The sequence below is a fragment of the Urocampus carinirostris genome, chromosome 16, assembly GCF_059441175.1.
Source record: "Urocampus carinirostris isolate Australia breed hairy pipefish chromosome 16, RoL_Ucar_1.0, whole genome shotgun sequence".
In the NCBI taxonomy this organism is placed as follows: domain Eukaryota; kingdom Metazoa; phylum Chordata; class Actinopteri; order Syngnathiformes; family Syngnathidae; genus Urocampus; species Urocampus carinirostris.
The window spans coordinates 21,104,555-21,248,733 of record NC_142364.1 but is presented as its reverse complement, the minus strand read 5'-3'; the positions used below and the strand labels follow the sequence as shown (position 1 = coordinate 21,248,733).

Below are 144,179 nucleotides of genomic sequence, written 5' to 3'. Positions count from 1 at the left end.
TTAAGTTTGATTTTGTTACTATTTAAAATGATATTGTCCATCCATTTAATTTAAACACACTGCCTCAAATAAACATGTTTACTGTTTAATGTAGAGGTCATCAACCTTTTTAAACCTTCTTTTTGTTACTGGTTAGCGTGAAACGCTACTAGTTTTACATGTAACTCTAAAATAACATATTATGTTGATACTATTGTTACGGTTTTGTCATTGACAGTGTTACATTTTGCCGGTGGACCCAAGTCAAGGGAAGCAGAAACTGGGGCAGGGGTGCTCAAAATAAATATGGCATTGAACAAAAATGGCACAAAACAAAAAAAGGAGTGACAAAACAAATACCATGTCCAAACAAATCAATCCTGACTATATCCAAACCAAAAACTAAGACCAAACCAGAAAGGTAGATGCAACGACTCAAACCAGTGTGCTGTCTGAGCAGTCAATATAAAGTTTTGGAATAATAAGAGACAAGTGTGAGGAGACTGGGCTCAGGTGTGTCTTGCTCTACATCTGGTTGACGTCCTTTGGGGGAGGGTGGCCTGCCAGATCCTGTCATAACTTCCCCTTCAAGGGCTGGATGCCAGACAAGCAAAAAAAAAATAAATACAAAGCCTGCTGCAAATATACCATCTCTACTGGAACAGGACGGCTGAAGGTCGTTGTCCATCCCCGCTGGGACAAGAAGCAGAAGCGGCTTAGGGACTATTTCCTAACCACCAGGACATGAACCAGAAGCAGCCAAGGGCTTTTCTGCTCCCCGCCTAAGAACCAAAAGCGGCCGAGGGACTACCTCCTCGTTGCAGGGACAGGAACCAGAAGCAACTGAGGGGTATTTTCGTCTCACCAAGACAGGAACCATGTTGTTGTTACTGAACAGAGGGTTAAGATTAGCACAGTCGACCGATAAAACATCTGCCTTGTATAAGGAAACAGAGTGATTTACATACAGTACCGTTCAAAAGTTTGGAGTCATTTTTAAATGCCCTTAATTTGGAAGAAAAATCTTGGTTTTATTTAATATAAATAACATTAAACTAATCAGAAATACATGCCGTGCGACTGGCTCGCAACCAGTTGAGGGTGTCCCCTGCCCACTGCCTGAGGAAAGCTGGGATGCGGTCCAGCATCCCCACGATCTTACTGAGGAGAAGCGGTGCAGGTATAATGGATGGATAACCAGAAATACACCCTATACATTGTTACCGTGGTAATTGACAGTTTAAAAAAAAAAATCTGTTTTAATGCAATTTTTACATGTGTATACAGAGGCCCATTTCCAGAAACGTCTTCGCAGGGGGGATTCTGGTCCCCATTACCCACGAAAACCGAGGAATCACTATACACAGTAATCCCTCGGTTATCGCGGTTAATGGGGACCGAGACCACCCGCGAAAACTGAAAATCCACGAAGTAGCGGCGCACCTTAAAAAATGCTTAAAAAAACGTATACAGGTATACAGTATACTCCCCCGCCATTAAACCTAAGTGATCGCTGGCATGATGGCAAGGAGTTATTGGGTGACTCATCCAGACTCTTCACACTGGAACTGACTATACCAAAACATGACCCACAAGTGTAGCCATGTCTTATATAATCAATTTACACAGAATAGGACTGCGGCGAAACCACTACGAACCATTCAGTATGATTGTATTAACCGCTCTCAACCACATGCAGCCATCGCAGTTTTTTCGCTTGTTAACACTATCGGTTACATATTGAAAATAAAAAGAGTGAAAATGTGATATTTGATGAGTGTTTGTGAAGAGTTTTGGGAAACAACAATTAAAAAAATGGTCTGTGTTCATTTTAGCTAGCGGCATCGAACGGCTTTTACAACAAATACACGAAACCACACACAATTAGCTGTGTTTAGGTAGTACAAACAACCGCTCGCTTTTGGTATAATAAAGTCAAACTTGAGATGAAATGTGACAGAAGAGAATATACTTACGTCGCGTTGCCGAGTTCCTGCATGATAAACTAACTGAGCGCCACATAAGAAGGGGGTGAGGTGGGAGGAGTTGAAGGAGGGGTGGGGTGAGCGAAGCGGTAACTCACCATGACTAAGCATTGTGTCAGGGCCTCCCCCTCCCCTTCACAATAAGAGTGTCCACACCGTGTCTTCAGTTGACATAAGCTCGCGCTCAATAGCGTCAAGTCAATAAATGCTTTTATTGAGAAGGTAAGGTATATTTTTTAGACCCGCGAAGCTCTGAACCCGCAAAAGTGGAACCGCGAACTAGCGAGGTTCCACTGTACTGCAAATGAAAGGCTAATTTTAGAAATAATTTTGGAAAAATTGATCATTTAAACACACTTCATGTCAATCATTGTGCATTGCAGTTAGAAATCAAATCTCCTTGTAAATCACAATAACCCATTACTGGTGAGTTATTTTCAGAACCGGTCAACAGGCCACTCAAGTGTTCTGAGGGGGCCCCCGAGCACCAGGTTGGTGTGTATCTAATATTAGAATCCATCAAATACTACTCCTTTTTTCAACCCATGTCCTTTATGTCACAACAAATACCCACTCTACATTTCGTCATCAGCGACATAATTTCCTGGCTTAAGTGTGTTGCTAAGCGACCCGACGCCAGCCGAAAACGCAATATAAATCCGCAGTTGGTCAGTCTGCTTTTTGCTCGTATTTGCTGGAAACTACTGAGATTAAATGCCAGTAAGGTTTCAGTGGAAACTGCATTATAGTGTTTTTGTTGGTGCTTTAATCACTGTTGAGTCGTTTTTATATAAATAATAGATTCCTGTTGTAGATAGCAGTGACGATCTGTCACTTTAATTAAGAAGTAAAAGATGTCCAACACACAAACGGACCAAAGACAAAACAAAACAGGCTTAAAGGCAATCAAAATTACAAACTGGGTTATTACTCAGATCAAACAGCATGAACAGGTCTTCAACAAGGTAAAGCAATGGTCTGGCAACGGGCAGTCCCAAAACGAGCGTATAAGTACTCCACAAGCAATCAGTTCAATGCGTCGCAGCCGGTGTCAAGGGGCGGGGCCAGCTGGGTGCCATGACAACCGTGCAGGACATGACAGTATAGCCCTCAATCACAGACCACAGACTATAGCAAGTCACGGACTGTTATTAAACAGTCCCCTGATCTAAAACCTACATGGGGGCAAGGAAAAACTCAAAGATCTCAACATGAGGAAAATGAAGAAACCTTGAGAAGGGACCGCACATGAGGAAATCCCCCTTCCAGGAAGAGTATATTCAGTGTTATTATCGAGTTCTTACGCAAAGGGGATGAAATACGCTTGTCGTTCAAATATAATGGACCGATGTGAATAATTATACAACTAGATGTCACAACCAAAAATACAGTAAGTGCTAAAAATCAAAAGTAAGAAAACAAAATATGGAGACTCAAAGTGACTAAAACGCACCATTTGTCCCTTGGGAGCTGTGGGGTGTTACCTGTTGTTAGGAATTTAATTATTAAAATGTACCGTTTACCAAGTTGTTCGAATTAGTTATCTGACTCCATTTACCAAACACCACCTAACAATGCGTGCTCGTTTCTTGATGTGAAAAGATGGACAAGAGACCGGCATTTCCACACGGGGGCAGATTTAATTTCTTAAAGTATTTAACTAAGTGAACTCCATCGAATTAGCTGAATTAGCCGAATTAGAGTCACTCGAGTCTAAGTCGAGCCTTCTCTCTTGAATCTCCCTCGATCTTCTTAAGTTCTTTTCTCGACCCACGTTTCTCCGCCAGCTGGTGTGCCGGCTCCTCCCATGGGCAGGCCAGAGAATTCCCACGTGGGCTCCACCTCCTCGCCACGATGTCTGGACCCCGAGCGTTCCTGCGTGACGAAGGCCCCTCTTGCGTCGGGAAGCGCTGATTATCATATCAGCCCTTCGTCCCAGTTGTTGATGTTTTCTGTAAACATCATCCTCCACTAGGTTGCAATGACCTGCCTCACAGCCCAGCCAGTGAATATCTTTTGCATTAAATGTAATTTGTATTTGATTGTACACAATCCCTTGTAGTCAAATGTATAAAATCCTTCACCGTAGCAACAAGATGGCCGACAATGATGTCAGCTTCCTCATATTATGTGAAATAAATGCTGATTTTTTTAAACTTGGTGTATTTAAAAAAATATTAACGATTATATTATAGGGGCAGCACGCGTGTATGGCACAGTTCTGAGGTCATGACATCGAACCTTCCTGTGTGGAGTTTGCATGTTCTCCCCTCCCATATTCCAAAAACATGCATGTCAGGTTAATTGTCCAGTCCAAATTGTCCCTAGGTGTGAATGAGTGAGTGATTTGTCTATCTCTGTGCGCCCTGTGACTGGCTGGACACCAGTTCAAGGTGTCCCCTGTCCCCTGCCCACTGCCCGAAGATAGCTGGGATGGGCTCCAGCGCCCCCGCAACCCTACTGAGGATAACTGTGCCGCCGTGCTGCCACGTGCACCTTTTAGTCTAGTACACAGGTGTCAAACAGGCGGCCCGCAGGCCAGATCAAGCCCGCTAAGGGATTGAATCCAGCCCGCGAGACAACACTCAGAAAAGCGCAAGAGAAAAACAAGCTGCAGGTTGAATTGTGTCAACTTGATGTTGCCAAATCCAGGTGCCTCTCACAAAGACACTGTACATGTATTTATTTCTCTCTCTCTCTCTCTCTCTCTCTCTCTCTCTCTCTCTCTCTCTCTCTCTCTCTCTCTCGCTCTCTTTCTCTTCCACACCTTTTATCCTACTCTCTGTCTCTTTCACTCTCTGTGTCTCTTTTTCTCTTCTTTTGTTGCTTTTTGTTTCTTTCTCTCTCTTTTTAACTTCTTTTGCTCTAACTTACATTTTCCCTTTCTCTCTTTTCTCTTTCTCTCTGCCTACCCATCGCACTTTCTTTTCTCTTTTTTCTCATTCTGTCTTTCTATTTCTCTTTGGATTTCTTTCTTCCTCTCCCTTTCTTTCCCCCTCTCTCACGACTTCTCTTTTTATCTCTTTTGTTTCTCACGCTCGCTCCCTCTCTCTCTTTCTTTGTCCCACCCTCTCTCTTCTTTTCCCTCCCTCTTTTTCTTATTTCTTTATCTCTCTTTTTCTTTCTCTTGTATCTACTAGTCCGGCCCCTGACAGAATGTTTGTTGTATTTGTGTGGCCCCCGAGTTAAAATGAGTTTGACACCCCTATGTCTTACAGACCCATTTGAAAAAAAAAATATTACAAATGATTTGTAGTCCGGTGTGCCTTTTAGCGTGAAAAATGTGGTAAAAATCATATATTCTCGTCTAATTCATAAAACAGTTTTTTTGCAATGTTATGTCAGTATAGAAATAAATTTTCTATACAATTAAAGGGGGGAAATAGTTGTTTAGTCCTGCACATCCTTGCAGGAAATAGGAAAGAACAATGTGACTCAAGTTTGACATGCTCTCTTTTGGGAGCTGGAACAGGAAACATTTTCTAAACAGAAGCGTTAGAAAAACACCAAGAAGACAACAGACTTTCATCGCGTCCAGTTGCAGTCGAGGAACATTTTGGAGAGGACGTGTTGCCCTTTTGCGCCACGCTGAGGCACAAACTGTTATTACATTTGGTAGGGTGCGGAATATACTTCCGTTAAATATCGAAAACTCTGATCCTTAGTATTTTGGGAAATGTATTTTGTGTTTTCTTCCCCCCTTTTTTAACTTGATTTTTATTTGAATATGTTGCAATTGCACCATTTTTCCACTAGAGAGAAGAATCACCCCACAAGAGCTCCTCAAAACATTTGACTGAGTTTAAAGAGACAGTGTGTATTATTTAGAGCCTCTTAGTGGGAAAAACGTCATTAATTAAAAACAATATTGAATTAAATGATTACCAAAAATACATATACTATCATAAAATAGTTTTTTTTAATAACCCATATTTGCAACATGAGCCTCACCTAAAGAGAGCTGACATAATTGTCTGCCGTCTTGCTGCTACGGGTTACCCATTAAGTAAATTGGTGTGTTTTGATCACTTTGAGAGTCCGTAGTTTGTATTTTTTGTTAGTTTTTAACAGTGATTTTCAGTTGCACGACGTAAAACAGTGACATCTATTGGTCAAATAATACACACTTTAAGTAATAGTTTTGAATAATCAATAATGAAACATTACATTATTAACTGTAGTAGTAGTCTGTGGCCTGTACAGTCATTTTAGACTTGTGATTAAAGGATGTACAAAAAATTTGATTGACTTCAAACAAATACAATTGGGGCATCTGTAAAAAAAAAAATCGTTTTTTTTTCATTTGTGTTTTTCTGGATTTTCCCGTGTGTTTTAAAAAAAACAAAACATCTTGTTTATTTTATTTGTTTTCTTATGTATTTTTACCATCATTAAATTTAATATTAATTATAAATACAGAAAAAAAACGAGATGGTTTTTATAATTCAATATGTGTGTGCGTGTGTTTGTATTTAACCTACAGGCTTGGAAATAGCTACAGCAGTTTTCGTGAAAATGTACACAGTTGTATTTTTGCCCTCCGCGAGTGTCTTATGCAAAGTTTCGTGTCAAGGCACCCCCGGTCAATACCAACAAAATTCATTAACATCTTTTGTAGGATCTCTTACACCCTCTGGCGGCCAAATGGGGCCCCTCCAGCTCTGGACCACCTACAACTCCAAGCAGCCGAATCCAATCTTGCAATGCTGGGCCATTTTTTTTTGCTTGTATCTATCCAGTTAAATAAAACTCCCACACAAAGTTCATCATTTCAAGTCTTTATAAAACATTTAGCAAAATATAGCCAAGCCTCAATTTTAAATACACATAAATAGCAAACACACACACAAAAACAAAAATAGTCTCTTTTTAAATCCAGAATTTTAAGTCATATCAAAGCCATTGAGAGGAGTCCGTAAGGAGATACACTGTGATTTGAATATTTATTTTGAGTTTCATTCATGTAGCAATTGAACATTTTAATTCACTTTTTGGAATGTCCTATGTACAAAATATATACCAGTATATATATATATATATATACATATATATTTACTGCAAGTAGGGAAAAGGACTAAGAAAGATCCTGAAATAATCATTTGTGTTGTATTTCTTTTACAAAAATGATCTTTGTTTTTATTTTACCTAGTCTGTCTTGCTGTGAGTAAATAGGCACCATGTTATGTTTGTGATGTCTATTATCACTTAACAAGGGGAATTGCAATCATTAACATGTGGCCGAGTTATGCAATTTAAATCATTACTATTTTAATAAATACAAGAAAAAAAAGCTCTTCCAAGGTGCATGTAAACATTCACAAGATAATTGTGACATGAACGAAAGTGGTTGTTTTGCCATAAAAATAAAAAGTCAGGAAGTTCAATGATTTCTCTTGGTGTCTCTTGGAGTGTTCGATATTCATGTAGCTGTCTCTGGGATGGGCGGGGCCCTCTCCAGTCTGATGGTCCAGGGGTCCGACGCGGCAGTGTAAAATGGCGGGGCCAGCACATCGTCCTCCGCCAAGGCAAAAGAAAAGACCCCTCGCTGGCGCTCATTGAGATCCTTCTCCTCACTGTCCTGATATGACTTGAACCCATTCCCTTCCAAGACCCCCGTTGTGGGTGCCGTGCCTGGGGGCCGCAGGTAGCCTGTGGCGGGCGGGGACCGCCAGGCGGTTGGTTTACGTCCCCGGCGTGGGCGAGAGACCCGGCAGCTTTGCCTTTTAAGGTGGCGGTGCAGGTGGTCGGAGCGGGTGAAGCTTTTGTAGCAGTGCTCGCACTGGTAGGGTCGAACGCCGGTGTGGATGCGGAGATGGTTCTTGAGGTCGTAATTGTGCACGAATTTGGAGTTGCAGTGCAGGCAGATGTACGGCCGTTCGCCTGTGTGCTTCCTCATGTGGATTTTCAGCTTGTCTTGTCTGCAATACGAAACAAAACTGTTAAAAGCAAGCTATATAAAGCAGTGACCGGCAACCTCTGGTTTGCTAACCGGTACCGCGCAGTGCATAGTTTGGTTCCGGTAAGCAAAGAAATGAAAATATGTTCAAATATGTTTCATAGCTATTGTTGTTTTACTGACACTGCTATGTTTCAGACTGAACTTGAACAAGGGCTTTGAAAAATAGAATAGAATAGAATGTACCTTTATTGTCATTGTTACAACATGGGATATATTGTGACAACGAAATTGGACTTGGCACTCCAGTTCCACATTTTACAGTGAGGATAAGGAAAACAAAGAGATAAAGGAACAAAGAAGATGTTTTAACTGTCTTTGTTGTATAGGCTTTGTTTTCCTCCGGGGGGGGGGGGGGGGGGGGGGGGGGGGGGGTGTATGAGGGGGTGAGGGACAGACAGAGATGGGCGGATCCAACTAGATGTTTGATCTTTTCGTACACACAGTCCAGTGTTTTTTCCCTAATTGCTCAGTCCATGTGTTGAATGGATTTGGGAAGTATAGTCCTTAAGCATGCCCGATTAAAGTCGCCGGCGACGATAAAAGCTCCGTCGGGTGTGCAAGCTGCTATTTATTTAGCGCTATGCTAATGTTAGCATCCGGTGGAACGTTAGCATCCGGTGGAATGTAAACAGCAAGCACAATGACCACAGTTAGCTCTCTTGGTAGATAAATGGGTCTACACGATACTGCTCGAAACTCTATATCGAGTGAGCAGTGTGTGTCAATGATTTGAGGTGGTATGCTTGAATTGAGATAAAGAGGATGGGCTTCAGTATAGACCCCTGTGGCACACCTAAAGTCGGGAAACTTAGTTGGATCAACTGAAAAGCATAATAGGTTAGTTGCAAACCAGTTCAACAGAGTTTGGGCCAGAGTTTGGTTGAACAAAGGAATCACAGAAATCACATCTTGTTTTGTTGAGACAATACCACACTGATTTGTAAACGACCCAAGAAAATCTTCATCCTTTGTTTCAGAACCAGATCATGACTAACACAGCTAAAAAGTACCATTACTGATTTGGTTGCAAATTATTTTTTGTAGCGAAAAGTAAATGTTATTTCAAAATTAAATGTTATTTCAAATCCTCTGGCACCCCTCAAAAATGATATAATAAACTACTACTTTGAAACTATTTGCAGCAGTTAAAGAGATAAAGGCACATAAGCAACACTGTTAGCTTTCGGACCAACAAAGTGCATTAGTGATAAGAGTGGAGGATGTCAGGTCACGGAAAATGTGTCCAAGCTGTGGGTGGGTGCTAAATCACCCACAGATAAACCAGCAAAGGGGGCTTTCCACACTTCTTGATTCTTGATTTGAGATGATTCTTACTTTAGTTTGCTTTATATGTAGGTCATCTAGTAATTTTACCTTTCTGTTTTTGACAAAACAAAGTAATGAGGTTCTGTTTTTAATTAATTGAATTTTTTTCATAAATATTTAGCTGTGAATCAGACCGAACTGTACCAAAACATGTGGATTGCTCCAATTACACTTCCTACACTTCCCTCCATTCAGGACATTGGCCAGAAGCGCTGCCTATCCCATGCTAAGAACATTATCGGGGACCCCTCTCACCCCCATCATGGACTGTTCACTCTGCTAGCCTCTGGGAAGAGGTACTGCAGTGTGCGGTGCAGGACCACCAGGTTCCGCAGTAGTCTAGTCCCCCTGGCCATTAGACTGTTAAATGGTCAATCTAACATATAGTTAACCTAAATCTTAACGGCTGCTAATCTGACTTTTTGCACTACTGGCAGTTCTTTATAGCTTGCCACTCCTTGCACATTTGCTCTCTGCACTATTGTACTTACAGCGTTATTGTTACAGTGTTAATGTTACTGTTTACCTGACTTGTTAACCTGAATGCCCATTTTGCACATCTGGTTAGCTACTCCTCTTGCACTATGGTAAAATACTATACGTAGCCATAATACAATACAACTTTTACTTATATCTGTACATTCGAGGAAACTGTGCGGGTCAGATGTATCGACATTTCGTTCTGTATACACGTGTACTAGAATGACAATAAAGTAGATCTGAATCTGAATCTGAATTATTGGCCATGTGCAAGTTTTCTTGCTAATGATTTAGAGCAGGGATCTCCAAGTCCGGTTCTGGAGAAATTTCTCAAGTTCTCCCTCCAACACATTTAAATCAAACAATAATGAATGCAGGCTTCTGGAAAGCTTACCAATGAGTCGACCTTTTGTTTCTGATTTGAGGACTGGATTTGGAGACTCGTTGCATGACCAAAACTCTGTTGAACTCTTTTGCATGGTCTAACTTCTCTTACCTCATTCAGTTCGTCCAACTTGAGTCCAATAAATCTGTTATCTTTCGTGTTCCCAGAGGTTAACCATGGGGCCCCTCTTCATCATCTACTTCCTCCTTTTTGACAATATTTTCCATAAATCTACTCTCCCAGTGATGCTGATAAGATTTGACTATAAATTTTCAACTTTTCTCCAATCTACCACCCACCTACTCGTGTGCTATACATCAAAAACCTTTGCTCCAAACCTACTGGAGTGAGTTCAGTTATCTCTAGAAGAGTATACTATCATAACAAAAGAAGAACTTGGGGTTTTCATTGAGCAGGTGCCATTTTATCCATGGACTTGTGTGTAGTGTCAGAAGTCAATTTTACTTTCTCTTTATGCTTTTCAAAGAGAGGGTTACCAAAACAGAACAAGGGGAAAACCCGCTATTTTCCTCACATCTGATGCAACATCCTGAACTGCTTTCACGGTGTCCTCAAAACACTCAAATTTCAACTCACCTGGTGAAGCGAACCTCACAGATAGTGCACATGTAGGGTTTCTCTCCCGTGTGGGTCCTCATGTGTCGAGGTAGCTTTCCTGCTCCCTGGATGATCTTGTTACAGATAGGACATTGCTGTGAGGACTTAGGCTTCATCTTCCTCTCCTCCTCCAGCTGCCAGGTAGGGAAGAGAGCCCCAAGCTGAGAGGCCGAGTTCAAGAAGCTCAGGTATGAGCGGAAATCAGTCTCATCCTTGACAACGCCTAAGGTGGGAGTTGTGGGTAGCACCGGACGATTGGAGTTCATGGTGCCGCAAAGTCCGGAGGTGACAAAATCTTTCAGGAAGTTGCCATGGAGAAGACTGGGAAGCACTTCCTCTTTCATTTCCTCTTTGATAATTTCCCGCTTCACGGCCAGATCTAGTGGCCCGGGCGGAGGGGGGTCAGGCGGTGGGTAGTGGGCAGAAACCCTGGGGGAACCTCTGCCTGTCCGAGAGTGTTGATGGAGCCCGGTTTCTAGGAAGTGCTGGGGGAAGGACGGGAAGTCTGCAGCCCACATGGAGGGATAGAAGCTGGGCAGAAGTGGTGAAAACGTTGCCCTCTTGTCCAAAGAAGAGATGCGTGGGTACAAGCCGTCTTGGAGAAGCGACTCAATAGAAAAGTCCTTCAGGGAACGGTTCTCCAGGTTCTCCTACCAAAGGACACAAAATATTAGCATCAAACAGTAAACACGTTTCAATTACTGCCATTAGTAGCATTATGCTATATACTGTACTGGCTTTGTGCTTGCCGTTATATGAGCATGTAAGCATGATGATTAAACAGCTTTGTCCACTCAGGTTTTTATGGACCAATTATCATTTTGGGCTAGGATTTACCTGTTTTCCACGCATGGCGTCGGGTGACCGCTCATGGTAGGTGGAAGTGCTGGGAGGAGTTGACTCTTCCAACCTGAGAGGCTCCCCGCGGCTCTCCGACGATCGTTCGTCATCATCGTCCTGATCATTGTTCGTTAACCCGTCTTCCAATTCTTCTTCTCCCTCGTCTTCTTCTACTTCTTCCTCCCTTCTGTCAGACCGTGGTCCTTGTTTCCCACTGCTGTCCATAATCTCCAGACACACGTTAATGATGCAGGGAATCTCCAGCATTTGTGCTGCGTTCAAGATCTCACTGACATTGGACGCCGTCACTGTCAGCGTGGACGTGTAGGCAAACTCTAAAATGGCCGTTAGCGACTCAGGGGCCACAAAGTCAATTTCGTAGATGGCTGCGGAAGGCATGGGCGTAGCGCCGTGCTGGTGTCGCCCGTCCTCGCCGTTAGCCACGGTGAAGAGCTTCTTGAAATATTGGCTACAGGCGGCCAGCACCGAGCGATGGCTCCGGTACTCCTGGTCTCGCACGATGAGAACCACGTCGCAGAGGAGACCGTCACGGCGCTGCTCGTTGAGGCTGCACAGGACATCGCTGCTGTGATTGGGGAAGGGGATTCCGATGCGGTCTTCCTCTCTGTGGTGGACCATTCTCCGCTCTGTGGGTAGTAAGTTAAACTAGTAAATCCATTTGTAGGGATGTAATTAAACTGCTATTACGCAATGTCATGATACAGTGGCCCCTCTACATACGAGCTACTGTAGTTACAAGAAATTCGAGATCCAATATGTCTTTTGGGGAAAAATCTTGAGAAAATACATGTTACGAGAATTCCAGAGCTTTCTAGCTACTCCAAGCGGGCCGAGTCCTTAAGACCACCGGCATCATTTCGTCCCCGTAGCACCTGCGTTTCTTTGAATGTCCTGTAAATGATCAAGAAGATGTGTTTTATAACTATTTAGGGTTGACTTGGATGAATTTGGGAGGCTTTGAACAGATTTTTGGGGTTTTTAGTTATTTCTTAGGGGGAAAATGACCTCAAGAAACGAGAAACTCTTGATACATGCTCGATCTGGAAACGAATTAATCTCGCATGTAGAGAGGCCACTGTATTACCAATGCCCATAATATTGAGTGTGGTTGTAGTTCCCTGCTATGGATAGATAATCCTGCAGTTTAATTTTATTTCAGAATGTTTTGGCCACTGTGCCAGTTATAACCCACAAAAATTAGTCACACCAACAGTTTTCAACATATCCATCAGATTTCATTACATTGTGTAAGCTTGGGGGCGGCAGTAGCTCAGGAGGTAGAACGCTCGTCTTGGGATCAAGGGATCCCAGTTTGAATCCCGGCTTGTCCGTGTTACATGTCGAAGTGTCCTTGGGTAAGACACTGAACCCCTAATACCCCCAATAAGCAGGTTAGCGTCTTACAAGGCTGCAATACAAGGCCGCTATTGGGAAATGTGAAGCACACTGTAAAGCGCTTTGGGAAGTCATTGACTTGAAAAGCGCTATATAAATGCAGATCATTTCATTTCATTTCATGAAGGGACCGTCTGTGTAATTTACTGCCTCCTAGTACTAAATTCCTTCATTCTTTTTTTTTTTTAATTCATGATTTTTTTACCACCAGGAGGCGCCTAATAATGCAGGCTATTGCTTAAAAAAACAATATAGATTTACATATTGAGCAGGGGGTGATAGCATCATAATTTGGGGATGTTTTTCTGTACATGGGACAGGACGAGTGCACTGCATTAAAGAGAGGATGACTGGGGCCGTGTATTGGGAGATTTTGGGGAACAACCTCCATCCATCAGTCAGAGCATTGAAGATGGTTCGTGGCTGCATCTTCAAACACGACAACGACTCGAAGCACACAGCCAGGAAAACCAAAGAATGGCTCTGTAAAAAGCATATCAAGGTTCCAGCATGGCCCAGCCAGTCTCCAGACCTGAACCCAATCGAAAATCTTGGGAGCTCAAACTCCGTATTCTCAGTGACATCCCAGAAACCTAACTGATCTAGAAAAGATCTATGTGGAAGTGTGGGCCAAGATCCCTCCAGCAGTGTGTGCAAACCTGGTGAAAGACTACAGGAAAAGTTTGACCTCTGTAACTGCAAAGAAAGGCTACGTCACCAAATATTAACATTCATTTTATCAGGTGTTCAAACACTTATTTGCAGCTATATCACACAAATAATTGGTTGAAAAAATCATGCATTGTAATTTCTGGATTTTTATTTTTAGTTTATCTCTCTCATAGTAGACATGGAGCTACGATGAAAATTTCAAACCACTCCATGATTTCTAAGTGGGAGAAATAGCAAATTAGCAGGGTGTTCAAATGCTTATTTTCTTCACTGTATACTGTTGCTATACATTGAGTAGCCACAGCAGAACAGCACCAAAATTCATTTAATCCAAGTATTATACTGTCTTTTAAAATTTCTCATTTTAATAAAAAAGTTTTAAAAAATCCAACTTGCCGTCATCCTTTTTGTTAACTTCCTGTTAGCACATCAAATGAGATGAAAGAATGTTTAAGAATGACAGAAGAAGAACCCAAATGGTCGTTTTACAAGAAGGACAACACGAAACACAGTCATTCAACAACCACCATTTTGTAAAAATACACTTTGAGGCTTTTTGATGACAGTATTTGAGAAGACGCTCAATGAGAGATGTAGCGGTCAGTGCGCAAAAAGCCTCGACACGCTCTTCTGTTTCCGCATAAATACTTTGTGTTTAAGTAAGAATTATGCGTATTTCTTCTGCATCTTCAAGACAATTTCGAATACAATCCCAAAAGTCAAAGTTTTCTTCCGAACTTGCCGTTGAAAGTTTCCAAGTAAGCGGATTTAAAACAAACACAAAAAAACCCCGCTTTCGTTCACTTATTGATCTCTGGATGACAATGTTATAATTACAGCAATTTTAAAGGGAAATCATGTATTATTTGACCACTAGATGTCGCTGTAAGGAGTACTGCAACTGAAAGAGATTCAAAGTGACCAAAACGCACCATTTTACGACTCATTTTTTTGCCTTTTTTAGATTTTTGGGTACCCGTAACAGCATGATGGCAGACAATTATCTCAGCTCACTTCAGGTGAGGCACATGTTATGTAAAATAATTGCAATTTTCTCGACATACAATACGGAAATGCATGTTTATTTGACAGTTTGTGTTTTTTTGTTTATTATTTAAATCAATGATTTTTTAATTATTGTTTTTTTTAATGAATTACGTTCCTTATACAAACATTACACACTGTCTCTTTGATTTATTTGTTCATTTAAAGCACAGGTGTCAAACAGGCGGCCCACGGGCCAGATCAGGCCCACTGAGGGGCTGAAATTGGCCCGCGAGACAACACTCAGAGAAGCGCAAGAGAAAAACAAGCTGCAGGTTGAAATATGTCAACTTGATGTTGCCAAAGCCAGGTGCCTCGAACAAAGACACTGTACCTGTAGTTCTTCTCTCTCTCTCTCTCTCTCTCTCTCTCTCTCTCTCTCTCTCTCTCTCTCTCTCTCTCTCTCTCTCTCTCTCTCTCTCTCTCTCTCTCTCTCTCTCTCTCTCTCTCTCTCTCTCTCTCTCTCTCTCTCTCTCTCTTCTCCACCCCTTTTCTCCCACTCTCTGTCTCTGTCTCTTTCACTCTATGTGTCTCTCTTTTTCTCTTCCTTTGTTGCTCTTTGTCTCTTTCTCTCAGTGTGTCTTTTTAACCTATTTTGCTCTAACCTCCTTTTCCCCTTTCTTCTCTTTTCTCTTTCTCTCTTCATACCCTTTGTGCTTTTTTTCTCTTTTCTCTCCTTCTGTCTTTCTATTTCTCTTTGGATTTCTTTCTTCCTCTCCCTTTCTTTTCCTCCTTTCTCACGACTTCTCTTTTTATCTCTTTTGTTTCTTACGCTCTCTCCCTCTCTCTCTTTCTTTGTCCCGCCCTCTCTCTTCTTTTCCCTCCCTCTTTCTCTTATTTCTTTATCTCTCTTTTTCTTTCTCTTTAATCTACTAGTCCGGCCCCCGACAGAATGTTTGTTCTATCGTGTGGCCCCCGAGTTAAAATGAGTTTGACACCCCTGATTTAAAGCCACTCTTTTATTTCTTTTTTCGTATTAAAAAGAAAGATGACCCATTTGATTGGAGTGCATCGGTAAGAGAACCACAAAAGAGGTCAGATTTTCGTTGCGATACAAAGTTCCTGTAACAAATTTCTCGGCAGGCGTGCAATAAATACATTAATAAATAAATAAATAAATAAATAATTGTTTATACTTGGCCGTTTTTTACTCGGGTCCTAATTTGGAACCAAAGCCCTGTATTGGTAATCTCATAGTATCAGTCATTCTATTCTTGCAAACAATCCGAGAGTCCCTCAGCTTACCTGCACGTTCACACCTACGTCTTATTTTGATTGTTTTGTTGCTAGGGAACGGTTACTATGTTGACACCATTGATGGAGTGACGAACAGGTCCAGGAGGAAATGGCTCAACTGGATAAGAACAAGCCCTCGGGCCTGTGCAAACATACCGTGGGAAAAAGTACTACTCGAGAGCAACTGTCCATGGACCGGACCATTATGATGGATTTGTTATGTCCGGGGTAACTGGGGTAAGGCACCTGAAGCACAAGAAGCTTGACGTTTCAGTCAAATGATCGGAGTTATTGAAATAAGAAAAATAAATAAGAAAAGGAATAACGGGCAGCACAGCAGCGCAGTGGTTAGCACATGAGATCGAACCTTCCTGTGCAGAGTTTGCATGTTCTCCCAGTGCTTGCAGGGGTATCCTCCGGGCACTCCGGTCTCCTCCCACATTCCACAAACATGCATGTCAGGTTAATTGGCCGGTCGAGAATTGTCCCTAGGTGTGAATGAGCGAGTTAGTTGTCTGTCTCTGTGTGCCCTGTGATTGGCTGGCAACCAGTTCAAGGTCTCCCCTGCCCACTACCCGAAGACAGCTGGGATGGTCTCCAGCACCCTACTGAGGATAAGTGGTGCAGATAATGGATGGATGGACTTCAGTAAAAAAGCGATATAAGATAAAACCAATAAAGTACACAGTCCTGTAGTGTAAACATACATAGAAATATTACGCTAAAAAAAAGTCTTACTTACAAGATCACAAATGCGTACATTAAACCACTTGACTAAAAGTCAACTAAAAACAAGTTTTATTTAAGAGAAAAAAAATAATAAGAATGGTAATAAGAAGGCTGAAGTAATATGAATAATACAAATGCTAATGCTAATACTAATAGTCAAGTGAAGTCATGTTTATTTGTATAGCCCTTAATCACAAAGAGGTTAATACTAATGCTAATGCCAATGCTAATACTAATACTGATAATAATACTGATACTAAGGTTAATGCTAATGGTAATGCTAATGCTACTACTAATACTGATACTACCACTACCACTACTAAGACTATTATTACTACTGCTACTAGTACTACTACTACTACTACTACTACTACTACTAATAATAATAATAATAATAATGAGAATACCATGTGCAGGTAAAAAATCTCCAACAAAGTCATGCAATAAAAGACCTTAGAATTAAAAAACAACAACATTTTCAATACTTTAAATACTATGTATTGAAATGTTTTATGAATATATTACATACATAGTATTCAAAGTGTTTCAAAATTGTTGGTAATTATATTTATTGTATTTCCTTTGTTTTATATACTTTTTTGTGTTTTTCTTTTTTAATTATTTGATCAATCTTTTTTATTTATGATGATTTTTCGTGTTGTCTTGTTTTTTTTTTTTTTGCTTACATAAAAACCACAAAATATATGTACAAACCAAGTATTTAAGTTAAAATCATTAATAAGATTAACAAAACATTTTGAATACATACATGTTCTAACTTAAAAACTTCAAAATATACAAATAAACATTTTTTTTTAGTTTAGAATTTCAAAAGTAATCAAAGTAATTGAGGAAATGTAATACTTTGGAAATATAAATAAACACATAAAAAAAGAAAGAAAAAAAGAACTAGCATTTAAAAAATTCCAATACATAGCTATGCTTACATAAAAACTAAAACATAAGAAAATAATAAAAAATGAAGTATTTTGGTTATGGATTTTGCAAAAGTAAACCAAGTTACCGAGTAAATGTAATATTTTGACTCATTTCACACTCAATACACCCCAAAAAATTGAAAAACAGACAAATAAAAACATGAAAAATCATCTTAAAACAAAAACAAATACAATTGACAAAAAATAAACATAAGCTTCCATAAAAATGACAACAGAAATAAATAAATAAAGTATTTGCGGAAATGTAATATTTTGAAAATTCCAACTATTTGATAACAATCCATACAGAATGCAATATAAAAAATATATAAAATACATGAAAATGTAATCCATGAACGAACCAAACATCCCTGATAAGATACTATTCACTCATTACTTTATTAACGTGCGAATTTATTATATAAAATGTCTGCCGGACGCCCATGAGTGGATGGGTGCTTACGGGGACCGGGGGGAGGGATCCCATTACACATGTTTTAAAGTCACTCCATTGGCTCCCTGTGCATTTCAGGATCAATTTTAAGGTGATTTTACCGGTTTTTATATGTCTTAACAGTCTAGGGTCATCCTATCTGTCTGATTTGCTTTTATCATATCAGCCCTTGCAGTCCCTGAGGTCTTCTGGCAGGGGATTGTTGACCGTTCCCAGGGTGAGGACCAAAACCTAGGGTGAAGCACCATTCAGCCACTTTGGTCCTCACCTATGGAATAGTCTGCAGGAGGACATCAGGTCTGCAGGGACCGTTGATATTTTTAAGAGGAGGCTCAAGACCCACTTTCTCATATTAGTGGGGATTGTATGCTATGTTTTTATACAGTGGCATTTTTTTGCCTGAAAGTGCATTACAGATTTGATTTGACTAAAAAAAACAAAAAACCTTAAAGTGAAAGGAGCGTGGGTAAAAGGTGCCATGAGAAGTCCCCTAACAGGTTGCACAAACAGCAGAGGAAGGCCCCTCCTTGCAAGGCCTCCGCCAAGGCAAACAATAAAAAAAAACCCAGAGCCAGCCAGCCAACCCCACAGGGAGGCGCAACATTTGGTTTGCTCCCAGTCCATCATCATACTACCCCCTGACCGTCCCCAATCCCAACCCCGAACCCGACCCCATCCCCCAACGCCCCGTCCCTGCTCCGGTTTGCTGTGGCCAGCCCCAAATTACAACGTGGAGACGATCTGAGGAGGATGTGCCACAAGGACGAAGGGTGGGGAGGCTTGGCCGCGGATTCCCCACTCTTAATGACATTTCTGCAGCCAAACGCCCTTCAAATGCCTTTAGCCACCAGGGCGGCGACTCGTCTTTTTTTAATCACCACCACCACTGAAATCAAAAAATGCTTCCTGGAACTCGAGTTCGTTTTCCAGTGAAATTGCTTTTCACAATTTAGAAAACGTGAAAACAAGGGGACAATAGTGATACGTTTATTGTTTACCCACAGGTGAGTAGTAAAAGTATTGTTACTTCAGAATGATATGACTTAAGTAGAAGTAAATAGTAGTCATCGAAATATTGAGAAAAAATAAAAAGTATTGGGTGAAAAAACTACTCGAGTACTGAATAATCATTAAATCATCCTACAAACTATAAATTACATTCAAAAAATAGATTAAATTAATCAAGGTAAATTTAATTACTTTAGTAATAATTGAAATAATAATGACATAAATCAAAGGTACCCTGCTCACAAGTGCCATCTAGTGGTTGTTTGGGTCACTGCATGAGGTCCATGTGAGAATCTTGCATAAGGCCGAGCATTCCTAAGCCATAACTACTGTGTATAGGCTTTATATTAGTATATGTAAACATATTGAATGTGAAAATATTTTTCAAAGAAGAATGTTGGATCAAAGACACTGTTTGGTTGGGAATGGGTTCAACAGTCGGGTTTTGTGCATCTATACAATGGAGCTGGCATCATAGAGCCAATCGTGGTACTACTTCCAAATAAAACAGTAAAGTTGGCATAGCAACATTGTAACCGTAATTTCAACATTTGCAATTTTCCCCCCCGCTGAAGTTACTACATTTAATTGGTGAAACATGGTAGAGCCTGACAGAAGTTTCTGACAATGTAAATGCACCTTAGCAGAGACAGGCAGACGCATACTTACGTGGAGGGGATTTAAGTAACGGGTTCAAGGTAGCTGGTTCATTGTTGGACAATAATTTCACCCGGACCATGGGTGGCATTAAACATGTTTTTACTTTTTCTAAAATTGTACTAAAGAAGACAATAGCAATTATATCCTTTATGATCATAACAACATTAATAATAATAATGACTGTAAATTGACTGTGTAGTCATATTAAACATTTAGGCTAGGTTCATGCTGCAGAGCTCAACGCTCAATTCCGATTTTTGGTGAAATCCGATGTTTTTGTGAGATCGTTCGCACTTCCAACTAAATGCGACTTGTACGTGATCTCCGGTGTGAACGCCACAAGTGGCCGGCATGCGGAGAAGAGTACACGTGACGTCACAGGCAATGCACTCATGTTTGCGGAAGTACTCATGGATGTTACCGGCTGAGCGTTGTCCCTCCAAATATGACTTACATCCAAAACCTCACTTCCCCTCCATTCGACTGTAATGGTTGTTGATTCCTCCTCCCCTGTTGCCTATCGATGAATGCGTCATGAATGTTTATACTGGTTTTAATCCAGACGAACCACTTCAAGTTCAGTCTGGAATGAGCAGTTTCAGTAAAACAACAATAGGTCAAAAACAATTGAACTAATTTATAATTTTGTTGGGCCTTGTACCAAACTACCCATAGGCTGGGTACCGGTCGCTGACCACTGCTTTGGTAGACATTCAAATAAGGAATGAAGACATCAATAGATTTTGAACTTGCAAGGAGAACAGGAGAGGACCAAACCCTAAGATAAACAATTCCAACCTGTTTCAAAAGTCCTTTCTTTTTATGAAATCTCCAAGATTACAAAACTGGGATGCGTCCAAAAGTGTGTCCAGATTCCAAGAACAGCAAAGTGATTAGCCGATGGTGAGAATGATGTAATCAGTGTATAATATTCAAAACAACGAAGAACAGTGAAGTAAAACCATCAAAAGAACAAAATGAAATCCTGTCCAATTTTAAAAACAGAATAAACTAGCCAGTGAAAAAATATACTAAGGCCTATTAGCATAAGTGCCCAGAATATTTAGCTCAGTGGCAGTAATTCTTTTCTTTTCTTTTTCATTTGTGTTTTTAGTAACAAATTGATGCTAATATGCGATAGTTATATTTAGACAGGGGCACCACGGCAGCGTAGTGGTTAGCACGTGTGCAGCACAGTTCTGAGGTCATGAGATCAAACCTTCCTGTGTGGAGTTTGCATGTTCTCCCCTTGCTTGTATGGGTTTCCTCCTCCCACATTCCAAAAACATGCAAGTCGGGCTAATTGGCTAGTCCAAATTATCCCTAGGGAGTTGTCTGTCTCTGTGTGCCCTGTGACTGGCTGGCAACCAGTTCAGGGTGTCCCCTGCCCCCAAAGATAGCTGGGATGGGCTCCAGCACCCCCTCGACCCTACAGAGTATAAGCGGTGCAGACAATGGATGGATGCATGGATCGTTAGACAAGCTAATGAAAATAGTGCCTTTGCACTATCATGGACTACAGAACTATGTTGAAGTAAGAGGAGGAGCTTCCTTGTGTCAGGCTGGAGCTTTGTCTAAGAAAAATGCTTTGGCGCCTTCTCGTGCAATTTAGAGTCAATTAGCATTCTTTTTTTCCAATCGATACTTTTTTTGGTAATTTTTATTGAATATAAAATGAGATTATTTCATGAAGGTTTGTCACAAATCTTACTTCAGAAGTCTATTATTTCAATCCCTACCCTGTATTAATTTTATTTTGAAAATGCATTTCCGGGTGTACGTTAACAAAAGTTACTTGCATTTCTTTTTTTTTCTTTTTTTTTTACATTTGTTAAACATGCTGTTGTTTTTTTGGCAAAATACCTATGGTTAAATAATAAGTGTACCAAAAAAAAAAAAAAAAATGAAATTACACCCACAGTTTTTTTGTATGGATGAGAGGAAGTTTGAAGTATGCCTCTGTGTCTGTTTGTCCACCTATCTAATCAAATCTAAATCTATACATCTATCATACAAATAATCATGACTCGACTTGACTTAATTAACTTTTTTTAACTGATAATTTCTCTACTGTCAAATTATAATTTCAGTAGTGTCAAGTGCATGCTGGCTATTTTCATTTATTCTGAGATGAAACCAGAAAAGGACTGTTTTCAATACAGTCCAGATGCCAACCCAAACCCCCAAAACATGGAAAAGGAGTTTATTTTAGTGCATCAAAACATTTCATGAAACATTTACTAACTAACTAACTAACCAACCAACCGACCGACCGACCGAGCGACCGAGCGACCGAGCGACCGACCGACCGAGCGACCGACCGACCGACCGACCGACCGACCGACCGACCGACCGACCGACCGACCAACCGACCGACCGACCGACTGACTGACTGACTAACTAACTAAATGAGTGGTTGGCGTGTCCACGACACAGTTCTGAGGTCATTGGATCAAATCCAGGTACCAGCCTTCCTGTGCGGAGTTTGCATGTTCTCCCCGTGCCTGCGTGGGTTTTCTCCGGGCCCTCCGGTTTTCTCCCACATTCCAAAAACATGTCAGTTTAAATGGCCGGTCCGAATTGTCCCTTGGTGTCGATGAGTTGTCTGTCTCTGTGTGCCTTGCAAGTGCCTGGCAACCAGTCCAGGGTGTCCCCTGCCCACTGCCCGAAGATAGCTGGGATGGGCTCCGGCACCCCCGTGACCCTACTGAGGATAAGCCGTGCAAAAAATGGATGGATGGATGGAAAAATAAACAAACTGTGCAGGTTTTGACTATTGCAGGATCTTTTTGGAACGCCAAAAAATGATGCTTGTACCAGAGCAATTTAGGGAAAAGTTCAAGTAATCATTAATTCATTTTGTATTTTATTTTCCAGTGTTATTATTTCACACTTTTCAGGTCTTTCAGGGCACCACCTTACGATCAGCCAAAAACAACAGCGTAAGCTTCTTGGTGACAGCATAACTTATTAAAACTCCCCCTCGCCTCCTCTGCTTGTCACCTCCACCTCCTCTTCCTCATCACCAGCACGAGGTCCTGACACTGGCCGGCCAGGTCCCACAAATCATCCGCAGACGCTTTTTTTGGTTTTGTTTTGAATGACAAAACGCTGTCAGGCCCATGCAGGAAATCGTTCATTACCAGGCAAAAGTTGAAGTTGGTCGCCACACCTTATTATAAGAACGTTTTGGCTGCTGTAGAGGAGTTACCGATTGCTGTCGATCATATCTTGGTTAGGTGTAAAAGGGACATTTTGGGTCTCGTTTTGGGTTTAGTAACACATACTCTAATAAATTCTAAATACTTTTAAACATGTTCAATTGGCTTCCAAAAAACCTGAATTATAACCAATGAGAAACTAATTCGTCTGTGAAACAGTGGTTGATTCTATACAAATATTAGAGTCACCACATTCAGGCTCATGATCCCTACTCGTCAAAGGGAATTGTTAAAGATATGATAAAATAGATAATGGTCAAAAAAGTACTACTTATTAAACTGCCACTCATCTCCTCAGTGTCCTATGCTGTAATCGTTTGATTCTGTTTTTATTATTGGTCACCTGCAAAAGAGATTGGATGCACTATGCACTGTACTTTGGTGATCACACCCTTTAGAGCGGATCTGCTTTTTGTAACCTAGGAGAGGGTGACATTTACAACAGATTTTGAATTTGGCATTGTAAGGGTTTTTATGCACAGTCCAATTCTGTTTTACTTGCAAGTCAAGTCAAGTCATGATTATTTGAATAGCCCTTAATCAGAAGGAGTCTCAAAGGGCTGCACAGACCACAGATGATTGCAAAAAAGACTATTATTACACCATCCCCTAATCTAAAACCTACATGAGGACATGGAAAACTCAAAAACCTCAACATAAGGAAAATGAAGAAACATTGAGAAGGGACCGCACATGAGGTAATCCCCTTTCCAGGACAACCAGGCTGCAACAGATGTTGCAATAACAAACAAGACACAGATATTGTCAGCAAGTCTGACATGTATTGATGTCTTCTCTCCTTTTTTGAGTGTCTACTAAACTATAAACTTATCCCATTTTGGACTGTTTTCAAGGCCAATGTGACGTATAGCTTGCTATATTTTTATTTACAGTACATACTATTTTTCTTATCTTTTAGATTCCAGGAAACAATACACACTTCTGAGCTATCGCTATTGTATATTGAGTTTTTCTATGCACATTTAGTGCTTAATAAAGAGGACCTAAATAACTTTACTTTAATTTGAATTGTTTCAAAAACAATTTTATTAAATTTTCTATAAATAAAACAACCTTGTATGAAATGTATTTGCTTGCAAGCATAATTATTCATAAATACATAAGATATGAGGAAAAAAAATTGGATGAGCCTACATTATCTTTGTTCCTAATGTATTTCCAATGTATTGGTTTTGAGAAATTCAATCAATTAATCAATCAATCAATCAATCAATCAATCAATCAATCAATCAATCAATCAATCATTTATTTTTCTTGTGGCCCGGCCCCTTCGTCATCTGATGTTTTAGGTACACAATGTTAAAAAGTCGCTAATCACATGCTAGCATTTGCAATCCAATACAGCTTTATAAATACGACTCATCAAAAATACACATTTGCAGAAAAAGATAAAGCTCCATTGATGCATTAAAGCAGTTTAGATGGATTATGGCTGTCAACATTGGAGTTTTATATTTATAGCCAAGAAAAAGGAAAGTCTTCTCAAATCCTTTCCGTTTTATGCTTCATGAGTGATAGTTTTGACAATCAACATTGAGTGAATGCATAATCCTTTCATCACTATGGTAATGATACGGATATGGGGATTATTTACATCTAATGAGTCAGGGAGAAAGTACAACTATAGCAAAAATAAAGAATAGTAGTACCAAAAGAAACAAATACAAATTAATGTCAACAAAAGAAAGAGAAAAAAACAAATATATTTGCCTGCGACTAGGCAGCATGGACTTAACTAAGTACAAACCTGTCAACTGTTTTTATTCTTATTGTATATGTTTTTTTTAATCATTGTATACAATGTACGACAATTTTTGTACGAAAAACAAAACAAAAACCAACTAACAACTTGTTATATATACATAAATGCTACAAAATGAAAGAATAAATCAGATATTTTAGTTTAAAATTTTGCAAAAGTAATCAAAGTTACTGAGTATGAAAATAATTTTGAAAATACCAATAACTTATTTCAGATTCAATACAAAATACAAATAGAACAGATTACAAAGGAAAAAATCGCAAATAAACATAGAAAAACAAAAAGAAATAAAATAAAATATAGAAAACATTTTAAATAGATGGATATGCTTACAAAAACTACAAAATAGATGAATAAACCAAATACACAACCCTCAAATTACACAAATTCCTCATATCTTATACATTTTTTTGGATCATTGTGCCAATTGTTTACGCCATACAACAATATTGATAAGGAAACTTTTTTTTTTTTTTAAATTGGTAGACCGATCTCATTTTGCTCATTTCAGCTCTGATCCGGATCGTCTCAGTCACTGGTATTATTCTACAAAGTAACAGTAGATTGTTAGTATTGTAGCAGTGTTTTTTGTAGTCTGTCTTGCTGTGAGTAAATAGGTGTCACATTGTGTTTGTAAGGTTTATTATCCCTTAATAAAGGGAATTGCAAATATTAATAAGCGGATCAATCGACTGAGGTTGACAGGTATGAAAAAGCAACACTACACTTACTGCAAGAGTGGGAAGAACTACGGAAGATGCTGAAATAACTGTTAGTGTTGTTGACTTGGTAAAATAAATGAACTCTTTCACACAAATTACTTTTGTTTTTATTTTACAAGGTCTGTCTTGCTGCTCTGTGTTGTAATTGTAAAAGGTTGATTATCGCTTAATAAGGGGAATTGTTATGACTAATAGGGGGAGCTGAGGTTGAGAGGTATGTAAGTAGACATTTCTTGGGGCACACGTGTGTTTCTCACCACGTTTGTTTACGCCAACAATCACACAATCACACAATCACACCATGAATTAAAAAAATAAAATAAAATAAGACAAACAAACTCCGACTTTTGATTGGCCTTACCCGGTTTGTCTTCCTCCAACCCCGACTAGCTCAAACTTCTGGCGGCCTTTTCGTGACCTCTCAGCATTTCCTCCCTTTTCGGTCTTTCAATCAATCGGTCTCAGGTTCCCATTCACAAAAAATGTTTGATGATAAAAAAAAAACCAATAAGAATCCAAAGCGAAGCCGAAGTTAAGGTAGTGCAGGTTGTTCAGGCCTGCGGATGAGCGGGTGAAGAGTCGCTGAAGGCAAGCATGGGACTCAGGTTGCGTTTGTGAGTGTGAGTAAATGTGTAAAAAGAGCGCCGAGGAAAGGAAAAGAAGGGGAGGGCCGAGCAGCAGCACTGCGCTGCGGAGATGTCGCACCGCTAGTTTTTATAGCAGGGTGGGTAGCTGCAAGATAATAATACCCCATCCTCCTCCACAACACAAGTGTATGTGCACCGTGTAATAAGCCCCGTGGCGCAGACACCCTCTGATTTAGGTCAGACAAAAATGAATTTTTAGTCATGTTCGAGGGGACCGGGGGCAAGAGGAACTCCGAGGGGTTGTTCAGGGAGATGGAGGGAGTAGGCTGAGGGGGGAGGAAGAAAAAAAAAAAATCAGAAGTCGGACTGAGAGTCAGGATAACTATTGAGCTGGGCTGGGAAGTCTAACGGCATTGACCACATATGTAAAACTCATGTCCCGAGGGCCGAATGTGACCCGCCACGTCATTTTGTGCGGCCCACGAGACGATGCTGAGGGAATCAAAAGAGAAAATGAGCTCTTTCACATCAAACAATGACATGAAGTTTTAAATATGTCCACTAAATCTCGCTTAAGCCGGACGCCACTTGCAAAGTACCCACTGTAGCTCTATTTGCTTTGCAAGCAAAGAACGTTGAGAAAATGAACCTGATGTTATCTTACAAAGTCATGCCAAGCTCACTAAATATTAAGCTTTGTTTTTCAGTATTATGTTTTATCATTTGTAGCCTACCCTACAAATTTAAATCATGGATGAATGATAAGGGATCCTTTCTAAGTACCGGTACAAAACAAATTTATTCAGAGAAAATGGGAAAAGATGAATTTTATGGTTGGCATTGAATGTGTTAAGAATTTGTTTTTACAAGTAGATCTAGCTTTACATCCAAACCAACTCACCACAATTATCACACACTTAAAGAAACTCCAGTGGCACCTATGAAAAAGAAATGCTTGCCCCAATTGTCACTTTGGTGAATAACACATTTTCATTAAATTTTTCCTGGAAAACCCTGCACTCCATGTCCACATATTTTTTTTTGCCAGTGCCATTTGAGGAAAAGTGCATTGACCAATAACCCATTTTGTTGAGGTAAATGCCGATGGAAGTTTGACGGTTTATTATTATTTGGACATATTAATGTTTATTGCCTGGTATTAACTTGTGTCAGTGCAGAGAACTGCTTGACAACTCTTTTATAAATTTAGGAAGGTTTGGTTAGTAGTACGCATGAACTTTTTTTTTAGAAGTTAAGGCAAGACTGCTTTCCGGTCTCCCCAGGTCTAGCAGGAAAAGTTTGCTGCTGGTATAAAATGCTGCAGCGAGGCTTTTACCTAGGACAAGAAAGTTTGATTACCCCGATTTCTTGCCAGATCTTATCTTTCTGATTTAATTGCCCCCTTTGTAATCTATACCTTATGAATTACCTATATTTCACGTTGACAATATCTGTGTATTATTTGTTATTGCAACATCCGTTGCAGCCTGGTCATTCTGGAATGTGAGGTCCCTTCTCAAGGTTTCTTTATTTTCCTCATGTTGAGGTTTTTGAGTTTTTCCTTGTTGTTATGTAGGTTTTAGATCAGGGGATGGTGTAATAATAGTCTGTAGTTTGCAATAGTCTGTATTCTGTATCCTTGTGATTAAGGGCTATACAAATTAACATGACTTGACTTGACTTGACTTGTGCCTTCTCAGAGCCTTCACTCGGAAAACGCTAGTCTACTCGAGCTTCTCAAAGTAATTGTTAGAAGGAGATTGGATAATTAGAAGCCATGTTGGGAAAACTGTTACTGTTACTAATTACTTCATTTAAAAGTTACTCACTTACCCCCCAGATTACTGACCTCGAAAAGTAGTTTTTCTAGTTACATAGATGCCCCGCTGTGGGGACGCCTTCCTGAGCCTAGGGACAAGTAATCCTGAATTATGATTGGTTTAATGCTTGGATATGAAAACACACGTCTGGAAGCCGAACATGTAGGGGAAAAGCAATAAAATGAAGCTGACGGACAATTTTGAATTACTGTCTAATATATTTAGTATCATTTGTTGCTTTATTTAGGAAAATCACAGAACAAACAGCATTAGTCAAAACTAACAAGTATTGAGGGACAAAATATGATTAACATCACATAGTTCCTATAGCCCTGCAACTGGCTGGCAACCAGTTCAGGGTGTCCCCTGCCCACTTCAAGCCCGGAGATGGCGGCAGAGAATCAGAAAGTTTCAAATTCTGTACAGCACAATAAGTGGTTCAAAAATTGAAAAATATAATATTCAATCACATATTTAGTTGAAAATTGTGTGTTTGTTTCTCACGAAAATAATCACTTTCTTCAATCTCCTTACGAATTAAATTTGTTCTGGGAGAAGCTTCTTAACCTGAAATCTTCTTTTAGTAGAGACACATTTTGAATGTAAATGCGCTAATCCGTTCCAAGCTTCTATGATATTTGTTTAATAAATTGTAAAAGAGCATCACAACATTAAACAGATACATGGCAATCTACCCAGACCAGGAATCCAACAAGGATCTAATTATTCATAGAGCTCAACATCAAGGTTACGGTAGGATTTGGATTACTCCTTTGGTCTTGACTGTGGAGTACTAAATTTTAAGAATCAACATGTGCTTTTAGCACATACCCATGGATTTGGGATACCCTAAATTAGATAAAGTTGTGTTCTTTTTTGCTTATTTGCCGAACCCTCTTGTCTTTCATCTGAATTGTGCCGGTGTAATAATAGTCTGGAGTCAATATAGCCCTTTGAGACTTCTTGTGATTAAGGGCTATACAAATAAACATGACTTGACTTGACAATTCAGATATATTTTAGGCCAGTAGAGGCTTTGCAGGTCCTCCCAGCCCAACACTGGTTAAAAAAAATCAAAATGTTAACACATTCAATTCCAAACATGAACATTTTCATATTTTTGTTTGTGAATAAATGTGATCGCATATCACTCGTGATTACGGTTTGTAGGGTAGGCTTCAAATGTAGGCTGAATGATAAAGCATAATACTAAAAACAAAGCTAAATTTCGCTAAAACATTTTTTTAGCGATTCCGCCCACCTGAGAATATAAAGACTGGGTACGGCCCCCGGGCCAAACTGAATTTGACGTGCCTGTTCTGAAGGGTTAAGGTTGGGTTCAGCACAGATGATAGTTTGGACACTGGATGAAACAAAACCTACTCTAAACGTCATCACAAATAAGTGCAACCAAACTGAAACAAAATCGTCAAGTGTGAACACGGCCGAGATTTTTCTTTCCCTCCGATCACACAGATACAGTACGGCCATGGTCCAGCTGGCCGGCGCAAAAACAACACGAGACGCCGAGCCCACTTCCCCTCCGCGCTCACGCTGAGTGACATGGCTGCGGCCGGCTCACGCTGGCATCCCAGTATATATAAACCGAGGTTAAGCCACTAACTGCTAGCAGGCTAGCCAGACGTCCAGAAAAACAACATGAGACGGCCCGGCTATTCTCGCCCCCTAAGTGGCACCTGCGTGCTGGTGCGTTTTCTTACGAGCCCACACCCGTTCGGTTCTTTAATGGCACCATCGACCTGCAACTCGCTTTGACGCCGGACGTGTTCACTTAAAGCAAAACCAGTGGCGTGACGTGAAGTTTTACACTTGAGCCTTCACTCCAGTCTGATTTGATGATGTGTCGAGCCTCTTTATTCGCGAACGCCACATTTGTATCAGGGTTTCTGTGTTGGTGACTTTAAACTTGTCGAGGTTGAAATGCTATTAAATATGTGGAGCAAAAAACAAAACTCGGAAAGCCAACAATACGCTCTTCTAAACTTTAGCTTCAACCCCATTTAATCCAGAAAACATGACAGCTGCCCTGTCATGACACAGTGCCACAACTTTACCCAGACATTCATTCTCCACCAGAAATCGGATGATAAGAAGTGCAATGTCATCGGCTCGCTTCTCACTGGTAACGTTTTCAAAGCGCTCTTTGACACCTGTATCTGTGACGTAAGGCTACGCCACTGTGAGCTGCGCTCTGTTATCCGCATCTGTCGTCTACCGTAACAGCCGAATGGCGCTTAATTCTCTTTCCTACTCATCTCTTCCCCAAACACTTCAGCAATAGCAGTGATCACCTTATTTTCTATTATACCCAACGCCCCACTTAAAATGTTAATAGAGGACAGGTAGTATCATCACTTCGTGTCTCTCTCAGCAAGGAGGGAAAGAAGCAGCACATGGTTCCCTTTGTTTGATGAAATCTTAGTCTGTGGGGTGAAAGTGGCGGACAAAACATTTTCTCTATTGCCAATTCCTAACAATGTCCAGCTTTTCTCTTAAGGTACGTCTTAAATATGGCTCTGACAGTGTATCTGCAACCAATTCATTTATTTTCTTCCTTCAGCCATTGTGGGTTGTAGAGGTAAAATCGGGCCTAAAAAATCCAGCACAAGCCCAAGAAAATAACTTGATTTGAGGGGCGAGCAGGAAAAAAACTGAATTTGTATACGTTTGAAACTTTTATTGAAGCCATCGGGGTACTGGACACTAGCGACACGCTTGGACAGGCAATGCTAATCGATAGCCTGCGCATTGAGGGAAACACCTTTTTCGAACCCTTGACCTGCCAGTAAATTTGGGACTGTATTGCATATTTCCCCAGACACTTTGCCGCTCCACAGAGCGTCATGGATTGGATAATCTTCCGGCAGCGACGACAGCGGCCCGATGAGTTGGTCCACCATTACGGCTCTGCAGGTTCGAAAATTTGGAGGAGACCAGCTAGCGGTGCACACAACAGAATTTAAACTTTGGGACAAGCTGTTTTTATTGTCGAACAACAAGTCACCAATTTAAAAATAAAATCAAAAGAACAGCAAGAGCAAAACGTGGACAGAATTTCGGGTTGGGTTCGGGCCCGGACCGAAGATCTTACCTCTGATCGATTGACAAAAATTCTATTAAATCAACACAATATACTGTATTTGCTTGTTCAACAGGCTAACGACGGGCTTATTGTCGTGATAATTTTGGTAAATTACTGCCCACTAACTCTGTAAAAGCAGTAACAATTCTCCAGGCTCTGGTGCAGGCCCATTTGAACCAATTCAACCGCAACTCTAAAATTGTTCTGTCTTGGTGTGAGTAAATAGGTGGCGCATTTTGTTTACAAGCTTTACTATTGCTTAATAGTCAATTCATGTTTATTTGTATAGCCCTTAATCGCAAGGATTCTCAAAGGGCTGCACGGACCACAGATTATTGCAAACAACAGACTATTATTACACCATCCCCTGATCTAAAACCTACGTGAGGGCAAGGAAAAACTCAAAAACCTCAACATGAGGAAAATGAAGAAACCTTGAGAAAGGACCGCACATGAGGTAATCCCCCTTCCAGGATGACCACGCTGCAACGGATGTTTCAATAACAAATAATACACAGATATTGTCAACATGAAATATAGGTCATTCATAAGCTATAGAATAGTAGTGTGTTTTAAGCCAAGATAAACAGATCCACTGAGGTTGCAGATCGAATCTCAGGGGGAAGAGCATAGGGGCGGAAATTACATCTGAAAGATATGAGGGAGTAAGTCCATGCATGATTTTGTGTAAGGGGAAATGCAACCATTAATAGGTTGACTGTTATGAGATGTGTTTATACGTAAGCACTTAAAATTAAAAGTTACTGTAACTTAAAATAAACATAGACACAAATGTTTTTACAGCAATATCTTTAAATAGATTTTTTTGCCTGTTGTAGTTTCTATGCGCAAACTGGAACAAGCTGAGGCTAAAGGTGAGCAATAACGAGTGCTGAGCAGTCTCTAGTGGTAGCTTTTGGAACTGCTCGTGGCCTGGATTTTCGTGTTTACAGGTGCTTGCATAAAGGGGTACAACTGTATGAGCTCAACAGGTGTGTTAAGGCTTTGGCTTTTGCTATAATATCATCTTGTGTGCATTTGTGCGCTAGTCCAACGAGTGCTAACGAAGACTAGACTTTGCCATGGTGGGACAGCCTCCGTCTGCCTTCAGGTGTTGTGCTTGTGCCTGCAGTTGTATGTGTGTGTGTCAGCAGGAGAGCCCCGAGGCTCCATGGCACCTCCTAATTAAAAGCAGTCAGGCTGCAGGGCTGGCCAGACACATGCCTGTCAACACACATGCGCACCAGGAAGACCACACTGCAGCCCTTAGTAAGGTGTGAGGTACAGGTCAACTATTTTGGGCCATCTCCACACAATTTATCATACAGATATATTATTTTAAACACGAAACACGAAAACAGGTCACTATGATGTCCTTAGTAGGGTTATTTGTCAACCATTTTGTAACAATATACTCATTACCTCTAAAAGAACCCTTAAATTTGTAAGCAGGTTTCCTTGGAATCTATGCAGCTGCAAAACATCTGGATGCAAAGTGAGAACTCTCTCATTGAGAGAAAGCCTAATTAAGCACTGTGCAAGCCCACAATTAGCCTCCCGTGTATATTTTTGCGAAGGATCTTGTCGTTAGCTTAGTACCCTACTTTTACTAAAGGCACAAAATGTATAAAGTTATGTTGTGGCTCTACTGGATGTTGAGTGGAACCACAACATTTCAAACTTTTCAATCAAGCTTGCAATCAAGACAGTGGCATACAGTGATATTCAGTGAAGTTTAGGTCTGGTGAGGCAAAGTCAGATTTAGAAATAAATGAACCTGACTCTTATTCATCATTTGATTGGCAGAGCAAGAAGTCAATACTGTAGCATAGAAAATATATATTCTAAATGAAGTTCATGTGCTGCTCTTTTGAACAAAGGCACCAATAGATTGGTAATCCTTTATGATTAAAAATAATTTCTGGATGGCTTGACTTGCTGTTAGTTTGCTGATACCAGGACCGGCCCAAGCCTTTATGGGGCCCTAACCAAAATTTGATTTGGGGTTCTCTATTACTAGATCAATTCTATACATATCAGGACTCATTCCATGTTTTACACCAGGGGTGGGCAACTATTTCGAGTCAGGGGCCACATGAGACATGTAATACTTCTTTTTTAAATTGATTCGTTTCATCAGATTGGTTTCGAAACGACCACACTTAGAGCAAATCTATATATTAGGTCTTTGTTTTAAGCTTTTCATTTGTTATTTGGTTTGGAAGTAGTACTGAAGGTTTTTTTTAGGGTTTTTATTAGTATTTTTGAAGTCAGATATTTATTGAAGTTCTGTGGTTTTATTTTTTTACGATTTTTATCATATTTCTGAAGTAATTTTAATGTAGTATTTTCATGGTAGTATTTTTTAGTATTCATGTCGTAATTTTGTTGTATTTCGTTGTTGTATATCCGTAGTATTTTCGTAGTATTTTTCTGTTATTAGTAGTTTTATGATTATAGTGTCTTTGTAGTCTTACTGTCTTACTGTAGTATTTTTTTTTACTGTTTTTGTACTATCTCTGTCGTATTTTATAGTACAGTGTTACTGTCATTTTATTTTTGTAGTATTTCTGTGATATTGCCGTGGGAGAATTTTTATAGTGTCACTATAGGTGTAATTTGCAGTATTTCTGTTGTAAACCTCTTGTAGTAGTATTTTGTAGTAATATTTCTCTAGTAGTTTTTTATATTATAGTATTATGTGTTGGAACTTTTTTAGTCTTTCAGCAGGAGGATAATTTCCATATTTCCATAGCAGTATTTTAGTTGTGTTTTGTAGAATATTTGTATTATCACTGTAGTAGTAGTAATTCTATACTATTATTTTTATTTTCAGAATGAAAGCAAAATAATATTTGAGGGCCTTTTTTAAGCACCATGATATATATTTAGTTCTGTAGTTATTGTGTAGTATTTTTGTTGTATTTCTGTAGAAGTAGAAGCAAACTCAGAATCTTAGGTCTCACTGTCGCCCTCTGCCCTGAGGCAAGAAAATTGCGTGCCTCGCACAGTAATTTGTTAATGACAAATTGTATTAATTCTATTCATAATATAATGTGAACATTTGGTGATTTTGAAAATGATAAAAAAAACTCGGAATAAATAGAATATTCAATATATTTCAAATGTATTATTTCCATGATGACAGGTGAGGCACTGCCTCACCACCCTTCCCTTGCACAGGCCTGCTGGAGCACATGGGTGCAGCGCCTACTAGCTCTCTTCTATATTCCTTTCTATCTTATTTTTGTCTTTTAAGTCTTTATTATATGTTTATCGAGGCAGCACGGCGGGGCAGTGGTTAGAGCGTGTGCGGCACAGTTCTGAGGTCATGAGATCGAACCTCCTGTGTGGAGTTTGCCTGTTCTTCCCGTGCTTGCGTGGGTTTCCTCAGGCACTCCGGCATTCCTCCCACATTCCAAAAACATGCATGTTAGGTTAATTGGCCGGTCCAAATTGTCCCTAGGTGTGAGTGAGCGAGCAAATTGTCTGTCCCTGTGTCCCCTGCGACTGGCTGGCAACCAGTTCAGAGTGTCCCCTGCCCAGTGCCTGAAGATAGCTGGGATGGGCTCCAACACCCCCGCGACCCTACAGAGGATAAGCGATGCAGATAATGGATGGATGGACGGATATATGTTTTTCCTGAATTGCTACATAAAATCAAATTGTAAACAATGTACACTACTTTGTCATCAAAAACGACAATTCTACTCTGTGTATATTCAAAGCAGAAATTAGGACTTGTGTCCAGATTTGATAATGATGAGTTGTTGCCTTTCCAACTTAAGATGCCCACTGGAAATATTAGCATGCTAAGTGGGCGGCCTGAGCCACGCTGCAACGAGGGGGCAAGAGAGGGCCGGGCGAGGCCAACCCACACACCCGCTCACTCCCTTCGTTTCTCAGGTGGGTGAACTTACATTTTTTAGAAATTTGCAGCACAGCTTTGTTCTACAAATCATAATGAAATCACGCTTCCACTTGTATTTTTATATTCTTGTTGTTCTTCGTCTTCTCTGCCTCACAAGGTATGATAAGAAGTATCATTGCAGATACTAGAAAATATTTTGTTTCCCATTTCGAGTATCATTTTTCCTGTTTCATCAGACACGCTCTGATCTCCCGCTCCGGCTATTGACCCGTTTTTGCCCAGCGTCCACGCTCTGATCTCCCGCTTTGGCTATCAACTCGTTTTTGCCCACCGTCCACGCTCTGATCTCTCGCTCTGGTTATCGACTCGTTTTTGCCTGCCGACCACGTTCTGATCTCCCGCTCCGGCAATTGATCCGTTTTTGCCCACGTCCACGCGCTGATATATATTTTGTATTAAGTAACAATTCACAAAACATGGTGAAGATCAATAAGAAAAACATTGGTGATATATAAGAATTGTCCAAAAGGTCCATGATAACAAAGAGCAGCTTCCCATCTCTGCCAGCTGGTCGATGGTAGTTACTTTCAGAGTAACGCTCGCTACTTTTAGATGTCAGTAAAACCAGGGTAATGTAATTACTTTTTAAATGAAGTAATTAGCAACTGTTACTAATTACTGTTTTTCTGTAATGCGCCCAACACTGGGTAAGAGGCAGGGGGACATGTACTTTCCACCCACAAAAACCTCTTCAATCCCCCACCCCTACATTCTTCGCTATTCATCGGCTTAGTCAGCAAACCGGGCAACCTGGACCTCTCACTTGTACGGAGGAGGAAACCAACATGCATGCAGATGCTTTAATAAATTGTTCAGAATAACCCCGGTTTGGTCACACTTAAACAGGGAATCATGTGAAAAATGAAATAAACAAAAAACACTAAGTATATTCATTAAGGTTCTAATAATTTCACTCTCATATCATCTCATTAGCTGCACCGCATATCCTCAGTAGGGTCGCGGGGGTGCTGGAGCCCATCCCAGCAATCATCGGGCAGTGGGCAGGGGACACCCTGAACTGGTTGCCAGCCAATCGCAGGGCACACAGGGACAGACAACTCGCTCGCTCATTCACACCTAGGGACAATTTGGACCGGCCAATCCACCTGAAATGCATGTCTTTGGAATGTGGGAGGAAACCGGAGTGCCCGGAGGAAACCCACGCAAGCACGGGGAGAACATACAAACTCCGCACAAGAAGTCCGGTAGCTGGATTTGAACCCACACTGGAGGTTCCCAAGACCTTAGAACTGTGCCGCACACGCGCTAACCACTGTGCCGCCGCGCTGCCCATAATTTCGCTCTATTTATAATAATTATTAAATATTTGTTTCTACTTTAGATAACAACACCAAGTGAGCTCACATTCATAATTCCTGCGAGACACCTGAATGACTATGGTACAGAATCTCATGTGAAGAAGCGAGTGTACAGTATCTCACGTTGCCAATGGAGGTTATGCAAACGTGAATGCAACACGCCTTTACTGATGTTTGCTCAAGACAAAAGGCCTGCACGAATCTCTTAGAATTCCCCTCATCCCACTGACGTCCATCAAAGTGTGTGAACAGTATGAGTAGGTGTGGTTGTGTCTCCTGGATGGTGGCCACAGTTGACCTCCTCCGAGACACACCTCCACCCTTCCACAAAACATGCGATTGGTGTAAACACATGCTATGCGCATTTGTTTTCCTGTATTGAGTATTAAACAATGTAAACTGCTCTTCTTTATGTCCAACTTGGAGTCTGTTAAATCAAGAAAAGTCAAGTAATGGTAAAAAGTAATTTTACCGTACCTAAATCTAGTGACATAAGCAAAAACATGATCTGTGCTATAATAAAAAAAAAAAGTCAGTTTTTGTTTTCCAAAACAAGGGTCACGAAATGACAATTCGACGCTACATGAATATGACATCATCAATTACCTTACATTAGTGTATTCTCAGAAAAGCAAAAAATAGGGAAGTTTAACGCAACTTCCCGCAGTAGATATCTATCCAAGTGACATCATGTTTTACTGTCATATTAAGAATAGATAAGAGTAACACACAAAAACACAGGCTTTTTGATGCATCACAAAAACCCAACTTGTAAGAGCATAGCACGCATCTAAATACATTGGTGGATATGAAGGGGGAAGAATGATAATAATGATAATGATAATAATAATAAGAAGAAAAAGAAGAATGAAGAAGATGAAGAATGAAAAAGATGAAGGAGAAGAGTGAAGAAAAGGAATGAAGAAGAAGAATAAAGAAGAAGAATGAAGAATGAAGAAGATGAATGAAGAAGAATGAAGAAGAAGAATGAAGAAGAATGAAGAACAAAGAAGAACGAAGCATGAAGAAGAACGAAGCATGAAGAAGAATGAAGAAGAATGAAGAACAAAGAAGAACGAAGCATGAAGAAGAATGCAGACGAATGAAGAAGACTAAAGAAGAATGAAGAAGAAGGAGAAGAATGAAGAAGAATGAAGAAGAATGAAGAATAAAGTAGATGAGTATATAATAATAGGAAGAAGGATAAAAAAGAAGGAAGAAGAGGTAATAATAATAATAAGAAGAAGAAAAAAAGACATAGGATGAAAAATCGCAGAAGAGAGGAAGAAGTAGAAGAAAAAAGGAAAAATAAGGAATGAGAAGAAGGATGAAGGAGAATAAATAATAATGGTAGCAAGAAAGAAACAATAATAAACATTAAGAAGAAGGAGAAAGAAAAAGGAATAATAATAAGCAATTATAATCATAATGAGAGGAGGGAATAAGAATAAGGAATAAGAAGAATGAACAATGATAGTGAGAAGGATAAATAAGAAGGAAGAAGAATGAATAGTAGAATAGAAGAAGACGACGACAACTTAATAATAATAAGTAAGAAGATCGAACAACAAGAAGAAGAAGGATTAAGAAGAAGAAAGAAGTAAAAGAACAAGAATGCTAATGAAGCGTGAGGAAAATAATGAAAAACATTGAAAACACAACTTGTACAAGCATGGCAAACACCAAAATACACTCTTGCTTAATAAAAGAATTTAGAATCAACGATCACATAAAAATTATTTTATACTGACCTTTCTCTTTGATTTCACTTCCTCCTCTGGATCAGGAAGTATTACACTTAAGTCAAGAGCAAAAGAGGAGGAGATTTGAGAGGTTTGTGTGAGAAAAAAGTAGCGCTGTAAAAGAAGGAAAAAAAAGCAGTTATCTTGGAAACATAATATAACAAAAAAGTGCTACACCCAAAGCAAGTCCTCCCTCCGCCTCCTAAACCAAAACTATTTGGCAGCCTTCCACGGCGTGTCCACCTGTGCTCAGGGATAAGGGAGTGACAACACACACACAATATACACACAAGCTTAAAAAACAGGTAATGGGAGGTTGGTTACTGCAAAGGAGAAAGTAATGATTCATGATTTCACTCTGATACTTTAATCGTCCTAATATACTTTTAGAGCAGGGATGTCATACTCAGTTTGGCTCTGGGGGTGGCCCCAGACTTTCTGTTCTCAGGAGGGCTAGATCAGTAAAAGAACGTCAATTTAATTTTTTTTAGCTTACTGTTGTTTTTCAGTATTATGCTTTATCATTCAGCCTAATTTCGTAGCCTACTCTAAATATTATAATCTTGAAGGAGAAGGAATCTTTTCTATGCATAACACATGTATTTACAAGCAATGGGAATGTTTAGCATTGAATGTGTTAACTGGTTTATTTGAATAGTTGAGTGAAAGCAGTTTTACACCTGAACCAACTCACTCCTGACCGATTGTTTTTACACAATGTGGCGTGACTCTAAAAGTTTGCACACCCCTGGTTTAGGTAATCCGTTTCCGTGGTTAAAGTTAAGGGCTAGGATGTATCAAAGGAATGTCTCATGTAGAAGAAAAACAAATGTATATAATGTATAAATATATTACAGTAAATTTATCATCTCAAAATATTAGAATATTAGTTGTTTTCCCCTGTTACAGTTGGTGGAAGTGAATCTCCCTAAAGTAAATCTAATATCATGAGAAATTTTACTTATAGGTTGTAAGCCAGGGGACAGGAATTTAAGGCTCATCAGCCATATATAGCTCTATCCATGAGTACATCTGGCTCGGAGACAAAAAGGTACATGCGTACTGCATTGTTACATGCAAAACTGAATGTAAAAAGTGAGAAGCGAATACAACATTTAATACCAAAAGGTGCAGTCCAGTATACAGTATATAGGGCACACTCTCAACTACTCTTTGCAGTCAAGGTGTCACACCAACAGACTGCGTTTTGGTTGTACATCGCTAAAAAAATCCTTTATGTTGAAGCTCACTGTTGAGACACTTTAAGACAAAAACCCACAGAACAAACTGCAATTTGACTGGGTGTGTGGTAGGAATGGGCATAGTTATACTGCTTTCTTTTCTCGCCCAGTGCCGTCTGCACTGAAGGTAAACACGTTGGTATCCTCATTTGCAGTATTTTGTCTCTTTGGTTCAAAAAAGTTTCCGACCCCTTCTCTAGGACATGATATATATTTCAGTTGATAGGTAATGAATCAAGAATGTATGACAGGTTTTGAAATCAAAATACAGAAAACAGAAAACTTTATCACAATTCGCAGAATTTTTCCCCACCGATTGTTTGAATTCCAAAAGAAGTAAGGGAGTACATGCATCCGTGTTACCTCATTAGGATACAAAAATATGTAATTGTGTTCCGTTACAGTTACACAAAAAAAGACATAATAATATAACTTGGACATTTAGTCAAATTAAGGACTACTTTGCAGGGTTACAATTGTATTTTATCTCTATTTCCATATATATAATGTGCTGATAGACTAATTGTTTCTATCATAATTTCAATCAGCGATACAAGAGAAACAGAGAGGGATGATGCGTGCGCATCATAGGAATTCCCATATCTGTAACGCAGATTGTACATAAGGCCAATTTATCCACCACTGCATATTTGTCAAACTGTGTTGCAGGTAAAAGCACTTCTCATTTTGTCTGTATTGTATTTCTCCTTCAACGTAGCACTTATTTAGTTTTTGGTATAAGCCTACAGTTTTGTGAGGGCAGCGCAGTTGCACTTAGTGATGCATTCAGGGGAATTTAGTAAATATGAATAATTGTCGTCTTTTTGTATTTTGCAGTTAATTGGTGTTTAAAATTACTATATGATCATTGTTTTGTTATATTGTGTGTTTTACTTAGCCTAGTAAATCTAAATAATGTCAAGTGGTTTGGCATTCCTATTTTAAACAGGTAAAACTTTGACTTGGACAAAAAAATTTATAAGAAAGGAGTTTATAAGAAATTTGGCAAGGAAATACTTTATATTCAAAACAATATTTGGTTCCTAATGTGTATTTTGTCCGCCACGTGAAAGTTTTTTCCTCATTATACTATGTGGTTAAAATATGATCTTTTTTTGTTGAACTACTAGTAACCTAGTAACTACTAGTAACCACCTAATTTTGGTTTCCTCCAATTCTAATTGAAGGTTACATAGTTCATTTATCTTAAACAAAATGCTTAATTTTATTTATGTCATGTTTATTTTGTATTTTATAAGCATATTTGGTATTGGAGTAATCCTAAAGTAATCAAAAGTAAACAAGTTACATAACTGCAGTATTATGGTATTTGGATTACATAACTCAATAATTTTTTTAACAGGTAACTAGTAACTGTACCAGATTACATTTCATTTTGTTGGGACGGTGCGTAAAAAATCATCTAAAGTGTGTTTTTTCAGGTTACATATGTGTGCCAACACATTTTAACATGAAAAAAATGAAGAGTATATAATGTTGACAAGTGTAACTCACGTTGGGAGTCCGGGACCAGATATTCACGCCAAACTGGCAGCAGGGGAGGAGGGAAAGTGCTGTACATGCAAAATTCCCATCAAGTGTCACAACAACAAATACTAGAAAACACAAACAAGTGCTCTGGCAAAACATGAGCAATGCCCACTCCATCACATGTTAACAAAATAACAAAAGCAATCATTTTTGATGTCGTGTTTCAAATCGCACTGAGCTCTTCCTGATAATCTGACACCAAGGAATCAAGGCAACGCCCACATGCTGCTGCTGCTTTTACACTGCCACCTGTGGAGTGGGAGTGGGAGTCACCATGTCAATCCACCAAATGTGTCCGTTTTTGTTTTTCTTTTACTTCTTGATTTTGTGTTGGCAGGTTGACTCGCATATGCCTGCTAATACTTGTTCTAACAAAACTAGCAAAGGTGGAATTATAGAAACTCCGCATACATACATCATAAAGGTGGTTAATTCAATTGTAATTCATTCATTAGTATAAATATTCTTAGAATTTTGGCTGTTCCTACATAGTTTTAACTCCTGGCTGACTCAAGTAGTCGGGAAACCAGCAGAGGTGATATGTAAATGGAGCAATATTCATTCATTTATGGTTTTAATTCATCTGGGATGCTTGTTATTGTACCTGATATTTTACTGTCGAAAGCTTTTTTGACTCAATCTGTACAAACAGCATAGGGAAACTGTGAGAAGAGGTTTTGATACTAATAGTCAGAGAAACTTCTCATGTCAATACTGTCTTGCTCGTGTTACAGCTTTAATACTACCACCTGAGTTAACCCCCCACCCCTGCCCCCACACTACTTCTCTTTTGCACCTCCACCCCCTTCCTCGTCAATAAAACCCGGCCCACTTAAACACAATCTCCCGAAGATAATACCACCCCCATCCTTAATGCACACAACGCACTCCTACTCTTGGCTTCGTCATTCCCGTGCGTCCATCCAAAAACCCCAACCCACCTATCCTTACAGGATGCACTATTTTTCCTAGCCTCTCCTACACACATTTACAACAGCTCCCCTCTGCCTAAATACACAGCATCGTCCCACACTAACCGGGCCCAGATGACCCACTGATAAAGGAAGAGAGACAAGGGGTTGGGGGCAACATCTCGTGGTGGTCAGCAACACAATCAAGTGTTTGAGCCTGGGTGATGCTTTGGAAGTGAATTCATGAAAATTGATTAAGTGGCCAATCAGTTCAGGGTATCCCCTGTCCACTGCCCGAGGATAGCTGGGATGGGCTCCAGCACCCCAGCGAACCAACTGAGGATAAGCGGTGTAGTTGATGGATGGATATGAAGAACAATACTTTTGGGGTTTTTGACTATAATTATTTTACAGACATAAAAAATTGTACTTAAAATGAGCCAAATTACATATTTCTTTCTTCTTTTAAGGATTCATAAAACTGGGATTATTTTGCTCATTTGAAACAATATTTATCATTTTTTTATACACTTATTTCCCAGGATAAAAATGATCCATAAAATAAACACAATTAACATATACATCAGATAATATTGCCCATGTTGAGAAATATTTTATAAGAATACAGAAATAATATGTGCATTTTTTTCAGTAATTATTTTCTACAGAAACAAAAACAATACTGCCAAATTATCTGCCATATCAGACCATATATTGTAGGCAGCATGTAGGGATGGGGCGTGGCTTTTACAGCAACAAACCTACGGGAAATCAATAGGACAAACACGAGCGCAGAATATACGGTAAAAGTTTTATCTATTTGGTAAAATTATTTCTGCTATGCACCATGCCTGGAGAAAAAAAGAAAATGTCTTGAACGGAAAGGAGAAGGAGATGTGGAAGTGCTTTGAAGCCAAACTGGATCTGGAGTGTCTCGGCAAAGTGTTGGTTTGAAATCTCTAGATTGCACAAGACGAGAACTATGAAGGCCACGGCCTTCACAGTTTGGTGTACATGATTTATTTTATTTATTCTATGATGTGGCTATTTTAAAGCAGTTTTACCTGGTTGGCCTCAATGCGAGGATATATGGTAATTTGTTACAAGATAAGTACTTTTGGAGTAACCCGCTAATTTTTAGTCTCAGTAATTTGCAGGGTCACAGGAGTACTTTTTAAGTTAAATTGCAACTACTGTCGGCAGCACGGCGGGAAGTGGTTAGCATGTGTGCGGCACAGTTCTGAGGTCATGGGTTCAAATACAGCTACCGGACTTTCTGTGCGGAGTTTGTATGTTCTCCCCGTGCTTGCGTCGGTTTCCTCCTGGCATTCTGGTTTCTTCCCACATTCCAATAACATGCATTTTCAGGTGAATTGGCTGGTGTGAATGAGTGAGCGAGTTGTCTGTCCCTGTTTGCCCTGCGATTGGCTGGCAACCAGTTCAGGGTGTCTCCTGCCCACTGCCCAAGGATAGTTGGGATGAGCACCCGCAACCCTACCGAGGATAAGCGGTGCAGATAATGGATGGATGGATGTATGTAACTACTGTATTTTCAGGACCATAAGGCGCACCTAAAAACCCCAACTTTGCCAGAAACGGCTGGAGTCAGTTGGCTGAACTCAGAAAATCGGGGGCTAATATTTATGCAACACTTACTTTTCGATATTCAGGTCAAATCAAGTCAAGTCACATTTATTTATATAGCACTTAATCACAAAAATGCCTCAAAGGAGTGCACAGGATTACAATTACACCATTACCTGATCTTAAACCAACATGCGGGCAAGGAAAATCTCCAAAACCTCAGCGTGAGGAAAAAAGAAACCTTGAGAACAAGTGGAAATCCCCCTTCCAGGATGACCAGGGTGGAATAAATATTTTGTTAAACATAATACAAAATGTTGAAATAATTTGGTTCCACCTCATGATTTGTTCTTCACACGTTGTTGATTCTTAGAAAATATTATCTATTTTTTTAGCTTTATATTTGAAGCCCGAAACGTGGCAAGTTGACAACAACTTTTGCTAGGCACTGTAAATGTACTTGTACCAGTAGAATCTCTTACTGTAGTCTCAATCTATAGTCTGGTGAATCCTATGTATGGCAAATATTTGACCATAGACATATTTTGGGGGATGCGCCTTATAAAGCAGTGCGCCTTATAGTGTGAAAATATGGTAATTACTGTTTTTCAGTAACACACCCAAAACTGAGAGAAGCTACTTGGACTTGTTTACTCATCAAAGACGGAGCCAGTCAATGCGGGACAATATAAAAGTATATTTAGTCGATGATAATAATCCCCGCGCTCTCTCAATATCCACATGATAATTATGGCCGACCGAGAGGAGAGGGCGCTGGTCACTTGTGGCCCTGAGCGGCTAAAATAACCTCGCCGCCAGTGATGGGGAAGACAACCGAGGCGATGCTAGCGCGGCGGCCAGAAAACCGCAGAAACGACACAAATGTCTGGCCTGCCGTCGCTTTCATCCCAACAGGGAAGCCGAGGGGCTGCTCAGAAACACAAGGAACAAAAAAGGATCAAAACATAGCCCGAAAGCCAGGAAGCATTTTATTCCGGCATCGCCGTGACGGCTTTTACGGAGGAAGACGTCGGCCATTTATACGACACCCTGCCGTTGCAAAATGCTTTTATAAGCCCGAGTTTATTTAGTGTGCGTGGCGGAGCACCGCATTTTACATAAAATGCCGGCTTGTTATAAAATACATCAAGTGGTGATGATTTTTGTTGCCTTATAAAAGAGTTTTATGCCAAGCAAACGAGCGATAATGAAACAAGAGCTATTAAATGAATTATTACGTTTGGAAGAGCAGTGTTTCTCGACTGGTGGGTCGCAACCCAAAAGTGGATCGCGGACTTCTTTTGCAGTGGGTTGCCTTTGCATTGGAAAAATATAAGAAAAAAAAGTAGCCGCCCCACTTTTAACACACACAAAAAGAAATGCCAGACATGACGCATATTTGCTCTTTCGGTCCCCGCTCTCAACAATTGTCGACTGGGGATAATGGATCGTGGCCAAAACAGTGGCATTGATTCCAGGCGGGCCACAAAAGCGCTTTAGCAGGCCCATCCAAAGAAATTGCACTCTACCGCCCTGTGATCTCAGCAACAGTCAACCAGAGATAATGGAAATAACAGGCTTTCTTCTGGTCCCAGCTCGTAGCAATATGGAATTGTAGATAGCGGATTGTAGCCGCAAGAGTGCATAACATTTTAGGCTGAAGTAACAGAAGAAAATAAAAACTGCTGGTACCGCTAAAATTGCACTCTTCCGGTCCCCACTCGCAGAAATAGGCAATTAGGAATAATGGATTGCAGCCTCATGAGTGCAGTTCAAGCTTGTGTGCCGGGCTTGATAAAAATGTTGCACCTTTTCATTTAATATCTTTGCATATTGAGACTGTTAAAAATGGTTAAAGCTACTTGATTGAAGTGTTAAGATTTCATTAAAAATGCAGCTAACAGACAACCAAAGGGAACATTACTACTTGAAAACTACTTTGCCAGGTTTTTTTTAAAAAAAATATATACTCTACAATCTCTGGTTTTAACCACACAATCCTTTCATTCAGCAAATTTCAGAAGTGAAAATGTGTTCCGTACTTGATTTGGGTCGTAGCTTGTACTTAAGGTGGGACGCTAGGTCCTGAGGGCAGACCATTTGAGACCTTTGTGGTTGAGGGTACTCAATTTATATACTGGTAATCCTGGTTTGAAATGCTGCTTCTATCAATTAAAGATTAATCTGAGATTATTTTCTGTTACTTAATATGGCAGCAGTTATCCAGTAATCTGATTTCCAAAAATCCCAAAACAAAATGTACGTAATAATGCAGAGACAGATGGTGCTGCCTACAAATCATCACCATTAACCAAGCCTGCATTGTATGTATTTCCACTAGATGTAAGATCGGGCCTAAAAATCTAGCCCGACCCAACCCTGGACGCGGGTATTGAAGCCTGAACCAGCCCGAACCCAACCAGTTAACTTGACTTAAGGGATGGAGCCCGAAGCAAGCACAAATTTTCACATTTTACTTTTGGGGCGCGCGCAGACACTGAGAGTGGGATGGAATCCATAGCGCGGAACAAAGAACAATGACGGGTGGATGAATAAATAACAAAAAAGTCAGTGAGATATTACCACTAATTCACACTCTTCGTACCTCCAGGTGGCGCAAGTGCTACGTCCATGTCCGCGATGCTGGCAGCTATTGCTAGCGTCTACATAGGAACTACGAGCAGCTGTTGCTAGCTGCAGCATTGGTACAAAGGTACGCTGAATACTGGCCAGAAATTCCAAACATATCACCCACCAACATCTGTAGCTATGAAAAGTGTGAGAACAACAGCCAGGGGTGGCAGGTGAGGTTGTGCCTCACCTTTTATCATTAATGTATTAAATTAAAAACATATGAAAATGGGTATATTTATTCAGTGTTAAAGTTCTAATTAATGTTCAGATTAAATTTTTCAGAATGGCTGGATTCTCACAATGTAGTATGAATATTTTTAATACCCATAGTATGTACAAATTACTTTGCAAAGTGTCTTCAAATGCAGAGTGAGGCACGTAATTCTCCCGCCTCATGGCAGAGGGTGATAGTGAGACCAAGAATGCTAGTGACGCACGCCCTAAACAATAGAATTACTTAGCAAGCTAACAGCAAGTCAAGCATTCCGTATTTCTTGTCTTGTTGCAAGTACTTTTTTCATAATTGAGTATTTTCTGTTGATGCTTTTATTCTAAATGAGCACTGAATACACTTTCTTTATAAGTTAAGGTAAGACAAACATCTTTTACTATGCTACAGTCGAAATATTGCTTTTTGCTCTTCCTATCAAACGATGGGTAAGATGTAGGTTCATTTATTTGTAAATTTACCAGACACTAACCTCACATCATTGGAGAAACTATATCTAAACTCTTGAGGACTAGGTCCCAAAAAAAACATTAGGTTGAATATCACGCCACAGCACGTGGGGCTGATTATTTTGAACCAACTTATTTCAAAACGTACATATTAAACATAGCATATGTACCATAATTTCTTGTAAAATATGAGCATTTTACATTAATTGAGTTAATCTTGTGTTTTCTTGAGTTAATCTTTTGTTTTATCCTTATTTTTATGTTTATTGCCTTGACTCATCTTGTATTTCTAACCTTTAATATATGTATATGTATATATTCTTTTATGTATACATGTATATAGTTTCCTAGTTTCTATTTTTACACTGGCAACTTTCTGGACGGCAAAGTTAGTATTTCATTGTGCAGGGAAACGTGGTTCTTTACTGTGCATATGACATCAAAACACTTTGAATCTTGAATCTTGAATCTAATTCAATTAGCTTGGTGATATTTGAGATATCTGTCTTAGCTCTCGTATTTGAATCAATCTCTGTTGCTCTGTTTTTTCTTTAGTGTGCCCACTCAGCAGGATGAGCAAGAGTGTGGGAAGAGAAGCAAGGAACAAAGGATTGTTAACGGGAAAATGTTGTATTTTTCGTTTTTTTGGCTGCACAACACAATACAGCGACATCTAGTGGTCAAATAAAACACAATAATAATTGCATGTAAGTGCAGCCCATGCAAATTATGGATTCATTTATCAATGATTGTTTTTTGTTTTGTTTTAGATCTTATTATTTATATATATATATATATATATATATATATATATATATATATATATATATATATATATATATATATATATATATATATATATATATTTGAGTACAGTGGAATGTTTTTATCTGTGTCAAAACCCGAACAGACGAAGACCCAGACGCGTAACGTTTTCACAAAAGCTATTCTACGTGTCACAATCACCCGGATCCAGGAATGGGGGCAATCATGCGCAGGAAAACAAATGCCAGAAACCGGACGGGACAGACAGGATCGATACCGGATACTGGAATAAGATACCGGACAGGACGAGATAGACGGGATCCATACCGGATACTGGAGCATGATACCGGACAGGACGAGACCGACGGGATCGATACTGGAGACTGGAGCAAGATACCGGACAGAGTCAAAATACAAGTCCTGCAAGTGCAGAGGTTTGTTGACGGACTGACCAGTGAGGGCAATGGGCAACCGTGACAATCTGAGGTTTTCTTGTTGGAAAACCTGACCATGCCCAACCTCATCTGGACCCTAGCTCCGGTGGCCCGACGCAAACTGAGTTTGGGGCGCCTGCTTTAAACGTTTGAGTGCCAAAAAACGAAACACACAATGACATATACTTTTTTCAGCCAACGTGAAATATTTCAAGTGTTTAGGGCTGAATTGCTGTACTATGCTTTTACAATATTGTTTTGAAACGTTTTTGGGGACCTAATGTGTTGGAAAAAGCATTACACTGAATATGTGCAAGTCCAAATTTAGACTTACAAGATGTAAAATGAAATTAAACTGACTGATTTAAATATTAGAGCAAGAACTAACAAAATGAGGAACAGCTTCTTCTGAAAGCCATTACCACCCTGATCCCCTATCTACGTTGTTCATGAGCATAATATTCGGAACACTGTAAATATGTACATATGTATCATATGAGATTTACATTTTGTTTTTCAAGGTTTTTTCCATTTGCGCATGTTTACCATTTTAATCGGTTTTACTTGCACTGAATGGAGCTCCAATATTGTTACACAGAGATCCCTCGGTTGAGGTTAACGATTGAGTGTGTATGACTGTAACAAAATTAAAACTTTACATCCACAACTAAAACACCAAACACAGAATTGCAGTCGAATTAATGGTCTTTATTGTCATTATATAAAATTACAACAAAAATGGAGGGCTTCTCTTTTCGGCGAAAGAGAGCAACAAAGAGAGCAGTGGTTATCTACAAATGTAGCTGTTTCCCACGAGTTGTAGCTGCAGGCCATCTGTTTCATGGGTAATGGATCTGGCGTCAGTGAGAAACAGGCTTGGCAGGGGTGACTTGAGAGAATTGTTAGCCTAACCAAAGCGGTAGTCCAGACCTACAGCCTCAGTTGCTTACCGAACCCGATAATAAACCACCAGGCATCCGCTGGTAATCACCATTTCTACAGCTCTCCTGACTTTATTGTTTGATACATTTTTAATGGAACAAACTGCTAAACACTGGCTGTCGCCGTTTGTTTTGGATGGACCCATTGACGTCCGCACCTGCCCTGCTCTTTGACTGACAGCATATACCAGCCTATCGCAGTCGCGCACACAGAGTCAGGCCCACACAACACACTAAGCCCTCCTTAACCTGCCCCTGTGATATAATTTGGTGTGTGCTGTCTGAACACAATGTACAATAAGTTGATATGGATGACAATAAAGACAATTAAATTCAATTCAAAATCTGCCCAGGAGTGAACCAGCAATAATTGAAGCGCAAAGTAGCCAGGGGGTCTCTGTACTTGAGACCATTCATCCACTAATTCATTAAAATAAAGTTCATTGTGAAAAATGAACTGCAAAATATCAAAATTTGATGCAGTTGTACTAATAATGTACTATAAGTGATCCTATACCCTACAAAATGCACATGTCGTCAGACCCCATGTGTGTGTGTGTTAGCATGGCCGCCATCTACCAGCTGCCAGTGTGTAGCGCTCAATCCGGCGGAGGCACAGGCTTAATTACAGGCACCAGGCTACAAATTTAGCCAGCATGCTAACCATAACAGAGGAGGCTGCAGGGAGGGGATGGCCCGGAAAAGTCACGGGCCGGACGGGAGCTTCATGAGAGCGGACCACAGGGCCCAGCGAGGGGAGGCGGGGGGATTTTGGCGGCAGGGTGACTCTATTTCAGGATGCGCCGTGCTCGTTATTTATCATCGTCCCCAACCTACAATTGCCTAGCGAGCAAACCCCCGCCTCAGACATGCACTCACGCCCTGGCTTTTATGTCCTGCCCAACTCGTGAGAATATAAAAAAAGGATACAAAAAATAAAAAGATTCTTTTAGTGTTTTTCGTCTCTAACGATCTCACGCTACGGGAAAAACATATACGTGCGTGGAGAGTTTAGCAAGCGTGCTGGCAGTTCAACTCTAAGCTCACCCACGAATCTGCCACTTCCACCCACAGTGTCCTCTATACAGCTGCTCTCGCTGAGCCAACTCACACCTCAGCCTCATCCCTCACTCCTCTCATCATTTCGACACCTTCCCTCTGTCCGTCCAGCCGTCCCTCCGTCCATCCCTTTGTCCAGATAGTTGCCCAATGGCGAAGGTTCTATGTTCAGCAGTTTATGTGTGTATGGTTATTATTTACATCATTTTTTCAATATGGGTAAGTTTACCACTGTGGGCGTGATATCACTTTCGGAGGTGCATGAAATTTCGAAATACAGTAATCGATTGCTATATTGCAGTTTGCTTTTCACGGATTTAAAACCTCGCGGATTTTTGCCGTGCATTGTGTTCTGCATTTTGATTGGCTGAAGAGTCACTCCACCTTTTGCATGTGCATAAGCTGCAATAATAATCAGGAGGCAAAGAACCAAAGTATTTGCTCATGTGAACTGTATTGAACTCTCACGTGTGTGATATGACGACATGCCCCACATCAATGCCGCTGGGGCATACCTTTGTCCAAACCAGGGGTCCACACTCCCTCTAACACTCTTCTCTCACTGGGAATCAATAATGTTGCTATTTAATTCAGATTCTTACATAAAACAGCTTGTCCAGTTTACATTGCACACATAAACCTTACATTTTGACAAAACGCTCTAGACCGTCAAAAGCACCTGCTTCTTATCAGAGTGATAAGGGTGTAAAGTTTTAAAGTGACGGCCTAATTTTTTTGGCTTCATGCTGTCCGCTGCCAACATTTTTAAACAGAGCTAGCACAGTGTTGGCAGTAAAGCCGATCACTACATACTCTTCGTTAATCTTCCTTATCTGAGGTTTTAAAATAGAATAGAATAGAATAGAATAGAATAGAATTTACTTTTATTGTCATTCTTTGTAACAATGCACACAGAACATAATCTCGATACACCTGACCCGTACAGTTAAACTGTAGCGGGCCGATGCAGCCGCAGCCAAACAGGGCGCAGCCATTTTAGTCATTAGGTGACCAAACCCCCCCAATTCCAAACCAATGTTGTAAGTCTTAGGTATGACTCGGCCGAGGCTTAAACCAGCGACCTCCCAGTCTCAGAGCGGGCGCCCTACCATCTAGGCTACCGAGCTGAAAATACGTTCATGTTCCTCTTAATCCATGTCTCTCTCTACCACTGTCCTCATCTCTGTTAAGTATGTTTTTCATGAAGTCACTGCAATACTTCGTGTCTACACTTTTCTACTCTGTGCTATGTGCAAAGCATGGATGCTAAATACAGTACAAACAAAACACTGTGCTAATGAAAGTACCTCTGACCCCTAGTCTCGTGGAGGTGCAATTGCACTTTATTCTTGGACAGTAAAAAGAAAAAAGTTCCCTGACTTCAAACGTGCCCCCCTTGACGGAGATCTGCGCTCCCCACTATTTGAGAACCATTGTGCTAAGGGAAGGTAAAAGCTAGGCTGATGTAGGTCGTCAGTGCTTAATTAATTAATCTTACGGTCGCACCCTGAAGAAGAAAGGAAAAAAAAACAAAAGGGTTTTGTCCCTGTAAGTCTCTATTTGTCATCTTACCGGTGCTTTTAAGAAGATGTTTTTTGGTTTCACGGCACATTACAAGTGGTCAAATAATACATACTGTCTCTTTGAAGAGACAAGAAATGACATACACTCACATTAAAAATTTCTAATGGTTACAAACAATATTCTCCAAGTGGGGCATAAAACCAATATAAGACTGGTTTATTTATCAGGAAGCATAGTATAGTACATAACATTAGCAACATACTCACGATATTTCAACTTTTCTATCCACAAATCAAATCCTCAATTTATACATCCGAATTAAACAGCAGTGGAAGTTGCCTGGCAAAAATTCTACACTTCTCTTTCTGTGTTATTGGTGTCAACATCTGGTTTTCTTCAATCGAATAAAATTAAATTTTGTCTTTACTGTCAGTGATATCAACATTATGAAACATTGTATACAACACGATTGAACATGGCACTCCAAGGTAAACATGTTATAAAAACATTGAAGAGAAAAAGGATAAAATACTGTCATGATAAATCAGAGAAAACCTTTACAACGTAGTGCTTAGAGACTGGCTAAAGTTATAATTATAGAGCAATGAAAAAGAATGGTGCATCATAACAATAGTGCAATGAAAAGAATGCACATTTGTCCATTGCTGCAGCAACGGGCAATGACAAAACACAGAAATACAACGTGTCTTTCCAATATCCACAGTATGGTTGCCCTGGCGCTGTCACTTAGAAATATAGGACACGCGTTTTACGCGACACAACTCTCATTCGAGATTTCTCTTGGTGCAGTAGTAAATGCGTGCTTGTCTTTATAATAGCCATTTAATAGGTCACCTGATCCGAAAAACATGTGACATAAACAACTTTGAAGGAGGACCTACGTTTGGACCTGAAGCATGTCAGCGTCTGCATCGACCAGCCAGCAGATGGGAAGCTGTGTCGTTGCTGTCATGCACTTTCTGGACAAATTTTAACATGTTACCTATGTTTTCTTTATTGATGTTCTCTATGTTTTGTGTACTGTTACCCAATGCTAAAATGATAAATCTATCACCCCTGGTCATCCTGAAAGGGGGTTATCACTTCTGAGGCCCCTTCTCAGGGTTTCCTATTCTCCTCGTGCTGAGGTTTTGAATTTTTCCTTGTCGCATGTAGGTTTAAGATCAGGGGATGGTGTTATTCTAACATGTGCAGTCATTTGAGACATTTTGTGATTAAGGGCTATACAAATAAATGTGAATTACTTTACTTAAAATTGACGCAGCTGAAAATGTCATTAGGTGTGTGAGAGAACTGTGCGGTTCTTTGGCCAAAGATTTCGATACCAAATATTCCAGATACCAGATATTCAGGTATTTTAAGTGTACCCTGCATGAAAGTAATGCTGTTGTGAGTCTGATTGAGATTTTACAGAAGCTTTAAATGAAAATGTAGGGTCGAGGAAGAATAAGAATCTCTTTAACTACTGGTCAACCGAAATTTTCCTAACATGTTAGCAATCTGTGTACATTTGCCTGAGTGTTAATATTGTGTCATGTTTTCTTGCCTTGCCCTACTGCCCATCCCTGTATACCCATTCAAACCTCACCAAGTATTTAATTATCCTCGGGACCATTCGAAAGACGCACTGACTCAGCGACTTAGAAGTCATCAACAAGAACAGGGAGTTGACTCACACAACAACAGGCTGCATTCTGTTCGTCTGCTCTTAGCGCTCCTTTGGCAATTGTGTTGAACTTTTATTCACACTCGCCAATCAAATGCTTTTAGTTTACTCCTATGTAAAGATTGGTTGACAATATTTATTTGTTTATCCTTTTTCCAAATCTAAATAGCAGAAAGCTACATGCACATTCACTTTGCCATTTATCGTAATTTCTTAAACAGGAAATTGCTCTGGAATATAATTTGTAGTCCAATTTAAAATAAACAAAAAAACCAACACCTTGCCGTACCACACTTTCATTTCTGAGGCGGGCCGGATCAGTGAAAGAATGTAAAGTACATTTTTTTTAGCTTTGTTTTTTTTGTATTATTCTTTATCGTTCAGACTACATTAGTAACAGACCCTACATATTATAATCAACACAATATGCAGATTCCCTTTAACAAACAGGAAGTAAAATTTAGATGAATAATATATAGCCATTATTGAAATCTTATATTGGGGAATAATTTGTTTTGTTATTCATATGTATTTCTCTGAAAATATTAGCCATTTTTTGGAATAAAAAAGTAATTTTATATACTAATGTTCTTGGCATCGGGTAAAAAGAAATATGGTTTCAGATATACCTCAAAAATGCCGTACATAAGTCGCTTCAGACTACACTTGCATCTTGGAAAATACACAATGACATATTCATTGACTTGAAAAGCGCTATATAAATGCAGACCATTTACCATTTAATATGATCCCAAGCTAAGAAAACCAAGAATTTGCAAACACATACAAGGTGGATTTCATGCATGTTGATCGCTCTCAAAAGTTTTTTGCACAGACGCAGTGTGAGCCAAAAGGGTGAGCCGAGATGCATCAGGTGGGATGACTTTCAGGACTATATGTAGGTGATGACTTATCTGTGACTTTCACAGTCAGTAGATATTGACCAATGTTAAGGGTGTTGCTGCATTAATCATCTCTCAACTCTGTCCTTTGTTCCATCCCAAAGCCAACTTTTAGTCATTTACCCCACTATTTTCCTAAGAGCCTTTGTTAAACTTTCCATTATCAGTCTTCCATTGATCCAAAATTCAATTATCAGTCATCCCTTCCATACTTTCCTTTATAGGTTCAGTGCGTTTCCCCCATTATGTAATTTACTAGGCAGTATGGCAGCGCAGTGATTAGCGCATGTGCGCCACAGTTCTGAGGTCATGAGATCGAACATTCCTGTGGGGAGTTTGCATGTTCTCTCTGTGCTTGCGTGGGTTTCGTCCAGGCACTCCGGTTTCCTCCCACTTTCCAAAAACATGCATGTTAGGTTAATCGGCCGGTCCAGATTGTCCATAGGTGTGAATGAGCAAGTGAGTTGACTGTCACTGTGTGCCCTGCAACTGGCTGGCAACCAGTTCAGGGTGTCCCTGCCCACTGGCCAAAGATAGCTGGGAACCTCCTGGACTTAGGAGGATTACTTTCGAAAGGTTGGGATCCCCCGCGACCCTACTGAGGATAAGTGGTGCAGATAATGAATGAATGGATGGATGGATGTAATTTACTAGACAAGCTCGTATTTAGGGCAAGTGTTCGGCGCGTTACTGAAGTAATTAGTAACAGTTACTAGATACTTGCTTTTAAAAGTAATTGTGTAATACCCAAGAGAACTGTTGCACAAAAGTAGTGTGTTACTTTGAAAGTAAATACCTAGTTACAAATTACCGCATATAATCTCAATGAAGCTGACTTCTAAGACGACTTCAAAATAGACCCTTTCATTTGTTTGTACGTCCGGTAGGTGGGGCTTAGCCTGGATGAAAAAGCTAGGACGAGACAATATGTCAACAAGCGTACAGGCTATAAGCTTAGCCTTGTATTATCAAAATGGATGGCTTTGGCATTAGTTTAAATATCCTATATCCTAAATCTAGACACCTCTCTGGTCAAAACAAAGAGTATACCAAGGTGTTGTTTCTGCTAGTTGGGTGTTCAAATTTTGTCATGTTGTGTGATTGGGTGACACAATGGTAGCAAAAACGCTAGTGATGGTAAATTGAAGTTTCAGAGAATCCCAGTGGACACGCCCGAAAAAGAGAGTTGTGGTTAAATGCATTAAAGCAAAAAAATTGGACCGAGGCACTCCTCAAAAATACTTGGGTTTGCAATGCCCACTTCATATCAGGTAAGAGAAATTTAACGTTTATGGACGGTGCTCTCGAGTCCATATTACTTATGATATGGGCAAAATATCTAGTTATTTTCCTAGCTTCAGCTAACTGTTAGCATGTATTCCTAAATGCCAACTTTAGCCTTGTAAACACTGCATGGGGCTGCTCCAAAATAAAAACAAGCACGCATTGCAAACAAACATCGGGCACACAAGTCATTTATTAGATACATTTAATTATTCATGTGTTTATCTTTTTTTGGGGGGAGATGGGACGCATCTCTTAAAGGCATTTAGGCTACATACTATTTTTTTTTTTTGTGTTATTTTGAGCACCTCTGCCTCTGTATACTTCCCCTGATTTTGGTCCCCCCTCTAAACCTAATACAAGGTTTCACGGCACACTTGTCTCAGAACACTGCATTACAGCACCAACATTTAGCCCTAAAACCTTTTATACTTTTGGTCCAAAACAACAAATAATCTTTGATACAATCTGACCTGTGCAAAAACCCAAACGCTCCAATGGCTGAAGCAAGCCCGGCGCTCACCTTTGGTAAGCGACGCCCTACCACCGATTGGAGCTCCACCATGTCAGCAATTCATTGCGGGGGAAGAGTGAGGAGTGGGTGGATGGGCGCCGACCCGCTGACCTCTCAGTTTAACTGGCTCAAGGCGGCGCGTCTCCTTGTGCCGATCGATAGGCCTCAACCTTACAAACTTTATATTTTGAAAGGGCCCTATACTCTATGCACCTCCAGGGCTTTTTTTTTCTTACTTTTGCACAGCTAGCCTCCAGCTTGTTCAAGTCCACGTACAGAGCCTGCAATTTACAGTAAGTCTGGACTTTTATTGAGGATAAAGTACTGTAAGTTTGTCATTAGCATAAGATGTTGCCCACACACTCTATCAATTAAATGCAAAATGGAACATTTGCAATATTGTTTTGTATTAAGTTTGTATTCTATAATAATCTAATGAAACTTATTATACCGTTTGTCAGTATGGAAGTTGTACTTATGGGCTTAGGAGGAATACCTTCGAAAGGTTGAGATCTTTCTTTAAATACAGAATAGTCAAATCAAGTCAATTCATGTTTATTTGTATACCCCTTAATCACAAGGAGTCTCAACAGGCTGCAAACCACAGATTATTACACCATCCCCTGATCTAAAACCTATATGAGGGCAAGGAAAATCTCCAAAACCTCAACATGAGGAAAATGAAGCAACCTTGAGAAGGGACCGCACATGAGGTTATCAGCTTTCCAGGATGACCAGGCTGCAATGAGTGTTCCAGAAACAAATAATACACAGGAAATATTGTCAACAGGAAAAATAGGTCATTCATAAACTAGAGGATAGAAGTTTGTTTTAAGCCTAGATTTAAACAGTGCCACCGAGGTTGCACATCGAATCTCAGAGGGCAGAGCCTTTAAATTATTATTTTGCATAAAAATACTTAATGAGACGTTGCATATTAATTAGCGCCTTGTACTGGTTTTAAATATTTCAATTATCAAAAGTCATCAAAAGAAATAATATTGCTTTGAATAATAAGCCAAATTACATGAACTATCAGATAAATGTCCATACATTTTCAATACTAGTAGGTCAAGAAATTTCTATTAATTTTTGATAACATTGGGCTCACCTAGAGGCAGCTGACACCATTGGCCGCCATCTTCCTGCCAAGGGTAACTCCAAAGTCTAGCCAAATAATTGAGAAGTAAAATCATGTGTTTTGGTAACTTTGAGTCGCCATAGTTTGTATTGTTCCTTGTGCTTTATAGAACTATTTTTCGATCGCTCTACACAAAACAGCAACATCTGGTGGTCAAATATTACACAGTGTACCTAGGAGGGATATCTAATACTTTTTTTTAACTTCTGAAGATAAGCAGTTTGAGAACTCCACTTTAGTGGTCACTGATACCACAAATAATCTCAATAGATAAACTCAAACAGAAGTTCATCCATCTATTATCAGCACCGCTCATCCTCAGTAGGTTTGCAGGGGTGCTGGAGCCCATCACAGCTATCTTCGGGGAGTGGGCAGGGGACACCCTGAACTGGTTGCCAGCAAGTCGCAGGGCACACAGGGACAGACCACTTACCCGCTCACTCACAGATAGGAACAATTTGAACCGGCCAATCAACCTGACATTTAGGATGTGGGAGGAAACTGGAGTGCCCGGAGGAAACAAACGCAAGCACAGGGAGAACATGCAAACCTAGCACAGGAAGGCTGGTAGCTGGATTTGATCCCGTTCCCTCAGAACTGTGCCGCGGACGCGCTAACCACCCAGCCGGCATGTGAACAAACTGAAATGATTAATGATTTTAAAAAGGGATTTTACTCTTATTTTAAAGTTTCAGTGAAATGAAAAGCGATTTTTTTTATAAATTTAATCTATCTAGCCATTTTTATGAATTTTAGCTTGCACCTTTGCATATATGTTGATGGCAATTGACTGCTGTGCTAGTTGATTAACATTGAAAGCAGTCCACAAACAAGTGTCTTAATTGCTATTTTTCTGTACTAGAAATTTCCCTGCTGATTTTTTTTTAAATGTAATAAATGGGCCTGAATGAGTTCATTTTTATGGCTGTACAAACCAAACAAAAACAAAGTTGAGTTTCTTCCATAAATTTGCGCATGCGGCATTTAGTCAGGTGCGCTCTCTAGTCTGGAATTTACGGAAATCAATGTTAGTCACATTTCTCGCATTGTTTTCTTTCTTTGTGATGAATGTGGAGTATTCTGAGATATTGTGTTTAAAAAGTCTTTACTGAGTTGATATTCAGTGTTGGGCGCGTTACTAAAAAAGCAAATAGTTACAGTTACTTTTTAAAATGTAATTGCGATAAAGTATGTTGAAATTGCAAAAACGGTGAAAATAACTCACATTAACTAAAAGGTTAATCTTCTATTTTCCTGATAAAAAAAAAATCAAATGAAAAAAATAACAATACCACGGGGTGTTCCAAAAAGGCTAGTTGAAAGTAATTAAACGCGCCTCTTCAATTTAATTTGTCAATCGATTATTTGTTCGAATAAGTTAACGACTACCTAAGTTGTAATTTGTAGGGCCATATGAACACGTCAACTCCACTTTAACATCGTGATTAGTGGTGAGATGCTGGTAAACCAAGGTTCATCGAGCCATACTGAGTAAGGGGGAACAGATGGCGTTGAAATTTGTTGACTGTTTTTTCAACAAGTAGCATAGGAATACACTATGTTGTAACAACATTTGAGTTACAAATTTCTAGTGATAATGCGTTATAGTACTCATACCGGGAAACGTAATTGCTTAGTAATGGGTTATTCCTAACACTGTTGATAGTGAGCATTTTTCAGCATAAATGACTCTTCAGTCACCCACCTCCCTTCCCACTCACCTTTTCCATGTCCTCATCTTTCCACCAGTCCTCCTCTGATTCCGTTCCCGGCCGAATGAGAAACAGAGGCGAAGTTCAAGGCGCCGACCTCAACCCTCCTAGACACCCCCATGAGGGACGTTGACCATTACCTGTCTTCCAGGTGTCTCACTGTTATCTGACCTCTGACGAAAATAGAACCGGGCCGGTCACCCTCACTCCCTATTAGCGCCGTCCCCGACTCTGGCAGACATGACAGGAGGTTTAACATACAGGAATGAATGATCTGTCCTGGGTTTCAAAAGTGACATTATTGCGACTAGCGCTGCATGACGCCATGATGGGAGGTGGACGGGACGAGCAACACATCATGATAAGGTCGTGAGTAAGACATCTGAAAAGACGGATATTATTCGTGTTAAGTCAAAGCATGGTTCATTTCGGTAGCTAGAAAAAAAGTCCTTGGGTGGTTACAGCCAAAATAGACAGTAATTACATGTGCTTCAACACATCCAAGAATTTAGAGAAAAAAGAATGGTATTATTTGGACTATAGGTCGCACTTAAAAAAAAAAAAAAAATTGGCCAGAAGTGTGAAAGTGAGCCTTATAATCCGGTGCGGTTAATAATCCGGAAAATACAGTGCATAAAATTGGAAAAGCATTGTTACAATTGAATAATACCGCACAGGTTAACTCTTCTGCCTTTATGAAACGTAACGGGAGGTCTTCCAGCGCCCTCTTGTGGTTATTTATCAATAGTAACAAAAGAGAAGCGCAGAACTTCCACTGTGTCAGAACTAGAACAGATGGTAGACCCAAACGCGTAACGTTTCACAACAAACTTTGTTGCGGAAATTGAGAAGTTAGATATGGGAAAGCAAGTGCCAGCAATCCGGCGATTGCTGGGCAGGAGGAGCAAGGAGCTCACGGATTGGAGCGTGGTCGATGGGCTTAAATGAGTTGAGTAGCCGGGACGTGCGATGGAAGCGTGGTCGATGAGCAGAAACGAGTTGAGTAGCCGGGACGGGAGATCGGAGCATTGTCAAAGGATGGAAAGAGTCAGTGAGCCAGAGACGACCTGGAAGCCAGGGGCAGATGAGCAGGATACAGGTAAGGACGGGACAGACAGGAGCCTAAGTCAAAAATGCTTGCCTTGCGTGTGCAGAAGTTCACTGACGGACTAACCAGGAGTGAATGGAAGCGTTGAGTTTAAATAGGAGGGGCACCAACGGGTAATCGTAACACACAGCAGATCAGAAGCCAACTTTTAAGCGCTGATCACAAATCCGTCATTTATTCGGACAAGAATTGTCCATTATATGAAATATATTGTGATTACTTGAATGAAGACTTTTGTTTATGGTTACATTTATACAAAAAGTAAACTTTTTTTACCATTGTAGTAATGAAGAAAAAACAGCTAGGATATCTGAAATGATGAAGTTTTACTTTTGTATTCTTTCTTTTAGTAGCACAAGTAAACATAAAAAGTACCTTGTAAGAAATTTTTTTGACAAAATACCTAGTGTTGTGATTTCATTGTCAAACCTTATATTGTACACATTATGTTGAGTATTCAACATTTGGTTAGAATTCTGTATTGCAAGGTCAGAAAATGACCAAACAATGTCAAGAAATGTGAAGTGAATACTGTATTTTAAGTCAATCACATACATATGTTATCTGACTGATACTGGAGAAATGTGAGGTTGGGGAGAGGACTCCACCAAAGTAGTCAGCCCCTCCCAGGAGACCGGAACTGAGAGCTGGTACACGTCTCACCTTGCAAGGGCAGTCTGAATTTGGCCAGCCACAAGGTAGGAGGGCATGTCCTGATAGGAGGAGCTGGACCAAGCCCCTGGCCAGTCCTGGCCAGGTCTCAGCTCGACGGGCAGCCGTGGAGCCTTGCCAGGTCAGCAGCCAAGCTTGATCAAGCTAGTGGCCAAACGAGTGGGACAAACCCAGGGACCTCAGAGAAGCCTTAAGCCACCAGCAGTCAACCTCTCCTTCAACACTCTGCATCCTGTGGTCCTCGTCCCAACCGGCTCTCAAGCCTACTGGGATTCCTCATCGCTCTACAGCCGAGGACATAAAGACTGGGCCGTCATCTTCATCGATGCAGAACTTTGCAGAACATCTCGTTGTTGCTAGGTATTGGTATTAGTGTGACGTAAAATGGGGAACTCTATCCAAATACAATTAACGTGATAATCAAGCCAATGTTGTTGTCCATCCAAATGGTGCCGGTTTAAGTTCTCAACTTTCTTATTAGTGTTTTGTGTTCTATTTAAGATTCTTCAGTAGATGATTAGTAAAAGAAAAGTCCATAAATCCTCGAGTGTGTGTGACTTGATTAAAGTATATTGAACTATCAAAATGGTAAAATGAATTCAGCTAAAGTGTGTGTAGCCACCCTTTAGAATAACTAAACAAAGCTTTTCATCCGTTTTCCTAACATAATGATCTAGATTTGAAAAGAATAAACTTGACTCTTTAATTTAATGGGTCAATAAGTTGTTTGTTGGAATAATTTATAAACCACCCATATTCGCTACGATTATAAGTTCACTGAACTACAAAATAAACTGAAATACACCTTCTCTTTTACAAGCAACAAATTATTTAAGGTGTCTTTGTCATGATTACCCAAGTGGAGCCACCTGGGGTAATCATGTGGCGCGCTGGAATGTGCTTCCTGATTGGTTAATGCTCCCTTTTTAAACGCGTTACGCGGAGAACTCTTGGTCGGAGGATTACTTTTTACCCCGTTTGACTCGCCTGATTTTCCTGTGTATTTTTGACTTGTTTACCTGATTCTGCCTGCCTCCGATTCGACCTGCTTTCGTCCCACGCTACGATCTTCTCTTCAGTCCTGGTAAACTCGACCTGCCTTCGTCCCACGCTACGATTGATCACGTCTCCCGCTAACCCTTACGCTTCCCCAAATAAAGAACTGTACGAACGCTCTGGGGTCTCCTGCTCTGTTCTGGTCTTCCCTGACAGAATCCTCCGACCAGAATGGACCCCGCGTTCGTACATTTGCCCCCTGACCACCATGAAAGCCTGAATCAGCAGCGCAGTTCCCCTTCAGAATGTGCAGTTCGGCAAGTCCTTTCCGACGTGGCAAAATTGGCTAAGGAACCTCCGGCCGTATGACTGCGCAATGACTCCCATGCCTGCCTGTTCGACTCCCATGCCTGCCTGTTCGACTCCCATGCCTGCCTGTTCGACTCCGCTGCCTGCCCGCCCTGAGTCCGACTCCGCGGCCTGCCCGCCCTGAGTCCGACTCCGCTGCCTGCCCGCCCTGAGTCCGACTCCGCTGCCTGCCCGCCCTGAGTCCGACTCCGCTGCCTGCCCGCCCTGAGTCCGACTCCGCTGCCTGCCCGCCCTGAGTCCGACTCCGCTGCCTGCCCGCCCTGAGTCCGACTCCGCTGCCTGCCCGCCCTGAGTCCGACTCCGCTGCCTGCCCGCCCTGAGTCCGACTCCGCTGCCTGCCCGCCCTGAGTCCGACTCCGCTGCCTGCCCGCCCTGAGTCCGACTCCGCTGCCTGCCCGCCCTGAGTCCGACTCCGCTGCCTGCCCGCCCTGAGTCCGACTCCGCTGCCTGCCCGCCCTGAGTCCGACTCCGCTGCCTGCCCGCCCTGAGTCCGACTCCGCTGCCTGCCCGCCCTGAGTCCGACTCCGCTGCCTGCCCGCCCTGAGTCCGACTCCGCTGCCTGCCCGCCCTGAGTCCGACTCCGCTGCCTGCCCGCCCTGAGTCCGACTCCGCTGCCTGCCCGCCCTGAGTCCGACTCCGCTGCCTGCCCGCCCTGAGTCCGACTCCGCTGCCTGCCCGCCCTGAGTCCGACTCTTCTGAATCTGCCCGCCCTGAGTCCGACTCTTCTGAATCTGCCCGCCCTGAGTCCGACTCTTCTGAACATGCCCGCCCTGAGTCCGACTCTTCTGAACATGCCCGCCCTGAGTCCGACTCTTCTGAACATGCCCGCCCTGAGTCCGACTCTTCTGAACATGTCCGCCCTGAGTCCGACTCTTCTGAATCCGACCCCCCTGAGTCCGACTCTTCTGAATCCGACCCCCCTGATTTTCCTGTGTTACCCTGTGACGTGCCGTGGGTTTTTTTTTTTTTTCCTGGGGAACTTCTGGAGCCGTTCCTTGAGGGGGGGGTTCTGTCATGATTACCCAAGTGGAGCCACCTGGGGTAATCATGTGGCGCGCTGGAATGTGCTTCCTGATTGGTTAATGCTCCCTTTTTAAACGCGTTACGCGGAGAACTCTTGGTCGGAGGATTACTTTTTACCCCGTTTGACTCGCCTGATTTTCCTGTGTATTTTTGACTTGTTTACCTGATTCTGCCTGCCTCCGATTCGACCTGCTTTCGTCCCACGCTACGATCTTCTCTTCAGTCCTGGTAAACTCGACCTGCCTTCGTCCCACGCTACGATTGATCACGTCTCCCGCTAACCCTTACGCTTCCCCAAATAAAGAACTGTACGAACGCTCTGGGGTCTCCTGCTCTGTTCTGGTCTTCCTTGACAGTCTTTGAATAAATCTTTTTCTTCATCCCCTTAAAAGCGATATTAGTCTATTTATTTATTATGGCAGATAATATATTTCTTTTAATTCAGTGAAATTTCTTTCCTTCTTGAAAAGCTCAACTCAGTCCTGTCGAGATTTTTTTAAATAATTGCAATTTTTAACAGAATTACTTTTTAAAGGAAGTTTTCAGGACCAGAACGGAAACAGGACCCAAATTGCGCTACGTTTCTCGCAAGTTTTATTAAAGGAAAGAGGAAGGGCTGCGCCCACGATCCGGCGATCGCTGGGCGCGAGAAGGAAGTCGCTCTCGTACTCAGTTTGTGATCCGAACACGGAAGTGGATCTTCCGTAGCGAGCGATGGCGGTGTCGAGAACGGAAAAAGAGGTAGATAGCCGGAACAGGAGAGCAAAACGTGGTCGAGGTCAGAAACGGGTCGTAAGCCGGGACAGGAGAGCAGACGTAGTCGGGATCAAAAATGGGTCGTAAGTCGGGACGGGAGAGCAGACGTTGTCAGAATCAAAACGGGTCGTAGCCGGAGACAGATTGGGGCCAAAACGGGACAGGTGAGAGTCAAGGTTGAAAAAGGCTTGCCCAGTATTAACTGAGATTCACAGATGGACCGACAAAAGGCGACAGACAGGAGTGGGTTTAAATAGGGACAGGGAGCCAATCAGAGTCCGAGGCAGTGGCGCCAAAGGAGTGGGCACTGGTAATCATGACAGAAGTAATTGCTAATTGTAACTCATTTGTGTTTTTCAGTAAAAAAACAAAAACTTCATCTCAAGAAAATGGGGCATTTAAAGACATAAGTTGCTTTCAGATTTGACAAACCTTTCCATTCTTGAAGTCGTTAAAGTAAGTGGTAGTTTACGACCCCCCATAAAAAGTGAAGCTAATCAAAACTGATTAAGCGTTTGTCCCATCCACAGCACATTATGCATTGCAAATGGCGGGCGTTTGAGAGAGGGTGAAGGGGGCAATGGGGCATGAGGGGGTGCATCCGTGAAAGTAATGAAGCTCATGCCGTGTGAGAAGGCCAATTAATGCTTGTGTGCGATGGCCGCCACCGTGCTGTGTTTGGGCTCCCTCCAGGCGAAAAGACACAAGCTAGTAAACACCACCTCTCTCACATACGTTCACACACTTGCATGCACACCCTTGAGATGCCCAAAAATTATGATTGACACTTGGATTTTCTACCTCATCTACCATGGTAAATTATTAGCTCCCAACAGTGTTAGGAATAATGCGTTACAAAGGAACACGTTCCTGGAACGCAACAACTATTCATGGTAATGCTTACTTTGACGCATTATTAATAACATTTTGTAACTCAACTGTTATTACAACATGGTGCGTTACTAAGAACCTTTTAAAATCTCATTAGAAATTATACCGTTTTCTGATCTTTGGTGGTTTCTCCTTTGCTCTTTAGGTTCGGGAGTGTTCTGTGGAATGCTCTGCCCTCTGAGATTCGATCTGCAGCCACAGTGGAACTATTTAAATCTAAGCTTAAAAGACATTTCTATTCTCTGGCTTATGAATTACCTATATTTCCTGTTGACAATATCTGTGTATTATTTGTTATTGCAACATCCATTGCAGCCTGGTCATCCTGGAAGGGGGATTACCTCATGTGCGGTCCCTTCTCAAGGTTTCTTCATTTTCCTCATGTTGAGGTTTTTGAGTTTTTCCTTGCCCTCATGTAGGTTTTAGAACAGGGAATGGTGTAATAATAGTCTGTACTTTGCAATAGTCTGTGGTCTTTGCAACCCTTGAATAGACCGGTATTTTCCAAGTGGAGGCTCCGCGCAGGAACATAGGGGGAAATCAAATCGGAGAGATAAGAGGAAGCAAGTCCATGTGAACATCTTAAGCAGACTGGGAGCCAAGTGCAAGTTAGCCAATATAGCAGTGATTTGCTCAAACTTTTTTGTCTTAGTCATAAGACTTGCTACCACATTTTGAGCCAGCTGCAAACTTTTGATGCTAGACATCGGGAGACCAGAAAGCAATACATTACAGTAATCAAGCCGAGAAGTAATAAACCTGTGGACTATAGTCTCAGCATCTGAGGGTGGCTCAAAAGTTTTTGAGGAAAGAACGGAAAATCACTCTTTAAGAAAATGATGTCATACTTTGGGTGGGGTAGCCCCAACAGTTGGCTAATTTCCAAGCCTGTTTTGCAGCTTTCCTATTTTAGTTGTTACGTCACCGCAAGGACACCAGTGATGACAAAGAGGAAAGATTTGACGATAACCAAACACATAAAATGACATCTGCGACCACCCAAAAGTGGCGTTGGCCCTATAATTTGCACAAACAAGCTTACACATACTGTTCGTACCCATCATAATGTTTTGTGTACTGTCCCCCTAGTTGAGTGATGGGCCTCAAATACAAAAAGATGGCAGATCCACCTGTTACTCGCCTCAAGGCTCACAAATCCCTTAACCGCTAGGGTAATTGGAGCACCACTTCATGTGGTGTGCAAGTACACACATGAAAGAGATATAGCCGTTTCCATGGATACCGTAAGCAGGAGAACCGACTAAGATACAGCCCCTTCATCATCTGGTTGCCATTCTTTGTTATCAGGTATCACGTCATATCCGCTTTCTTACAGGAAGCCTAAGCACTACCAGCTAACAGAAGATACTACTAAGAAGCGCTTGGCTGCAGATTCACCCTCCAGCAGCAAAAGAAGAGCGGTTACACGCGAGCCTAAGACCTGAGCCCTTGTCAATGATGTTATCTTCATTCCGTAAATGTAGGCTTAACGAGTGAACCTGCAGGAGACCCGGGAAGATTCACAATCCAGACATAATCTGAAAGCTTTTAAACCAGAGCTGACGAATTGGGTAAGCTATGGTTCCTTTGTTTCGTCGCTCTACGGTTAGCTCCATAGTCTGCCCTTGGGAGTCCACGAGGGAGCTAACCAGATCCGGGTACTACGAGCTAGGCAACTCAAACTTTCCCCATTTTCTGACCAAACAGTCACCCAATAAACAGAACACCCTTGCGTCATAGTCGAGCTTGCTGTGCCTGAGGGCTAATTGCTCTTGTTGTCGGTTCAAAGGGTCCTTCTGCCCCTCAGACTATGCCGATACCGATCCTAAATTACTGGGGAAAACTGTATTTGTGTCTGTTTTCGGCGATTATGAAGGGTAAAAAAAACTTGTTTCGAAATTTTGAGTAAGTGTGTTTTTTTCACAATTACATTATACAATGCGCATTGCATCACTGGTGGGTTTCATATTTTTGTTGTAGCAATGATGTTAAAACCTTTGCTTTTGTGACATTTTTCAAATGCTGTGTGTATTTCCACTATCAGATAAACACACTTTTCCCACTGAGGACAAGGTAGCCTTGGTGGGTGGTGGTGGTCGCAGGTGCAATATGTTACTTGCATGCTTTCATTTTCACCTCCCCCATGATGACCCCGACCGACAACTGATGCAGGTTGACCCTTTCCACACCTTGTCACCCTTCTTATCATCCTTTCTTTGTAAAACTTTGTGACTTTTAAGGTAAGAATGCTGTGCTACAATTGACTGAAGCACTTTGGTGTAATACATTCCTCAAATATCATCTTTTGTATTTGGAGCCATTCCCTGGAATTCTGGCCATTTCTTTTGTGATTTAGTAAAAAAAAAAAGTCGACCAGGACTGGCCTAAAATAGGTGTGCATTTGATTTTGTGCCATGGCAAATACTTTTTTTAACATTCTGCAACTCACCAAGACTTCCATCATCTTCTCTTGCAGGTCTGTTCGATTATAGACTCGTTGAAAGCTGGTCTAAATGGTCGTACTGGTGGTGTAGTCGAAATGGAAGTGAAGCAGTGACAGGCCGTGCAATTCACGACAGATGTACAATCTTAAACCTGACTCCGACTAGAATTTCGGCCAGGGTCGGGCCTAAAATTTCAATCATTATGTTGGGTTGGGCTGGGTTTCTTTCTCATTGCCTTTTTTTTTCCAATTATCCACCCGTCATTGTTCTTTTTCTTCTCCCTGTCTCTCTTTCTAAGTCCTGTGCGTCCTAACGACGTACTGCTGAAGTGGTACTTAGTCAAAATGGTCAATGACTGCATTTATATAACGCTTTTCAAGACACTGAAGACCTCCAAAAGCACTTTACAATTTACTTAACACTTACCCATTCACACACACTTGCACACGGATAGCAGAGTCAGCCATGCCAGACGCTACTTATCAGGCATTTAACTCAGTGGAGTCAGAATCAAACTAGTGACCGCTTTGTCTCTAAAGGAGAGCTATACATTATCCCGTCAGCTGTTTAAATAAATATGTCGGAAAAGTGCGGGTTAATGTAACCTCTGGAGACCCAGAAGGATAAAAGATGCAAATGTGTATATAGTCTTGTTTAACTTAGATTTTGCTACAAAAGAGAGGCTTCACATGCCTCTTCTTTAATGCATTACTGCCTCCTAGCTAACATCTCCTTACACCTTCTAGAAGGCCTTTTTTCTGCTAATTTGAAATCTAATTGGCTAAAACAACAGCTTTATTAACACTGATGTTATGCCTCAGGGCCTGCAGAACTGCTAATGAAGGTCTTGTTGACCCTGGCACAAGTAATGGCTGAAATCTGATTGGTTAAATGCCTAAATATGAAAGAAAACAACTGGAAGCAGTGAAACAATTGGAAAGAATAAAAGAAAGATACCAGACAAATTGGTATTATTAAATAAGTATTTGTAAACAAAATAAAATTAACATCATATGATTTCGATATATTTTTATGCCAAGAGAGAAGGCCTTACAGGCCCTGATGGCCCACCCCTGAATTTAAGCACCGGTAGTCGACATAACTTGAGCTAGTCTACAGCCAGGAATATAAAGAGGAATCCATCATCACTGTGTTACCCTTTTCTTCATGTTTATTGTCTAACCCCTAAAAAGAAAATGTAAAAAAAAAAATCATTATTCTATTCTAAGCTTAATGAGGCCTGATGTATAACATAGATTTCAAGCTTCCCGCATCAATTCCACATAAATAATTGGTGTATTAGTTGAATATAAAACCAAGGGTGTGTGACAAAAAAACAAAAAATCTAATCGGTTTCAAAAAGTAAAGTTGGTCAAAATAAAAAGAATAATACAAAAACAATGTCAGAATTTTCAGGTCTTAAATGGACATTTTGTATTATTTAGCGCCTCCTAGTGATGATAAAAAGACCTTCATTTATTTAAAAACAAACATACAGTATTGATTTGAATAATTAGCAAAGATACATGATCTATCATATAAATGTGTATATTTTTTTAAATACACATAGGTCAAGAAATGTGAATTTATAAATAACATGAGCCTCACTTAGAGGGAGGTGACATGAATGTCTGCTACCTTGCTACAAAGATTACCCCCAAAACCAAAAACTTTGTGAAAGGCTGGGCAAAAATGGGAAGAAAATATGTGGGTAAAATATTAAACAGTATCCCTTAAGACATATTTTGGTTCCTTTGAACACTGGAAACAAATAAACCTATATTAGACTTAATTTAAAACACAAATGCAAATATTCAAACACGTTTTTTTTTGTATATTTCTCCAGCTTGTGACTCAGTGTGGCTTTTTAGCGGTCACATCATTGGGATGTCCTGGTGCGTGGACCGCAATCGTGTCCTGACATTAAAGGCCACTCGTTTTTCTCTACTATGTAATAAAAAGGGGACTTCCACCATAACAGCTTTAAACTTTTCCAAATCACATGCTCCATGTTGGGTGTTTATTTCCACTTTGCCATGTTAAGGCGACTCGGACGACATTTTGACGGACTTGTGTTCATTTTAAGCTTTGTCAAGTCACTCAGTGTCAGGTCAAGTTAATAGTTACTGTAGTTTGAAAGTGGCTAGGCTACATGCTGGTGCCAATTGACTCTTTACACGTGACGTCACGTTGCATTCCCCGGAAGTATGAGAGCCATGACGGACGGCAAAAGCACCTGAGCGGATGGCAGTTGAATATAGTAGTTGAGTTGAAACAAATAACCACGACAAAAGAATATAACCATGACTTTTTACGATAGTGATTTCTTGTTGTGCTTTGCAATCTAGCAACGTTTTAAGACCAAATTGTCTACAAGATTCCAAAGATATCCTTTTTTGATCCACCATTTGATGAACTTTGTTGAGATTTCTAATTGCTTTGTGTTTTTTGTCTCTTCTTTTGGCGTGGTGTCAGACTTACTGTATTTTCATTGTATGTTTTAATTTGACTGTTTTGAATTAAATTGGAAGCTAATCTTGACATAGCACTTTTTTTCTAAGAGGAGTTTAAGGAGCTGTATGGAATTTGGAACCTTTTTACTCACGGACGCCTCTTGGCTTCTGTCTTCAGTGCATGATGCGTCTGCAAGTACCTGCATTTTTCAGACACACTTAAATAAACTCTCCTTTGTTTTTGGGGATTTAGGTTGACATTTGGACTTTACTTGAACTAGGCCTCTTCTCATGTTCACCATTTTCATGCTACTCTAACAAATAGAAACGAAAGCAGGCGCGTGACGTCACTCTCCAGCACTCCCTACGGCCCCCATTTCTCCTACCTAGCCCCGAACAGCTTTGTTAAAAGTAAGATAAAATCAGATAGGCACGGTGGAAAATAGTCAAGTCATGTTAATTTGTGTAGCCCATTATCACAAGGGGTCTCAAAGGGCTGCACAAATTTAATAATTATCGATTAATTTATCTTCCAGAAAGCGACTGGAATGTTTTCAGACGTTACCACGGTGTTGTGTATTTCGATAAAAGTACCGTATTTTCCGCACTATAAGGCGCACCGAATTATAAGGCGCTACAATGGGAACGTCGACAAAACAGTCAGATAGTTCAGTCAAACTTATTACCCCCTTAACATTCCGAAAGTTTGCAAAGAAGCAAATACGTGTCTCAGACATGTACGGAAACAGTGTCTGTACGATGTAACCAATCACTCAGATGCATCGTTCCAAATATCATTCGGAAGGTTAAAGTCTTGGGATTCAAGAAATGCCAAACATTTCTTAGTTTCCATTTTATTTTTTGCTGGCAAAGTAAGAATTTTATTGTGCAGGGAAACGGGGTTCTTTACTGTGCATATGACAATAAACACTTTGAATTGAATTTAGTTTAAAAATAGTCACAGAAACATCAAGATCGTTCTAAAACAAGATACCGGGAAAATATAAAGCCGCATAGCTCACCTAAGTTCTCTTGTAGCCATCACGTTCAATAATGATACGTAACCATGGTCTTCTTACAACTGTGAGTGTAGTAAATCCAAGAGAGTAAAAAATTTACAAATACAGAATAGTAAAAAATGTTTTCTCTATGCCGTAGTGCAACCCAACTTGTGATTCACATTCATCTTTTTCGGCCAATTGCTGGCTTTGTTTCGCCCCTTTAGCCTATCCGAGCCTGTAAATGATAAAAAGGATCCGCCCCCTTTACCTCCGAATAACTTTAACCAATAGTGACTGATTCAAATGATGATTGACACATTGGTTAGGAAATGAAACGCCGGTATATGAATCCCAGCATACACCGCGGACTACTTCGCCCTCGGGGGGAAATCTAGTCGGCGGCTGCTTGCCTTAGTTGCAAAACTTTGCGACTTAATATTGATCCATATATAAGGCGCACTGTATTATAAGGCGCATGGTCAGCTTTTGAAAAAAATAAAGGCTTTTAGGTGCGCCTTATAGTGCGGAAAATACGGTACTTAAAATGATGATTGTTGCATGCATGTTAAACAACAAACGAATAGAAACAATTTTACAAGATTGTTTAAGAAATTGCAGGTTTATCATCACCCTGAACATGCTTATTGCCAGTTGTATTGTAAAATAAGTAGCCTATTGTTTAGAAAAATGGGTAGTCATCTTATTTACAGACTTATTTGGGAATTATGTTGCTGCTAAATGTTATTGCACACAAGCCAAACTTCTGACATTAAAAAGAGTTAGTTGTTTAAGCACTCTCTATTTCTCTCGTGAAACACAATTTATCCCCAGAATATTAAAAACAACTACATGTGCTTGTTAAAAACTGGAAGTGGCAAACTTTTACCAAAACGGAAATCGAATAAGAGCTCTTTGAACTCAGTGGGCATTGCTAACACATACTTAACTCGTTGACTTCCTGCCCAGTTCCCTCATAGCCAGCCTACTTGTCTAAATCTGCCAATGGCACAAAAATTTGGACGGATTTTCATAGTCTTTAGTTGTCATTGATAGTGAATGAGTAAATAACGAAAAAAAAAAATGTGATGAACATCTTAGATTATGCCACTAGAGCATTTGTTTAGCATACTTGAAAAGACAAAAAGGATTGCCGTCCAAACCAGTGATTGGCACCAAATTAACAACACATCTGACGTCTTTAGCCTTCCATGTTAGTAAATGAGTTAATGAGAAAACATTTCACTTTTAAGTTTTTTAAGGACAGCTCACCCACCTTTAAAAAAACAATTTATAATAGAACAACATGCCCAAATTTGGCCATTTCTACACCAGCTTAGTGTAAAACCCCTCCTTTCCATTTGCAATGATTTATAAATGCCATTTTTGGATCATCTTGAACGTTAAAATGTTTAGCAAACCAAGAAATTCACACAGCTGAAGAAACGGAAGAGTGAGACCTAGAACAAGTTAAATACATTTAAAACTGGCATGAAGGGGCAACTCAGTAAGGGTCAATCTTGTAGACAGGTTTGTGAGAAAGTTTCCAAATAAAGCAGCCAGCTGTGGGCAGGGGGCATGAAAGAGAAGTTGGGTGTAATCTTTGCCTTCACAAGAGAGGAGTAGTGGGTGGTGACGGGTTTTTTGGAGCTCGCTACACTATCGAGCATAGACGAGTCGGCCATGCCAGGCGGTTAGGTGGGAGGATGTAAGGGAGAGGGCTACACCCTGGAACTGCAGCTTTGTTGTGTGACACATTCACAGACCACTATTGCATTCCCACCCCTAAATTTGGCCTTGAACCCAATTGCAGGTTTGAGAGCCGCAAATCTGACCCGACCGGCCAAAGATAAATGATCCAAGAAGAAAGAGGAGTAGGGATGGTTTATTTATTTATTTATTCATTTATTTGATTTATTTATTCATTTATTTATTTAGCTATGAAGGTGTTTTTGAACAACTGCATGGTTTTAAGTTTTTATTTTTTTATTCAATTTTTATCGTGTTTTTTTCCAAGGCCAATAGAAGGCCAAATTATTATTGTTTATTTTAAAAATTGGCGTCTTTAATGGGATTAAGTGCCTCCTAGTGGTAAAAAAAATTAATCAGATAAGAATACTTTGATATGAATAATGAGCAAAAATACATGAACTATCTTAGTAATATCAATTTCAATAGTCACAGGTTGAAAAATTTGCTGGGCAAAATAAAATAGAAGAAAAATGTTTACCTTGGGTCCCCAAAGTTTGTTTTCTTTCTTGTGCTCTGTAGTGCTCGTTATTCAGTTGTACTATACAATACAGCGACATCTAGTTGTCAAATATAACGCACTGTCCCTTCAAAAGTACAAATGACAACTTATGGAGTGTCTTAAGTGTGTTATCAGGACGATAATTTTTTGTGCGAATTTTTAAATTATTAATGATTTTAACAAAACATTCGAAAGCTTTCGGGTCATCAACACGAAAATGGTCCCAATAAATATGTACAATTCGCCTGTTTTGAATTTGAAAAAAATCTAAATCATGAAAACAGGAAATCTTTATTTAACTATATATATTTCCTTACAAGAAAGTATCACATTCTTTTCATACCGATGCCGAAAGCATCTACTGATACCACACAAACTTAAAAATCCGTTTCCTCGGCCATCATCATAAACACCAATACTTAAAAAATGTGGTATTTGCACCCATGCAGATTCGTGGTGTCGGTACCTCTCCCATCCCTAGTCACGACCGTATCCACAGAAGTTACTTGGTTTCCCCCTTACAGATTATATTAAAGTGCAGAATATCAGCGCAGATAATCAGTGTTTTTGTTGTTCTTTAGAGTAGTAGTCCAAAAGTTCTATTTAACAAATAATAATATGAGTGATATTTCTTTGCTTACCTTTGCAATTTGTTACCATTCATTCTTTTTTTAAACCATATTAAGTATCCTTTTTAGCTACTGTACACCAGAGGTGTCCAAATGTTATCCTTGGAAGGATACAAAGGCCACTTTGATTTTTTTCTAAAGCACATCAAAATCCATTGTTTTGTTTTGTTTTGATTTCAAACAGAAACACAAATATCTTTCTAGACAGTAAGCCTACTGTAGGCACCCCTACGGCATAGATCACGACCAAAAAGACGCACGCCTTGGTTCACTGAAAAATCTAGATCACTTAAACAAAACTGCAGGAAATCTTGACGAAAATGGCGCGCTACCAAGAACTTGTCACGGTTGCCATGGCGCCCAATTGGCCCCGCCCGTGTGGCGCCAGCTGCGGCTCATTGAGAGATTGGCTTTCCGTCTTTTTAAGTTCAGTTCTCTCAATTTTCCTTTGTCAGTCCGTCAACGAACCTCTGCCCCGCAAGACGTGGGTTCTGACTCGGTCCCATTTTCCTGTTGTTATCGCCTGTCCGGTATTGTTCCCGTTTATTTTGTCTTGTGTTATATCGGTTTCCAGTTTCGTTTCCATCTAGTTTTGTCTTGTTTATTATTCTTTCCAGTTTTCGTTCCTTTCTAGTTTGTCCTGTTTATTTTCGATATACTGTTTCATTATCAATGCTGTCTGTCCCGTCCTGTCCAGTATCGACCCCATCTGTCCGATAGCAACTCGGGCAATTGGTATTGATCTTGTCAGCCTCTGGCTTCTTATCATTTCACCCCAGACTGCTGCCTAACATGCATGACGCCCCATTTCCCGTAAAATAAAAGGCTTGTGTGAGTAACGTCACGCGTTCGGGTCCTGATTCTGTTCTGGTTCATGACAGAACTGTTTAAATCTAGGCTTAAAACACACTATTCTATATCTAATGAATGACCTATATTTATGTTGACAATATCTGTGTATTGTTTGTTATTGTAACATCCGTTGCAGTCTGGTCATCCTTTTGATTTGATTTTTATTTTATTATAAATTAATTATTTATATTTCATTTTAAATGTTTTGTTTGTTATCATGTGTGGTCCCTTTTTCAAGGTTTTTCGTTGCATTAATGTAGGTTTTAGATCAGGGGTTGGTGTAATAATAGTCTGTAGTTTGCAATAGAATGTGTAGCCCTTTGAGACTCCTTGTGATTAAGGAAGTCACAAACAAACATTTCTTGACACTAAAGAATCGATTGTTGATGTAAAAAGCCCCCCTGCCGTAACTTGGCCACACTTGTCTTAAACAGACCCACTGATCACATTTGATCACAAAGGAATGCAAGTACGGCATTCATCAATTTAATGTAATTTAATATTTTGGGGCAATACTGGACGTGCATAAAATGAAAATAGCACACGGAGGCACTTCCAGAAGGCCAGGATTCCTCGTAAAAGGCGTAAACTTTTTTTTTCGGATGGCGAAATGCGCCTTTCATTGTGGTTTCTGCAGAGTTCTTTTTTAATAGCAGAAAAGTGTGCGGCAGCATCTACCAAGGCAGTTTTTTTTAACGATCTCTGCACGCATTTCTCTCCTCACCACTTCATACTGGCAATAAACATGTGTGTCCAGAACACACACACCGTGCATATTCTGAGGGCGCATCCCACCCCGATGACCGCTTTTGGGCTCTAAGTCATTCTCCACTTAATTTACTGTCCTCCACCACTGGTTCACTGCTGTGTAATTACAATGCAGAGCACATACACAAATTGGCACGTAAACAGGTGCACAGAAACACGATTACAGTACACACATTTATAATGATTGTCGCAATTGTACTCTGGCGTGCATTCACACAGGCGGGGAAAAGATAACAAGGACAATAAAGATGAATTGCAAGATGCGGCGTTTGACATATTTTACATTACATGCGCTCTTCGCCACCACATACGCTTGCACTCGAGGTATGTCCCTAAATGTAATATTTGGTTATATTTCCATTGAAAACAAATGAATAAAATTGATTAGCTGGCTAGCTTGATTGGTTTGGGTGGATTGGTTGCATAGAGAGATAGAGATAGATAGATAGATAGATAGATAGATAGATAGATAGATAGATAGATAGATAGATAGATAGATAGATAGATAGATAGATAGATAGATAGATAGATAGATAGATAGATAGATAGATAGATAGATAGATAGATAGATAGATAGATAGATAGATAGATAGATAGATAGATAGATAGATAGATAGATAGATGGATAGGCAGGAAGGCAGGCAGACAGACAGACAGGTCGGTCGAATGGGAGGAAGATAGGGAAGACATTTGTAAATAATCCATTCAAAAACATACAGTCACGTTTTCTGACCCAAATGCAGGGAATGGAGGCAGGTGTGATCAATAGAGATAATATTTATTAACAAAAACAGGAACAACAAACATAAACAAACCAGGTATCATAACAACTCCCAAAGTGTCCAAACCAAAAACAAAAGCCAAACCTGACATGGTAACAGAAGAAGGGATGGCAGCGGCATGGAAATGAAGACTATGATGACAGTGAGAATGACCCTACACAGTGTGTTGTCCGAGCATTACCTTCTCCACAAGGTCCAGAAGCCAGCCGACGCCCCCAAAATTTATTGAACAGGAGCGGCAGATAGTCTTTTGATGCCAAAGGTCCTAGTGCAATCTACTTTCAATTTAAGTTGTATCCAATGTTGTACAAAGGTGGTCAGTGATATTATTCGATTGATCAATTATTGCTTTAGGGGACTGTCAGGACCAGAACGAAGACAGGACCCACTTGCGTATGTTTCTCTTAGTTTTATTTAGGAAGAAGGGAAAGGATAGTATACACGATCCATAGATCGCTGGCATTTCCGTGGCGAGCGATGGCAGTGTCGAGAGCGGGAAAAAACAGATCAGTGGCCGGGACGGGGGAGCAAAAACGTAGTCAAGTTCAGAAAATGGGTCAGAGCCGGGAATCAAACAGAAATCAGAAAAGGAGAGAGTCAGGGTCGGAAGTCTTGCCTAGCGTAGCTGAGGTTCGCAGACGGACTGACAACGGGTGACGGGAAGACGGGGGTTTAAAATGAGACAAGCAGCCAATCAGCGTCCGAGGCAGTTGGCACCAAAGGCGGAGACTCAGGTGCCTCGCATCAGTAATCATGACAGGGACAGTGTGGAATATTTAGTGCTTCCTATCAGTACAAAAAACTTCATTCAGTAAAAAACAAAATATACATTTGAATAATTGGCAACAATACATGACTTCTCATTCTAATGTTAATTTGCATGGATATTTAAAGGTCGAGAAATTGTATGTATTTCTTTTATATAGAGTAATCCATACCTAGTAGTTGCCGCCATGTATGTCTGGCATCTTGCTGCTACGCTGTGGTCATTTTGCACTTGTTTTTATTCTCATTAGACATTACAGACCCTTTACTGGTCAAATATTACACAATGTACCCTTATGGGAAGGGTGCATGATTTGAGGTGTCCTTAAAAGGGTGAAAGTTAAACATTTTCTCAACATTTTCTCCTTGTTAACAATGACCAACTGAGTTTCAAGAGTCCTCGCGCGTTATTTTCCATTGCGCCTATTTGCTTTTATCCTTTTATCAGAGGAACACAGTGGAACACATAAGGTTTGAGGAAAAGGGGCTGGGTTGAGTGCTGTAAAGGGCCAACCCAAACCTCCAAAAAGATAAAAAAAAGAAGAATTTACTCAAGCATGTCTAAAAAATAACCGTACGCGCATCATAATTAAGCTGACTAAGGCTGTAATCATGACTTTGAGCAGAGAGTAACAAAGTTTCAAACTCCGTACAGCTTCTTAAAATTGTCACAGTTGCCATGGCGCCCAATTGGTCCCCGCCGCGTTGTGCCAGTTTCTGTCACAGTTGCCACGGCGCCCAATTGGCCCGCCCATGGACACCAGCTCAAACGTGTTGACAGATTGCTCCCTGACTACTTAAACACTGTCTGTGAGTCGCCTGGTGTCAGAGCGTCTGCAAAACTCCTGCTGAACTCTGTTGTGATATGTCAAGCCTGTGAATCCCCGTTTTTGCCTGTGTTTTGCTCTTGTTTTGCCAAGCCTTGTGAATCCCCATTTTGCCTGTTTTTTGCTCTTGTTTCACCAAGCCCTGTGAATCTCCGTTGTTTTTTTTGCCTGTGTTTTGCACCTGTTTTGTTCTCGCCCTGATCTGTTTGATCTTGACCATTTCCTCATTCCGATCAATTTACTTCGGCGACCAACGATCCCCGGATCGAGTGTGCGCTCATTCCTCTCCCCAATAAACTGTGAGTAACGTTACGCGATTGGGTTCTGCTTCCGGCCGGTTTCCTGTTCTGGTTTGTGACAAGAATACGGTAATATATTACCATAAAACCTCGTGTATAATAATCAGTTATATATATATTTTTTTAAAAATGCGCATAAAACACAAATAAATATAGTATGAGCAAAAAATAATGCAACCTTTTTTTTCATTTCTGTTTGGACCACTGTTATACTCTTTTGATATTGGCCTGAGAAAAATGTATCAAACAGTTAATAGCAAAAAGGTGTGTTTTTCCGCAAAAAAGGAGGACAAGTTTCAAACAAATCACTTGACAGATGAATGTGTGGGAACACCGTCCAACATTTCCTTCGTCACACGTTGAAGGTCACGACTCTCGCTCTCCCACCCTGTCTCCTTCCTCCCGTGCTACCTTCCTGTAGTCCTCCCTGCACCTGATATTATTTTCACCCCCACCCCGAGTCCCTCAACTCCCGCACGCATCCGCCATCGCAGGCGTTTGAACTCCCCCCTGTGTTCCATCTGCCCCTTTGCCACCTCACCCACAGCCTCACAGCAGACCCACCTACTCAACGGGTGCTCCACGTGCATGCACGCGCAAGGCGTCGCCACTGTGCTAAGTTAGCTCAGCGGGAGGGAGGCGGTCGGGCTGCCTGGTGTCGAGAGCCTCCAACTTCTAAGGACCAAAAGTGTGACTAAAAAGCTCGTGTTAGGAAATATCTTTCTTTTCAATTGGAAAAGTGTTGCGGTCTTGAGTCCAATGCGGTGACATGCGGTCAGGAGGTGTGTGAGACTGTGCCTCACCTGTCATCATGAAAAAAATGGATCCCTTACTACTTAACACTTTGTACTTTGATGCCACAGTGCGCATACCTGTCATCATCGGCCAATTGCTCCCCTTATTAATGATTGCAATTCCCCTTATTGAGCAATAATAAACCTTACAAACACAGCGCAGCACCCATTTACTCACAGAAAGACAGGCTTTGTAGAATATCTTAAAAATATTGGCACTCTCCGATGATGTTGTGGTCTGCTAGCAGTGACCAAGACGATCCGGATAAGAGCTGGAATGGGCAAGCAAGATTGGTCTTACAAAAAACGAGTTTTAACAAAAGGAAATTAAAATTTGTTTTCAAAGATTTTTAACTTTTTTTTAAACAAGCAAAATGGTCTGGCGTTGCCGGGCAAATAGAAAATTGGATTAGGCTGATTGGAGTGGCGGTGGTCGAGAGCTGCAGTACCAGAGGGCGTTAGAGACGCAGACCACACGAAGTTTATTGATTTTGTTGGTATTTATTAGGAGTGCATTGATATGTAACCTAGCTAAAGACACTCGCCAAGGCCTAAAGTACTATTGTATCAATTTCTACGGAAAACGGTTCAGCCATTTCGGAGGATATAAGTTACACAAAAACACACACACACAAAACATGATCTATAAAGTACTTAAGAGTTGTTTACATTTTGTGATTTTAATTTTTAATTTTATTTTTTTAAATATAGTTTGAAGATCACATTTTTTACGTACAAAAAATGTTTTACCTCTACACAATTTGAAATGATAAAAAAACGTAAAATATGGAAATAATGTATAAATTGATCAGTATGATTAAATCGCATGCGGATTTTGTATATCGAGGTGGGATCTTGTTCTCATTATCAGCGAAACATGAGTAAATGGTTTAATGTATTCAGTTTTACAGCTTTACTCCTTTGGGTTCACGATTTACGGATTTTCTTTTATTCTTTATTATCATTCAAAAAGCTAAATTTTCAGAATATATTATGTGAATAACAAATACAATTAGCAACGTATTACTCCGCTAAGCAACTGTAGCTTCAGAGTGAAGCAAAAATTCTCTTGCCTCATGACAGATGGCAAGACCGAGGATTCGGATTTGGCGCTCAATTCATTCCCAAAGAATAGATTTTTTTGGTAGTATTAGGAAGCTAACAGCAAGTTAAGTCATCCAGTATTTTTTTTTCTTGTTGCATGGACTTTTTATTTTTTGTTTTAATTTATGGAGGATTAACAATCTATTGATGCTTTTATTCAAAAGGAGCAGCACTTATACTTGTAAGTTATGGTGAAATAATACAACTTTTTTCTATGCTATAGTTATTATATTGCTTCACTTTGCAAATGCAACCATGTATAAAGGGTAAATTAATTTATTTGTAAATCTTCACATTTTTAGCTTATCATATTTTTCTGTATTATGATTTAATATTCAGCCTTCTTTCGTACCCTACCCTACATTCTAATCACGGATGACAAGGGATTTTTTTAAGCATTACAGATTTGTTTACAAACATTTGGAGAAGAATGATGTTTGTATTTATATGCGTGAACTGGTTTATTTTGACAGTTGAGTGAATGCAGTTTTACACCTAAACCAACTCACCACCTTGTACAGCCCCAAGGAGGGGCTATGATTAATTGTCATACATGTTTGAAATGGTTAAAAAATTAAACACAAACTAAAGGTTTTAGCAATAAGATGAGACTACATCAGATGAGACTACTGGACTGAGGTCTCTATTTTCTTTCTTATAGAAAGAAATATGAATAAGAGTTGTTATGTGTAGGAAAAGTTTCATCTCCCAAGGAGCAAGTTGAGAGTATTCTCTTTACTGCCCTCGACGAAAGGGAGCATTTGGTTTGCATTTATTTAAATAATTGTAACTTCTGATAGCTGTGAATGGCTGGCAACCAGTTCAGGGTGTCCCCTGCCCACTGCCCGATGATTGCTAGGATGGGCTCCAGCACCCCCGCGACCCTACTGAGGATAAGCGGTGCAGCTAATGAGATGAGATGAGATGAAATGAGATGAGATGAGATGAGAGCTTTTGATAGAAAGGTCCTAGAGACACGCTTTTTTTACATAACCAGAAATTCATGGGGCCCTAATAATATCATCCAATGGGCCGGGCCCCTCCCGCTGGCTATATGTTTGACAAGGATGTCCTAGATAATACAAGTTTGAGTTGATTCTGATATTTGATACCACATTTTTTCAGACCTGTTAGCACAAATACAGTACTCAACTCTTCATAGCTAGTATAGATAGAAATCTTTAATAAATTGAATACAAGATACATTTTTCAAGTACGGTACAAGTCATGAATCCTAAAACTTAATAGCACAATTACTTAAAATTGAATCATATTTTGAGCAATTTTATATTCTTCAAGTGTATTGTGTCATTTAGGCTAGGTATTTTTGGATGCAAAGTTTTTTATACTACGTTACGGAATTTTTACCTGAAATGCATGTAGGTGGGATTATGATATTCTTTGTCACCAGATCTCAGTCACTAGCTTGGAAAGAAAATTCTAAAGAACCTTCAAATTATGTAACACCTTTCAGTAATGTAAGTAAACACAGAGCTTCTCTGTCGTGCCACATGTTTTGCTATGATGATGATGTTGATGATGATGATGATAGAATGAGTCGACACCTACTAAAGTATGTTACATTGTATTACATGAGGAGTGTCGAGGGCGATCTCTCAGTTTAGGATTTGTGTGCTTCCCCCACCTACTGGCAACAACAAATCTAACATTGTTTTTCTTACTCAACAACATGGTTTCTGGCCCACGTGTCTGTGGGCAGTTTCTGCACACACAGACACACTGCATTGCAAAAGAAAGGCTTATATATATATATATATATATATATATATATATATATATATATATATATATATATATATACATATCTCCTCATTTGGACTGCTAAATGGTGCCTTGGCTGTACCATCCGTCAGCCGAAGAGCAATGAAAAACAGCTATTCATATGTCACGCCTGTACGGTTGCTATTGAGGGGCAGCACTACGTAGGGCACATCTGCCGTACCTTTCTGAGGTTGAATGCTTGAATCTGAAGTTTGTACTGTTTTGATTTTCTTGTTTTGGTTCTTATGCTTTCTGACGTTTCCAAATCATGCTTGTACAAAGAAATATGAATAAGAGTGGTTAGGTATATGAAAAGTTTCACCTCCCAAGGAGCAAATCAAGAATTGACATGGGCATAAACACAATATCATGTCCACTAATGTTGGAAAACAATTAATGTATTTAGTTATATTTTTCAGTCGTGAAATGATGATTTGTAGCATCAAGTATGCATTTTGGACCTGATCAAATTCCACTTTTCATGATATGTTGGACATCCCTGGACCAACAGACTCATGATACAGTTTCTTTCCAAAGGCCATCACCACCCTAACCAAGCGCACAAGACTGTGAAAAATATGTCTTCATCTTTGTATTCGTAGTAAAATCAATAAAGTATCTTAATTGCTTATGAATGACATTGAACTTCCATCATTTGTACTATTGTTCCGATGCACTTAAAGTACAACTAGGAATTTTTGTCTATTCTTTCTAACATTGATTTTGTCTTTATTCTTTTTTGAGTCTTTTTACATGTTTTTCCTGGAGTGCCATGTATAATCTCGTTGTAAACAATTCCGAGTCAAGTCAAATCATGTTTATTTGTATAGCCCTTAATCATGAGAAGTCTCAGAGGGCTGCACAGACCATATATTATTGCAAACTTCAGAATATTGTACACTAAAAAGACCTACAAAAAAACTCTGCTTGGGGAAGATAAAGAAACCTTGAACAGGTACAGCACATGAGGTAATCCCCCTTCCAGGATGACCAGGCTGCAATGGATGTTGCATTAACAAACACTAAAAATTAAGATAAAATAAAGAACAAAAAAGTATGATACAAAATAAAAAATAAAATAAAAAGGATGACCAAGCATGCAATGGGTTGTAGCATTAACAAACAATACACAGATGTAGTTAAAAATATAGGTCATTCTGTCATGATTACTGATGTGATTCACCTGTTCCCGCTCATTTGGCGCCAACCGCCATGGGTTCTGATTGGCTGATGTCACTATTTGAACCCTGTCCTGTCAGTCCCCTGTTGTCAGTCCCCTGTTGTCAGTCTGTCTGCGAACCTCAGTGTGTACTAGGCAAACCTTTTTCGACCCTGACTCCTACCTGTCCCGTTTTTGCTCTCGTCTGTCTCCGGCTACGACCTGTTTTGATTCTGACCATGTCTGCTCTCCCATCCCGGCTTACAACCTCTTTTTGTCTCCGACTACGTCTACTCTCCCGTTCTGGCTTAAGACTCGTTTCCGACCCTGACCACGCCTTGCTCTCCCAGTCCCGGCTACCAACCAGTTTTTCCGTCCCTGACACTGCCATTGCTCGCTATGGAAGATCCACTTCCGTGTTCGGATCACAATCCAAGTACGAGAGCGACTTGCTTCCCGCGTCCAGCGAACAGCGGCTCGTGGGCGCAGCCCTTCCTCTTTCCTTCAATATAACTTGTGGTAAATGCGACGCAATTGTGTCCTGTCACCGTTCTGGTCCTGACACATTCATGAACTATGGAATATAAGTGTGTTTTGAGCCTAGATTTAAACAGTTCCACTGAGGTTGCAGATCGAATCTCAGGGGGCAGAGCATTCCACAACATCAGAGCCTGAATAGAGAACGCTCTCAAACCTGCGGATCTCTTCTTGACTCTTGGGATCACTAGTACACCAGCATTTTCTGAGCAAAGGCTCTAGACAGGGACATAGGGGGAAACTAAATCTGAAAGATATGAGGGAGCAAGTCCATGCATGATTTCGTATCTTACTAACAGAACCTTAAAATCACATCTTAAGCTGACAAGGGGCCAATGCAGACTAGCTAAAATAAAATTTGGTTAATGTGATCAAACGTTCTTTTCTTAGTTAAAGCCTCGTATGCGTAGTGGCACCACAATGTTGTGTGTATCGATCACAAAGTCATATGCATTCAACTCAGCCTGTCTTGGTTGTTATTGTCGCTTTATGTGTTTAATTCACTTTGTATCATAAGGGAGTGCCCCATCATGTATGTTAACAATGTTCGCTAGGTTGTTGTCCATACCTGTCATCCTCCACGGCTTCATGCCCATACAAACTGTCGTATTTTCCTGTACAAAATACAAAATAATTGTACACCATATTTATTTATTTTCGGAATGATGCATGGTGTATGATGGGAAATCCCCAGGCGGCAGACGGATGCGCACAGTAGCATCAAACCGCTCGCTTCGTTTGCAACGAAAAAAAGATACAGAGATAGAGGCTTCCGCGGCGAACTCCTTTGACTTGATTGATTTGCCGTTTCGTGATAGTCGGTGTATACTGGATGGTACCTATCATTGACAAATTTGCGTTTTTCCGTACAGATTTCCTTGTACGCCGTACTCGTCTTAAAATGCATAAAAAACATACTTTGTACGGCAAAACCTTACAGGTTGACAGGTATGGTTGTCGGTGACAAAATAAATAAATACATGTATTTAGTGACAAAAAAACATTCACATTTTAATTTTGTCAAAACTCACGAGTATGTTGTCTTTGCTTTTTCAAAGCGAGGGGGAAACATGCAATATATTTTTTTGCTTCCTTTCCTTCTACTGAACAAAAAAAGCAAGAAATTCGAGCGACTTTTTACAGAGACTCCATTTCCCGTGATGCACCGTTCGCCGGCATGCACGTGTCAACAGTGCCAGCAAACCGGACCAGACGTCACATTCCAGCATTCCCTTTTCCTTCTCCCTGTTTGTCATTATATAAAAAGCGAACCCGCTTATGTTTTTATTTTATAAATAATACTTAGTTTCCCTTTCCCGAAACTCATGGCGCAGCATATTTGATACAAGAAGGTGAACCCGGTTTCCAGAGACAGATTCTCGTTTCGGGTGAGCAATACAGTAATCTCATTACCAGTCAGTGTATGTGTATGTTGTTTCCAATGCTAATAAGCACAAATAGCGGAGGCTGTCGTTTCAAATTGCCATTTTTTTACACATATGTTGTTATTTCTGTCCCTTATCTGGCAGATGTAATGGTTTTAAGTCCATTCCTCAGCTGCTGTTGTTTTGCGGTTGTTAGCATTAGCCGGCTGGTTAGCCGCGAAGTTGGCTTCAGGTCAGCTTTGTGCGTTCCTTGGCTGGGTTTCCTCACTCAGGCGTGAGTTTTATTTACCTCAATTTCTCCATGCGTAGGCATTAGGGTGGTTGTTCGAACTGTAATCTTTTGGTGTGCATATTTTGAGAAAATATTGTTGTGTTGTGCTAAAGCTTTGCGGCTAAATGATGTAGCTTCTCAGATATTATGGGCGTGGTTATGGTAAAGTAGAGACAAAGCTAGTGACAGGTATGTTTTGATCAGGGTTGGGTAGGGTTACTTTAACTGGATTACTTTCAATGACTTTTGGATTACTCCAATACCAAATATGCTAATAAAAGACAAAAGAAACTAAGTATGAATGAAATTACAAAATTTTCTGCTGGCTTGGGGAGTAATGGAATACATGGAACGGCAAAAATGATGTTGGCAAGCTGTTTGGATTTATTTTCATTTTGTCTCTGTCGCATTTTATGCTAGTTTTGCCGGATATCAAAGAGATCAAAGCCAGGAGAGAAAGCTTACCACGTGTTGTGAGTCATAATTGTATTCATATTTAGTTTCTTTTGTCTTTTATTAGCATATTTAGTATTGGAGTAATGCAAAAGTAATTGAAAGTAATCCAGTTAAAGTAACCCTATCCAACCCTGGTTTTGATATGAAATTATTTTCACCCCTGATTGTTTTCAATGCCTTTTCTGGCATCAAAACTGGACAAACTATCAAAAAGATTGAATATAATTCTCCCATTCACACATTTAAAGAAACTACCTTGTATGTAGCAATATTTGATAACTACTAGATAGATAGATACTTTATTCATCCCCGTAGGGAAATTCACACTTCCAGCAGTGTCCTTGTGTTGAAAATAAAAATAAAATAATAAAGTAAAACAAATATAATACATAAATACCCAATGTAACTTGTTGATATAGAGTATTTAAATAGTGCTACATAAAATACACACTGTAATAAAAATAGGGTAATATGCAATGTGGGGGTGTGGTTTAATGTGGGCTTTTACTCCCCCGGGCGGAGTTAAAGGGCCTCATTGCATGAGGAAGAAATGATCTCCTCAGTCTGTCCGTTGAACAAGACTGTGACAGCAGTCTGTCGCTGAAGCTGCTCTTCCATCCATCCATTATCTGCATCGCTTACCCCCAGTAGGGTCCCGGGGGTGCTGGAGCCCATCCCAGCTATCTTCGGGCAGCGGGCAGGGGACACCCTGAACTGGTTGCCAGCCAATCGCAGGGCACACAGGGACAGACAATTCGCTTGCTCATTCACACCTAGGGACAATTTGGACCGTCCAATTAACTCCACACAGGAGGTTCGATCTCACGATCTTAGAACCGTGCCGCACACGCGCTAACCACTGCGGCGCCGTGCTGCCTCTAACTACTACTGATATCCAAATATTGAGTAGTCAATACAAATAGTATGTAAAGTTCCCGTCCTGCTGCAATAAAAGAACTGCATTATATTTTAATATTAACATACGGGGTTAATACGGGTGCTTGAAATCCTTAAAAATGCTTGAAGTTTAATGTTGTGTTTTCAGGGATTGTAAAATTCCTCAATTTTTGGTGAGGTGCTTGAAAGTGTTGCAATTTTTTCTCAACAAGTCTGCTTAAAAATGATGGCGACAGTGCTCTCTGGTGTCTTCGCGTCACCATTACATTTTCTCTTCCCTCGTGATTATCGGCAGCTGTCATTAGTTTGTATGGTATTGTCCTATAAAGTGTCATCGCCCCTTCATGTTGCGCCCAAGAGTAAAGCTGCATGCTACAAATAAACAGCTCTATGACATGTGTATTACCAAGCTTGACGTGTCAATTATGGACATTTATTATGGGCCGAGCAAAATATTAAGGTAGCGTTTCCTAGTTGTAAATTCCTATGGGAAGAACTCCCTGCCACTGGAAATGTCAATATTACTGTTTATTTTTACTAGGGCTTACTAGATATGCTTTGGTCAGAATTCAATTATATCACGATACCAAGGTGCCGATTGGATTTATGTCACGAATCTCGATAATTGCGATTCTTCAAGTTCAATTTGAAATTCAATTTATATTTTTTCAAAACCCTTTGCTGCAGGTAAACATTGCTGTCCGAAGTAATGCTTTAAGGTAATAAAATACAAAATTTTTGCAAAAACTAAAAGAAAGCACCTGAACTGTGAAATTTAAATTTAAAGTGATTGATCTTCGAAATATACAGAACTCTGGATCGCTGATAAACGACAACAAACAAAACCTACAGACCATTTGATACAAGCAGGTTTGGATTTTACATTTTTTGGGCGCCGGCCCTAGTTCTCATTAATTGCTTTCTTTCTCCATTTTCCGTTTGCTTTCCCGCATTTTTACGTGCCAGACGTGGTGTCACAATAATCGATTCAGGGTAGAAATTTAAGTTTTAAAAATAGCCAAAAATAAGATCACAATACAAGACTACAAAGACTGAACTTGGACTTTTTGGAGCTCCGCAGAATTCGATTTGATTTAATTTTTGTGTTCAAAGTACTGCATGGAATGATCGATGTGCCTTTTGATCAATTTTTTGAGTTCTGTCGTGTTGATGGTTTACGTGGTCACAGATATAAGTTACAGGTGCCTAGACCTACCAGCAACTTGCATGGAAACTTTATTTCTTTCAGGATACCAAAAATTTGGAATTTTTTGCCTGACCGGGTTATTAGTGCAAATACGGTGCAAACCTTTAAGCAAAGGTTGGCAGAAATAGATTTGTCAAATTTTCTTAGGGGAGGGGGTGTAAGGTGACCAAATTTGGCCATGCTCACTCTCAGCATTAGTTTTTTTTTGTGTCATGTTTTGATTAATGTATCCAACAATACCTTCAATAAACATTTCATTTCAATATATACATGAATCTTTTTTTTGGTCTCAAAAAATTCCACACATAATTCAGCTCCACTACTATATTCGCGATTAACCCAAGATCTAAAAATCACATGTCTTGATAAATGCACACGCAGGTTTAATAATAATATAAATCACAGATATATTTGTGAATCTGCAAAATACATGATTCACACTGAATTTCTTATTAAATGGATAAAATAAAAACGGCTTTAAAGATCCATAAAAACTGCTTGATTTGGCCAATGAAAAAGGTGTACGAAACCTGAATATAATATTTTTCTTTCATATTTGTTTCATGGAAATTTACTTTTACTCTTAGGGACCAGATTGTATAACGTCTAATGTAACTCAACCGATACGAGTACCATCATACTCGGCCATCCCCAATGATATCCCTAAGATCTACCTACATTTTTGGCTCATCATGCTTGTAACATTCCTTGGATTCTTCCCACAACGACTGACTTTGGCATGCAGATTGAACGTGTACATGTGGCCGCATGCTGCCTTCTAAAGACTTAGGGACTTTAAACTCTACATAGGTCAACATGACATTATTTCGTCTATGCACGTGACACAATTTATCATGGCCGTGTAAAAGCAAATGACCGGCACCAGAACCTTAAGATTAGGGTCCTGTGAGTACCGATACTTGCACTGGGTTTTCTAGAAATAAAAATCAGAATGTTGGACTCTCATTGTGTAGTCTGTATGACACATAAAGACATGTTTTTTTTAATGATGTTATGCGTAATTATGTTTTAAAATTGTCTCTGTAAATTTCCTCATGGGTAGAAGATGTTGCTTCATTTTTTTGTTTGCTTGTCATTCAGGTTCAGCAGCTGCTTTAGCAATTGTTAACATCTTGTCAAATGTCATTCTATTTACTGGACACTACCAAAATTCAATTTGCGCTTATCCAGATGGCATATTTTTGTGAATAGAAAACAAATCACAATGAAAAGTTTCAAAATGTTGTCCCCTCTCAATGTAAAGAACAATCTTAACATTTCAGTTGAAAAAAAAATAAAAATAACTTTTAAAAATGCTATGTTGTTGTGCAATTATATTAGAATTGCAAACTTTGTGCAGGAAAATGTTTTCTGCTTTGTCTATTTTTAGGGATTGATTTATTAATATTTAATTCCGCTGCAGTTGCACGTAAGAGTGTCACAGCCTATTGATCAATTGATCGAGTGAACCTCTGTCCTCACAGGTCAGTAAAATAATGATAACCTTGCTTCGTATCTGCATTTGTTTTTCTTTCTTTTTTTATGAGAATATTTTTTACAAGGAAAAAGTTCAAAATTGCGAGCAATAAAGATGCCCCCAATTGGATAAATATATTTTCGAATTTGCAATTATGTAGTTATAGATTAATCTCATCTCATCTCATTAACCGTACCGCTTATCCTCATTAGGGTCGCGGGGGGGCTGGAGCCCATCCCAGCCATCTCCGGGCAGTGGGCAGGGGACACCCTGAACTGGTTGCCGGCCAATCGCAGGGCACACAGGGACAGACAACTCATTCGCTCATTCACAGCTAGGGACAATTTGGACCGGCCAATTCACCTGAAATGCATGTCTTTGGAATGTGGGAGGAAACCGGAGTGCCCGGAGGAAACCCACGCAAGCACGGGGAGAACATACAAACTCCGCACAGGAAGTCTGGAGCTGGATTTGAACCCACGACAGGTTCCCATGACATGAACTGTGCCGCACAAGCGCTAACCACTGCGCCGCCGTGCTGCCCAGTTATAGATTAATAATCCTATAAAATGTTATGTTGTTGTTTGAAAGCTTCATTGCATTCTGAGTCAAATTCAAAGTGAATGTCAATTTTCTAATGATGTGTGAGAGGATAGTGAGCTCACTTAAGTGTTGCCTTGCACTAAAAACAATAGTGTGTTTAGCTTAGCATTCTCCTACAGACACACGTTTGTAGTTTTATTCTATCTTGGGTTTTGTCTGTGGCATAATTTCCTGCCACTCTGTGACCAAAACAAAACCACTATGCTTTCTCTGAGTCAAATTACATATTTTATAGAGGCATCCAGTTTGTTAGAGCCTTAGTTCTATTGTGTGCGCGCGCTTACAAGAGAGTAGTTTTATTCATGGTTCTTGCCCATCCTCGTGGCTCTCTTATTTCCTCACCACTGTGTCTCTAATAAACAATGGCTTATTATGTACACAAACTAATGCAAGTATCCACACACAAACAAGTCTGGCCCCTTCACTCTCATGTGAACCGGCTGCTTTTTACACCTTTTTGTATTTAGGTGATTGTAGTCTCCAGACTGAACATCTCAGAGATGTTAATGATGAAAGCTTGAAATGCTTAGTTTCAACCTTTTCATCCTAACCTTATCCCTGCTTCTCATTTTGTTATCTAGCAATACCGGCCTTTGGTTTTATATCAATTTATTTAAAGTTGTAGGGCCAGTATTTTAGTATTCAAACAACGGCAAAATCAACTCGAGTTATACCTTTTGTTTTGGAAGTAAAGTGAAGGCTTTCCAGCTTCTGTTAACTCAAAATATTCAGGGCTCAGGTAATTTGCCAATCACTGGTGGTCAGCAAGAGGAAAAAATGTTTTGAGAAGTTCTACATCAACCGTCATTAACAAATGTCTGAAACAATTGGCTGGATAAGATGGTTTAAGACAGGGGTGTCAAACTCATTTTAACTCTGGGGGGCCACATGATAGAAAAAACATTCTCTCAGGGGCCTAGTAGATTAGAGAGAAAGAAAAAAAGGGAGAAATCAATAAGAGAAAGAGAGGGAGAGAAAAGTAGAGAGGATGAAACAGAGAGAGCGAGAGAGAGAGAGTGTGTGATAAACAAGAGATAAAAAGAGAAATGGGGGAAAGAGAAAGAAATCCAAACAGAGGAGAGAAAAGAGAAGGAGAGAATGATAAAAGGGAAGAAAGAGAAAAGGGTAAAGCAAGAGAGAGGGGGGGGGGGAAAGAGAGAGAAAAGGAAGAGAGAAAGAGCCAAAGAGAAAAAGAGAGAGAGAGAGAGAAATAAATACAAGTACAGCGTTTGTTAGAGCCACCTGGCTTTGGCAACATCAAGTGGACATATTTCAACTTGCAGCTTGTTTTTCTCATACGTTTATCCGAGCTTTGTCTAGCCGGCCTGATCCGGCCCGCGCGTCGCCTGTTGGACGCCCCTGGTTTATGATAATTGATAATGTAAATATTTGCAGGAATACGAACAGCAAATGGTAATCATAAAAATTGGGAACAACGTTTCTAAACCAGGCAGGAGGAACTGGAAAAACAAAGAAAATAAAAATTATGTGAAGGAAATAATCAAGAGCAAAAGTCTTTCATTTTTTTTGTACCTTAAATTTTAACATTAGTCTAAAGATGTCAACTTCACTAAAGGTGGGTTTGTAGTGTCCTTGTATAGTTAAAAGTAGAATATTTTCTCTATTAAATGTGTGTTAACAATGTCCAACTTATTTCTAAGAACTCTTAGGTTCTTTTCCATCGTGCCTGTCTATCTTACTTTTAGCAAAGCTAGGAGTTTTTCTGTCAGTGAAGCATGAAAATGACAAACGTAAGAACAGTCTTTTTTCAAGTGCAGCCCAAACAACAACAGAAACCCCCCAAAAAGATGTAAAACAAGTTCATTCAAGCATGTCTGAAAATGCACGTACTTTCATGCACAACATAAGGAGCATGACAGAGGCTGCAATGATGACAAAAGCAAAAAGATGGCGTCAGCGAGTAGAAAAGTTCCAAATGCTGTACAGCGCCTTTAAGGATGCATGCGAGCGTTTCTATTTCCAGCAAAATCCATAACTGGTGCAGATACTTATAACCATTATCATAGTGTATTATTTTATTGTGCAATACGGGCTACATAAAAAAATCGCACAAATGTTATTATTGTTTTGTGTGTCTTTATTTTAGTTTTCATTTACATCATACTTCCAAAGCTTGGGTAAAAACATTACCAAAAACTTGGCACTTCATAGTTTGGTGCCAAGCAACCAATTATCAATCCATTCTGTTTGCTGTCAGATCGATAACTGTGAAATTATTTATTGCATCATCTGTCCGATAATAATCATTTGGAGAACTTTTATGCATACCAAATTCAATAAAACACTTCCAATTATCTTTTTCGATTAATTGCATGCTGAATCTGTTTCGATATACAGCGACAAACAACCCTTTTGCTGACCCTACCTTTGGAAATAGAAACTATTGCTAAGCCAGCCGTCTGTAGTAGACCAGATTAGATGTATTAGCCGCCCTCACTGCATGTGGTGGGAACCCTGACTTGCATTCCCACTGTTTAGCTCCAGGCTAATGCTTCTTTATGTCTGCTTGTTGTGTAACGACAGGCATCTAAAGGATAGTAGACAAGTGGCAGAGTTGGTTTGCGGAACATGACCAAAATAATTACAAAATGTTCTGGGTAAATGTTAAAAAAATAATTTGACTGCAGGGTCAATATCGATTGGCAACAGTTTGCCCTTATGCAGTACAACTCAAGGACGTCTAACTAGGCTGCAATAGCAGTCAATAAAAATATGGAATGTCCACATGAATATAGTTGTCAAAAATGCAACTTGGCTTTCAGTTAAAAAGTTTGTCCCCTTCTTATTGTGTATGTCCATAAATGCTGAAGTCAGAGTTGGAGAGCTGGATTTAGTAGTTTAGCTAAATTTCACCTGTTTAAATCTGCAATATGTATGAATAAATTTGGTAGAGCGCCAAACACATAGCCGTCAAATTCTACGTAATTATTGCATACCAGTACCTGTGCCTTGATATCAGGCTGGATATACACGTTTTTTTAGACCTTTGTGGTAGATGACAGATTATTTAATAAAATTAAGAAAAAGTATCTCCCAACAAAAAAAGAAGGGGGAATTAACGGATCCAGCGTTTTAAAATAAATTGTATTCATCATATAAGATTTAACTTTACAGAAAAAAATGGTTAAGAAAATATAGACATTTCGTTTTTCGTATATAGTGTTTTGCCTCAGGCTATTTTTTACACTTTTAATGTTTATTTTCTCCCAAACAAAAACCTACTAATTAGTTGGTAAAAATTGAAATAATAATTAATTTTCCAATTTTACAAATTATCCATCTGTCACGTCAGATTATTTTCTTATTTTTTTAGTGTTATTTTACTGGAAAAACAATAAAATATAAATAAATGATACTTTACAAAAACGGTTTGTGTTGCAGTTAAAGTAACATGACTACAAAGAGGCTTTATTATGTTCTATGTTTTTGCCCATACTGAAATAAGTTCCGTATTCCCTAGAGCTGTAAATGAATCAGTTTTAAAACACTGCCATTGTCAAGTTTGAAGAATTGACAAACATTGTGTCATTGTCACCACCACTATTTTAGACAAATTTTGAGGACTCTCCTGTGACTCGGTAAAGAGCGGCCCACATGCTCCAGGGGAATAAATCCTCTTTGCATGGCCAATGATCAAACCTGTGATGTAAAGGAGCTTAGCAGCGAGGGCCAGGAGGTCAGGTGATCGCGCACAACAACCCTGACAAGCGGGTGGGCAGAGTGGCGGGGAAATGAGGTGGAAAAACTAACAGCGAAGCAAGTCAGGATGTTTGGTGACAGTAGCAGTGGGCTGCGTGTCAGTTTTGTTGTCATTTAAAGACCACAACTGTCAATGCTGAAGTGATGGCGCTTGTATGGATGCTCGTTGATAGCAGTAATGTGATGCAATGTTTTCAGATTGTGAGGTAAGAGTTTCGCTGTTGTGATACATATGATGATTAAATGTACAGAGAATATGTTATCCAACTGTTGCTGACTATGCGCCTGCAATCTCCTCCCACGTAGGTCACTTTCCTTACCCCCTTCCCCATCTTGCCACCCAGCCTCTTCGGTTGTCATGGAGAGCTCATCAGTGGCGTCTGCATCTTCGGAAGCTGGCAGCGCACGCTCGCAGGAGATTGAAGAGCTGGAGCGCTTCATTGACAGCTACGTGCTGGAGTACCAGGTGCAAGGGCTCCTTGGGGACAAGGTCGACGACAACTTGGACCTGGACGATAGTGGGAAGGGGCTACAGGTTAGCAAATTGTTTCGCAGATCCTGCTGACACTCAATAAATAACATGTACACACATCTAAGTTTTGGGGGGATATATGTAAAAAAACGATTTGTGTTTTTTTTTAAATTATCATAGTGACATGCATTAACCTTGGGAATAAATTGCCCCCTTTTTCAGGGCCCGGTCACACAGCCGTTTGCGGCTGAATCACGGCCAGAAATTTCTGCCTGTGAGGCGGACGCTATTGGACGCTTTGAGATCGCCATACAGACGAGATACAGCAGTGCTTAACACGCGGTCGGAAATTCACGTGCGGTTGGCAGCGCAAAAAAATTTGCGCTGCTCAATACTTTAGAGCACGGGTACACAGCCTTTCACGGGCGTATCGAGGCTGAATCACGGCCAGAAATTTCTGGCCGTGAAGCAAATGCTGTTGGGCGCTGTTGGATGCTTTGAGACCGCCATATAGACGAGATACAGCAGTGCTTTACTCGCGGTCGGAAATTCACACGCGGTTTGCCGCGCGAAAAAGTTTTGAGCTGCTCAAAACTTTGAGCACGTGTTAACCGCGGGCGGCACACGAGGTAATGACGCGGAAATGACGCGGAACGACGTGCTCTGGCCGCGGCCAGGGCTTGGTTACACATGGGTAGGACGGGAAATTTCAGCGGGTAATCGTGGGTGGAGCTTGGTAATAGCATGTTCTGCGCCTGTATCGCGGTGTTATTACGTGAAATTAGCGTGTTATGTGTGTGACGGTCAAACGCCTTTCTCCGCGTATATACAGCGCGATTTGCCGAGCACACGTCAGTTGTGCTCGAGACGTCAAGGGGTGGACATGGATCCCCGTCACCGTAGTGACCTCGTCTTAATCCATTTTTATTTCTTGACATTTATTTTCATTTCATAACAAGATAATAAAATCAAAATGAAAAACTATTACAATAAAAACATATTGGCTTCTTCGGTGCCATAGCTTGAAATCTTGATCTTCACGGGACGGTGTCTTGAGCGGTTATGATTTCTACAGCCCGGTGTTATGCCGAGAAATGCATCCCTGCCGAGATTTGCACCCCCTCGCTACTACAACCACTTTTACCTCGTTTTATCTCACTTTTATATCACTTTTAGGGAATGTAATGGCGAACATATGCGTAGGAGTCGTATTTGGGCACAACACCGGCTCGGGAGCTTTTATACCCGTGGTCCACACGAGAAAATGACGCGGAAATGACGCGATGAGGAAGCGGAACAGTCGCCGGCGTCTGTTTTGCGGGCATACCACCGATGAACAGCGGGTTGGCCAATTTTGCGCATTTTCCATCGCGGGCAACCACCGGCAAAAAAACCCCGCAAAATTTTACCCGCGATACAGACGCAAACGGCTGTGTGACCGGGCCCTTAGGGTTGCTGCTTGCTGACCATTATTTACTTTTTGATTCCTCAATCGATGTTGAGTACCTAGTACGTACAAGGGTCAAACTTACCTCATAATTACGTAGTTACCGACTGAGTATGCGACTAACAAAAAAACAACTATAGATCAACAAAAAAAAAACAACAGAATACAGAATTACAGTAGAATAAATGCTTTCAATTGTATTTTTAAAAAATTACAACAAAATTGGAGGGTTCTCCTTTCAGAGTAAGAAAGCGATTTAGAAAGCTACTGGCTAGTTGCACGCTAGCATCGTGTGACTTCAGCAAGGTCTCCGCGATAATTAAAATTCAACCATCCCAAATGTAGCGATTTCCCAAGAATTGTAGCTCCAGGTCATCAGTTTCATGGGTAATGGATCTGGCGTTGGTATCTAGCTAGTCGGCAACTGATTTTTTAGCCTAGCCGTAGCAGTAATCCGGACCTGAAACCTCACTATTGCTTTCTCCCCCGATGCCGCCTTAGGCAATTCTTAGGTGCGATAAAAATCCACGGAGCTCCTGCTAGTGGTCACTTTTTCTTTGTGTTCTTCTGACTTTCTTTATAGTCCGATTTAATTGATGAATTTATTTTCAATGTAACAAACCGCTAAAGATAGTAGCTTTTACTTTTGTTTTTGTGGCACCCACCTTGCCTGTTATACCTTTAACATCACAGTCGCACACACAGTCACACCCACCCAACAATCACTGGCCTCTGATTGGCCGGTGCAGTTAAAACCCAAACTAATAATTCTGGCTGGCGAAAAACTCCATCTCTCAAATATCAAACTATAAATCCTTAAGACAAAACGCAGTGTCTTGCTATTTTACAAACACACTACATCACATCGCAATATCGATTAGATTTTGGTTAATAATGAAGCGTTGATCAATCCCTTGCTGTATCATGGTAGTCTTATCAGAGTTTTGCCACTATGACGATTTTTCATCGTGCGTTGTGTACTGCATTCTGATAGGCTAAACAGTAACCTCTTTTATGCCGATTCATCAATGAGATTGCGGTCTTAGTTGTACGCATACGTAAAACAGTTTGATGAATGTACATTATGTATGCCTAGATGCTCTAGACCGATGGCAGGGCCCAAAATACAGTGGAAGATGCTTTCTATCACCAACAAATTGGACTTCTCCACCCGCTTAACCTACTCTGGAATTTCAACAAATCTGCGAAATCCGGTCTCTAGACAAAAGCTATTTCTTCAGCACATTTTATTTAATTGTGTTTGATGAGCAAAGTTATTTTGTAAAAATGTCACAAAATACTGCAAACAAGGATATCAACATATTTGCCTTCAGTGCAGATTGTACTGGATAAAGAGAAGTGCATGCGCCTTTTGTATAGCTCCGCCCATTCCCACCGCTCACCTAATCAAATTGCTCAAGGTGCTTTGTTAGAGTTTCTGGGTTTTTAAAAGTTTTTATGTGGCTTTTCATCATAATGCATGTTAACAATGAACATAGATTGTTTAATGAGCTTCCATGTGGAATTATTTACCGATTTACAGACAAAACAGGATCTGTTGGGGGGACACCTTGACTGTAAACTGGTTAAAATTGTGTCCCATGCCATAGTCTGTGTCGTCTCTGCTTCAAGCGTTCGACAATAGGCTCCATAAGTAACAATACAGTAAGTAATTGCGCACGGTCTACTTTTTCCTCGAGCCATATGTACTCATGAAAAGAGCCATATAGGGCGCCGAGCCATAAGTTCTTAACCCCTGACTCAAAGAAATGCTTCTTTTTTTCGACATACTCAGAAATTGATTGTGGGCCAGATTAAATCATCCAACAGGCGAGATCTGGTCCACGAGCCGTATGATTGACATTGCTGTTATAAATAGAAACAGTATGTATTCCTTGCTTCTTATAAGGATTATATAAGGCATTTCATTTTTTGCGGCGACATACCTTTTTTTGTTTTGTTTGTTTGTTTTTGGTCTAATAAAGGCTTATTCAACATTTTGGGTTGCGGACCCCATGCCTAAAGGGAAAATAAATTTTCTATATTGTCCACATGATGGCTCCAAAATATCATCTAAAGTAAAAACGTAGTTTTCTGAAATTATTTCTGCCCGTTAGTGCAATACATGCAGCAAGATTTTGTTTTAAATCATAATTTAAGAGTATAGAAATGATTTGTTAAAAATTAACTTTTGTAAAATACAGTACTAAATAATATATACTCACATATATGCCTTCATGGCATACAGGCGGCCCCATAAATCTGCTTTAAAATAGCCACTTACTAAAAGCAATTCAAGACATTAAAGCGTGTACTAAACATTGGTGATAATTTAATTATTTAATATAGTGAGTGGTCTGCAACATTATTTTACTTGAGTTTTTTTATCAGATAAGGTAATATTTAAAAACTCTATTACATATATTTCATGTCACAGCCCTTTGAGACTACACAAATATGATTTGACTTGACTACTTATATTTGTTCAACAAATGTTTGAGTCTGAAAGTACTCAACCTACTTCCACTTCACGATTGTTTCTCACATGTTGTTGATTCTTACAAAATATTTTCAGTTTTTTACCCTTAAATTTGAAGCCTGAAATATGGCAAAATTACCAAAAGTTATGAGGGGGGCCAATAGCTACAATACGTACAATAGGCACTGTATTTACTCATAACAAGACCAGTCGTTTTATTTTGTCATTGAAATGTTTTTCTTTTTTTTTTTAGTGGACTGATGACTGCAATGAATACAAAGACTGCAGCTGGACATCATCGCACGTGAGAAACTCCTCAAAGCCAGTACGTTTGTGTCCTGTTATTTTGGATTTAGCCTTTACCACACCGGGATGTAAAATGAGCATTGTCCCCCTCGCCCCTTCTGTGCAGGATGATTGGGAGCACAGCAGTAACGGAAGTGCAGGGTCCAGGCCCAGTTCTGGGTCAAGGCCGGGTTCCGGCTCTCGGTCTGGCAGTAAGGGTCGAAATAACTTCAAAAGCTCAGCCAAGGTGCCAGCTGGAATCATTAGTTTTGTTTGTTTTAAGTCGCAATAGTCTGATGATGTACTGTACATTTCTGTTGTGTGGCCCCTCTCCCTTCTGTTGTTTCTGTTTTAGAATGGAAACAAAGATGTCTCTTTTGACATCCTCGGCACGGATATATGGGCTGCTAACACAATGGACTCACGTGGGTACGTGCATTCCTCTTCATCCTCCCCACCTGACCTATTCCTGATTCAGGTTTTTCTGAATTGCGCTACCAGTTAAAACTATAGTGTAAATTAGAATATGGCAGTGTATATTTATTTCCTCTCCACATTTTACTGTATTTTTAAAAGTTGATTTTGGGTTGCTCTACCTGCTCCCCCAAAATAATTGTGTTTTTTTGTTTTGTTTTGTGTTTTTAAATTAAAATGCAGATATTTTTAAGTTTAAAAACAATACCCTTTAAATGTATTTCAATCATTCAAGATTATTTGAGGGATTTCTGCTTTTGCTTTCCTAAATTTTTTTTTATGTGTTTTTTAATCAAACGGAGACAGATAGGTTGGAAAAATACAACAACATTTTTTTGCACTTTAAATATCCATCAATAATACTCAGGTGTTTGCTATTCAGGTTCTTTGTTGATTCCTTTCTGCTTCAGATGGCTCAGGTCTACTACACTGACAATATTTTGAAAATGTCATTTTTGTCTCTGGTTGACAGGGGTACTGGTTGGGATGTGCAGCCAGAGAAGCTAGACTTCAGTCCGTTACACAGGAAACACACAAGATCTCTACAAAAGCACTTGCCTCACATCGAGCGAGAGAGGTATGATCTGTAATTCGTTTGTCCAAATTTGCTTGGTCAGCGTTCATGTTTTCATTTGCCTTTAAGGCCTTTCCTAACGTTATACATTATTTATATTGTTTGTCCATTACAGGGTGAGCAGAAACACGTTTGAGGAAGACAACGGCATAGACTTAAATGACATAGAGAAGTTCTTGCCCCATCTGTGCTCTGTAAGTTATTTTTTTTGTTAGTAGACATGAAAACAGTTTATCATTCTCGGCCTAGAGTAACTTTAACACTGGTATGTGTGGCGCAAAATCTTTTGGATGAACACTCGATTCAGCCTTCAGTTCAAAGGGGGGCGATTATAAATAAATCTCTGGTGACACCTGGCGGATTTTTACTGAAATGCAGTGTAACCAACTACAAATTACACCACTGCCTCCCGGTGGTGTATTTGTGTACTGTACAGTTCAGCAAAAGCCAATTTAACATCAACTTGAATAGTTGTAAGTTTCTGAATAACATGATCGATATTACTGTACCCCTAAAATACACGTTTCCAGCCAGCAATGCTGCATGAAAGTTAACCAGCCTTTTTAACAGATGCTCATGGCAAATCTGGCTACTGTCATCAGAACCTGCATAGGTACAAGAGCATTTTAATCTGTTAATGTTTAGAATATTTTATGAAACCTGATAACCATAACTATTCCCACATGGTGAAAATTGGAATCGTTTCACCAGCAATTCTCGATCATAAAAACGCATGCCTAATATCTTGGCGGTACTGTTGTATACCTTTTACTTACTATAACTGAATTGTGCCTGTAATATATTGACTTTACCAGTATATAATATGTTTCATTTGAAATGATTGTTGCATAAGTTAATTACATTCTCTCCTCTTGATCATTAGAAAAACATCTACTTGTGTTATCATTATTTTATTCATGATGAGTGTTATCCCTATTAGTAGATTTGTTCACTTTGGGATTCCTCTGCTGCAATGATGATTTACAATGTCTATAAAGATTAACAGCCACTCTACCTCAAGCCATGACCTAAAGCAAAGGCCGCCCATGTTTATTCATTGTTGAATTACAATGATCAATTCATCCATCCATCCATCCATTCATTATCTGCACCGCTTCTCCTCAGTAGGGTCACGGGGGTGCTGGAGCCCATCCCAGCTTTCTTCGGGCAGTGGGCAGGGGAAACCCTGAACTGGTTGCCAGCCAGTCGCAGGGCACACAGAGACAGACAACTCACTCACTCATTCACACCTAGAGACAATTTGGACCAGCCAATTTTAACTGACATGCATGTTTTTTGGAATGTGGGAGGAAACCCACGCAAGCACGGAGAGAACATGCCTCAGAACTGTGCCACACTTGCGCTAACCACTGCACAGCCGTGTGGACCCGATCAATTCATCATACTTCTAAATTGGGTTTTGACTGTTTGATTAGGAAGTAAAGCCTTAATTGTTTAGAAGAAATTGAATTGATATGTAAGAATTGGTATTGCTACCCAATGATGTTTTTTTGCTTTCATGCTTACACCAAACCCGTGTTGCAGAATATGTGGGAATCCCAATAACAATTTGGAAAAGAAAAAAAAATCGCACTTACATTCTTTTCCATCATTTTTCACCATAATAAGCAAAATTAAGAAAACCCGGTTATTTGCCCTGCTCCCTTACAACCTGCAAGAGGTATTGCAAGAGGATATCTTCTTGAACATCTTGTCAACAAGTGAAATGCGTAAAATTCCTTTTGCAGATGTGCTACCACTCTTATCAAGCACCTAGCATAGTGTTTACAAAGGTGATTGGTTTTTGGCCACTTTGTCAGGCATGGGCCTCCATTCACCAATGTCACCATCTTTTCCTTCTTCCTTGTCCAAGGCAGAAAGTCTTCCACCCGCTCCCGTTTCCTTCCCTTTTCGGCCTGTGTGTTGTTGGTGCCTTTATGCAGGGTGGCGTTCTGAGCCAAGATTGGCCTGCTCCCACTGTTAAGACGGTTCCCTCATTGTATAGTTCATGAGCCAAGATGCTGTTTCCAGTTATTAATTTTGGACAAAGGAAAGATGGGGTTGACCTCACGTGTTCGTGTGATTGGGAAGGTCAACTACGGGAGTCTTAGTCTTCACTTGCTTCAATGACAAATAGGACTGAATACATTTCACCATACCAATTGTCTTATAAATAAAATGTTTATACAAGTTGGTAAAAAACAGCTGCCTCTACAAAGGAGGCATCAATCTAGCAAAAGGTATACATTAAATTACTTGAATTTTTGCTTTGTAGGAAGAAGTGGCATGACAGATTGAACCCAGTGTTACTGCTTGAGGTGTAACAAATATTTAATTAACTTCTTATTGAAAAACGAGTAGAACACCGCAAACAAAATCAACTGTTAGAAAATATGTAAAATGTTTTACCATCTGCTAATTTGAATAAGCAGTATTTTCTGCCATTGGGGTAAAAATAATTTTCTGCAGTGAACAGTTTTTTTAAAATATTTTTTTCTCTTTAAATAAATGAATTTTAAAAAACAAAATCTTTCTAAACCAATAGTTGAAATAGGTGATTAGTCAGGTAAAATACTATGCATGAAATGTATCTTTTATTTTGAAGGACATTCAATTTTAAATTATAGATAATCTTTCTGTTTTTTAATCCCCCGCCCCTTCAAGAATTAAATTTTATGGTGATATTATTACGATTTATCATTATTGTATGTTTATATCTATTATTGTATATTACATTTGTATTTATATTTTGATTTGTAGTTTCCCCAACTCCAAAAATGGGTACTAGGATGAAATAATAAAATTCACTGTAGGTTCTATAGGTCCATATTTTGGATTTGACCATTTCAGTCATAAATGTTACAAATCAGCATCACTCCAACAACATGCAATATGCTGCTCTCACTTTAAATAACTCCGTTATCATATCTGCAGAAAAAGTCAGATACCAAGCTGTAAGTCACTGCAAATTTAGCAGAAATATTAAATTACATGGGTGGCAATGTTGACCTAGTGCTGTCTCCAAGAGTGTCAAATGTGCACAAGCAATGCTGTTACACAATTTCGTTGTATTAAAAGTGTCACCCAAAAGTGTGCCAAAAAACCCAAACCTGCCATATACTGCTGTATTATTTTTTTCGTCTTCTAATAAGCAATGTTGTTGTTTGTCGCTGTCAGGGAGATGATTACGATGCCCTTAAAGAATGAAAGGCAGCATAAGGGAAGGTTAAGTGAGAGCAGTCATTGAGGACATATCCGCTCTCTGGCCCGGGAACAAAGCAGCATCCCGGAGCTGCGATGGTGTCGTAGACTGCCTGGCCCCTGTGCCTGGACGTGTACGTGCAGTCCAGCAGGACTGGGGTCGGGAAATGCTCCAGGGGAGGGTGGGGAGTGTTTGGGCTGGACTCTTTGTGGCAGTGTGTCTGCCAGCTGTCAACGACATTCCACTTATCATTCCCTTCTACTTCTACCCTTTCTTTTACGTTTTGCCTCTGCCCAACAATCTGAGATTATCTCCTCCTCACCTATGATATTTGACGTATTTTTCTCCATGCGTCTCATCATCCCTCTCTCCATGTTGCTTGATGTCCAATGCAGTTCGCCACATCCTTCAAATGTTGATGGGCAGTGGAACAACACTAAGGGAGGTTTTGGGGGGGGTCATGGTGACCGGTATCCCCCCCACCCGTTGGTCTCTTCCTGCTATTGTTCCTGCTCTTGATCCTACAATCTGTTAACTATGCTCTGGTCACTTTTGCACTCTGACTCTTTGGTCTTTTCCAGAGGCTGGATGGGGGGCCAAAATAAGCACATGAGATTCTCGTGTATATTGACAACTAAGTCCCAAATATACCCGAACTTCTTACTTATTGCACTCCCCCCACTCATTTCATAGTTCAATATATGAAAAAACCAGCTTGAATAAAAAATTATACATCTTTAAAACCTGTTTTGCCTCAGCGTACCAACCTGCAGTGCGTTTATCAATAGAGGTATACAATAACTCAGTTATTCAACAACAAAACGATTATCAAAATAATCACAAACTGTTTTAATAGTGGATGGATGGCTGGTTAGAACGTTCACAACTTGGTAAAAATAATTCGTATTTATTTTTTGGATCGATCACCTTATTTTTGCAAAGTACCGTTCTATGACGATGTGAAAAAGCAAAACAAAAATGTGAGCACTTATAAAAAGAAACATTTTCATCTAACACTTTTGAAGATTTTCTGTCACAATATAATTCAAATCTGTTCACAAATTTAATTTTTGGATGGTTGAAAACCTCACAATACAGACGCTCCCCTACTTACGACCATTCGACTTTCGAAAAACGGTAGATGCGAACATTTTTTTCGGGATGTCGAAAAATATCCGGACATTGCTGTAAGTTAGATTTTGTATTGTGTGCACCTTTTTCCGAGTAGAGGACAGTACTGTAGTGGTTCTTTCCGCCGCTACCGCCGTGTGGCGCTGTGAGAGGTCACCCAACATCCACCCCGAAAAGAAATCCGGCTTCCACGTCCTAGTTTGTGTGGAAACATTCTATACTGTAGCTCCAACGCGTTAAGAACATTGATATTTTTATTGTTTAATATTTCGTGCATCCATTCAATATGGTTGGTGTAAAGTGTAAAGAAGTGGCGAGCCGTTTCTTTTGAAATGAAAGTGGAATAAGAAATCTTGATGCGGTTGAGAAAATGGTTGCATGGCTTTTTTTCGGCCACTTTCTACCTTGGAGGAGGAAGTCGCCTAACTTTAGAAGCTCATCTTCCAAAAGTAAGTTAAATTAACTATCAATCTTTATAGAGCATATTATTTTAAGAAATGTTTAGTTTTAGTACAAAACATTACTGGCTACTTTTACAAGCCTTAAACATACAAAATATAGCACTTACGAACAAATACAACTTGCGAACGATCATCCGGAACTCTTGTTCGTAAGTAAGGCAGCGTCTGTAATTTAAATAATCATTTTTTCATATACATTTGTTCATCAATAATTTTGTCAGGAGCATTAATTATTGCAAAGTACTATCCAATCATAATGCAAAAAAAAGTGAACTTCAAAAAAATTAACACTTTTTCCAAAAATTAATCAAAACATTTCTTTCATTTTAAATAATTTGTTGTCAATGTAAACTTAAAATATTTTGTGTTTTGCTATACAGGTATTGAAATTGTTTTATATTTTAATGAAATCTGATCAATTGCTTTACTAATTCATTGTCATATTAATTGAAAAAAAATTCGTTTTTAGAGCTTTGGTTTTCAATCATTTTGTTTTTCACAATTCCTGGCCAATGGTAGGCCCAACACTATTGATATGCTTCAAGTCCCAGGCCTGATGTGTGTACTACATTGCTGCTGCTACATCCGTGCTAATGCTAACGATGGTAACTGTTTTTAAAAAAAGCTTTATCTCAACAGTTTTTTCATTAACACTCCCATATTGCAAACCAGAGCACACAAGCGTGAATCTTTGATTCATCCGAGATGATGAGCCGGCTGGCTGTGTAATATAACAAAGAGCGTGTGGTATGATTGAAGTCATATGAAAAGCAGTAGCAAAGAACAGTGTGTGAGCATCTGAAACCTGCCACTGAGGCAGTGGGTGTCGCATGATTACATTTCTATAGGAAACTACACTCCCCCAACCCTTCCGACGCTTTGAACCCACAATGGCTCCATCTTCTTGTCCCGCATCCAGACCATTGCTGCTTTGCTGTAGGCTGTATATCTGTTGGAGCTCCGCTGTGGCAGCGGCCTCAGATCATGTCTATATAATGAGATGTCAGGACCTTGCATCTTTTACACCTCCTATCAACCATCACACACTATACCTGACTACTGATGGCTGCAAATCTCCCCTTTTCTGTACTGCGGGCGAGCGTCATTTACTGTGATGGATCAAAAGAGCCCCCGAGTAGCGTCATCAAACACCTATTGAATCCGGCACTGCGGGGACACCTTTGCTTCAGGGTTTTTTTTACAAGAAAACACTAAGTGTTTCCTCGTGTTGATGTGAAGCCGAACATATTTGAGTTGCTTTTCCTTTTACAGTAGCTGCACTGATTTTCAGATGGGGCTTGAAGTTCTCTCTGCAATTGTAATTGGATTTTCAAAAGTGTTTATTAAATCCCCCATAGAGGGTTACAAGGGCTATATACATTTTTGAAAGACGGAACAGTTTTAATATTATTACTGTGTTGTCGGTAAGTCATTTTTATATTTTTACTGTATTCTTATTTATTTTCATTATTATTATTATATAATAGTAGTAGTTTGAGCCAATTTTATCCTTACATTTGATAACTACAATTTAGTAATGACATAGTAATAACATAGAAGTAGCTTTTTGTAAATTTAGCCTTTTGTTATCTTTAAAAGTACAATTTTAGTGAATTACACATTTTTTTAACAATTATTTGCTATTTACTTTTTCTCCTTCTCTTCACCTCACAACACATTCAAGCACACACACTTGTTCATAATTTTCTTTACAATGTGGCCATCACACAGAATACATCCTAAGAGATAATTAAATGCATTTTTTATTTGTGTAATACACACTTTTTGTTTTTACCTAAAAAACAACTGGTTTTCGGTGCGCGTTATACATGAGGTTTTACCGTATCTGTGAATTGATGACTGACCGCAATCGCAACACATTGAATGAAACGGCAATCGAACATAGGCCGCTGTGGTAAAAGCTCCAAATTCTGACCACTATACAACTGGTGGTAAAGATTACATATGAAAAGGAATACGATTTCCACTCATTGTCACACTATCATTCATGGTATTAGAGACAAATATTAGAAAATGAAGAGAACAGAAAGTCGTCCTGATAGATAAAAATGCAAAAAAAGCATGATTAAGTAAACAACTCTTTGTATCTGATCATAAATCGGACTCCAAAGGACAGTAAATTGTAAATTTGTTAATTTCAGTTGCAATTGTGTTCATAGATTACGTCATCAATTTCAAATATGGCTTGTATTCAACTATTGTCACTCACAATGCTTGGTATGAGATAAGAAAATGTATATCCATATTTCATCCAGATTTTTTAATCTAAAATTATGGGTCCACGTTATACACGAGTGCCCATTTTACACAAATACCGTAATATTTCACTTAACATTCTTTGACCACTTCCAATTTGTGTTTGGTTTTAATCCACACACACAATTTAATTGTAAAACCCTCGATAAATGCGTTTTTATCAAAATACAACATACATTTTATATTCACATGCACCGTTGTGCATTTGAAATCGTTTTTAATAGTATCTTATTTGTAATTTGAGATAAATATAATTCATCCATATGGAAACTTGTTGCATTGCTTCAATCTCCCCCACTTTTATGTGATTGCAGCCTTAAATTTACAATCTCATGTTGTCATTCCTGCATTAGTTCTCTCCCCAAATCTCAGTGCTCTCAACAACCTGTCCAGTAACGTTACTCTTGGGGCACTTTTTATATTTATCGCTTTTGGCCGTCTTCCATGGCAACATAAATAAGCTGAGAGAGTGAGTGAAACAATGGAGTACTCCAAAGTGATGCCAGAATTGTTGTTCCACGTGAAGGCGCGGGAAAGACGATGCGCTTTACTTTTTGTGCTATTGCGAGAAAGTCCTTATAACAGTTCTTTTGGCAGCTTCCCACTTCCTTCCTTGGTTTTCATACTTCATTCTTGAGCAACACAGCATCCATTTTATCAAAACTCTTAACAATGATTATGAGCTCATGGCCTTTATACATACTGTTTAATCGGATCGTTTTAGTTCAAGAAAATGTGTTTATCTACTGTCCATCGACGTACGATGTGACACAAGACGTTTTACTCATTGACTCCCTCTTTGCCAATACCTGTACTACATTTAAGATCTTTTGAAGGTAGTCAATTTTCTGCGGTGCATTTTAATTAGAAAGGTAATAAAGTATCTGAGGTGCAATTGTGCTGCACCTCCAGAGGCCAGAATGCGCTGACTCGGCACTTGGCCCTCTCGTCAAGGCTCTCTGAATGACAAAGATGATGCGGCAGCCATGTTTGACCTTCAGAAAATAACCTCCAAGTCTTGACCATTGCTTTTGAGAACCACCACCATAAAGAGGACAAGGTTAAGGCAGTCCATAAAATCCAGGGCTAGGATATGGGTTGGCAATTATAAACCACACCAGCTCAGATTTAATATGCCATGCTAGCAAGTGGACAAGGGTAAAACCAACAGTTTACTGAGGCCTTCCTTAGTTACTTTGCTGCAGTATTGTCAAGAGCTTCTCTTGACAGCCCTGGTTATAGACTAACGCAAGGGTCTGTTACGTTTTTGACTCAAAGAGCCATGATAGCAATATTGTTTTGAGAGCCACACCGTATATTTTAAGAAAAAAATTCAACAAAACCATTATAACCCCACTCCAGACATAATTATTATTTTATTTCACTGTGTGATGTTTGATTATTTGAAAACATCAATGAAATGATAATACGCCAGAGCCCGTGGCCCATATTAACAAATATGCCACTTAAAATTTGTCTTCGTTCCGCTGTTATCTAAGATTGTTGAGGCCTGTTTTGTCATATTTTTTGGAAATAATGGTGTCCAAAAAAGGTGCAAGCAGAGTTCTTTTGTAAAAATGTCACAAAACACTGCAAACGAGAAGAATACAGATGAATTTGGGCGAGTGCGCTATGTGTGCAGAGATCCGCCCTAGCCAAATTGCTCTGGGTGCTTGAGTGGCGTTTTTCGGTGTTTACAGTTTTTTTTCTTTGGACTTTCATCGTAAAGTTTCTCAACAGTGATTATATTCTTTATTGAGCTTTCATAATTTATGATTCCTTCGTAATACAGCCAAAATGGGGTCTGGTGGTTTAACTCCATGAGTGTAATCTGAAGTTGAAACTTTGCCTTACACATTTTGGACCGGCTAAATGGTTTACTGTGTTGCTTTGGCTTGTTAACACTGAAATTGATTTGGAAACTCTCAGAGAAGATTATTATGGCACTTGTTTTTGTCTCTGAGCCAGATGCACCCATGGAACGAGTCAGATCTGGGTCGCGAGCCATAGGCTCCTGACCCCCTGGACTAATGTGTGTTAGATAGATAGATAGATAGATAGATACTTTATTCATCCCCGAAGGGAAATTCACATTTCCAGCAGCATCCCTGAGCTGAGAACAGTACAATAATAAAGCCAAAAGAATACAATATACAAATACCCAGTGTGACGTGCAAATGCCCACTGTAGCGTGTTATATAGAGTAACTAAATAGTGCTACACAGAATACATATTGCAGTAAGATTCGGTAATATCCAATGTAGGTGGTGTGGTTTAATGTGGGCCTTTACTCTGCCGGGTGGAGTTAAACTGGGAGGGCTTCATTTAATTGGCAGCGCTGATGTTAATGGATTATACAGTATATGAAGATGCATTATATCTTGTGACTTTTGATACCCAATTTTTTCAGTAAGCTGCCCAAATTTCCCTGGAGTGCCTCGAGTAATCTCATTGTAAACTGTGTTCACTACGTCAATATTACTGAACATTAAAGACTATTTTAATGCCGTGATACCTCTATTTGCGAATTTATTTCGCTTTGAGAATAGAATTGTATCTAAAACATTTATAAGTATACACCTTTTGAAAGTAAATGTGCTAATTTGTTCCAAGCAAAAAAAGCGCAAAAGTCTGTTTTTTAAATTTTTAAATAAATCATAAAAGTGCATCAGAACATGACAGAACTGCACAACAAACATGAAACAAGATGTGCATGATGTGAAGAAACTGGCCTCTTTGTTTACTGGTCCAAAACCTATCCCAAAACTGATCCAATGACATCTGCTTTTGCCGGCTTTTGGCAATCTGTCAGAAACGCGCAAGGCAGACATAATGAGCTCTAGCGCAACCTGTCAACACTTTTTATGGGTGATTCCTTTTCACAAATACTTCATGGAATTTTGCCCAGATGTCTTGAATCTGGGCTGATGGAATTATGGCTGTATCCTCCTTGTTGTCGTTTCTGAACTCCTGCTGAACAGCAGTGTGTGTTTTAATACCTCTCTATTATCTCTTGCTTGGTTTTGATGGCCAGGAAAAGTCTCTTCCTCTTCTTTTCCCCTTGTCTACTTTTTTTGTGAATGACAGCTCTTGGTAGCGGTACCATTCAGTAGTGTTTACAGAGCAGGAAGGGTACACGAAGAGCATGCCGGGAAGGAGACACTAAGAGCATTCACGCATTCGCACCTGTTTGCTGGGTAGATCCCTTAGAGTGGCGAATGGGAGCTCGTACTGTACTGTATTTTTTACTTTATACTATGAAAGGCCTTTGTAACTATAGGCAATATTTTCCCGTTTAGGTAGTTTTTAACCTGAAACCTTTGTATGTAGAGACATTTGTAAGTGCAAATGTCATAACATTCCCTCTCCTCTATGAAAAAATGACCTCCATCCATTATCTGCACCGCTTATCCTCAGTAGCGTCACGGGGGTGCTGGAGCCCATCCCAGCTATCTTCGGGCAGTGGGCAGGGGACATCCTCAACTGGTTGCCAGCCAGTCGCAGGGCACACGGAGACAGACAACTCACTCGCTCATTCACACCTAGGGACGATTTGGATCGGCCAATTAACCTAACATGCATGTTTTTGGAATGTGGGACAAAACCGGAGTGCCCGGAGGAAACCCATGCAAGCACGGGGTGAACGTGCAAACTCCACACTAGCGGTTCGATCTCATGACCTCAGAACTGTGCTGCAGACGCGCCAACCACTCCGCCGCCTTGCTGCCCTGAAAAAATGACATTTTAGTTTTAAAGAAACTTTCTAATTTAGGCATAATATATTCCTTAATATTGTATGTATTTATTGGCTGCTTACCATTCCTTTAATTCATAGTTCCCTATTGTAAAATAGCCAATAGAACACATTCAATGCTGGAATGCAGGGTGATAACTGGAGCGGAACTGAATGTGCAAAGGATAATCTTTTGTAAACAAAGTCAGCCCGCCGGGCAGTGGAAGTATATTCAAACTATAGATTACATTTACTTGGTACTTTGCGTTTCTGTAAAAACAAAAGATCCCCCTGATACTGCTTGTTCCTGAAAGAAGTAATTAACATGCAGACTCCAAAAGACTTTGTGAAAAGTGACTAAAGAGACAGCTAATTGACTGTACAGTCTAACTATAAATTCCATTCTATGACTTTCATTCAATGACAGAGCAGTAAAACTAAAATTAACATAATAAACATGTTACTGTAAATATGTCAGCGAGTCTAATCCTTTTTCCCGGTCGCTTGATTTTTTTAAAGCTCCACAATGCCTGATAAAAGCATACCATGATAAACTGTTAAGCAGTACTTACTTTGGCTTTCTGGACAAATGTTGCAGGTTGGAATGCAAGCAAAGTATTTATTTTGCTCCATAACTGAATTCCTCTTTTTAAATGTTCAAATAAATCAAGTACTTCCTATTGGGGCGATAGTAGACCCCTTGGTAAAAGGTATTGGATAGTGTGTTACATACAGCAAATGTGTTCACAACTTGAACTTGTGTTTAAGTTTTCCACTCAGTGATCATTGAACACGTTGCTGGTCTCATCAGCTGTCTCTATGATTTGTGCCGTACAGATCTTCCCACCACTTCCTAATGAGGCTGAGATCGCGCACACCAAGAGGCTCTTCCGACGCAAAAGGAACGACCGACGGTAATGACGCATGGAAGCCGACACACACTCCTGGGAGGGTTTTATAGGGATGATGTCAGACGCAAAGCAACCAATCTTTCGGCTTTAACTGCTCTCGTATGCCAAATAACATCCACGCAGGAATGCAGTCTGCAGACAAATAATAAAACAGGACACGCTAAAGTTTTTTTTTTCATTTAAACATAACATGCCTATTGGTTCAGTTCTTTAAGTTTGCTCTGGCACATCTGCTTTCATTGTATACACAATGAAATCTGATTTGCAACTTCATTGAAAGCAGCTTCTTGAGAGTGGAGGACGGTCCGATGGGAACTTGATTCTTTCCCTGACTGCCCTGATGTTACCGGAAAGATTGTTCTTACGGTTGCTAAGCAACCAGGAAAGGGAAAATATTGTGTTTTCTTTTTTGAAAGGCGCCACCAGGCTGTACTTGCCCAAGGCACACCACAGGAAAAGGTGCCCCTACGACCCTAGTAGTTCAGAGCTAGTCTGTTCATTTCTAAAGGAAAAATACCACTTTTTTTCAAAAATCAGATGTATATTCTCAGTATTTAAGGTAAATCTCACTTCTAAAAGGTCATTAATGCTTAAAAAACCTATGTTGGTGGCCAACTCCCCTGGCACAGGTATTTTCTATTTCCATAATTTCCTCAATAGTATTTTGTAATTTCAGCATCCAAACAAATAGGTTGTGCAGGCAAAATACATGTTAGATGTTTCTTTTTAGTGTTGTCTTTGCTTCTAAAAGAATCCCCCTCTGCGTGTCATTAGAAATGATATAGGTGTTAATTACTACATTCCATTCTTAAAGTAATGGTAAAATACGATTTTGCTAAATGTAAATGCTCAAAGCAACCTGTAGCAAATATACCATCCACTTTTGGTACTGCACAAGGCGCAGCACTGTCTGGTAAAACGAGTGAAGGCAGACATGTGTTTCTACTTTAGAGGCCACGTCAAGCAAGGCTGAAATTAGTTGTGATTTACTGGAATGTGCTGCTTAAAGAGAGAGGGCGAAGTCAGATCCAATATACTCCTTCTCCACTCCATGTCGCCGTGATGTTAACCTATGCACATCTGTACTCATCGTAGAATGGTTTCCTTTTCCTTCCTTTAAGAAAATCGATTGAGTATTATATTGAAGCCTTTACAATGCTGTGTTTCAAGCTGGAATTGGCTAATGGAATTGGTTGAAAATCAACCTTGACGAATTACTTAACAAAGGGTGGAAAAATGCTTGCGAAAAAGGGCTTTACACCTATGCCTCTGTGTCTGTTCTGTTTACTCTAGACAGTGATGGAGAGGGGGGTGGAAAAGCAAAGATAATTGCCTCCTTTTCTTGGAATTATCATCCTCAGCCTTATCCCCCTCGATTCCAAGTCAGTGCCGTTCCGCCTAACACTGACGGCACAGTTCAAAAGCGGGAAAATGATGCTTTTTGCAAGCTTTGAGAAATGGCCTGAGCACGTAATGTAGCCTTACAGCTCTGATGGATGGCCTGCTCTATGTCGATTTTGTCTTCCTCATCTATGCTACAGCACAGAATAAAAGGGCTTCCATTACCCTCAGTTTAAGGTTACTTAATTATTTTTTTAACTACGTCACCTTTATAATCCTAGATACAATCCACTAAAATGAGGCTTGGATTTAATTACACAATACTCACACTCCATTCAAGTAAAGAGTCAGTAGGAAGCTCTTTTATGTCATTGAGTTTCTGCCGACAAAGCCGATCGATACGTCTGGGTCACCCAATGGTAACCAATAACGCGGCAACCATAATCAATCACCAATATCTCAGGGGCATATATCCATGAATGAATTCATCTCTTCAGTCACTATAGCAACCCTGACTTCCTTTAGTTTTCTGCATGTTGTTCAAATGACATAGTTATAAACCTGTAGTTGTTTGTCCTCTTTTTGCCTCCTGGCTTGTCTCTCCTTTAAAATGATCCTTTCCATTCAAATTCTTTTTCCACTAAATGCACTCTTCAACTATGCATCCTTTCGACCTTAAATCCCTCGCCACTGTGGCACATCCCCCTTTCCTGCTTCTAGAACGGTAGATCACAGCGACAGATTAACCATACTTCTGCCAACCAGGCCAGGTGGGAAACGGCACGTCTATACCAGGTTAGTTTGGAAACAGGGGACACACCACATATTGCTGCCGTCCAATCAAAAGAAGGAATCATCATCTTGACCCTCTCTTTTGAAGGAAAAACACGTGTTGCTTTTGAGATAAAATGTTTAATTATTATTTTGAATTACATATTTTTCACGGGACAGCAATACCAATTTATGTATTCATGTGTTCTACCTTAAAACTTACAGAGGAGTTGATCAAACACAAAGCCAACATTTTTGCATCTCTGCAGATAGAATCATGTCTGAAAAAACGTTTTACACAATAATAAGTGATACACAGCAGGCTTTTAAGTATGGCCCCCAAAAAATGGAATGAATACAATTGTTAGTGTTATAGTGTGAACGCCCAACAAGCTTTGAATACGCCTTGAATTGCTGAAGAATGTAAGTTTTACTTAAACAGGTGGTCAGTAGCAAACTACAAGGAAGTATTAATTTATTCATTCATTATCTGCACCGCTTATCCTCAGTAGGGTCGCGGGGGTGCCGGAGCCCATCCCAGTCGTCTTTGGGCAGTGGGCAGGGGACACCCTGAACTGGTTGCCAGCCAGTGGCAGGGCACACGGGGACTGACAACTCACTCGCTCATACACACCGAGGGACAATTTGGATCGGCCAATTAACCTGACAAGCATGTTTTTGGAATGTGGGAGGGAATCGGAGTGCCCGGAGGAAACTCACGCAAGCACGGGGAGAACATGCAAACTCCACACAGGAAGGTTCAATCTCATGACCTCAGAACTGTGCTGCACACGCGCTAACCACTGCGTCACCGTGCTGCCCCCACACCACAGGAAGTAATTTGGAAAACCTATTTACCTATTTACGACCTTATAACGTTCATTATTTTTTTGAGATGAACAGAAAGAGACATTCAACAATAAAAATGCTCACACACTGTGTTTGGCTGCTGTTTTCTTTACTACTGAGTTGGGAGAGGTTTTTTTTCTTATTTCTTAGTAAATAATGCATACGTGTTAATGGCATTCATGCATTCAAGTTTCCTGTTAGGTACTGATTTAATTTAGGATTTTTGTCGAGCTTTGGAGGAAGACGTCATATCTTGATGATTCTGCAGGAAAAACCCATCAGCTTAGACAACATCAAACAAGTTAATTATGATGATTACATTGATGCTACAAAACTCATTATGCTGAAAATACTTCTGTATTTAATTAGTTGATGGCTTCAGAGACAGCAGAGTTTGCAATTTGAAAGCTCATCGGCAGCATCGGTTATTACGTTTCCCTCGCAAAATTCCCGGCAGTGACGTGACTGATGGAAGGTCGGTGCAGGTAACCCCAACACCACGCTTAGCTGTCGTTAAATATGATTAACGTTTTATTACTGTCTCATTTTCACCCCCGCGCCCGTGTCGCTTTGGGAAAGGGTTTACGATATGTGAGCCTTTACTAACAGCTGTCGTAAAGATCAAATTAATCATTAGCACGAGCACGATGTCGTTTTGCTTAACGTTCACGGCGTCTCGAGTGAGCGGCACGTGGCCCCACAATAAGTGCGATCTTTTTAGTCCCATTAAACACAATTTTATCATTTCTGTCGGTCCACATTTTGACCGATCAGGATTAGTCAAATAAAACCCCGGTGGAAATTCCACGGCCTTGAAAAGCAGCTTTGTAGTATTCACTTTGTTAAAGGAGTTGAAGAAAAGCATGCCCCCCCTCCACTCAGCTTAACGACCATCAGTCTCTGAAAGATATTGAATATTTGAGGCAGTTGTTTGCTCACCACCAGATGAACTGTCTCCCAACCTCCCTGGGAGAGTGGTGCCGAAGTGCCAGAAAGGACGCACACCCATTGAACGCATACAAAGCGGCCTATAAATATAATGCATTTGCATTTACTTGAACTGGCGCTTTTATGAAGAGAGGAAATACTTAAAAGTAAGCAAATTTCCAAAGCACAAGACTGTTTGATGTCTTATTAGAAGTTAGTCTTTTCTTTGAAAAGTCACCCCCTTACCTTTTACACTTTGTATTCCTTATTTCAAGACTTTTCTGTTTTAAAAGTACAGGGTATACTTTTAATGAAGGCATTTCTTCCCTGTAATGGAATCTTCAACTAACTACATGAGTTAGAATGTGCACATTGTACCAAAGGCTGAAGATTACGCTTCACTGTCTACTTTGTTACACACAATTCTTTTGTGAAAAGTATTTTGGAATCATAAAAACATAAGACCGATACCTCATGTCCATCTTCTATTTCTACATATCCCATCATCTCTTCTGCATTACATAAAGCATTTCCACATATTTCATTACCTCCTGTAGCATAAAATGTATATGCATTATAATGAAATGAAATGTTTATTGAAGGTATTGTTGGATACATTAATCAAAACATGACACAAAAAGAAAAACTAATGCTGAGAGTGAGCATGGCCAAATATGGTCACCTTACGCCCCCTCCCCTAAGGAAATTTGACAGATCTGTTTCTGCCAACCTTTGCTTAAAGGTTTGCACCGTATTTGCACTAATAACCCGGTCAGGCAAAAAATTCCAAATTTTTGGTATCCTGAAAGAAATAAAGTTTCCATGCAAGTTGCTGGTAGGTCTAGGCACCCGTAACTTATATCTGTGACCACGTAAACCATCAACACGACAGAACTCAAAAAATTGATCAAAAGGCACATCGATCATTCCATGCAGTACTTTGAACACAAAAATTAAATCAAATCGAATTCTATGGAGCTCCAAAAAGTCCAAGTTCAGTCTTTATAGTCTTTCCGGATATGACAAGCTGTGCATCCCAGGTATCCGCTTCGTATACCGTCGTTGAACTCCTTCCAGTAGGTTAATGTCCTTGAGTAAGTAAGGGTTCCACACAACGCTGTTATATTCTAACCCGGGTCTAACGTAAACGCAAAACATTCGAACTAAGAATGCTGGGTTCTTGTTGTAAAAGTTTCTGTAAATGTTTGATGCTATGTTATTGGCTTTTTTGGTAATTTTGGCGATATGCGTGATAAACTTTAAGTTTGAAGTAAGAGTGACACCCAGATCCTTATGTTCAGTAACAACATGCAAATCATGATCGTTAATGTTATACAGCGGAACAGAACCATGTAAAAACGACTGTGCTAAGCATTTATGAGATGACAATTGCAGTTGCCACTTTTCGGACCAAAGAAAAACTGATTTAATGTTATTTTGGAGAGAATCAATTGTTCCTGTCACCTGGGTTTTTGGTAAGAAAGCCGACAGTTTAGCATCATCGGCAAAAAGTGAGATGTCACTACTTTGAATGGCCTCAGGTAGGTCGTTCACAAAAAACAGAAATAATAATGGTCCTAGTACTGAGCCCTGCGGTACCCCACTACAAACTTCCGACCACGCTGAAAGAACATCATCAATTTTTACGCATTGTTTACGATTTGACAAATATGCTGTTATCCATTCAAGCAGTTTTCCCCTAATACCATAGCATTTCAGTTTTTGTAAAAGCTTGTTATGAGACACTTTATCAAAAGCCTTGCAAAAGTCTAAGTAAACAACATGACCAGCCATATTGTGAACAAAAAACATACTGGTAATATTATTCAAATGAGCTATTAAGTTAGTCATGGTAGAATGTCCGGACCTAAACCCATGTTGTTTAAACGTAAAAAGATTGTGCTTCTGTATAAATTTCCATATGGCATCTGAGATAATTTTCTCAAACACTTTACAGACGCATTAGTACCCCATCTCTTTCCCATAATGGACACTATCTAGACCACGCACACTTTACAGGAAATTTGCTATCTGGAAACACCCTGGTGAAATATTACCTAGCTATGTTCTTATATCATGGTGCTTTTATATTTTAAAGCCTTTAAACATAATAAATACAAACACACAAACAATAACATAAATTATTGAGGGAGCAACAATGTACAGAAAAGTAACCCCTATAGCGAATCCCCCTTATTTACAGACGCATCGTTCAGGTTTTAATTTTCCTGCAGAATTTGCATGATTTTTTTCAGCGTTTTATTGGACTTTCTCCACGTATTCCGGTTTGGCGCATCACTATAAATGCAAGTGTTCAGTCAGTTGAGTATTTTATAAGTGTATAAGCGTTTGTTAATGTGCAGTGTGTTCAAAAATAGCTCAAAGTCAGCCTGGATAGGCTTGCCACACTAGCGACCATGAACAATTTCAATACAAATATAGAAAATGGAAATGCTGTCTTTAGCTGTACGGATGCAAACTCTTTAAAGGGATTACAAATGACCATTTTTTTTTTTCAATAAGTCGGAAAACATAGTCTTCCTCCCCACAATCATGTTCCAAAATAGTCCTCGCGCCAAGAATCTCGAGAAATTAATTCTCAAATTTGACCGTTTGACCTCATATTACAACAAGACTCATAACAATGACACGTCCCTTGGAAAAACAGACGGTGATGGTAGTAATCAGCGAATGGATAGTGCTCATTTACGCTTCGCGTAGTTGGAACTTAGCTTACCGTGTCGCTGGGGGACTTTTAAATGATTTGTCGATTTGCGTGCATGTGATTGTGACTATTCCTTTTGTGTTTTTTGCTGCGTGTCTTGCAACTAATATGATATTGTCCAGATAGCTCCCCGTTATTTTGCGGGCTCCCGGAAGTTTCCAGTTTTGTTTGGTCTAGGTTGGCCCTGTTAGCAGTGGGTTAGCTGGCAAGCCTGCCATGCTCATTGCTTTTTCTCCTGGTTGGGTTCGTGTTTGGTGCCGTGGTGTTTTTTTGTTTTTGGCTACCAGTTATGCTGGCTCCCTACTGCATACATTTGCTCAGCTAACCTCATAATGCATTATGCTGAAAAATAATTGGAATATACCAATGACATATCGATATTATGCAAATGCATGTACTATTTTCTAACCTTTAGTATAATTTAGGATTTGTGTATCCCCCTAAGCGTGGACAGTCTTTAAGTGGAACAATTTTTATTTTTGCTTCCCAGAGGGGTCTATCGTTTTTTTTCAGGCTGCATTTTCAAACAGGTACTGAAGGTTGAGGCATTTTTCAACAGTGAAGACCTTCGCACTTAACAATGGAACCAGACAGTGGAGTCGCTGGTATTGTAAAAATGTGACCGCTTTTCAATAAAATGCTTATTGTGAGTGCTTTAGGTTCTTTTGTTAATTTAAGACCATCTATTCTCAATAAGAGCAGCTCAGTCTACTATCAGATTTGCGCAAAAAGCAGTTTATGCAAAAAGTAGAACAAATTGAAATGCATACAATGTAAGCATTAGGGTAAGGGAATTTTGTCTGTAAAAATGGTATAAAATAATCTTACATGCATGCATTAGCCTTATGTGGCTTCATCTTAAACAAAATGGAGTTGGTGGAGCAAAAGCAACAAAGAATGTGTTCACTGTGAGGCCGTATGTCAGTGTCTTGTCAAAACATATAGAACTATGTAGTATGAAAATATTCGCAGTGAATCAACATGTAAGCGACATTACCTAAATATACGTATTGTGGTGGTGACTGTCATGATACTACATTACAATCAAACTAGCCTTTGCTGTACCTGCTTTTACAGGAAACAACAGCGAACTCAGGGAGGCAATAAAAACCAGTCTCCGTCACCCCAACACCATTGGGAGCAACAATCACGTAGCCCAACGGAAGCAGGAGACAACAAAAATAATAGCCGCTCGCCTCGCCAGTATCAAGGCGGAAATGCACAACAATACAACCAGAGCCAACGATGGCACCCCAACCAAAAAAGTCCAGGACAACAGAACATCGCCGCTTCTGACAAAGGCTCATCACCGAGACCAACCAAAGAGACAAAAAATGTGACTGATGGATGGGCAGTGACTAGCGACAAAAACACACGACAGATGGATGGGCCTCGGGACTACAAGAGTCCTGCTGACTCTCCCAAAGCTGAGTCAGCATTGGACCCAAATGGATTGTCAGACTTGACAGCCAGCAATGAAAGTTGCACATCATCAGGCCAGGGCCGGGCCAGGGAGCCCCGAATCAGCCTGCTGCAGTCATCCAAGGAGAGGCTACAGAGGAGACTAAAGGACAAGGTATGAGAAAGCTACTTACTTTCTGTCGTTTACTGTAAAGCTTATCAAGACTGTGAGGTTTCCTTGTGTGCGTGTGCACCTTTCTGCCTGCTTGATTTCTGGGCTACTTTCATCTTTGTCACACGCACACACACGAACACACACACACAGTCAATGCTTTAGTCATTTAGTCACCTTTTTTTATTTGACTCAACTATTGCGTGACTCAGCGGTGCCCCCTGATGCTTGGCTCCTCAGAGCTAATGGGAAAGCCACAATTCCGGAAAATGAATCTTGCTCAAGCCATTGCTGCATTCAAATTTTGCTGAAAACTTAATGTTTTATTCTTCTGTGAAGTATTGCCTTACCTAAGACCGTCCCAGGATTTTTTTCAAACTTAGATGTAAGTCAGATGTGACCCCACCAAAACTCAGAATGAGCGAGTATAAATTTCAGGTATCTGTGTTCATATAGCCATAACCTTCCTGGAGTCTATAATAAGGAACTTGGAATTAGAATTTATACGATTAAAAAGCTTTCATGGATTGTGTATGAAATATTGATAGATAGAGAGATAATTTATTCATCCCCGTAGGGAAATTCACACTTCCAGCCGTATCCTTGTGTTGAAAATAAAACAATAATAAAGTAAAAGATACATAAATACCCAATACCCAATGTGTTGAGAACGATTTATAGGACTAAAATGAGATGTCACTTTTTGTTTTTTAATTTAGTCCACTGATGATAAACTTTTTGTGTTAACATTGAACCATTTTTTCAATCTAAACAACCACTATGGCACAGATGCTGATTTTTTTTTATTCTCTCTGGAAAAAAACACTGCCATGTTTATTCTTCTATGGTATTTGCCTCTGTCTTTTTGGTTCACTAGTGTAGAAATAGCGCCCGCAGTGCAGCACTGCAATTGCACTTAAAATATGGAGCTGTCGCGAATAAATACAGGCTGAGCTTTACTTCTTGTTGAGCGGCATTTTTAAATTACGGATGCAAATAACGATTATTTTATTTGTTAACGAGTCACAGACTATTGAAACAAATAATCAGATCATTACTATTTATTTCGTAAATTTAGCATGAAGTGAATATTATTATGAGGCACATGATAATAAACATGAGAAAAATTGATACTTTATTGTACATACTCCATATTTGTACAAAATTAAATAAAAATGCCCTACGTTATACCAAGTACAATAAGGCTCGGTGTTTGGTCAGGAAAGACATGAATTCATAAACAAGCCATTGTACATTTTCTCGGGACAGGCAAATAAAGTAAAATCATATAAAAAATATCCAAGCAAAAAGAACATGCTTATTAGCAGCAGAGGAACAGATAATAAAACAAACATTATATGCATTCTCTACATTTAGTAGTCATCTGCAAAGTCTGTAGCAGAATAACTTAATGAGTCTCAACAGTTTTAACAACTGACGTAGCTTGTTCTTTGCATGCATTTATTTTCAAATATGTTCGTTGGGCGCTATCTGTCACTCTTCCTGTCTGTGTTGGAAAAAGAGGTCTGGCGACAATAGTCTATAATGAAATTTATAGTCGACTATTTCTACGATCGATTTTTTTTGTCAACTAATCGAGCAAGCTCTATTTTAAATGCAGGAGAAGCCCTGCCGTCCTATGTGGGGCTTGAATGTTCGCCTTCAAATAAGTGCAGCTAGTAAGAGTGACTCAGGGTTGATATTTCACCAGGAGGAGTCGTTGACAGAAACGTCGAATGCAACCAGCGTGGACCGCCTGCTGAAGTTGCTCAACAGCATGAGGAGCAACAGCAGCGGTGTGGAGGAGCAGCTAGCTTCCTTCATGGAAGAGGCACTGAATTCTGCTCGTTCCGAGGAGACCCTAGCCCAAGTCGTGGGGACAATTTACGACAAGGCCATGTCCGACCGTAGTTTCGCTGCCACCGCCGCCAGGCTGTGCAACAAGATGGCTCTGTTTATGGTAGATGGGACCAAGTTCAGGTCCCTGCTTCTCAACTTGTTGCAGGTAATCATAAACTATTTTCTTATTAAGACCCACATAAAGTCAGAAGATCCAGGTTTCATTTATATTTTAGACTTTTCTGTGATTAAGGAGTATCCAAAAAAATGTAACTTGACACAGCCTTTCGTAATCAGACTCTGGAACACGCATGAAAAAAGTGTAATACAAGTGAGAGGGGAGTGAAGTGGCATGGAGGCAGGATAATGGTTTGGCCATCAAGTGCCAAGTGAAGACAGCTGGGACATGTCCGTCTCAGTTGACCACTTCAGGATTTTTTCTGCCCCGGGTTACTTGTCTGACTCGCAAGAGAGGAGAGAGCTGATGGGCTGAGGACACCAAGGGTGGTCTTGTTTGGAGCACTGGCCCGTGACGCTGTGCGTGAGGAGATCATCGCATGGAGAAGAACAGAGCTAATGATGCCTGAGTGAGGACAGCTCTGATGTTAGGGTTTTTTCAGTAGGCTACAAAAACTTGAATTGACAAGGCAGGAGTTGTGAGCATGAAGGCGAATAGGAGTATATTTAACCATTATGACTAATCTAATCAAATCCTGCTGGGATTTGACATCTATTTTGTTACAAATTAAGCCCATTATTGATTACTTATGACTTGAAACAACAAGACTCAATTCATTTGCCGTTTTACAATATTAACATCTGAGGTTTGCTTTAACTGCAAATGCCTCTGAATAGAATATAATTTATTATCATTGTAGCATGTGAATTGCACAACAGAATTAAAAAGTGCCATCCTGATTGTGCAAGAAAACTTACAAGATGACATACCACATTTTAAGATAATACGCTTCGGGTCAATAGTAAAAAAATAAATAACATTCGATTCAAACTAAAGAGCAGAATCCTTCCTTTTTATATTGCACATTTGTTTTAGTTCATATCTTTCTTTACTGTATTTCTCTGGCATTGACAGTGGAATTTACTTTAAAATTTTCAGTGGGTGTCTTTACTATAAATTATTACAAATAACATTTCACCTATTTCCATGCTCTCAATAAACAGGCATTGCAGATTAAATAAATTGTTTTTCATAGTTAGTTAAGACCTTTCCTATTTGTAATTTCTCTAAAATGAAGATTGGAGAGAGATTATTGGAATGGGGTTCTTCCAATGGGGTACGGGTGGTAAAATTTCACTAGTACATTGATGCTTTTAATTAAGTTGCCTTTTTCCTGCATCCGTTGTAATAGGGAGATCACATGTGCCACTTTTCTATTGTTACTGAACATCAAACTACATGTGCTGCCCAAAAAAGCCACATGTTTCATCAAATAACTGAATTGTTTCCCCCAAACCTGACTAGTAAAGCAGAACATTTTTTTCCTAATTTCCACTCTTTCTCTAATCACATTTCATTCGTCTCGTTCCTGACATTTTGCTTTGCATCATTTTAAATGTCACACGTGGATTCACAAGGGCCCTTCTTAATGATATTATTCTAGGATTCACCCATGTGTCAATACATGCATGAGTCGCGTGACCGTTCGGCTCATTAGTAGGCAAGGTGTCGATTGGTACTTGTCATCATAAAGAGAGCTCGGCCTTTTCTATCCAACTTTTTCACCTCCATTTGACATGACTTGCTTCGTGCATGCAGGTTATTAAAGGAAAATGTCAGATATTGTTGCAGAAACCTTCAAGGTAAATACTTAATGTGCAAGATATGTAGAACTGCTCCAATCGGTATTAACCAACACTCAAAGGGTTCATTGCTGTCACGTATTAAAAGAAATGCATACAGCTAGGAGCGGGATGGGCACCTTCAGGCTGCACTTGCCCAAGACACACCACAGGAAGCGGGGCCTTGTTGAGTTGTGCGGCATTATTGAAGCATACATCATTGACACAAAAAGTTGTTGGTGGCTTTCACTGCTCTAAAATCAAGAATTTGAAAATTAGCTATTTCTTGAAACGAAGAATGGAATTTAAAAGTTTTAATTTGAATCTCGCAACGCTGGTACTGATAATTACAGATTTTGTACTTTCGGCAAGTGTTGGATTAGGTGGTTACAAAATGTGTTTACAAGAATAAAACTGTGGATGTTACATTTGTGTACAAACCTTTTTTAGAATTTCTCTGATTAAACAATTTGGAAATTAGTTTTATGATTCAGTTTACAATCACCTGGAATAATCAATTAATTTGAGATTTCTCTATTTGAGCATCTCTCCCATCCTTAATTTATGTTATCAGCCTGTGAAAATGAGAAATTATGTCAAAAAGAATCCTGCAGGCTTCAGACCAAACAACTTCCTCTAATATTTGCTTCAATATCATTGATGCGACATTTACAAATTGGGATATTGACAAAGAGAAGTTGACGATGAAATTGAATTATCGTTATTCAACATTAGAAAGAGAAATGTCATCGAATGTATGTTTAAATTGCTACCAGTCTGTGCTGTAAAATTGTCGCTGATTTCTTTATCCTTGCTATTATCAATCCACAGAAGGACTTTGTCCGCCGCGAGGAGCTTCAACGATCAGACGTGGAGTCTTGGTTAGGCTTCATCACCTTTTTATGTGAGGTCTTTGGGACCATGAGGAGCAGTTCCGGGGAACCCTTCCGAGTCTTAGTGTGTCCCATCTACACGTGCCTGCGAGAGGTGTGTGTTGTTATTGAAACCAGTTGTTGTACATGACTCACACATAGAGCACAAAAAAGTTTGTGATGTCTTGATCTTGGCTTACGACACTCAAAACTTGTGAACTGTTACATTTTAGAACACAGGGCTAATAACTATTTTACTGCAGCAACAAAATAACTTGGTGCTTAACTCATTCAGTGCCACAACTCATAAATATGTTTTCAGAATATTTGTCCCTGAGTGCCGGGATATAAAATACGTCTTTTTTTTTGGTTTCATTTTAAAAAAACTAATACCATATTTTCACGACCATATGTGACACCGCGTTAAAAGGCGCAGTTTCAGTAGCTGGTTCTATTTATGTATTTAACACTACACAGGGCGCACCACCTGATAGGGCGCAGGTGCTCTCTGCTGATGCCACTGTTGGACTGAAATTTCAAACAAAAGAAGCTTAAAAGACATAGGAGATCTCATACAAATCGCATTTAGTTAGAAATATGAACGATCTTACTGGGGCGGCAGTAGCTCGGGAGGTAAAGCGGTCGTGGATCAGGAGGTTGCAGGTTCGATTCCCGCCTCTTCCGTGTTATATGTCGAAGTTTATATCACGTGTGTGTGTGTTTGTGTGTGTGTGCGTGCGCACGCACGTGCGCATGTGTGTGAAGCGCATTGTAAAGCGCTTTGGGAGGACTTCACTGAATGGAAAAGCGGTATATAAATTCAAACCAGTTACATTTAAAAAAAAAATCTCAAAAGTCCCACTTTAACATCAGATTTTACCCAAAAATTGGAACTAAGCATTAAGGTCTTCAGTGTAGACGGCGGCCTCATCGTGTCACCAGCTACACCTGACGCTTTACATGACACACAGGGCTCACTCCACGTTAGGGCGCGCCGCACAATTTGAAGAAAATCTAAGACTTTTATGTGCGCCTTATGGTTGTGAAAATACCAATAGTGATAAAGGGTTTGGCGCACCTCATCAGTTAATTTCAAGGCTCTGGTAATAATTTCAGTAAATGGCAGGAGTTGTTTTGATCAGATCTTTGTCTACATATCGAGGAAGCCCCCACTTCCTAGCTTTGCTTCCTGTATTCAGCGATTTGAGAGTATGTAGGCGACCCCCAAATGGCCATAGTGAAGCAGTGTTCATGCACGTCTGTAGGAATGTGATCACCATGGTGACCGAAATCATGTGATCACGTCACACGGAAACATTGGGTGCTGCAAAGTTCTTGCAAAGTTTATACATTATTCATGCATAAGTTCAGTGTTCTCGCAACCAAATTTTAATTTGCAAGCAAAGTTCCCTTTTCTTTATGTAAAAGGTTGTTTATATTTCACGAATGCAAAAAAAAAAAAAACTGACGTGAAAGTTCTGCTTGAAATGCATCCTGTTTCAAAAGGTTTTTCTTAGATGTTTTCTTGGAAACGAGTATTTTCAAGAAACTTGGCAATGTTTACTAAACAATGGTCATCGCTAGAAACATATTTTTTAGAATGAATGATAATGGTTAAGGTATTCTTTTAATTCGTCATAAGCCTATATAGCTACTTAACAGATTCTCTGGGCCTTGAAAATTAGTCAAAATGGCAAAAAATCCCTGGCACTGGCTTTGCCCACTTGAGAGATACATCTGGTATGGAGAGAGTTAACGGACAAAATGCTCAAACGGTTTGCTCGATTTATAATTCATGGCCGAAAAGTGTTGTTGATTTTCAAATCTGTTTAATCGCAACCAAGCATCCCTGTTGTTCTATTACAAAGCAAGCACTTAAGTGCATATTGCACTATGCAAATTTTGTTTCCTGTTTTCGGTCTTGACCATGTCTAGACGATAGACACCGCAGCGGCTTTTCTTCAATGGCGCAACCTGCCAGACAATTGCTTCTAGGTGGACACACGACCCAGGGTTTAGTTCTCATTGGCAGGCCACGCCGCCTTGCACATGGTTTTTTCTGTATCTATGGAAACCATGTCTCAGGTCACCTCCGCATGCAGAAGACTACCTATAATGAATTTAAAGAAGGAACAGAGGAGACGGAAAGAAGAAGAGGTGAGCGGAAGCGAGAAAAGACTGAGGTTAGGTCAGAAATTCCTCCACAGGAAGTTTACTGGCAGGGTGACAGGTCCAAACCAGCATATATGTAGGTTATTGGCGTCACATTGAAATCATTATATTTTTTATTCTAAATTTGGAAGTAACAAATACATTTATCAATCGGTGTAATAAATTTACTTAACATCCTTAGCAACTATGTTTTACATGTTAAAAAATTAAAAAAATAAGTTGTGAAACTGATTTCAAGTATACCCGTACACTGTGTATAATATTATTAATAGTCGGCAATAGGGCAAATTCCGATTTAAAGAGAGGCTGGCTAGCTTCAAGCTAGCTTTGGGTAACCGCGACCTCTGCCAGGTTGTCATGATGATTGAAATACAAGAGTCACAAATGTAGTGGGGTTTTTTTTTGGTTTCAGTTACCATCGACTGTGTGCACGTTGAGATGGTTAAGCTGCTAGTATTCATGCATTGTGTGTGGTACAAAAGGGGCAGGGCAGTCGTCTGCCTCGCGTTCTGATTAGCTGAAACAACGTTGTCAGATCTTTTAATTCATGTTGACCAAACACTCCATCACTCAAAAAAATAAACTAAAACTATGAATCCTTAAAAAAAAAAAGACAGTGTTTTGCGGTTACATTATCGCGCTACCTTGCATTTTAATATCAATTTAATTACGGCTAATCGTGCAGCCCTACTGCAAATTATAATTTTCCACTCTTTACAACTTAGTCATAAAAACGCAACTCTGCATTATAATTGAGAATTGTCTATTTAAGCAAAAATTACATAAAATATACAATGACATTGTAGTAAATGTTAATACAAACTCCACATATCTTGCACAGCTTCCATTTTGAAGTATGGATGTCTCAAAATATTTAAATATTACAGTTATGAACATATTTTAGTTGTTTGTCGTACTGTTTATCAAGACTTGAACACGTCTCAAGTTAAGTCACATTTATCAATATTATCCAGGATTATTATTGTGTTTTTCCACAGTGCTGTCATTGGTGTAAGGCTGGGGTTGGCTCCCCAAAATGCTGATAGTGCCATACTTGACCCCCAACCAAGCATGTTTGGAGCCGCAAAAAATTATAAGCTTTGTAGAAAAGGAAGGCAACACATACTCTACAAACATACTGTTTATGTCTATATTCATTGAAAAACTGGAAGACTATGTCATGTTTGTCCTACAGAAACCCTATCATATTCCATTATCAAACTTTTTGAAAGAGCGCCAAACAGTGTTGGAGCTGCTTGTTGCTGACCCTTAGTGTATGGGCATCACCACCCCCTTCCTATAAAAAGCAAACCAAATGACATTTAAAGTCAACCAAAGAAAAGTGCTGATAGCCAACCACATTAGCACCAGTTTTTACTCAAACACCTGGCCCTCATTCTCCTTTTGTGGTCAGCCCCAGGGGAAATATCTGCTTATTGGCCGCTAAGTGCTCCGCAATGACCGCCAAAATGCGTGGCAAGAGCTCATCCATTTAGTAGAGGTTCCGAAGAGTGGGTTTGTCCACTCTTTTTCATTAGCGGGGCACCTGCAGGGAGATACTACCGGGAGCATTGGACATATATTAAGTGCCACACCTTGTAATGGTTGCATGTGACGGCTGCAAAATGCGCCCGAAACGCCAAGCGGCAGTTCACACATCATACCAATCGCCTTGAACCATTGGCATTCAACTCTTGCAGTGTAAGTCGCCATCGATGATGAATCTTCAGTTTTTTGGAGGACAAGAAGTTTATCTGTTAGTTTTTACACATTTTTCCTCACAGCGTAAACAAGTGAACTGTAAAAGGAATCTTTGTCTCTTAATATTAGATCAAGTATCAGCAGGTTGCTGCAGCAAAAGCGCGGGACAGAAACAACTTCCTCTTGCGGTCGGCTTAAATACAAGCTTGAATAATTGATGCACGGCCTGTTGTTATGTAGGAAAGACTAAGGGGGAACATACAGCGTATTTGTTTAGCTTTTTTAGATTCATTTCTTATCACAGGAAACTTGTTTCTCCGGAAAAACTCTAACACTTATTGTAAGTTTGCCGACTGAAGTATCAGCGAATACGGCACACACTTCCATTCCCATGACTTCAATTTCTTTATTGATTATCCGTTATCGTCCATTTATGGGAAGTAAATAAGGAGATTACTGGTGACCATTTTTGTTGGCCAAGAGGGAGCAGGTGAATTATGATGAAGTTGCCCTGAACTTGGCTTAAACACCCATTTAAGTTTAAAGCAAGTTGCTGCTTTTCTGCCATTAACTCATTTAATGCCACAACGTAACACATAACAGAAGCATTGTGTCTAAGAATACGTTTTTCTTGTTTCAGTTTTTAAAAATATAATAAAGAGTTTGGCGCTCCTCATTAGTAAGTATCACGTCTCTGGAAATTATTTCAGTATGATAAATCACTGTTAAATGGCACGATTGGCTTTGTCAGACCTTTGTCCACATATTGAGGAAGCCTCCACTTCCTTTTTCCGGCGAATGAGTTTGTGTGTGTAGGGGTATTCAAGGTATAACAAATTGCCCCAGAAAAGCACCAAAGTGAATGTTCTGCCTGGAATACATTTTTTCACAAAACGCTGGTTTTTCTCAGAACCTTTCTTGGATTGAGTATTTGCAAGAAATTTAGCAATGTTCAACTGTTGTTTACCAAACTGGTAAAAGATAGAAAAATACTTTTTTCCAATGAAAGATGAGGTTTGAGAATTTCTTTTGGTATGTTCTATGCCTATATACAGTGTTGTTCAAAATAATAGCAGTGCAATTTGACTAACCAGAATATCCCTGTGTTTAGTATATTTTTATTGTAGGTACAGTAGATTCTCAGAAAAAAACAAGACCCATCATTCATATTACACTCGCTCAGAAGGCTGTGCAATTGGGCAAATAGATTCAAGGGGTGTGTTCAGAAAAATAGCAGTGTAGCAACAAATCTCTGAGTTCATCAATTTTGGGGAAGAAAAAAACAAATACAGGTTTGAATCCGGGGGCGCCTATTTAAAAATGATGAAGCCACCACAGGTTGAACATGCATTTGAGAAAACTGGGTCGTTCGAGACACCGCTGCAAAGAATGGCGCTTTTTGACTAAAAAGTTGATTGGAGGGAGAAGAAATGAGAAAGAAGAACAAAGAATTGTTGGCTGTTCAGATAAAATGATCTCCATTGCCTTAAAATGGGTAGAAAAAGCGGACACACGCGGAAGACAACGACAGACAAATATTAAAATGGACCACAAAATAAGCAGAATGGCAAAGGCTCAGCCAATGATCAGCTCCAGGATGATCAAACACAGTCTGCTGTTACCTGGAAGTGCTGTGACAGTTGGAAGACGTCTGTGCAAAGCAACATTTTTTCAAGAATCCCAAGTAAAGTCCCTCTGATAAAGAAAAATGACATGTGCAGAAGAGGTTACTATTCATATCAACTGGCCTAAAGAAAATGGAGGAACATTTTGCAAACTGATGAAAGTAAAATTATCCTTTATGGATTCAGGGGCCAGAGACCGTGTGTGAGACGACACCCAAACTGAGTTCAAACTTCAGTACACATTGAAGACAGTGAAGCATGGTGGTTTAGGTATCATGGTCTAGACATGTTTCTCCTGCTTTGGTGTTAGGCCCATTTATTGCTTACCATGGATTAGTTTGTGTATGTCAAGATACTTGAAGAAGTTATGTTGCCTTATGCTGAAGAGGACATGCCTTTGAAATGGGTGTTTCAACAGGACAATGACCCCAAACACCAGTAGACGAGCAAAGTCTTGGTTCCAAACCAATAACATGAATGTTATGGAGTGGCCAGCCAAAATCCCATATCTCAATCCAATCAAGAATTTGTGGGGTTTTAAAAAATGCGGTTTGTGAAGCAAAACCAAGAAATGTAAATAAATTGTGGAATGTTTTTGAGCAATCATGGAGTGAAATGACAATTGTAAGATACTACAAGTTGGTTGACTCTTTGCCACACAGATGTTAAGCAGTTATTAAAAAAGATTGCTAAATCCTACCTTTTTTTTTGTAAATACAAAATAGTTTTGAGTTTTTACAGTCAACAGCAGACACTACTACCTTTTGAACACACCCTTTTTAACTATTTTTCCAATTGCACAGCCTTTGGAGCGTACCTCTTATGAAACTTGAGTCTAGTTGGTTTTCTGAGAATACTCCACCTACTGGTAACCTGTTTGGCATGTAACAATAACAAATATACTAAAAACCTGAGATATTACTGTTACTGTTTACCTGACTGCCCATTTTGCACATCTGGTTAGCTGCTCCTCTTGCACTCTTTGCACTACTGTAAAATACTATACATAGCCATAATTATTTAGTATATTATTAGTACTTCAATACTCCAACTCAATACAACATTTTATTTATAGCTGTACATTCAAGGAAACTGTGCGGGTCAGATGTATCGACATTTCGTTCTGTATACACGTGTACTAGAATGACAATAAAGTATATCTGAATCTGAATATTCTGGTAAGTCACATTGCACTGCTAATATTTTAAACAGCACTGTAGCCACAGAACAAAAAAATCAGTAGGCCTTAACCATTGAGTCAAATTGGCAAAAATTGAATTGCCCCAGCTCTTCCCATTCTGGAGAAACGTCTGGCATTTAATGATTTATTCATGTATTCACTATTGATGACATTTTCTTTGGTGGTGTGCCATGACTTTTTTTGTGTGTGTATCTAATGAAGTGTCCATTGTGGGCTTTTAGTTTGGTGCACTTAAGTGGAGTGGATGTGATGGAAAAAGACTAATACTTGATGGCTTTTCCCAAAGCCAGAAATAGTGTTGCTATGCAACTATTGGAAGCCCATTTGAAGTCTTCCGAATTCCAACACTTCCTGACGACATTCGTGTTAGCGCTATGATGAAAAACGTGTTTGCATCTCAGAGGGAAATTGACGCGTCCCCTCTGAGCTTTCTTTGACAAAGCAATCAGTGACATGTTTCTTTGTCAAACACACCGGTTTTATCCTTCTGACGCATCAAATATGTCGGCGTTTGATCCGTGACGACGACAGATTTATGCGTATGAATATGGATGTTCTTCTTTCGTTTTTGCAGGAAATCACAGCTGCCTTACTTTTTATTTTTCATGTCATATGTAATTAGGATGCTGTGTGGTATATCTATGCGCTGGGGAGCAAACTAAACAGGAATTATAAGTGATTTCCAAGGCTTTCCCTGCTTAGTTACATAAGATTGAGCAGACCTCACCTCCCAGCTTGTCAACTTTGTTCCTTTTTTTCATATAAAACGAAACCAAAATCATTCAGATTGTTTCATAGAAGAATGGCTTATCTCTAGCTGCAGTTAAGTTAAACGTCTGTGATGAAGTCCCCCAGAGAACTCATTAGGAGATCAACCGGCCTATGTGGAATCGTCACGGTGTCCATCCACGCTCGTTAAGGTGTCGCAGAAAGGCGTAACATATGATCTGCCTTTCTTGTAATGTTTATCTCTTTTATATAGGATTTGTTATGCTTTTTTTTTTTTTTTTTTTTCAAAAATTGAACTTGTTAATTCGCAGATGTGACATGCTTTTCTCTGCTCTATTAATCATTCAATACCAGACTTTTTGTTGTTTATTTCTTTTCCCCAAATTGGGAAAGCCGATGCTAGCCAATTTTTACAGAAAATTTTGTTTTTTAGCTAGTTGCGCATAGGACATATCAAAAGAAGGCTTGAACCCCTCGTCTTTCATTAGAAGTAAAACATGTTTCTAGCGTTTACCATTTTTTAGTAAACAACATTTTAATACTTGATTTCAAGAAAAAAAGTTTTTTGTGAAAGGATGCATTTCAAGCAGAAATTGCCATTTGTTGCTTTTTTCACATTTGTGGAACCTCTTCTAAACAAATGTTTTTTCCTTGCGAACTAACATTTTATTGCAAGAATATTGAGCTTATGCATGAACGTTGCACGAACTTTTCAGTGCCCCATTTTTCCGGTGATGTGATCGCACGATGTCGGTCACCATGACAATCGCGAGAGAAGATCGGTATGCTGACATGCACAAAACGTCATCCCTCCCTGACCAGACAACCACAATGGGTTTTATCATTCTTTTTTATGAAAGGAATAAGGTCTGTTGAAGAGTTAACTGCCTTATTGCTATTTATCCATATCTCGTGATTCACTACGCCTACTCGCCATTTGGGGCCACCTACACTCACTCATTTGCCGGAAAAAGGAAGAAACATTTTGGCTTACTCTGTGTGGACAAAAACCCACTCCTGCCATCTAATGTTGATATATCATACTGAAATAATTCCCAGAGGCTTGATACTTACTGATGAGCACCACCAGAACAGCACTACGACAAAAAAGTCCATAGAATAAAGTGCTGTTGAATCTTATTTAGTAGGTCGTCTTTCTACCCATGCATCGCATCGGCCTTGGTCTCATTTGGTGCTGTGTCTGTTCTTGTCCCATGTAGTTGCTGCAGTCCAAAGACGTTAAGGAAGATGCGGTGCTGTGCTGCTCATTGGAGGTGAGACATAACACAGTTAAGTAGTCTTAGTAGTTAAAAATATTAGGTCAAAGGAACACTTAGTGATGGTGTGTTTAACTTTTATTGTGTTCAACTGTAGGTGGGAGTATTATACCGAATTAAACTGTGGAATAAAGCAGTTTTTCTCAACCAGTGTGCGGTGTACTGTTAGACCGTATTTAGTGTAGTGCAAAACATTGCTTAATCGAATACAATTTTTTACAAAAATAATTTGTAAAACAAATGTACCAATGTTAAGGTTCTGTGTAGAGGTAAGATCAGGCCTAAAAAATCCAACCCGGAATGAAAGCCATAACCAGGCCAAACCCGACCGATTAACTTGATTTGAGGGACCGTGTGCGAAGTAAACCCGAAGCTGAACTTCAGCGCCGTTTGTACTTCAGCGGCAAAGTGCGTGGTTGGATCGATTTGTCTCAAAATGATTTACACATGTATTGTTCAGATCCACAAGTATATTTGTGATTTATTCAATCTACAATCGTACAACTATATGTCCTGACTAGGGCACACGCAAAATTAAAAAGCACATATGTAAATCGCAGATATATTTGTGGCTTGTGCATAATTTACTCTGGATTTGTTCTTATAATTGTACTTGAGAATTTGGAAAGATAATTTGAATGTCCTTAGAAAGTGCTTAAATTTGGCCATGAAAAAGTTGTATGAACCCTGTCTTTCATTCTTAGATTTTTTACTTTTTTGTTAATTTCTCTACATTATGATATGAGTATTTTAACCTAACGTAAATTGTATCTCTTTTTGTTTTTACATTTTCTATTTATCATGTGTCTCAAGCGGGGTTCGTTCGGGTCCTTGAAGTCCTTTCAGGTTTGCTGCAGATTCTTGAAAAGCCTAAATTCGTTGAATTTATTATTCTAAAATTGGCATTAAAATGCCTTAAATTAAATTTTTGAAAGTTTTGTGAACACATTATTAAGATCTACATTTGTTTGGATTAAAACAACTTAGTATATATTGTCTTTTTATAATTCACCAATTTACTTTGGTGGCAACATGGCGTGACCACAATAATGGAACTATTAAAATGGTTATGTGGTCTCAGTCGGGTCTTTCAGTGCAGACGATTGTCTTAGGTCTACCGACAATACACAGCAACTTTGAACACTTTGGACCATACCCGGAATGTGTCACTTTAATGAGGAGTGGCAGTCTGACCAACGTTTTTTTGCCAGGGCTGAAACGTGTGCCAGGTAACGTGTTAGAGGCACAATGTTTTTGTGCAAGAAATATTTGTTTCAATTGTGGGGCTTTTGTTGACTTGGTGTTAAATTTAAAATTCCTAAAAATATAGAATTTAACTCACCTTAAGCTGGAGGAACCCTGCCTTGAAAATGCTTGAAATTTAATCTTGTGTTTTCAAGAATTGAAATGTGCTTTATGAAATTATATGCTCAAAAACGATTGAGAATAAATAAAACCTGCTGATCCTTGCTGGTGTACAGCTGCAGAGTGCCGGGCGCCTCTTGGAGGAGCAGCTGCCCGAAATGATGACGGAACTTCTCACCGCCGTTCGGGACAAGATGCTGTGTCCGTCCGAGTCGCCGCTTACACGCTCTCTGCTGATGGAGGTAGTCGAGCTACAAGCACATCATTGGAGCCCACTCGAGACGCTCACCACGCAGTACTACGACCGCACCATCCATAAACTCACGGTCGCCACGGCCTAGAGGCGCCCAGAACATCAATTTGGACAATGAGGTTTCATCCACAAGGGGCAGCGTAAGACGGCAGCGGCATTTGTTGGGAATAGACCCCTTTCCAGCCTGCGTCATCACCGGATCACGGGATGGGATGCGTGCGCATTGTTGATCCAAAAAAGCGGGAGTAGCAGTAAGGGTTTGAATGGAGCGAGAGGACATTGGTATGTTGAGTAGCATTCTTAGAGTCACAATTTACAAATAACAATTTTTGAGGAACACTTTTTTTCTGCAATTCCCAGAGGAATTTTGAAAAGCACCGTAGAAGCCTGTGGCTGCAAGCCATTAAAATAACTGACTTGACCGGAGACATCATTAGTAAGATGTACTTGAATGCCAGATGCCTTAGTAAGTGTAAGCATCATAAGTGTTGGCTGAATGCTCAGCGTTTGCTTCAATTGCCTGCTATAGCCTGTACGTTTGCAAATTACTACTTGAATTAGCTATTAGATCTTTAATAATAATTATAACATCAATAATATAATATGATTAACATTATAAGTAATGTATACTTTCTATAATCCATATTTAATAATAATATGACATTTTTATATTGTTAACAATCCTCATTAGTGATTATTTGTTGATATCATTATTACATATATATGAGTTAGAATTTTACATTATTCGTTTAGGGTGTCCTTAAATAATTTAAAGTATAATTTATTCTCTATCAAGTATGTGTTAAAAAATCCCAACTGAGTTCAAATAGGCTTTATAATCAGGTTCTGTTCCTATCTTACTTTTAGCAACACTGTTCTGGGACACACAACACATTAGGAAGCAGAAAAGGAGGATGGGCAGTGCAGAGTGATTTCATGCTCATCCCAGTGTTGTTTTGTTAGTGTAGAATGAAAATTGTGAAAGAAATTTAATATACAGTCCAAATGAAAACCCAAACCTCAATAATGATGAAAAAGTTTATTCGAGCGCCTCTAAGGAATACACTGACTTGCATGTGCCGCACAAGGAGCTTTACAGAGGCTGCAATGATGACTTAAGCCGGAAGATGGGGTCATCAAGTAGAATTTATTTCAAATTCCAGACAGCACCTTTAACTTATGCGTTAATTAAGCAACTTTAAATATGAACTGGTCACCTAAAACACATTTTTCGTCCATTTAACTTGCTGTCATAAAAAGGTATTTTACACGTTACTTACCCAGTTGGGACTGGAGTTGAAAAGCTCCATAAAGTGTTTTACACAATCCATGTCTGTGACTTTAATCACTAAAACAAAGTTGCTATCTCCCTGCTTGGCATGCTTGGTGCTTATCTGAGATGTTACAATCTAGGACCCAAGATACTTTCCTGTCAATTGGCTGGTATAAACTGACATGTATTCCGCAGTTCTGCCTTAACAATGCGCACGCAGCTAGACTACGTCACACTTGTTTACAAACACGGAAAGGGGTCTATGGAGAGATGTTTTTAGTGTTGGTGTTAGGGGGTGGCAGGTGGGGGCTTTGTCTTTCTTGTCGTTCGCCTCATCCTCCCTTTCCATCCTCCAGCCCTCCTGGCTGATAAAAGATAGAAAATGGAGGCAGGGAGCAGACACGGTGGTGTCTGTCTGTGCTGTCTGCCCTCCTCTCCGCAGGGACCCCCCAGGTCAGGAGGTCCTGCCGCGGGACTTCTGCACGCCTGCGGCAAACCCCCCTCCCGATGCAAGCTCCCATCCCCGCCCTAACTCTTTGTCTCCCTCCCTTAGCAGGAAGCCTTTTTGTTAGGACGAGACAGCGGGCCTGCTGGGCCAGGCTGGGCTCGGGATAAGGATCAGGCTGGCTCGAGTAGGGCGGCAGATGGCGGCTTGAGCCCTTGCGAGACACACAAAAACACACTTGCGCACACATGCACGGAAGCCCACTCCCCACTTGAAAAGGGGAAACCAGGGGGGTTCATAAGCATTAGATGAGTATTAAAAAAAACAACACATAGTGCTGTTGAACCTTTTGTTGTTGTCTACCGAGCCATGCACATGCACGTTCATGAATTGGTAACAGTTTATTTATTATAACCATTTGATTTTAATATTGTTTTTTTTTTTTCAAAAGGAGTACTAACGCCACACAGAAAGTAAAAAATTCCTAACATGACGATAAAATTGCAAATATGTGAGATGCTGTCCAAATACATTGCAATTATATGTGAAAAACGACATAAATTTGTGATAAAATGGTTATCATTGGACCCTGGGTTTGTTGTAGACGAGTAGGAAAACAAGCAAATAGAAAACTTTTAATGTCATCATTTTCTCATATAGAGACAGTCTCAATATTACATGAATTTAAAGAGGAGATGTCATGTCAGGTAAAAGGTTGTGAACACTATGATCTCCTAAAGCCTGGTTATCCTGGAAGGGGGATTACCTCATGTGCAGTCCCTTCTCAAAGTTCCTTCATTTACCTCATGTTGAGGTTTTGAGTTTTTCCTTGCCCTCATGTAGGTTTTAGATCAGGGGATTGTGTAATAATAGTCTGTAGTTTGCAATAATCAGTGGTCTGTGAAGCCCTTTGAAACTCCTTATGATTAATGGCCATACAAGTAAACATGACTTGACTTGACTGAAGAGATGGGAGCAAGTTCAAATATTTTGCGAATGAATAGGTAAGTACATTTTGCAATGAAACATAACAACACCAAGGTCTTAATAGAGTTTTTGTTTTTTTTTAAATTCCAGGACACAAAAGTGAATCTACGTACTTTCCCCTTATATTTACACCTAACATGATATGTTTCATTGCTTTAAGAAAGCAGTTGTGTCGTAAGAATACATTAAATGGAATTGAAAGAACGTAATTTGAGATGTTTTAATCTACCTACCACTACGAAGATATTTGAGATTTTTTTAATCAGATGGCATAATTATATTGTTTTATGAGAAAACGCCTAATTTCAAAAAGGAAAAACATTGTCTATTGAAGTTAACAATAAGAGAAGAAGTTACACAACAAAAGAAAAATAGGTTAAATCAATATTATGAGTACTTGTCAAGTAGGATAGGTACTTTGAATATGAAGTCCAATTGTTAAGTCATAAGAAAAAATAGGGATTTTAAAACCATAACAGAAATATGAATTGAAAGATTCGGCAAATCTACATTTTAGTTTGCAAAATTACATACATAACCTGAGTACAATAAAGTCGTAATATGACAAAAAGCTTCAATATTGCAGGAAACGTGAGGATCAAACATGTCATGACATAATATTGCCGATATGTATTATTGAATCAGTCACTCATAGATAGGAATTTCATATTACAACCAAAATGTGTAGTTGAAATAAAAAATGTAAAATTAGAACTATCTTCCTATGTTGCGCAAAATGGTGAAACACAAAAATGTCAGAATTGTTCAAAAATAGAATTTGCCTATTCTCAGTAACTGTTATAGGAATGCAGTCATGATGTTGTGAAAAACTGAGAGGGATCAGGATCCACTATTCTCTCTTTTTTTAGTGTGGCGCTAATACTCCTTGGTGTACATTCATAATCCTTGTTTTGCATATTTTCAACATGTATATATGAGATGGGGTCGGACGGCGTTATTGCACACGTTTTGAGTTGTTTGCACCTTTGTGCGACGTTTGCTTTGGACAAACATCACACGAATAGGAAACCTCCCTGCAGTCAAAGGAAGCTATTGTTGAGCCTAGAAAAAATAACACTTTTGGGGCGGAAAGAATCTAGAACGGGGAAAAAAAAAACAATAGAAATGAAGTGTAGCTGACATTTACCCGCAGCCAACCTGAATATTTGACGTGTGTGACGGATTGACACTATTTGATCGTTTTATTGTGTTTGAGGAGTAATGACGTTTATTAACCTGTGTATTTTAAAAACCACATAGCCAAGACAAAATATTTCTATACACATATATGTAAAGCTAACTTATGCTATGATTGGCCCTGTGGCAAAGAATGGGCTCCCTGTAGTATGCTTTCAGTATATTAACTGTATTTTAAGTAATCAAATGAAATGTAATTGGGGGCAAAACAACAATATTTAACACAGCGGAGTTGCATATTTTGAAGGAACAGATAATGTGCCAGTTGCCACTGTGACCACGGATGTACAAAATGATGCCAGTTGGCTGTGTTTTGAATTTGAATTTCATGGCTTCAGGAACAAGTATGTTGCGCTTGAAACCCTGAAACTCTTAAGTCAGTGCTTTTTATTTAAAGGGGAAATCAACTCTGATATTTTTATCTCAACATTGTGTTTGTTGAGCTGGAAATATCATTTGGTTTGATAACAACAGATGGATTTTGTTTTTAACAATACAATTTTGTCAACATGTTGTAAATATATTAGAACCAATTATTGGGTGGCTTCCCCTATAAATGTTTTTTTCCATTATTATACCCTAAGGGCTGGCATGCAAACAATTTGGAGTAAGCAAGATCTACATCTTTAAGTCTTCTGCTTTAAAAAAAATCAATTAAGAAAATAAGCATCAAGACTTAAAATGTACAAATGTTCCGTGTTAAAATTTTACAGGGAAAAAAAGGTATTAGTTTTGACGATAAGCAGGAAATCAATTTAAACGAACTTTAAATATTACCTGGATTAAATTAAAAATAACAGGGAAAAACACGTCGGAATTGTGTAAACCAGAGCTACCAAATACTGAGAGTCTTCCGTAGTTTTCTACGCCAGTTTATAGCAAATTACGAAATACACATATTATTCGAAAACTAATAAAATTGAATAAAAATCTAGCTATGTTCATTTTTACCCCACTAGAGTCCGTTCTCGGTTTGAATACAAAGGCTAGTTCAGTGCATTCCCAGTGCATCTTTAAACAAAGGCCATCTGAAGCTTCTATATTATAGAAGAATCAGTAAATCTTGCTGTTTTTATTTGTAATAACATTGTCCAAAAACGATTTTCAACCTAAAATTTGCACTCTTAAATGCTACTAAGATTTTGTTCCCCCTTATGCAAAAATTCTTGCATACGACTTTTAATATTTGGCAGCTCTGTTATATAGCTACATTAGCTAATTTTACGATTAAAGTAGCAGTCGTGAAGTCCAAAAGCTATCAAGATTTTTATGATACAGCAAAAAAAGGGAAAATGAAACCATTTGTTTTGTCGTAAATTTTTTTTTGGGGGAATGTGATGAATTTTATTTTTATTCTACAGAGGAGTAGGTTGTATTAAAGTCACAATGTTACAAACCGCAAAAATGCAAAACTCATGAGGTTACCAGAATAAATGTGAACTTTAGAAAGAATAAAATAAACTTGGAAGTAGATAATATGGAAACATCACAACCTATTTTATGTGTAAGTATAGAGATATAAATATCAATTATTCACAAAGTTATGCTAGCACACAGTCATAGTGCGAGGTATAACATTTCTGTGAAATTGTTACAATCTGATTTTCAGAAAATACTTTACTGTAACAGTACCACAAATATCCTAATGTTAATGTTCCAATAAAATCCGTGAAAGTACACAAATCAAGTTGTAATATTCCTTTGAATTTTCATCGTGTTTGATTGTGATTGATGTCCACCTCGAACTTCAACCCAAAATGTGGCACCAGTCGAGGTTCTTTTTAGTGCCTTACAAGCAAACTGAACAGTGACGAGTACAGGGTTCGTACGGGTGCTTGAAATCCTAGAAAATGCTTAAATTTGGATGTGTTTTCAAGGTTTGAATTCTGGGTAAAGGTTGTAAATATTTGATGGCATGTTTCTCGTCTGACTGACTTGATTGACCACGCATTGAATGATGAAAAAAAAACAAGTGTGTTTAAAAATGACGCCAACACACGTTAGTTCACACATAAGTTAAACTTTAGAAGAATTGACTTTCACTCTACAATTTGATGTAAGAGTGCTGTCAGTAAGGAAAAGACCAAGAAAACTTGATACAATATGGACCAAACAGAGAAGGCAGCAAACACTCTTTGGGTCTAAGAAACTGTTTTATTTTCCATTTCCCCATTCAGTAAATGCTAGCTGCTGGTTTAGAATTTGGCTCCGGATTGATCAAATTTTCTTGTTCTTTTTCCTACAGTCAGCACTCAGTGATCTCAAACAACAGGGCTATGGATTGATTCACGTTGGATTTATTCTTTTAATGGCGTTGAAGAAATTGGAAAATTGGCTTTGAAAGTCTTTAAAAATGCTTGAATATAGCCATGATTAGTTGGAGGAACCCTGCGAGTAGCCCAAAAGCCAAATAAATCCGGCCTTATAGCTAGATTTAGCATTTAGCTTAGCATGTGACATTCAGCAACACTAACAACAGTGTACATGCTTGTTCTTACGCATAGTGTTTTTATATGTGTTATTGTTCTTATTTGTTCTGTCTTGCATCAAGAATTAAGATCATGTGTAATGGAGCAGTTGGACGATCATGACGATCGGTGACGTGTTTTTTGTCATGTTTTGTTATTTTATCAGCTTTCTATTTAATTTCAAATCATATGTAAAATGCGGTGAAACAGAACTTGTGAAGCAAATGTAATACCTAGCTTGAGTGGTGGGATTACTGTGGTTTAGTTACCCATGCAAGTTTTGTTATGCAAAAAGCAGAAGGGGGGTGGGGACCCCTCCCTGTTTGTGCTCATTGACCCACCTACCCGGTTTGCATATTGCCATGAATATTAAAAATGAGCTCCAGTCGGTGTTTGTTTTGCTCTTTCATCCAGAGTTTGTGGAATATAAAAACAGGACAAAAAGGACGCGGTGGAAACAAAACGTTGGGTTTTTTTCTTCCCTGAAGACAAAAAAAACTGGCAGACGCTCACATTGTTTGGAGGGTCATTAGAGGCAGAAGTGCGGCAGAAAGGCGGCACGGCGGTGGGTCTTCGCCATAACAATGCCGGCCTCATTTACATGCCGGCCGTTACTGCGTCGCACGTCAGCCACGCGACACTTGTGAGCGCTAATTCTTTACGCGGCCTTGGACTTTATCGCCCCTTTATGTAAAGCCCCGGGGCATGTTTGTGCCCAGCACAAAACTTTTTCAAGGAAACCTCCACTTCAGTTTTAAAAGGAGCTTCGTCCATTTGTATAATGACTCATTTACTGTCAGTCCACTTAAAACAGAAATCTCAAACTCAAATTTTGGCCCCCAAGCAGCAAGTTTGTAGCCCTTGCCTTGATATGAAGGATTCTGGTATGAAAATATCTCAACTTTAGTGTAAATTCACCATTTTCAAGTCAAAAAGTGTGATCTACGTGAATTGTATAGATCTGAGAAGAACATGTTTTGAGCTGGGGTGAGTGACGTTAGGTTTTAATATTAAAATGTATCGTTTACCAAATTGTTCGAATTAGTTATCTGACACCATTAACCAAACACAACTTACATTCACCCAACAATGCGCGCTCGTTTCTTGATGGAAAAGATGAACAAGAGACCGGCATTTCCACAAGGGGGCAGATTTAATTTCTTAAACAATTTAGCGAAGTGAACTCCATCGCTTATGGCCGAATTAGTGTTGTCTCTGTCAAGCCTCCTCTCTCGACCTTCTGCTTCCTTCTCTCCACACACGTTTTTTTCCGCAAGCTGGTGTGCCGGCTCCTCCCATGGGCGTGCCAGGAAAGCCCCCATGTGGGCCCCACCATCTCAGAGAAGAGTGCCGCGATGTCTGTAATTAACCAAATCAACACCGAGCGTTTCCATGTCATCAGGGCCTTGTTCTCAAAACATCGCCTGCCGTCCCCCGTCAGAGTCCTGTTATCAAAATTCTCCAGCCAAAACATTCTGCATTTGCTTCTTTGCACTCAATAAATGTAACTTGTATTCAATCGTATAAAATCCCTTATAGTCAAATGTACAAAATCCTTCACCTCGTGGGGTCTCAATGATTCTAAGAAAGTAAACCAGCACATGTCAAGTTAATGTCTCACAGTGGACATGCACCTACGATGAAAATGTCAGACCCCTCCATGATTTTTAATTGGGAGAAATAGCAAAATAGCAGGGTGCTCAAACACCTTGAGCCTGAAATGGGGACGGCAGTGCAGAGCACGATAATAAACAGTTCATCTGAAAACTCACATTGTGGGAGTTGCCACTCCTAACTTGATGTCTATTTTAAAGTGCTATGAAGTTCTGTTAATGGACTTGACACTCCTGTTCCTGGTCAACACACAATATGGGGGTGGGGACAAAAAGCGCACTCAGTTTTCTTAGTTGGAGGTCACTGAGGCCACAAGGCGCGGAAGAGAGTCGAGTTAAGAAGCTTCTCCCCAGATGTTGGCCTGCAGAAACACTCTTCTCTGAGAAAAATCAATAATCGTGGGCTCCCGGCAGCTTCCAGCTCGACCTTCTGGACCTCTCGCCTTCCCAGCCACGCCGCAAGACTTGTTATTTCAGAATCATTGTCCCGGAAAAGCTACGCATGTTTTCTTAGATACACGGAAGCATTTAAGGGATGCAAATTGCTGCAGCCTGAACTCTTAGCGAGGTACCGTAAATTTCAGACGGCAGACCGCTTCTTTTTTGTTGCATTTTAAACACTGTGGTTTAAGATATGGTGCGGTTTACTGGAGGGTTCATAAGGATGCTGAAATTCTTGAAAATGCTTGAATTATAAACTGGGTTTTCAGGGATTGCAAAGCGCTTGTATTTTGAGTGAAATGCTTGAAATTGTCTTCAAGGTTTCTCAACGAGTGCTTAAAAATGAACTGACAGCGCTCTCTGGTGGCTTAGTTTTGCCATTGCCTTTCTTTTTTCATGATTAACGGCAGCTGGCATTAGTTTGTATGGAATTGTCCTCTTACGGGTTGCGCCCAAAAGGACAGGAGCAAGCTGCACCTAACCAGGGCACTATAAATTGTATATCAGTGTAACGATTTCTCATTGATCATGGACATTGAGTAAGGGCCATTCAAAAAACGGAATGCTTTTATTGTCATTATACGAGAACAGACGCTCCCTTACTTACGACCATTCGACTAACGCAAAATGGTAGATTTTTTTCGGAATGACCAAAAATATCTGAACATTAGATTTTGTATTGTGTGCCTCTTTTTCTGAGTACAGGACGACACTGTAGTGCTTCTCTCTGCCGCTATAGCTGTGTGGCACTGTGAGAGGTCACCCAGCGTCCACCCCGAAGAAGAAATCCGGCATTTACTTCCTGGTTCGAGTGTAATCATAACAATATGTACTGTATCGCTACTGCGCAAAGAACTTTGACGTTTTTATTATTTAATATCTCGTGCATCCATACAATATGGTTGGTATAAAGTGAAAAGAAATGGCGAGCCGTTAATTTTGAAACAAAAGTGGAATAAGAAAGGTTGGTGCGGCTGAGGAAACGGTCGGACCGCTTTTTTTCGGCCTATTTTTACCACGGAGGAGGACCTCTTTGACGGCATCTCCAAAAAGTAAGTTAATCTCAACTTTATTTATCTTTACAGAGAATATTATTTCATGAAATTTTGATTTTTAGTACAAAACAATACAGGTTACTTATACAAGCCTTAAACATACAAAATATCCCACTGAAGCAACTTACGAACAAATCCAAATTATGAACGATCGTCCGGAACTCGTTCGCAGGTCGGGCAGCATCTGTATAACGAAATTTAAGCTTTACCACAAGTCCATGCATAAATAGGAATAAGAAAATCTGTACAATAAAAAAATAAAATAATATAAGGTAAGACAATTTGTGCAATAAAACCAGTATTGAGCTGTAGGTTATATATAAAATGTCAAAAACTTGTAAATTATTATTCCGTGCAAATATGCTGTCACATATTTGCATCTACATCAAAATAAGATGGTGGTATATTTTAACTCCATGCAACTGAAAATATAAGCTAAATGTGTTAACCCAATACCTATATGTGGGAAGATTTGTCTAAAAAAGATTTTCACATGCATTGTTCAGACCCACATATATATTTGTGATTAACTCGAGATTTAATAATCCTATGTCCTGATAAATAAACACTCAAGATTAGAAATCACATATGTAAATCACAGATGTAGCTTTGCAAAATGCATGATGTACACCGGATTTCTTCTTTTTTAATAAAAGATATTGGCTTTTACAGTCCTTAACAATCGCTAAAATTTTGCTTTGAAAAAGTAGTACAAACCCTGTTTTTTATTTTTGTGGCACCGAGGAAAATGACGAGCTGCTCTTTTTGAGAATGTATGGCTCTAAGTACAAAACATTTGGTAGAATTTATGATGCCATTAAACATAAATTAGTCTGATTTTGCAAACATTATTCATATAATATATAAACGGAGCAAAACCCTAACAACATACTCAAGGTAACTTTTTCACCCAAAAATCGGGTCCTCAATTTATGCATCAGAATTAAACAGCAGTGGATGTTAGATATCAAAAATGCTACACTTCTCTTAACTTAAAGGCATCACTGTCATATCCCTGGAGTGTCCTTTAAATCTCGAGGGACAATGACAAGTGAGTGCAATTTGGTCCATTGCAACCACCAACAAAACGAAAGGACAAATCTGTGTTGCAATCTGGCACTATTCTCCAAAGAACAGTTGCCCTGGTGCTGTCGTCTAGAAATTTAAGGCTCACATTTTACACAACGCAGCCCTCATTAGTGTTTTCTTTCCGTGCCTGTCTTTGCAATAACCATCTTGAATAGTCACATCATCCGAAAACAGGTGGCGTAAACAACTCAGCTGAACTGGAAAACATGTCTGTGCTAAATTCCCCACGCGGTTGGAACCAGGTTGTGCCGGGCTTAAAATGTAAGAAATGGACATGAATAAATTTGTTTTTATGGCTGATCAAGCCCGCCATTTTAAATCCGTTGTGGCTCTTACAAAGAGAAAAATAGA

General features: G+C 39.8%; 2 protein-coding genes across 6 annotated transcripts; one reads left to right on the top strand and one right to left on the bottom strand.

The window, feature by feature from the left end:
* Positions 1–6,806: 6,806 nt before the first annotated feature.
* Positions 6,807–40,814, bottom strand: zbtb7c (zinc finger and BTB domain containing 7C). 3 transcript variants are annotated; one of them, XM_088356080.1, is made up of 5 exons: positions 40,714–40,814; positions 37,967–38,071; positions 11,570–12,219; positions 10,712–11,382; positions 6,807–7,882 (listed from the first exon to the last, which is right to left on the bottom strand). In XM_088356080.1, exons 3-5 carry the CDS (start codon positions 12,209–12,211, stop codon positions 7,384–7,386), a joined length of 1,812 nt encoding a protein of 603 aa, XP_088212206.1. In that variant the 5' UTR covers positions 12,212–12,219; positions 37,967–38,071; positions 40,714–40,814; the 3' UTR covers positions 6,807–7,383. The 3 variants fall into 3 exon arrangements, with proteins under 3 accessions (XP_088212206.1, XP_088212204.1, XP_088212203.1); XM_088356078.1 differs by lacking the exon at positions 40,714–40,814 and having other exon boundaries at positions 37,967–38,129; XM_088356077.1 differs by lacking the exons at positions 37,967–38,071; positions 40,714–40,814 and adding an exon at positions 25,817–26,125 and having other exon boundaries at positions 6,808–7,882.
* Positions 40,815–83,989: 43,175 nt separating this feature from the next.
* On the top strand, positions 83,990–140,018 carry ctif (CBP80/20-dependent translation initiation factor). 3 transcript variants are annotated; one of them, XM_088355982.1, is made up of 14 exons: positions 83,990–84,166; positions 93,101–93,329; positions 97,446–97,517; positions 97,605–97,724; positions 97,833–97,906; positions 98,424–98,528; positions 98,641–98,719; positions 110,167–110,243; positions 112,302–112,376; positions 117,931–118,429; positions 120,138–120,431; positions 122,897–123,052; positions 131,586–131,639; positions 133,124–140,018. In XM_088355982.1, exons 2-14 carry the CDS (start codon positions 93,153–93,155, stop codon positions 133,346–133,348), a joined length of 2,007 nt encoding a protein of 668 aa, XP_088212108.1. In that variant the 5' UTR covers positions 83,990–84,166; positions 93,101–93,152; the 3' UTR covers positions 133,349–140,018. The 3 variants fall into 3 exon arrangements, with proteins under 3 accessions (XP_088212108.1, XP_088212105.1, XP_088212106.1); XM_088355979.1 differs by lacking the exon at positions 83,990–84,166 and adding an exon at positions 92,857–93,000; XM_088355980.1 differs by lacking the exons at positions 83,990–84,166; positions 112,302–112,376 and adding an exon at positions 92,857–93,000.
* Positions 140,019–144,179: the final 4,161 nt, after the last annotated feature.

Excerpts from the sequence above, each read along its gene's own strand:
- zbtb7c (XM_088356080.1), bottom strand. The coding sequence starts at position 12,211 with ATGGTCCACCACAGAGAGGAAGACCGCATCGGAATCCCCTTCCCCAAT. Across the intron at positions 11,383-11,569 it reads ACGCCATGCGTGGAAAACAG|GAGAACCTGGAGAACCGTTC; the intron begins GTAAATCCTAGC and ends GTCCTTTGGTAG. Across the intron at positions 7,883-10,711 it reads TGTGAGGTTCGCTTCACCAG|ACAAGACAAGCTGAAAATCC; the intron begins GTGAGTTGAAAT and ends TTCGTATTGCAG.
- ctif (XM_088355979.1), top strand. The coding sequence starts at position 92,939 with ATGGCGCTTGTATGGATGCTCGTTGATAGCAGTAATGTGATGCAATGT. Across the intron at positions 118,430-120,137 it reads AGAGGAGACTAAAGGACAAG|GAGGAGTCGTTGACAGAAAC; the intron begins GTATGAGAAAGC and ends ATATTTCACCAG. Across the intron at positions 120,432-122,896 it reads TGCTTCTCAACTTGTTGCAG|AAGGACTTTGTCCGCCGCGA; the intron begins GTAATCATAAAC and ends ATCAATCCACAG.